A 144,179-nucleotide genomic window follows, 5' to 3' on the forward strand; every position below is an offset into this window, starting at 1 on the left:
TATCTTGTGAACTGACTTGTTAGTCTATTTCCTAGTTTGGCAGTCTCTGTATAATGGCACAACTTTTGGCATAGTTGGTGCAAGTACCAAAGTAGAGGAGTTTTGTTTCTCCAAATGATTTTAGCACATCTACATGAACACACCCGTTTTTTAGGGAAAATGTCAATGCTTTATAGTCCTAAAATATTAGTTTCAGGAACAAGGCCAATATTTCCATCGCTTGAAAATACGTTGCATATTAGGTTTCATTATGATGAGTTTTTAAGCAATATATATCCTATCACCTATTAGCACGTATTTATTTTATGTGACATAAAGTTGTTGTCATTAGATTCGTATTCTTATGTACTCCTTGTGTATCACAAATTTGTTTGTGATTACAATTGTGTATCACAAATTTTATATACTAATAGTGTAGTTTTGTTGACCAAACAGTTTACCTTATTCACATGATAATTTGAAATAGCGGTAGTATACGCATAGCTTTAAAAAACAAACAGGTAACCAGAACTGATACCTTGACCCGTTTTTTATGGTGTGCCGGTCTTTTAACAAAGAAATAGCAAAATATTAAGAAAATTGTGTGTAAACTAGGAATCAAGCTTTGAACCTGAACAACCACCAACTCGGCTGGCTACAATGTGTCATTTAATAGTAGATGACAACCAATATTAAATGTATTCATTTGATCAAGAATCAATCTTTTAGAAAAATAAATTAGATGTTTCAGAGTTTTGTTGTTATTGAACCAGCTGAACGAACGGTTCGACTGTTAATAACATAAATCGGTAGCCTCATCGGTTCGATTGTTGGTTTGGTTTTCTAAACTATGAGTATGTGACAGGTAGACATGATGCCCAAAGCCCCAAACCCAAGGCTTAGGTTAGCCCTTACCTCGCTTTTGGGTTTCGAAGTTAAATTGTCACCTCTCATGAATAAAAATGACTTCCTGCAAAGCAAGTTGACGTTTCTTTAATCCTCGATGATCATTCCATAGTCCCATATACTATTTGCATACACATCGTTCACCACTGAAAGATAATCCATAACCACCACAATCTTGGGAAGATGATCTTATCGTATATAGATCTTAACGGGTTTTCTGTATCTGGGCTAGGTACAGTGTATTGTTTATTTAAATTAACAGAGGATGCCTTGATGGCTTTTATCCCTCTGCTGCATGACTTGAGGGTGTAGCATGTAAAGCCACCACCATACATGTGCATTAATTTGAGTATTGATTTTATCCTACTTAATCATTGCTTAGTTTATTATAAGTCTCTTGCTTAAAATCATGCATCACGTCTAGCATGCGAGGACCGCCAGCACTTGGTTCATTGCACCCCATGCATTAATTATTCAAAATTATGCTATGTGGAGCTTTACTGAAGTTTACTTTAGTTACACTTCGTGCTATGACAATCTCGCAACCCTTCTCTGTTCTCAACACTCTTGTTATGAACTGGTTGCTTATCATGTACCTGGATTATGGATTGATCAACGTTTAATTAATCTTTCTCAAACCTCTACACTCCCTGGAAACGTTGTACCTGGAAACTTTAGTTTATTTTTAATCAGTTTTACGTTCTAGACCAAAGTGGCTGCTTGGCATCATGTTGAAGTCAAATTTTGCATCGAATGTCAACCTCAAGAGAGCTGAGCTAACCCGCTGACTTCCTGCATCGAATGTCAACCTCAATTATGACCAAAGTGGCTGATAACCAAATGGTGCGAGGCTGGGGTTTGTTGTTAACATGGATACTCGAATATAACATAATATTATTCTATGAGGTTTCTGGTCATAATTGAAATTTTATTTTTAAATAATTTGAAATTCTGGTAACTGCAGCCACACAGTTACCAACAAATATGTGGAAAATAGTTAGGCCAACTAGAAATTGAAGTCTGAAATAAATATTGCTAGGTGGGCTCGGTTAGCGAAGGGGTTAGTAAAGTGACATGGCTCACCTGTAGGATTTGCAACAAGGATCTACTGTTGTTTCTCCAGGGTGAGCAACCTTCATCCGAATTTCACTAGTTGATCGACATCATCCATGTATGTGTGGTGTTCTATCTTTAGCTAGTGTTCATAGTTCAAGAATGTGAGAATGCCTGAAACCAACACCATGAACACACAAGTTTTCTCTTTCTTTATGCCACTATTTTAGATTCCCAACTTATTCTTGTGATGTCGTCTTCGAAGACTACATCACTATGACGCTACAAATGTTAGCGACAATGGAGAAACAAATCATCATGACGTCGATGGTGTCCCTTCTTAGGTTAGTATCAGTGTCACAAAATGGTAACTTGCTTGTATGCAATGGTTTGTTCTTATCTTGTGAACTGACTTGTTAGTCTATTTCCTAGTTTGGCAGTCTCTGTATAATGGCACAACTTTTGGCATAGTTGGTGCAAGTACCAAAGTAGAGGAGTTTTGTTTCTCCAAATGATTTTAGCACATCTACATGAACACACCCGTTTTTTAGGGAAAATGTCAATGCTTTATAGTCCTAAAATATTAGTTTCAGGAACAAGGCCAATATTTCCATCGCTTGAAAATACGTTGCATATTAGGTTTCATTATGATGAGTTTTTAAGCAATATATATCCTATCACCTATTAGCACGTATTTATTTTATGTGACATAAAGTTGTTGTCATTAGATTCGTATTCTTATGTACTCCTTGTGTATCACAAATTTGTTTGTGATTACAATTGTGTATCACAAATTTTATATACTAATAGTGTAGTTTTGTTGACCAAACAGTTTACCTTATTCACATGATAATTTGAAATAGCGGTAGTATACGCATAGCTTTAAAAAACAAACAGGTAACCAGAACTGATACCTTGACCCGTTTTTTATGGTGTGCCGGTCTTTTAACAAAGAAATAGCAAAATATTAAGAAAATTGTGTGTAAACTAGGATTCAAGCTTTGAACCTGAACAACCACCAACTCGGCTGGCTACAATGTGTCATTTAATAGTAGATGACAACCAATATTAAATGTATTCATTTGATCAAGAATCAATCTTTTAGAAAAATAAATTAGATGTTTCGGAGTTTTGTTGTTATTGAACCAGCTGAACGAACGGTCCGACTGTTAAAAACATAAATCGGTAGCCTCATCGGTTCGATTGTTGGTTTGGTTTTCTAAACTATGAGTATGTGACAGATAGACATGATGCCCAAAGCCCCAAACCCAAGGCTTAGGTTAGCCCTTACCTCGCTTTTGGGTTTCGAAGTTAAATTGTCACCTCTCATGAATAAAAATGACTTCCTGCAAAGCAAGTTGACGTTTCTTTAATCCTCGATGATCATTCCATAGTCCCATATACTATTTGCATACACATCGTTCACCACTGAAAGATAATCCATAACCACCACAATCTTGGGAAGATGATCTTATCGTATATAGATCTTAACGGGTTTTCTGTATCTGGGCTAGGTACAGTGTATTGTTTATTTAAATTAACAGAGGATGCCTTGATGGCTTTTATCCCTCTGCTGCATGACTTGAGGGTGTAGCATGTAAAGCCACCACCATACATGTGCATTAATTTGAGTATTGATTTTATCCTACTTAATCATTGCTTAGTTTATTATAAGTCTCTTGCTTAAAATCATGCATCACGTCTAGCATGCGAGGACCGCCAGCACTTGGTTCATTGCACCTCATGCATTAATTATTCAAAATTATGCTATGTGGAGCTTTACTGAAGTTTACTTTAGTTACACTTCGTGCTATGACAATCTCGCAACCCTTCTCTGTTCTCAACACTCTTGTTATGAACTGGTTGCTTATCATGTACCTGGATTATGGATTGATCAACGTTTAATTAATCTTTCTCAAACCTCTACACTCCCTGGAAACGTTGTACCTGGAAACTTTAGTTTATTTTTAATCAGTTTTACGTTCTAGACCAAAGTGGCTGCTTGGCATCATGTTGAAGTCAAATTTTGCATCGAATGTCAACCTCAAGAGAGCTGAGCTAACCCGCTGACTTCCTGCCCATGAACATTTCGATATAAAGCGCGATCCTTGAGAGACATTCCCTCCTCACATAAAACACACCCCTCAGCTAATCAAGAGCAACGAGCCAGGCACCTCCAGCTGCATTACTTGTTCTTGTCTGTACAATGGCGAACGCCGCCCTGCTTGTCCTCATCACCGTGCTGGCCACTACCAGCGGCATCGCTTCAGCCACGGTGGGCAGCCGCGGAACCCAACGACCGTCGGCAAGGAGGAGCCGATTTCTGCTTGTTGTCCACCCACCTCTACCGGCGCACGAGTGCTCGAAGAAGTCGGCTGAAGCATGCGTCGCAACGAGGACGACGTGCTGCAGCGGCCAATGTGTGGACACCGCCGCCGGCGCCCAGCACTGCGGCGGCTGCAACAAGGCGTGCAAGCACGGCCGGACGTGCTGCAGCGGGAGCTGCGTAGATCTGCTCTCCGACAAAAGAAACTGTGGCACCTGCTCTAAGAAGTGCAACAAGTGTAGCTACGGCTTCTGTGACTACGCACAGTAATTAATCGAGCATGTTCCCGTGGTTCGACTGAAAGATCTACACTACTATATCATATACTTATGTGCTCACAATTAATGATTGTTCATCTAGTGTTCGTGCCTTCAAATATTATCCAAAGCTTAATTGCCGAAAAAGAGTATTGCCCACCTTCATAGACGATAAAGCATAAGCCACGAGCCATTCAAGTATGTATGCTTTGTAATAGCTTTTAGTACATATCGTGCATACCTTATATTTGTGTACAACTCTTCTATATAAATATAACTGGTAAGCCGCCCCTAGAGGTGTGCAGTCCACCCCAAATCGTACGTATAAACTCTTGTTTTACATGGTATATACAATATCAGTTTAGGTGGATCAACTCTTTCCGCCGCCGCCTGTCACACATGCATCCCCATAATGCGGTGGACAGCTGTGTGCGTGGGCCAGGTGGCGGGGGCCACCGGCCAGGGTGATTGTATAAGTAATGTGTGTGGGTAAGGAAGGGGGTATGTAATGTATGAGACTTTGGATTCTTTCCCTACTCCCCTATACGTCCACCTAACTTCCTCTATACCTCACCTCCTTCCTCAATAAAGCAATTTTAATCTCATCCCCTTTTACCCCTGTACCGATCTCTTGGATCATCGGGGCGTTACAAATTGATATTCAGAGCCTCGTTCGATCTTGCCGTCAAATCCGTTCTGGCTCGTCGGTCTCACACCCTCTCGAGTGGATCGTAACATCCACCGCTGCAGGTCTAGGCTCACCTCAGTGGCCAGCGCGAAATCCCCAGCGGGGTTGATCCGATTTGGAGCGAGGAGACGGTGCCGCCATCCAAAACCTTCAACCCAAACCAGCCACATCCTTACCGCCATGTCCGAAACCTCTGTGGTGATCAAGTCGCTGCTCTAATCGCTGCTCAAGCGGGTGGTGGCGGGTCAGCTCACCGCCGACAAGCACGTGGAGGCCCAACTCGCCTTCAACGAGCAGGTCTCTAGCGATCTGGCCCATCTGCGCAAGCAGGTGGATCTCACGGAGGCCGATGTCGATGAGGTGCGCCACCACCGCGAGCAGGCAAAATCGACAGCCCCACCATCTCCACGCCACCAACCGCACTCATCCGCCATTCCCCCACCAGAGCAGCCGTTTCCGTGTCTGGCCAACGCTTGGCCACCCCTCAACGAGATGCACCCGACAGCCTCGCTCTTCGAGGTGGTGCAACTACGAGCACAGCAGGAATCCTGCCAGGAGGAGCCACGGGACACCTACACGGTCAAGCCGCCCAAGAACGATTTCCGAGGTTAGACGGCTCGACGCCTTACCTCTAGATTGATCGGTGTGAATCCTCCTTCGAGCTATACTGCGTGCCGCCGCACAGCTGGGTGACCATGGGGTCACTTTACATCGAGGGCCACTCGGCGCACTAGCTGCAGGCATTTCGTCAAGTACATCGCGCGCTCAACTGGCCAGAATTATGCAGCGCAATCAAGGAGGTGTTCGGCCCCAATGAGTTCGAGATGGAGATGCACAAGCTGCTGCAGCTGCGAGAGACGGCACTGTGGCTGATTATAGGGTGGAGTTCGAGGGCCACATGTACAACCTGCTCGCGCTGGATGCTTCGGTGAGCCCAAAATTTTTTGTCACACAATTTCTGCTCTGGCCTCGCGATGTTCGTCGCGCAGCGGTGCGCTTGCATGCGCCATCAATCCTCACGCGCGCCTCGGTGCTCGCCCGGATTCAAGAGGAGGAATTGGACATGCCACGGCCGCGCCCAAGACCACATCCTACCAGCAGACCACCTCCACTGCTTGTGCTGGTTCCAGCGCGCCTGCAGGCTGTTCCTTGCCCGGATGCGGCGAACGACGAGTTCGCGCGCGAGCGGCAACTGCATGATCACAGGCGCGTGCTGTGGGGAACATAGTAATTTCAAAAAAAATCTTACGTCTCAGTAGTGCCAGTAATATGGTCTCAAATGCATTATTTCACACCGAGTCATAGAATTAAGTACATAAAACATGGATTTCTAGTGTGAAAAGTAATGAGAGTGGATTTTCAGCTTCCGGGTGCCTAGGCACCCTCTATAAACAGTAAAATCAAAACAAACAGAAATAAATATCAAAAAATTCTTGAACTTTGCAACATCAAAGATGATCAATGTTTTTAGGTCCTTGCAAGTTTTCATGCCAAAAAACATTCGAGTAGCTCTACACAGGAAAAACATTTCAGTGCTTCATGTTTTGAGCACTGAAACTTGAAACTTGTTTAGACACCTTTCTCTACATGATATTTTGGCATGGAAATTTGCAAGAACCTATAAAGTTTGACCACCTTTGATGCCGTGAAGTTTGAGATTCTTTTAAATATGTTTCCTTTTTTTTTATTGTTCATAGAGGTGTCTAGGCACCCGGGAGCTGTTACACCTTTTTCCAAAGGTAATTTCTAGTACATGATCAACTACATATAAACACAAGAACGGTGTGGACTACTTTGCTACATGATCTACTATATATAAACACAAAACCTGAACTTACACTCTAAATTATCTCGGTCGCGTCACTCTCCAGGGGAGCGGCCCGAGCGTCCCCTAGCACCGCCACCGCCTCCCCACCCGCTCCTCCCCACCCCCGCCGCCGTCGGGCGTCACTGCCGGGCAAAGCCCGTGCAGCAGCCGGCGACAGCAGGCCTCTCTCGCGCGGATGCGTTTCGGGACCGGCCCTGGACGGCGCGGCTCGCTCGGCGAGGTTGGGCGTCGGGGCGACGGCCCGGTGGTGGCGGCAGGGACGGCTCGGCGGCTCGATGAGGCTGGGCGTCGAGGCGGCGGCCCGGTGATGGCGGCGTGGACGGCTCGGCGGGGCTGGGCCTCGGTGCGCCTTCTCCCCCGCTCGGGTTGGTGATGGTCCAGGCTGCGGGTCCCACGGTGGTGGCTTGGCGGTGTGGTGCGGCGGAGCTCCGGCGCGGGCTGGGTCCTCTAGCGGGCTGGAGGGCAGGGCGCCGTCCAGTGTTGCTACCTCCGCAGCGGCTGCAGCCTGCCCTTGACCCCGATCTGGATCTGGATCTGGTGGTGCTCGGGCCTAGGTCATGGTGGCTTCGGAGGTCTCGTGTCGTTGGGGCTGCTGGGGTGATGCGTGGAGGACGTGCTTGGTGGCTCCCCGGTGCCGCTGGCGCGGTGGCTTCGTGGGAGGCGTGTGGGCTAGTGAAGGTGATGGGCGTGGGGTTGTCGTGTTGGGAGGTGCTTCGGGCGAAAGCTTGCAGGGAAAGAGCTTGCCGGCCGGTGGTGGCGGCGGGTGTGGACATCGTCTCACCTTCTTGGAGGCACCGTTGAGGAGTTCTCTCCCTACACACCCTCGGATCCAGTTCTTCGGGTGAAAACCTTAGGCCGGGTTGGGCCGGACGACGGCGTCGGTATCGTCGGTTCCTCCTTGGGGGTGTCGTCTTGAAGAGCTTTGGATTTCGATTGCACTCTCTAGAGGCTAGACGCTCGCGACATTGCGGTCGGCTGGGGCTCGTCTGGCAATGTGGATGATCTGCGCGGCTTCTTGTGTGGGAACGATGGCCCCTTCAAGCGGAGAAGGATTTGCTGTTGGGTTCTGGTAGTCGGTCTCGTCCAGCGTGTTCGAGGGGTCGCCGTGCCTCTCTTGTCTTCTGAAGTCGGAGCTGTTTGAGGGGGATCCTTGCGGCGACGATGACGTGAAGACGGGTGGTCGGTTCTGGCGCTGGCTCGGTGGAGGTCCTGTGCTTTTCTTCCTTCAATGCTCGTCGGCTGAGTCGAAGCTGCCTGGTCGCCGGCGCGTGTGGTGGACTTTTGGCGTTGTCCGACGCAGGCCTCTACGCTTGTGTGCGTTCTTGTGTAGGTTGTCAAGTCGCCGTGTGTGCCTTGTCGTGGCGGGCGCATTGTGACGGTTTTAGTCCGGTTTTCCGATTATTAACAGGACAACTCTCTTCAATCTTTTTTAATGAGATCGGTACCTAAGGGACCGCATTTAAAAAAAAACCTGGCAAATATTTGATCTCTTAATATTTAGCTTCAACTTCTTGAATATGTTGGGACGTATTTAACCAGTCCAACCTTGTGATTTGGCCCTATTTTATGCGATCACCATGGTTACTTTTTTTCCTGATAATTTCCGTCTATGATATTAGGGTATAAAATCTGGCTCTCATAGTTGCATTGTTGAAAGATGCACATAGATTATTCTTAGCTGAATCATAGTAGGCACCAAGCCTGAAAAATGCTCGATTCCAATTTTCAGGCGTTGTCTTCATCATGTTCCTTGGACCATCTTGAGGTTTTTATGCTAATTAACTTGGTCCTATTGTAGTTGAACTTAACCTTATAAGAAGATTTAGTATAAGCCCAAAACATTTTTGATAGATTTTGTCTTTGTGCTGGGTTTTTTTTTCCGATTATAAGGCTCTTTTATTGTTCATGTATAATAACCCAACCTTCCCCATGGTTATTTACGTGGATATCTTTTGGTTTGCTGCAGTTGGGTTTTTTTTTGGGGGTCTTTGGCACCCCCAAGGTTCTCCTAAGCATTTTTCTTCAGTGTTTATGTATGCCAGTATTTTCATTATCCCAGCTAAGTAGGATGAATCGTTTGGTACGCGAGTATCTTTGAGAGAGGATACCTCCACGGTCTTACCCTTGTGCACGATCCGAGGGTGTAGCTAGCATGTCAACCACCGCCCTATGCATTAATTTGAGGGCTAATATAATTGTATCATCCTTAATCGTTGCTGGCTTTATTTTATGTACTCAGCTTATGATCGTGCAACACGTCTAGGATGCGAGAGGAAAGACGGCGTTTGGTTCATTGCATCCCGTGTGTTACTTGTCCAGGATTCCTGCTCCGTGGAGCTTTACTGTGGGTTTACTTTAGTTACACTTCGTACTACGACAATCTGTGCAGCCATTCTCTGTTCTCAACACTATTCTTGTCCACTGGTTGCTTAGCTTGTACCCGGATATTTGGATTGCTCAACCCCTAATTAATCTTTCTCAAACCTGTACACTCCATATGAACATTCGACATAAAACCATTCGCTTATTTTAATTACATAATACATCATTTCTGTTGCGGATAAAAGCGACTTCTTGGCTTCGTCTTGAAGTGAAATTTTGCATCAAAAGTCAACCTCAAGGGAACAGAGCTAACCCGTTGACTTCCTACCCATGATCTCTCCTATATAACCGTGACTCCTGGAGACATTTCCTCCACAGTCCACACACAGCAAACACATTTTTTTTATTTTTTTTGAAAGGTCCGGCGATGGCCGGCTTGAATTAAAATAGCAGGATGCACATGGAGAAGAAATACATCAAAGGGTGGGGGTGATCAATGGATCAAGGATGTAAGAGGAAGAACAACAAAAAAAGTGGGATGGGGTAGCTAGGAACACAGCAAACACATCGTTGAGCTCCCTGCTAATTAAGAGAAACAAGCCAATAAAGCCAAACACCTATATCTGCATTACTTTTTCTTGTCTCCACAATGGCGAATGTCGCCCTGCTTCTCCTCATCACCGTGCTTGCCACTGCATGCGGTATCGCCACAGCCAAGGCCGGCAGCAGCGGAACCCAAAAGCCATCGGCAAGGAGGAAACGTTTTCTGCTTGTTGGGGGCGTTGCTCAGCTGCCTTTGCCAGCCTATGACTGCTCGAAGAAGTCGGTCGAAGCATGCCTCGCGACCGGGACAACATGCTGCAGCGGCCAGTGCATCGACACCGCCGCCAGCGCCCAGCACTGCGGCGCCTGCAACAAGGCGTGCAAGCATGGACGGACGTGTTGTGGCGGGCATTGCGTCGATCTGCTCTCTGACAAGAAGAACTGTGGCACCTGCTCTAACCAGTGTGGCAACAAGTGCAGCTACGGCTTCTGCGACTACGCCCAATAACCTGAGTTCAAATGTTTAACACTGTTGTCTACCGTTGAAAGTCAGTAACCTGAGTTCAACATTATATATAATATATAACTGTCTTTGTGCATGCGCATGCAGAGGCAAAGTGAGGCGATGATCAGGAAATTGTGGTAACTGGTATTGCTGCCGTTGTAGCGGTGGTGTACGCTAGTAATCTTTGTTGTTAACAACAAAAATTGTTGTGTCGGTTTATCTGCTCATGAATTGGAAGGAGGCCGGTGAAACCCGGACCTTTCATTAAGTTGCTACTGTGATTAATTAGTGCTTAGTTAGCCATCCTACCAGCTCGTGAGTGGGGAACCCGCAGTTTAATCCACATTCCTGCCATGAAATTTCAAAAGAGAATGAACATGCATAAATGATTAAAAAAATGCAAGAAGGCCAAAGGAACATATGATTAAAGATACGCGTAGTAAGAAAAATCCCCACTCTTTTTCATAAAAATAAATAAAATAAAGGCAAGCATTTAAGTTGATGTCATAAAGCCATACCTAACTTTGGTTACCACACGAGGGTGGGCTTTGTTTTTTTTTCTTTGTTGAAAAGGAGGAATGCCTCCAGCCTCTGCATCAACATGGTGCATGCAACCAACGAGGCTGGGCTTTGTAGTTAACATCCACACCAAACCATACCATACTATTATTCTATGAGATTTCTGTTCACAACTGGAATTTATATTTTGAAATAATTTGAATTTTTTGCAGCTGGTCGGTAGTCATAAGGCAGCCAAACATTTACCAAATAAGTATCTGGAAAATAGTAAGGCAACTAAGAATAAAGTGCCAAATAAATATTGCTAGGTAAATTCAGTTAGCAAACCGGTTAGGTTGGGGACATGGCTCACCCATTTGGTTTGCATGAAGGATCTTATGTTGTTTCTCTAAGGTGAGCAACCTTGATCCGACTTTTATTGGTTGATCGGCACCGTACATGTATGTGTGGTGTTCCATCTTTAGCTAGTGCTCAGACCTCGAGAAGGTGAGAATGCCTCGAGCCAACACCACTAACATACAATTATGTTGCTTCTCTATAAGGCAAGCATTTTTTCTCTCTCTTTTTCTCTGTTGTATTCTCCTTTCATATATTTTTTGTACAAATACTGCTAAAAATAAACATGCACGTAGTATGGAAAATCCCCACTCTTTTCCGTTAAAATGAAATAAAATAAGGTAAGCGTATTAGTTGCCATGATAAAGCAGGGCCTAGACTTTGGTTACCAAATGACACGAGGCTGGGGTTTGTAGTGAACATCGATACTGGAATATACTCTGTCATTTGGTAATGGAGACGTCAATGGTGTTCTATCTTAGGTTAGTATCAGTGTAACAAAATGGTAATTTGTATGCAATGTCGTGTTTTCATCTTGTGAGCTGACTTGTTAATCTATTTCCCAGCTTGTCAGCCTTTATATAATGGCACAACTTTGCACATAGTTAGTGCAAATACAAAAGTAGAGGATTTTCTTTTCTCCTAACGGATTTAGAACATCCGTACGAATTAACCCTTTTATGAGGGAAAATTTCAACAGCTTGATAATCCTAAAATAGTATTTCAGGAACAAGGCTGATATTGTCACCAATTTAAAATATGGGTCATATTTGGTTTCGTTAGGATGAGTTTTTTTCAAATAGATACCCTACTAACTATTAATACTTATTTAATGTGATGTAAAGTTGATGCATTTGATTTGTATTACAAACTTGTTTCTCACAAACGTTATATACAAATAGTGTAACTGTGCACAAGATAATTTGGAATGGAAGGACTACATGGCAGGTGATAACTTGACATGACGACCCGAGAGTTAGCATTGCCCCCTACCTCGCTTATGGGCATCAAAATAGAATTATCATTTCTCATGAACAAAAATGACTTCCTGCAATGGCCTGGTCTAACTAGCTCTTGACCGCCCGCGATATAACGGCCGTCAGCACACTCCCGTTAGTGGTTAGGCCACGTGGCAATTGAAAACTGGGCCCCACATGCCAGTTTCGAGTTTAAATTCTCTAAAATGGTCCTCAAACAAAAGTGGTAGTTTTCTGGGACGTTTTAGCAAAAAACTGGTAGTTTTTGGTCGAAATTTTTAAAGTGGTAATTTTTTGTCAAATACTCCTCGATAGTCCCATATATTATTCGCATGGATGATGGTCACCACCAGAAGACAATCCATAGAAAACCCAATCTTGGGAATGATGACCTTGGCGTATGTATATATGTTAACGGTTTTTCTTTATCTCATCTAAGTACAATGTATTGTTATGTAATTTAACAGAGGATGACTTGATGCCCTTTGCATGCTCTTGTGCATGACTTGAGGGTGTAGCATGTAAAGCGACCAGGCCATCGCCATATGCATTAGCTTGAGTGTTGAATTTATCATACCCAATCATCTTTATGATCGCAAAACACGTCTAGCATGCGAGGACCGCCAACGCTTGGTTCATTGCATCTCGTGCATTAGTTATTCAAATTCTGTGGTACGTGGAGCTTTACTGAAGTTTACTTCGGTTACACATTGTGCTACGACAATCTCGCAGCCATTCTCTGTTCTCAATGCTACTGTTGCTAACTGGTTGCTTCGCAGGTACCTTGATTATGGATTGATCAACCTTTAGTTAATCTTCTCAAACCTCTACACTCCATGTGAGCGTTGTACCTAAAACCTTTCATTTATCTTTAATTACTTTTGTTCTAGATAAAAGTGGCTTTCTTGGTGTGATCTTGACGTTGAATTTGCATCAAAAGTCAACCTCAAGATACAACAGAGCTAACCCGCTGACTTTCTCCCATTGATCTCTTTTATATAAAGCGTGACCCTTGATAGACATTCCCTCCACACAACAAGTACATTCTTCACCTCGCCCTGCTAATCAAGAGCAAAGCCAATAAGCCATACAGCTGCATCTGCATTACTTCTTATTCTTCCCACAATAGCGAACGCCGCCCTGCTTCTCCTCATCACGCTGCTGGCCACTGCCCGTGCTAGCGGCATCTCTTCAGCCACGGCCAGCAGCAGCGGAACCCAACAGCCCTCGGGGAGGAGGAGCCGTTTCCTGCGTGTTGGTGGCGCTGCTCACCAGCCTTTGCCAGTGTATGAGTGCTGGAAGAAGTCGGCTGAAGCATGCCACGCGACGGGGACGACGTGCTGCAGCGGCCAGTGCGTGGACACCGTCGCCAGCGCCCAGCATTGCGGCGGCTGCAACAAGGCGTGCAAGCAGGGCCGGACGTGTTGCAGCGGGCGCTGCGTGGATCTGCTATCCGACAAGAAGAACTGCGGCACCTGCTCTAACCACTGCGAGAACAAATGCAACTACGGCTTCTGTGACTATGCGCAGTAATTTGAGTCGTTCAACACTATTGTGTGGCATCCAAAGTCTCAGTTGAATACCTGCACTATATATTGTGCATGCGCATGCAGAAGCAAGGGAGATATTGAGCTACAGTTCCCAAGATACTGATTTACTATAATTATTGACAGCCCTTATAACAGGACAAGAAATTATGATAATTGGTACTGCTAATGTTGTAGGAGTGCTATCCCATTAACTGAAAATATTCTCATATCAGTTTATCCACCCGTGAATAAGAACGAAACCGGTGAAATCCAAACATTGAGATTGTGATTAATTAGTGTGCTTTATTAGCCATCCTGCAAGATCGTGAGTGCGGAAACACATTGTTTAATCAACATCCTTGCAGTACTATTACAGTTACTTCAAAAGAGAATGTACCTCTATAAATGATTAAAAAATGTGAGAAGGACAAAACAACATATATCAAAATTCTCTAACTTTACAAGCCCATCTTTAAAAGTGGAAAATAAGAACTTGGGGTTTGCTCCTCTCTTTTTTTCAGGGCGGATCACATGATGCAGGCTACCGGATATGAGAGTCACGGCAGGAACCCCTTAGCCCCAAGTCCATTTGGAACAAATGATCATGGTGCCTGGTCTAGGTTCTAATTAGAGAACCTACTGATCCAGAGAGATAAAAAATCAAGAGAATAGATGTTCGCTCTCTACCTATCAATGCATTGATATGCTTCCATACGTATTTAGAAAAAGAATAGTTGTTTGCCATTTGTTCGAACACAATGTTTCAGGACTTACAACATCCACTAGGAAACAAGTAGCATTCTAAAATGTGTACAATCATTTTTTGTATTCATGTCTGACTATCAATATATCAGTATATAACTTATTTGACTTCATAAAGTGAACTAATAAGATTTGTCATGATGCAACCATGAAACACGTCTTACACAATGATGGTGCTTCTCTATAAGGCAAGCATTTTGGCCTCTCTTTTCTACTCCCCTTTTCTGTACTGTACTTTCCTTTAATATAATTTTTGTACAAATACTCCTAAAAATTAAAGATACACATAGTATAAAAAATCCCTCATTCTTTTCTGTAGAAATAAAATAAGGCAAACGTATAAGTTGCCACACTACCAGAACCATCATTATTGTCGAGTTTCACTACTAGAATCATCATTATTGATGAGTTTTAAGGAAACTCCACAGAGCACATATTAAACTCGGTGAACTATTCACCGAGTTCTAAACTCGACGCAAGACACTTGGCTGGACGACCCCCGGTATTCATTTCTAATGCCGAGTGCTTTTTATCATGAACTCAGTGAATATATAAATAATGTTTATCGAGTTTTGGTTCAAAAAAATTTGGCGAATCCCATTGTCAGACTAGACACACCGTTAATGGAATTTCCACGTGGCACAACTCACTGCCGAGTTTTCTATGGCTAAATTCTACAAATAATGACCAATGGGAAATATCCATGTGTCAGCACACATTGCCCAAAATATCTAGACCTAGGCTTCGGTAACCAAATGGTGCGAGGCTGGGGTTTGTTGTTAAACATGGATACTTGAATATACCATAATATTATTCTATGAGGTTTCTGGTCATAATTGGATTTTTTATGTTCAAATAATTTGAAATTGTGGTAACTACTGTTGCACAATAAGCTAGTCTAGCTAGCACCTTGATATATCAGTGTTAGTTTTCCTTCAGTCAAGTTTCAGCTAGAGGTTTTTCAGTCAAGTTCAGTTAGCGCAGGTTTAGCTGTCAGGTTAGTGAGCCCATCTCCCGCAGGACGTGGTATGTGCGATCTGCGGAGAGTTTGTTGGAGCCGTGGACTGAGTTCTCGATCGTGGGATGGCACGATCCAGTAGGAGCGCCAGAATCGCGGCATGGTTGTTTCATTTCCAGCAAATAAAGAGGAGAAGAACTGAAAAGTAGCAGACAGTTCGAGCTGCACAAAACAACTCACCATTGACATAGCCTCGAGTTCTCTGGTAGCTAGTGGCAACAACTGGCATCAGAGCCAGGGCGGGAACCCCAACAACCGGCAGCGACCGGGGTAGATAGTGGCAACAACTAGCATCAGAGCCATGTCGGGAATCCGGAAAACCGGCGGCGCCCGGTCGTAGACGCCTCCGCGCGCCGTTCTAGGATCGGAGAAGGACTCGGCGCCGCGGGTGATACGGTGGTGTAGTAGGTGGTGCAGCCGGCATCTTCGAGTGGCGCGTTCCCAATGCTGACGCGCATCAACTACGCAGAGTGGGCGCTGCTAATGAAGGTTTACCTCCAGGCCCATGAGTGATGGGGGGTTGTGGCTCACGGTGAGGCCTCCTACCACGACGAGTGCAACGCCATGATCACCATCCTTCGAGGCCTTCCAGCGGATGTACTGATCGTGGTTGGCGAGAAGGAGAATGCCAAGGAGGCGTGGGATGCCATCGCCACACAGCGTCTTGGAGCCACACGGGTGCGGGAGGCCAACGCGCAGAAGCTCCGCCGCGATTTTTAGTGCAGCAATTTCCGCGACGGGGAGACAATCGACGACTTCTCGCTTCGCCTCTCCGGCATCGTCTCCGGACCACGCGCTCTCGGAAAAAACCTGGAGGAATCAAAGGAAGTAGAAAATTTTCTTCGTGTTGTGCCGCAGCAGTTCGCATAGGTGGCCATCGCAATCGAGACGCTGCTGGACATCAGCACACTCTCACTGGATGAGGTCACCGAAAGACTGCGCGTCGTGCAAGACCACCTTGACGATGCGCATGGCGGCGGCGGCTGCCTGGGTGGCCGCCTGCTCCTCACTTGGGAGGAGTGGGAGGCTCGTCATCACCAAACCCGTCCACCTGGTCCTCCTTCGGGCGGAAACAACAACTGCGGGAGGGGTAGGAGTCGCAGTCGGAGGCGGCCGAGGAGGCGGACACGACGGCGTGCGTGGTGGCGACTACCCCGACAAAAGCGGCGGTGACAGAGAAAAATGCAGGTACTGCGGCATCAAGGGTCACTGGGCCCGTGAGTGTAGGAAGAAGAAAAGGGAGGAGGATGCCCTCCTAGCCCAATCATATGAGGACATTGCCCCACAGTTGTTGTTTGCCGAGGCGTTCGGGCTCACTCATCACAAGCAGGACACATCTGGAGGTGCTGCCGCAATGGTTCCCGCTAGCGAGAACGTGGGCATGAATGCAGCTCTGGAGCACGTCGACTCGATGGTGGACACAATCTACCGCAACGAAGAACAGGAAAATATCACTCCTGCCATCGACGGCGCCGCCGTCCAGGACGCGCTATGGTACCTCGACACCGGGGCTTCCAACCACATGACCGGCGATCACGCGGCTTTCACCGAGCTTGACACTGACATCACCCTATCCGTACGGGCCGGGGATGGGTCAGTGGTGCGGATCGAGGGACGCAGCAACATCGCCTTCTCCATCAACGAGGGAGTGCAACACGCCTTCATGGACGTATACTTCATCCCCACACTCAAGAGCAGCGTGGTGAGCCTGGGGCAGCTCGATGAGAACGGTTGTGATATCAACCTGCGATGGGGTGTGCTCACCATCCACGACCGACACGGCGCACTCATCGTCAAGGTACATAGATCACCAATTTGTCTATACAAGATGAACTTATGCCATGTCCGCCCAGCGTGCCTTGCCATACGCACCGATAGTGTGTCATTGCGATGGCATGCTCGCTTCGGGCACCTGCACGCTGACACACTGCAGAGGATGGCGCGAGCAGGGATGGTGCGAGGGCTGCCCAACATCAAGCACACAGGAGAGCTCTGCCAGGCGTGCCTCATGGGCAAGCAGCGCCGGGCACCGTTCCCTCAGGCGGCCAAATATAGAGCAGAGTCGCCATTTGATCTTGTTCACGCAGACCTCTACAGGGCGATCACGCCGGCACCACCAGGAAGACGGCGCTACTTCCTGCTCCTCGTGGATGGCCAGAGCTGATACATGTGGCTCACCTTGTTGTCAACCAAGGACGAGGCTGGGGCAGCGATCAAGAATTTCCACGCGAGTGCAAAGGCGCACGCACGCCACAAGTTGGGCACGTTGCGCACAGTCCACGGCGGGGAATTCACGTCTGCGGCGCTGGGTGAGCACTTCGCAAGGACCGGCGTCCAGCGGCATCTGACAACACCATACTCACCGCAGCAGAACGGTGTTGTCGAGAGGCGCAACCAGACGATGGTGGGCATGGCAAGGAGCAAGATGAAGGCCAAGGGCATGCCAGACTACTTCTGGGGCGAGGCGGTGACTACGGCTGTCTATCTCCTGAATTGGGTGTTCACGCGCTGCGTCGACGGGGTGACTCCTTAAGAGGCATGGCACGACAAGAAGCCAGAGGTGAGTCATCTGCACGTGTTTGGGTGTGTGGCACATGTCAAGAACGCACGCCCAAACCTCGGGAAACTGGACGACAGGAGCATGCCCATGGTCTTCATTGGGTATGAACCTGGCTCCAAGGCGTACAGAGTCTACGACCCGGCAAGCCGTCGGGAGCACGTCTCTCGCGACATCGTGTTCGACGAGAACGCGAGCTGGGACTGGAGCAAGGAGACGGTGCACACGGGCGGTACCTTCACGGTCGACTTCACGAGCGGTCACGTCAACCAATTCTGCCGTGGCGACACCCAAGTCCACGGCCACAACAATTGATCGAACCCAGGTGGGCGGCGTGATGCCCACGTGTGCTAGCTGGCACGATGTACAGTTCGCCACTCCGCCACCATATGATCCGTGTAATGCCCCAGATGTAACCTTGCCATATTTGGAAACCTTTCATGTTTAGATCCATGATGTTATCCTTTGGAGTTATCATTTCATGTGATCACGTGGATTACTTTCATGTCTTCTCTCATGCATCATACCATTCAATGCATCATGTATTCTCCTTGTGTTGTGTTGATGTTGTTGCTTGATCCTTCATGAGTGCATGTGCTATATGGTGTGATGTGGTGTTTGCAAGCTTGGGTTTCAAACTATGTTAGTTTTCAAACTAGATTTCAAAAGGCCCCTTCTTCTTTATTCACTTGAGCTCAAGTTTAACTTGCTCCAATCCTGTTTTAAAAATGTAGATCATTTAGTGTCTTTTCTTGTGGATGTGGATATGTGACTAGGGATTTTCAAAACTTTGCTTAAATGGGGTTTTATTTACAAAACAGATTAAATTAATTATGTTTTGTAATTATTATATTTGTTCCAAAAATCATCTTTGTATTTTATTTAATTGGGTCATAATTCCCTTATGACCATGGTTATTTTACTTTTATTTTTGGAGCCCTAGAATTCCCTGGGTGATTTATTTTGCAGTGGTTTTATTTTAAATAGATAAACCCTTTGGGTTTTTCTCTCTGTTTATGTGACAGCCCGATGCCGACGCCCCAGAAGATTTCCCTTATTTCCGTTTCCGTCGTGTGATTATTTTTATTTGTTGCATCATCTTTTAGTTTGCATCATGGCATCTTGCATCATCTGTTGCGTGTGTGTGTTTTGAGTGTGTGTGCTTCAAGTGCTCTCAGAGTCTTTAGTGTAATAGGAACTCCCCTCTCCTCTCCTAATTCTTTTGAGGTAATTCCAGTTTCTGTTTTGCCTAAAATAAAATGGTCCTCCTATTTTAAAAAAGTATTCTTATTATTTGGGGCAACCCTCTGGTTTTAGTTTTTATTTCTTCTTTTGTTTTATTGCAAAATAGAGTCTCATTTTTATTTATAAAAGGGTTTTATTTTATTCTTCAAAAGGTCCCAATCTATTTTAATTTATTGGGGTATGTTTTCAAGAAGCCCAAAAGTATTTTTTTATTTTGTTTAATTCTTTTCTTTGTGTGTGGTTTACTGTTATAATTTAAAACAAGGGAAAACGGGAGAGAGAGAGAGTTGCCAGCCTAAGCCAAGCCTGTCCAAGGCCCACCCGGCCCAAGGCCCAAGCGGCCTCTCCTATCAATAGTGACACGGAGGGATCCTCCCGATCCCATGTCCCCCTCGTTCCTCCCTCCGTCGTCGTCCTCCCCATGCCCTCGCGCTGCAAACCTCCCCCTAGGCCGATTCCCCCTCCCTGATCTCCCTCACTCGCGACCAGGGGCAGCTCCCATGCCCGGAGCCAGCCTACCCGAGCTGCCCCACGCCGCAGCCTCCCTGCCGCAGGAGCTCGCCGCCGCGGCCCCAAGCCGGTTGCTCGCCCCGTCGCCGGCCACAAGGAACCGCAGCAGCTCCCCTGTCCGCCTGCCGGTCGCCGTTCCCGGCAGGGACCGCGAGGTCCTCCCCATGGCGCCCTAGCCGGTCGCCGATCCCGCGCGCCCCGGCGTGCTCGCCTCCCATGCTCCATGCCGAGCTCCCGGTCGCCACCTGCTGTTGTTGCCGTGCTGCTGCCACTTGCTTGCCTGACCGCGTTGCTTGCTGCTGAGTTTGCTGTTGTTGCTGCTAGCTGTTGGCTGCTAGTTGCTAGCCGCTGTTGCCGATGCCGTTGCTGCTGCTAGCCGATGCCGCCTGTTGCTGACAAGGTTGCCGCGTGTAGCTGTTGCATGCTGCTATGCTGCTTGGTGATGTAGTTGCTATCAGCTGCTGTTTGCTGTTGCTGTTGCTTGCCTGCCGGCGCCGATGTTGTTTGCTGTTGCTATGCCGTGTTGATTGATGTAGCTTGCCTGCTAGTTGCTGTTGCTTGTGCATGCTCCTGCCGCTTGCTAACGCTGTAGTTTGCTGCTAGTGATGCTTGATGCTTGCTGATGCCGCCGCTGTCGATGCTAGCTGGTAAGCTGCTTGCTCCTTGCTTGTAGCCACCAACGGTCTGCTTAGTTGCTACTTGCTGTTGCATTGCCTTGCCCTATTTCCTTTTGGGAACGTCGCCGAAGACTTCGTGCACTGTCCCCGCCACCGTGGATCCGACAAGTTCGCCGAGTACCACGACGTCCTCGACGACCCGGAACATCTACGGAACCGTGTTCGACTACCGGTGTGAAGACCCGTGTACCACTACGCCAAATGTTCGACTACCGGCGCGAAGACCCGTGTACCACTACGCCAAATGTACGACTACCATCGATGAGACCTGTGTATAACGACTTCTGTTGGGGAACGTCGCATGGGAAACAAAAATTTTCCTATGCGCACGAAGACCTATCATGGTGATGTCCATCTACGAGAGGGAATGAGTGATCTACGTACCCTTGTAGACCGTACAGCAGAAGCGTTAGTGAACACGGTTGATGTAGTGGAACGTCCTCACGTCCCTCGATCCGCCCCGCGAACTATCCCGCGATCAGTCCCATGATCTAGTGCCGAACGGACGGCACCTCCGCGTTCAACACACGTATAGCTCGATGATGATCTCGGCCTTCTTGATCCAGCAAGAGAGACGGAGAGGTAGAAGAGTTCTCCGGCAGCGTGACGGCGCTCCGGAGGTTGGTGATGACCTTGTCTCAGCAGGGCTCCGCCCGAGCTCCATAGAAACGCGATCTAGAGGAAAAACCGTGGAGGTATGTGGTCGGGCTGCCGTGGAAAAGTCGTCTCAAATCAGCCCTAAAACCTTCGTATATATAGGTGGGAGAGGGGGAGCCTTGCCTTGGGGCTCAAGGAGCCCCAAGGGGGTCGGCCGAGCCAAGGGGGAAGGTCTCCCGCCCAAACCGAGTCCTACTTGGTTTAGTGGCTGGAGTCCTTCTTTCCTTTCCCACCTCCTCCTTTTTTTTCTTTTCTCTTTGATTTTCTTCCTATGGCGCATAGGGCGTTCTTGGGTTGTCCCACCAGCCCACTAAGGGCTGGTGTGCCACCCCCAAGGCCTATGGGCTTCCCCGAGGTGGGTTGCCCCCCCGGTGAACTCCCGGAACCCATTCGTCATTCCCGGTACATTCCCGGTAACTCCGAAAACCTTCCGGTAATCAAATGAGGTCATCCTATATATCAATCTTCGTTTCCGGACCATTACGGAAACCCTCGTGACGTCCGTGATCTCATCCGGGACTCCGAACAACATTCGGTAACCAACCATATAACTCAAATACGCATAAAACAACGTCGAACCTTAAGTGTGCAGACCCTGCGGGTTCGAGAACTATATAGACATGACCCGAGAAACTCCTCGGTCAATATCCAATAGCGGGACCTGGATGCCCATATTGGATCCTACATATTCTACGAAGATCTTATCGTTTGAACCTCAGTGCGAAGGATTCATATAATCCCGTATGTCATTCCCTTTGTCCTTCGGTATGTTACTTGCCCGAGATTCGATCGTCAGTATCCGCATACCTATTTCAATCTCGTTTACCGGCAAGTCTCTTTACTCGTTCCGTAATACAAGATCCCGCAACTTACACTAAGTCACATTCCTTGCAAGGCTTATGTGTGATGTCGTATTACCGAGTGGGCCCCGAGATACCTCTCCGTCACACGGAGTGACAAATCCCAGTCTTGATCCATACTAACTCAACGAACACCTTCGGAGATACCTGTAGAGCATCTTTATAGTCACCCAGTTACGTTGCGACGTTTGATACACACAAAGTATTCCTCCGGTGTTAGTGAGTTATATGATCTCATGGTCATAGGAACAAATACTTGACACGCAAAAAACAGTAGCAACAAAATGACACGATCAACATGCTACGTCTATTAGTTTGGGTCTAGTCCATCACGTGATTCTCCTAATGACGTGATCCAGTTATCAAGCAACAACACCTTGTTCATAATCAGAAGACACTGACTATCTTTGATCAACTGGCTAGCCAACTAGAGGCTTGCTAGGGACAGTGTTTTGTCTATGTATCCACACATGTAAATGATTCTTCATTCAATACAATTATAGCATGGATAATAAACGATTATCTTGATACAGTAATTATAATAATAACTATATTTATTATTGCCTCTAGGGCATAATTCCAACAGTCTCCCACTTGCACTAGAGTCAATAGTCTCCATACATGAGAAACATCTCCTTAGTACTTTTCAGGTACTTCAGGATATTCTTGACCGCCGTCCAGTGATCCACTACTGGATTACTCTGGAACCTTCCTGCCATACTTATGGCCAGGCTAACGTCCGGTCTAGTGCACAACATTGCATACATGATAGAACCTATGGCTGAAGCATAGGGGACGGAGCGCATATGCTCTCTATCCTCATCAGTTGCTGGGCACTGAGTCTTACTCAATCTCGTACCTTGTAAAACTGGCAAGAACCCCTTCTTGGACTGTTCCATTTTGAACCTCTTCAAAACTTTATCAAGGTATGTGCTTTGTGAAAGTCCTATCAGGCGTTTTGATCTATCCCTATAGATCTTAATGCCTAGAATGTAAGCAGCTTCTCCTAGGTCCTTCATAGAGAAACTTTTATTCAAGTAATCCTTTATGCTCTCCAAAAACTCTACGTTGTTTCCAATCAACAATATGTCATCCACATATAATATTAGATACGCCACAGAGCTCCCACTCACTTTCTTGTAAATACAAGATTCTCCAACTACTTGTATAAACCCAAATGCTTTGATCACCTCATCAAAGCATTTGTTCCAACTCCGAGATGCTTGCACCAGTCCATAAATGGATCGCTAGAGCTTGCACACCTTGTTACCATTCTTAGGATCGACAAAACCTTCGGGTTGCATCATATACAATTCTTCCTTAAGGAAACCGTTAAGGAACGCCGTTTTGACATCCATCTGCCAGATTTCATAATCGAAAAATGCAGCTATTGCTAACATGATACTGACGAACTTAAGCATCGCTACGGGTGAGAATGTCTCATCGTAGTCAACTCCTTGAACTTGTGAAAAACCCTTTGCCACAAGTCGAGCTTTATAAACGGTCACATTGCCGTCAGCGTCCGTCTTCCTCTTGAAGATCCATTTGTTCTGAATAGCCTTGCGGCCCTCAGGCAGTACCTCCAAAGTCCACACTTTGTTCTCATACATGGATCCTATCTCGGACTTCATGGCTTCCAGCCATTTGTTGGAATCTGGGCCCACCATTGCTTCTTCACAATTTGCTGGTTCATTGTTGTCCAACAACATGATTGACAAGACGGGATTACCGCACCACTCTGGAGCAGCACGTGGTCTCGTCGACCTACGTGGTTCGACAGAAACTTGAACCGGAGTTTCATGATCATTATCTTTAACTTCCTCCTCAACCGGCGTCGCAACGACAGAGGTTTCCCCTTGCCCTGCACCACCATCCAGAGGGATGAGAGGTTCGACAACCTCGTCAAGTTCTATCTTCCTCCCACTCAATTCTCTCGAGAGAAACTCCTTCTCGAGAAAAGCTCCGTTTTTAGCAACAAACACTTTGCCCTCGGATTTGAGATAGAAGGTGTACCCAACTGTCTCTTTTGGGTAACCTATGAAGATGCACTTTTCCGCTTTGGGTTCCAGTTTTTCAGGCTGAAGCTTTTTTGACATAAGCATCACATCCCCAAACTTTAAGAAACGACAACTTTGGCCTTTTGCCATACCACAGTTCGTATGGTGTCGTCTCAACGGATTTTGATGGTGCCCTATTTAAAGTGAATGCAGCTGTTTCTAATGCATAACCCCAAAACGATAACGGCAAATCAGTAAGAGACATCATAGATCGCACCATCTCTAATAAAGTATGATTACGACGTTCGGACACACCATTACGCTGTGGTGTTCCAGGCGGTGTCAACTGTGAAACAATTCCACATTGTCTTAAGTGAGCACCAAACTCGAAACTCAGATATTCACCCCCACGATCAGACCGTAGGAACTTGATCTTCTTGTTACGATGATTTTGAACTTCACTCTGAAATTGCTTGAACTTTTCAAATGTTTCAGACTTGTGCTTCATTAAGTAGACATAACCATATCTACTCAAATCGTCAGTGAAGGTGAGAAAATAACGATATCCGCCGTGTGCCTCTACGCTCATCAGACCACACACATCGGTAAGTATGATTTCCAAAAAGTCACTTGACGCTCCATTGTTCCGGAGAACGGAGTTTTAGTCATCTTGCCCATGAGGCATGGCTCGCATGTGTCAAGTGAATCAAAGTCAAGTGACTCCAAAAGTCCATCGGCATAGAGTTTCTTCATGCGCTTTACACCAATATGACCTAAGCGGCAGTGCCACAAAAATATGGCGCTATCATTGTTAACTCTAACTCTTTTGGTCTCAATGTTATGTATGTGTGTATCGCTATCAAGATTCAATATGAACAATCCTCTCACATTGGGTGCATGACCATAAAAGATGTTACTCATAGAAATAGAACAACCATTATTCTCTGACTTAAAAGAGTAACCGTCTCGCAATAAACAAGATCCAGATATAATGTTCATGCTCAACGCGGGCACTAAATAACAATGATTCAAGTTCATAACTAATCCTCATGGTAACTGAAGTGAAACTGTGCCGACGGCGATTGCATCAACCTTGGAACCATTTCCTACGCGCATCGTCACTTCTCCTTTCGCTAGCCTTCGTCTATTCCGCAGTTCCTGTTTCGAGTTGCAAATATGAGCAACAGAACCGGTATCGAATACCCAGGCACTACTACGAGAGCCGGTTAAGTACACATCAATAACATGTATATCAAATATACCTGATTTTTCTTTGGCCGCCTTCTTATCTGCCAGATACTTGGGGCAATTGCGCTTCCAGTGACCCATACCCTTGCAATAGTAACACTCTGTTTCAGGCTTAGGTCCAGCTTTGGGTTTCTTAGTCGGATTGGCAACAGGCTTGCCGCTCTTCTTTGAATTACCCTTCTTGCCTTTGCCGTTTCTCTTGAAACAAGTGGTCTTATTCACCATCAACACTTGATGCTCTTTACGGAGTTCAGACTCTGCGACTTTCAGCATCGCAAACAACTCGCGGGGAGACTTGTTCATCCCTTGCATGTTGTAGTTCAACACAAAGCCTTTATAGCTTGGCGGCAGTGATTGAAGGATTCTGTCAGTGATAGCCTCTTGCGGGAGTTCAATCCCCAGCTCAGCTAGACGGTTTGAGTACCCAGACATTTTGAGCACATGTTCACTGACAGACGAGTTCTCCTCCATCTTGCAAGCATAGAATTTATCGGGGGTCTCATACCTCTCGATCCGGGCGTTCTTCTGAAAGATAAACTTCAACTCCTAGAACATCTCAAATGCTCCATGACGCTCAAAGCGACGTTGAAGTCCCGGTTCTAAGCCATACAAGACTACACATTGAACTACTGAGTAGTCCTCCTTACGTGCTAACCAAGCGTTCTTAACATCCTGATCAGCCGTAGCGGGTGGTTCATCTCCTAGCACAGCATTAAGGACATAATTCTTCTTCCCAGCTTGTAAGATTAGCTTAAGATTACGAGCCCAGTCTACAAAGTTGCTTCCATCATCTTTCAACTTAGCTTTCTCTAGGAACGTATTAAAATTTAGGGTGACTGTCGCGTGAGCCATGATGTACAACACAAATATATTCAAAGTGGACTTAGACTATGTTCAAGATAATTAGAGTTTAACTTAATCAAATTATTTGCTAAAATCCCACTCAAAAAGTACATCTCTCTAGTCATTTGAGTGGTTCATGATCCACTTACACTAGCCCAAGTCCGATCATCACGTGAGTTGAGTATAGTTTTAGTGGTAAGCATCCCTATGCTAATCATATCATCTATATGATTCATGATCGACCTTTCGGTCTCATGTGTTTCGAGGCCATGTCTGCACATGCTAGGCTCGTCAAGCTTAACCCGAGTGTTCCGCGTGCGCAACTGTTTTGCACCTGTTGTATGTGAACGTTGAGTCTATCACACCCGATCATCATGTGGTGTCTCGAAACGACGAACTGTACCAACGGTGCACAGTCGGGGAGAACACAATTTTGTCTTGAAATTTTAGTGAGAGATCACCTCATAATGCTACCGTCGTTCTAAGCAAAATAAGGCGCATAAAAGGATTAACATCACATGCAATTCATAAGTGACAAGATATGGCCATCATTACGTGCTCCTTGATCTCCATCATCAATGCACCGGCACGATCTTCTTTGTCACCGGCGCCGCGCCATGATCTCCATCAACGTGTCGCTATCGGGGTTGTCGTGCTACTCATGCTATTACTACTAAAGCTACATCCTAGAAAAATAGTAAACGCATCTGCAAGCACAAACATTAGTATAAAGACAACCCTATGGCTCCTGCCGGTTGCCGTACCATCGACGTGCAAGTCGATATTATCTATTACAACATGATCATCTCATACATCCAATATATCACATCATATCGTTGGCCATATCACATCACAAGCATACCCTGCAAAAACAAGTTAGACGTCCTCTAATTTTGTTGTTGCATGTTTTACGTGGTGACCATGGGTATCTAGTAGGATCGCATCTTACTTACGCAAACACCACAACGGAGATATATGAGTTGCTATTTAACCTCATCCAAGGACCTCCTCGGTCAAATCCGATTCAACTAAAGTTGGAGAAACTGACACTTGTCAGTCATCTTTGAGCAACGGGGTTACTCGTAGCGATGAAATCAGTCTCTCGTAAGCGTACGACTAATGTCGGTCCAAGCCGCTTCAATCCAACAGTACCGCGGAATCAAGAAAAGACTAAGGAGGGCAGCAAAACGCACATCACCGCCCATAAAAACTTTTGTGTTCTACTCGAGAAGACATCTACACATGAACCTAGCTCATGATGCCACTGTTGGGAACGTCACATGGGAAACAAAAATTTTCCTACGCGCACGAAGACCTATCATGGTGATGTCCATCTACGAGAGGGAATGAGTGATCTACGTACCCTTGTAGACCGTACAGCAGAAGCGTTAGTGAACGCGGTTGATGTAGTGGAACGTCCTCACGTCCCTCGATCCGCCCCGCGAACTATCCCGCGATCAGTCCCACGATCTAGTGCCGAACGGACGGCACCTCCGCGTTCAGCACAGGTACAGCTCGACGATGATCTCGGCCTTCTTGATCCAGCAAGAGAGACGGAGAGGTAGAAGAGTTCTCCGGCAGCATGACGGCGCTCCGGAGGTTGGTGATGACCTTGTCTCAGCAGGGCTCCGCCCGAGCTCCACAGAAACGCGATCTAGACGAAAAACCGTGGAGGTATTTGGTCGGGCTGCCGTGGAAAAGTCGTCTAAAATCAGCCCTAAAACCTCCGTATATATAGGTGGGAGAGGGGGAGCCTTGCCCCCAAGGGGGTCGGCCGAGCCAAGGGGGAAGGTCTCCCCCCCAAACCGAGTCCTACTTGGTTTGGTGGGTGGAGTCCTTCTTTCCTTTCCCACCTCCTCCCTTTTTTTTCTCTCTGATTTTCTTCCTATGGCGCATAGGGCCTTCTTGGGGTGTCCCACCAGCTCACTAAGGGCTGGTGTGCCACCCCCAAGGCCTATGGGCTTCCCCGGGGTGGGTTGCCCCCCCGGTGAACTCCCGGAACCCATTCGTCATTCCCGGTACATTCCCGGTAACTCCGAAAACCTTCCGGTAATCAAATGAGGTCATCGTATATATCAATCTTCGTTTCCGGACCATTCGGGAAACCCTCATGACGTCCGTGATCTCATCCGGGACTCCGAACAACATTCGGTAACCAACCATATAACTCAAATACGCATAAAACAACGTCGAACCTTAAGTGTGCAGACCCTGCGGGTCCGAGAACTATGTAGACATGACCCGAGAGACTCCTCGGTCAATATCCAATAGCGGGACCTGGATGCCCATATTGGATCCTACATATTCTACGAAGATCTTATTGTTTGAACCTCAGTGCCAAGGATTCATATAATCCCGTATGTCATTCCCTTTGTCCTTCGGTATGTTACTTGCCCGAGATTCGATCGTCAGTATCCGCATACCTATTTCAATCTCGTTTACCGGCAAGTCTCTTTACTCGTTCCGTAATACAAGATCCCGCAACTTACACTAAGTCACATTGCTTGCAAGGCTTATGTGTGATGTCGTATTACCGAGTGGGCCCCGAGATACCTCTCCGTCACACGGAGTGACAAATCCCAATCTTGATCCATACTAACTCAACGAACACCTTCGGAGATACCTGTAGAGCATATTTATAGTCACCCAGTTACATTGCGACGTTTGATACACACAAAGTATTCCTCCGATGTTAGTGAGTTATATGATCTCATGGTCATAGGAACAAATACTTGACACGCAAAAAACAGTAGCAACAAAATGACACGATCAACATGCTACGTCTATTAGTTTGGGTCTAGTCCATCACGTGATTCTCCTAATGACGTGATCCAGTTATCAAGCAACAACACCTTGTTCATAATCAGAAGACACTGACTATCTTTGATCAACTGGCTAGCCAACTAGAGGCTTGCTAGGGACAGTGTTTTGTCTATGTATCCACACATGTAAATGATTCTTCATTCAATACAATTATAGCATGGATAATAAACGATTATCTTGATACAGGAATTATAATAATAACTATATTTATTATTGCCTCTAGGGCATAATTCCAACAACTTCCATGACGACCACAACGACCTATGTTTTCGCCGCAACGACCTGATCCGCCCGAACGCACGCTTCGAAGGTATTCCGTTGGAACGTTGTCGTGAATCGAGTGCCTGTGATGTATGAGATGTAACCGTATGCTAGCGCCTTATATGTTTGCCCGTTGCACGTTGTCCCTCTTTTGTTGTGCCCCCGACACATGGGAACCCGGTAAACAGGATCACCCCATCTTTGTTTGGCTTGTCACGCATGCACACCCTATTCGTTGGCACCGACCTCTCGTTGAGTGATCGGGATAGGAACGTTGCCGTGGCTTCGTTTCCGTTTTGCCGCCTTGGTACCCTTTCGTTCACCATGGCGACACATGCTTCTTATCTCTTCTTGCCCGTGTTGTTGTAGCTCGCATGCATGACGCATCCATGGCATAATTTCTTGTGTTGCATGTCTCTTGTGACCATAGCTCCGATCAAGTCCTGTGTGTTAACCGACCAGGATATGACTTGTAGAATCACCGCTTCACCCCTTGCCATGTGAAACAACAATTTAATATTGTCGTGTAAATTAACGGGAGTGAACTAAACAATTAAATGTGGAGTTTCATCGATATGCAACTCGTTGCATATCGAGCTTCACTTAATGTGTAGTGTTTGTGTGAGGTGCATTGTCATGCCCTCCCTTGCATTATTGATCTGATCATGCATCATATTAGGTTGTTCTTCATGTTGTGCATCGTGTGGTGATTATCTGTGTTGATGCTTGTTCCCGTTTGCTCCATCTCGATAGAGTTCCGGAAGCGTGTCGGAATGTGAGGACCCGTTCGACTACGTTGGTTCGCTGACTTCACGGAGTTGTTCTTCTTCCGAGCGGGATCTCAGGAAAGATGACCATTTCCCAAGATACCATTACTATCATTGCCAAGCTAGTTTTTTTATCGCTTCTATCGTTTATGTCTCGTTGCCTACCACATGTTAAATATCAGCGTCTCAACAATGCCATGAAAACCTTCAACCTGTTCACAGCCTAGCAAACCACTGATTGGCTTTGTTAATGCTTGCTTTACCATGTTGTTAGCGGTGCTAGTTGCAGGTGCAGTTGCTTCCATGTGATAACATGGGTTCCTTGTTATATCACCCTATTAAATGTTATTTAATTTAATGCACCTATATACTTGGTAAAAGGTGGAAGGCTCGGCCTTTCTAGCCTGGTGTTTTGTTCCACCTTTGCCCCCTAAGTTTCGGCTATCAGTGTTATGTTCCATAATTGAGCACTCCTAACACGATCGGGGTTGTTATGGGGACCCCCTTGATAATTCGTTTCAGATTAAAGCTGGTTTGGCAAGGCCCAACTTTGGTTCTACATTTGCCTAATAACTAATGAACTGCATAGGGAGTAATTAACCCGAGGAATTTAATCAACCCCCACGACAGTACTCCTCATGAGTGTTGGTCCAAAACAAAGCAGCTTATTAACGCTACCCGGGGCAATTCGACATTTGGCGTGCTAACCATCGCTCATCCGTCATGTCCTGAGAACGAGATACTAGGATCCTATCGGGATCGTCGACACGTCGGGTGGCCTTGGTGGAATAGTTTTACCTTTAACGAAATATCTTGTGCATCGGGATTCCGGTGATACTTTGGGTAATCTCAGAGTTGAGGTTTTCCACTAAGGAGTCCGACGAGATCGCGAGTGTCGTGATTGAGGATTTCTATGCGGCTTGTGGTAATTTTTGATGGACTAGTTGGAGCACCCTTGCAGGGTTTAATATTTTCGGAAAGCCGTGCCCGCGGTTATGTGGCATCGTGGAAACTTTTTTTAACACTGGTTCTAGATAACTTGAAGTTAACTTAATTAAAATATGCCAACTGTGTGCGTAACTGTGATTGTCTCTTTTGTGAGTTCCTTTTCCGATCGAGGACACGGTGGGGTTATGTTTGATGTAGGTAGGTGTTCTGGATCATTCATTTGATCATCAGTAGTTCACGTCCGTTATGCGTAGATCTTCCCCCTCTTATTTCTTGTACTCGTAAGTTTAGCCACCAAATATATGGTTAGCCGCTGCTACAACCTCACCACTTAACCATACCTCACCCATTAAGCCTTGCTAGTCTTGATACCTTTGGAAATGAGATTTCTCAGTCCCCTGTGGCTCATAGATTAATACAACACCAGTTGTGGGTACAAGTAAAGGTTACTTGACGTGAGCGCGTTGATTGTTCATTTGGAGTTGCTTCTTCTTCTTCTTTTTCTTCATCGATCTAGGATGGGTTCCAGGCCGGCAGCCTGGGATAGCAAGGATGGACGTCGTTCTTCTTTTCTCGTTTGTTTTCGTCCGTAGTCGGACCCTGCTCTTCTTCATGATGATTATATATTGTACTGTTGTGGCTCTGATGTAGCTTGTGGCGAGTGAAAGCCAATTCTATATATATATATATCTCTTATTTTCAGTACATGTACTCGTAACGATATCCATTCTTGCGACACGACGACATGCGCTTCTATCCCTGACGAGGCCCTCGTGCCAAATTGAGGATAGGGTCGCATCTTGGGCGTGACAAGTTGGTATCAGAGCAGTACCGACCTAGGAGCCCCCTTGATTGATCGAACTTGGCCGAGTTGAGTCTAGTGAAAAACTGCTTTGAGTCTAGTTATATATCAGAGAGGAGGCTTCTTTTTTCTCCTCTTCTATGCTCTAGTGAGGAATCTTGACGTAATAAATTTTTCTACTCCTCTTCTCACTCAATTTTTTTAGGATCACGCGGATATTTTTGCAATCTATATGATGCCGATGTGAAGGAGTTCTGTCTTGGTGCCTCCTGTCTGACTTGATTTCTTCCGGGGAGTTGAGCTCCACGGGATTCTCGAGCACATCGTTATCATTCAGATTTCTTAATATGTCAGAACAAAGGATTTTCATAATTTCTTCAATACTAGTAGTGGCAAGATAACCCCGATGTCCCCAGTACTGGTGTACATTGTTCGGGAGTACTGCCATACTTTGTATCATTGTGATCACGAGGGTCTGTAATAGATGAAGGTCCGAGATTCTGGTCGTATGTTGACATATGTCATACACTGGACGGGTTAGTATAGGAGTTGTGTGATATATTACTCCTTTGTATCCGTGTACCAGATTGCATGACCAGAAATTTCGGGAATTCTTAGGTGGGAATTCAAGTAGTTACTTATAGGACAATCTTCCAACAAATGCATGATGTTAGGTTGGGGTTCGACATCTAGTGGATTCGTTTGTTGACGGTCGACTTACAGCGGTTCTCATTGTGTCTTAAAGAGTACTTGTAGCTTTCTACGACTCGGGGACGCTTCATATGTCGTGTGCACTGCCTTGCACAGGATGGCTACTGTAAGATCGAGCCCTTGCGATCCTGTCCACGAAAATATCGGACGAAATATTTCTCATGAGTTTGATTTGGCTTGTTCCATGAGCCGCACCTTTTGTTTTGTTGGAATACGGTAATTCGAGTTGCTTCAATGTCAAGTGGTGATTTCAGATCTTTCCTAAGTGGTGTTCTCATATTTTTATGAGAGTACTAATCCTTTTGCTCAAATTAAATTGTCTTATCAATTCTTGTCAACCGGAGTCATCGTATCAATTTCATTCAACCGGTGTGCTTCTCTGCAACTGAATTCAAACTTCTCCAGTTTTTGCAGATCATTCTCTCAATTCTTTCCGGAGTTTGTCTCATCTGTCTCAAGTTGTCTTTGTTTTTCCCGCCCGCCCGCCCTTTCCTTCGGTGATTGGATTTCATCCAAGTGCCTTATTTTCAGTGATGCTTCCGCTATCTCTTCTTCCTTTCGTAGTCAGTGATTCATTGTGAAGGTTCTCAGGAGTTCTAGTGCATCATTACTTCAATCTGGTTATGTTTTTCCGGTGAATTCAATTCAGTTGTCCGTGTTCCTCATATTCTTTTCATCCTTGTTAATTCTTTCCTATGTTGGGAATTCTTATCAGCCTATGTTGTTTATTTATTCCTCTCTTTTCATCCGGAGCGTTGAAGTTATCTCAGTAGTTCTTGTTTCCAATCTTTTCAATTATTTGGAGGTGCTAACCTCATCTAGTTCTCTTCATACCGGTGCAATATCTCTCTTCTCAACAATCTTTTCTAACGGTGGTTTCTTTGAGTGGGCCCATAACCCACAGGTTTTTCCGAGGATCTTATATGTCTCTTCTAATTTTCCGGAGATCTCTAAATCTTTTCAACTATGACGTAAGTATGAGTTCCATCAGGCATATTACTTCTTCAAGATCTTTTGGAATTAAATCCCATATTTGGCTCAACCTAGGTGCTCGCCTCCCATGCCCCATGCCGAGCTCCCGGTCGCCGCCTGCTGCTGTTGCCGTGCTGGTGCCACTTGCTTGCCTGACCGCGTTGCTTGCTGCTGAGTTTGTTGTTGTTGCTGCTAGCTGTTGGCTGCTAGTTGCTAGCCGCTGTTGTCGATGCCGTTGCTGCTGCTAGCCGATGCCGCCTGTTGCTGTCGTTGTTGCTGCGTGCAGCTGTTGCCTGGTGGTATGCTGCTTGGTGCTGTAGTTGCTGCCGGCTGCTATTTGCTATTGCTGTTGCTTGCCTGCCTGCGCCGATGTTGTTTGATGTTGCTATGCTGTGTTGCTTGCTGTAGCTTGCCTGCTAGTTGCTGTTGCTTGTGCATGCTGTTGCCGCTTGCTGACGTTGTAGTTTGCTGCTAGTGATGCTTGATGCTTGCTGATGCCGACAGGTCATTGCTAGCTGCTAAGCTGCTTGCTGCTTGCTTGTAGCCACCAAAAGTGTGCTTAGTTGCTACTTGTTGTTGCATTTCCTTGCCCTATTTCCTTTTGGGAACTTCGCCAAAGATTGCATGCACTGTCCCCGCCATCGTGGATCCGACAAGTTCGCTGAGTACCACGACGTCCTTGACGACCCCGAACATCTACGGAACCGTGTTCGACTACCGGTGCGAAGACCCGTGTACCACTACGCCAAATGTTCGACTACCGGCGCGAACACCCGTGTACCACTACGCCAAATGTACGACTACCATCGATGAGACCCGTGTATAACGACTTCCACGACGACCACGACGACCTATGTTTTCGCCACAACGACTCGATCCGCCTGAACGCACGCTTCGAAGGTATTCCGTTGGAACGTTGTCGTGAATCGAGTGCATGTGATGTATTAGATGTAACCGTATGCTAGCGCTTTATATGTTTGCCCGTTGCACGTTGTCCCTCTTTCATTGTGCCCCCGACACATGGGAACCCGGTAAACGGGATCACCCCATCTTTGTTTGGCTTGTCACGCATGCGCACCCTATTCGTTGGCACCGACCTCTCGTTGAGTGATTGGGATAGGAATGTTGTCGTGGCTTCGTTTCCGTTTTCCCACCTTGGTACCCTTTCGTTCGCCATGGCGACACATGCTTCTTATCTCTTCTTGCCTGTGTTGTTGTAGCTCGCATGCATGACACATTCATGGCATAATTTCTTGTGTTGCATGTCTCTTGTGACCATAGCTGTGTTCAAGTCCTGTGTGTTAACCGACTAGGATGACTTGTAGAATCACCACTTCACCCCTTGCCATGTGAAACAACAATTTAATATTGCCGTGTAAATTAACGGGAGTGAAGTAAACAATTAAATGTGGAGTTTCATCGATATGCAACTCGTTGCATATCGATCTTCACTTAATGTGTAGTGTTTGCGTGAGGTGAATTGCCATGCCATCCCTTGCATTATTGATCTGATCATGCATCTTATTAGGTTGTGCTTCATGTTGTGCATCGTGTGGTGATTATCTGTGTTGATGCTTGTTCCCGGTTTGCTCCATCTCGATAGAGTTCCACAAGCGTGTTGGAATGTGAGGACCCGTTCGACTACGTTGGTCCGCTGACTTCACGGAGTTGTTCTTCTTCCCAGCGGGATCTCAGGCAAGATGACCATTTCCCCAGATACCATTACTATCATTGCCATGCTAGTTTTTTTATCGCTTCTATCGTTTATGTCTCGTTGCCTACCACATGTTAAATATCAGCCTCTCAACAATGCCATGAAAACCTTCAACCTGTTCACAACCTAGCAAACCACTGATTGGCTATGTTAATGCTTGCTTTACCATGTTGTTAGCGGTGCTAGTTGCAGGTGCAGTTGCTTCCATGTGATAACATGGGTTCCTTGTTATATAACCCTATTAAATGTTATTTAATTTAATGCACCTATATACTTGGTAAAAGGTGGAAGGCTTGGCCTTTCTAGCCTGGTGTTTTGTTCCACCTTTGCCCCCTTAGTTTCGGCTACCGGTGTTATGTTCCATAATTGAGCGCTCTTAACATGATTGGGGTTGTTATAGGGACCCCCTTGATAATTCGTTTTAGATTAAAGCTGGTATGGCAAGGCCCAACTTTGGTTCTACATTTGCCTAATAACTAATGAACTGCATAGGGAGTAATTAACCCGAGGAATTTAATCAACCCCCAGGACAGTGCTCCTCATGAGTGTTGATCCAAACCAAAGCAGCTTATTAACGCTAGTCGGGGCAACTCGACGTTTGGCGTGGTATCCATCGCTCATCCATCGTGTCCTGAGAACGAGATACGCAGATCCTATCGGGATCGTCGACACGTCGGGTGGCCTTGCTGGAATAGTTTTACCTTTAACGAAATATCTTGTGCATCGGGATTCCGGTGATACTTTGGGTAATCTCAGAGTTGATGTTTTCCACTAAGGAGTCCGACGAGATCGCGAGTGTCGTGATCGAGGATTTCTATGCGGCTTGTGGTAATTTGTGATGGACTAGTTGGAGCACCCCTGTAGGGTTAAATCTTTTCGGAAAGCCGTGCCCGCGGTTATGTGGCAACCTGGACACTTTGTTTAACACTGGTTTTAGATACCTTGAAGTTAACTTAATTAAAATATGCCAACTGTGTGCGTAACCATGACTGTCTCTTTCGTGAGTTCCTTCTTCAATCGAGGACACGGTGGGGTTATGTCTGACGTAGGTAGGTGTTCTGGATCATTCATTTGATCATGAGTAGTTCACGTCCGTTATGCGTAGATCTTCCCCCTCTTATTTCTTGTACTCGTAAGTTTAGCCATCAAATATATGCTTAGCCGCTGCTGCAACCTACCACTTAACCATACCTCACCCATTAAGCTTTGCTAGTCTTGATACCTTTGGAAATGAGATTGCTCAATCCCCTGTGGCTCACAGATTAATACAACACCAGTTGTGGGTACTGGTAAAGGTTACTTGACGCGAGCACGTTGCTTGTTCATTTGGAGTTGCTTCTTCTTCTTCTTCTTCTTCATCGATCTAGGATGGGTTCCAGGCCGGCAGCCTGGGATAGCAAGGATGGACGTCGTTCTTCTTTTCTCGTTTGTTTTCGTCCGTAGTCGGACCCCGCTCTTCTTCATGATGATTATGTATTGTACTGTTGTGACTCTGATGTAGCTTGTGGCGAGTGTAAGCCAATTCTATATATATATATATATATATATATATATATATATATATATATATATATCTTCTTTTCAGTACATGTACTTGTAGAGATATCCATTCTTGCGACACAACGAGATGCGCTTCTATCCCTGACGAGGCCCTCGTGCCAAATTGAGGATAGGGTCGCATCTTGGGCGTGACAAGTTGGTATCAGAGCAGTACCGACCTAGGAGCCCCCTTGATTGATCGAACTTGGCCGAGCTGAGTCTAGTGAAAAACTGCTTTGAGTCTAGTTATATATCGGAGAGTAGGCTTCTTTTTTCTCCTCTTCTATGCTCTGGTGAGGAATCTTGACGAAATAAATTTATTCTACTCCTCTTCTCACTCAATTTTTTTTAGGATCACGCGGATATTTTTGCAATCTATATGATGCCGATGTGAAGGAGTTCTGTCTTGGTGCCTCCTGTCTGACTTGATTTCTTCCGGGGAGTTGAGCTCCTGGGGATTCTCGAGCACATCGTTATCATTCAGATTTCTTAATATCTCAGCATGAAGGATGTTCATAATTTCTTCAATACTAGTAGTGGCAAGATAACCCCGATGTCCCCAGTACTAGTGCAGATTGTTCGGGAGTACTGCCATACTTTGTATCATTGTGATCACGAGGGTCTGTAATTGATGAAGGTCCGAGATTCTGGTCGTGTGTTGACGGATGTGATACATTGGACGGGTTAGTATAGGAGTTGTGTGATATATTACTCCTTTGTATCCGTGTACCAGATTGCATGACCAGAAATTTCGGGAATTCTTAGATGGGAATTCAAGTAGTTACTTATAGGACAATCTTCCAACAAATGCATGATGTTAGGTTGGGGTTCGACATCTAGTGGATTCGTTTGTTGACGGTCGACTTACAACGGTTCTCGTTGTGTCTTAAAGAGTCTTTGTAGCTTGCTACGACTCGGGGACGCTTCATATGTCGTGTGCACTGCCTTGCACAGGATGGCTACTGTAAGATCGAGCCGTTGCGATCCTGTCCACGAAAATATCGGACAAAAATCTTTCTCATGAGTTTGTTTTGGCTTGTTCCATAAGCCGCACCTTTTGTTTTGTTGGCATATGGTAATTCGAGTTGCTTCAATGTCAAGTGGTGATTTCAGATCTTTCCTAAGTGGTGTTCTCGTATTTTTATGAGAGTACTAATCCTTTTGCTCAAATTAAATTGTCTTATCAATTCTTGTCAACCGGAGTCATCGTATCAATTCCATTCAACCGGCGTGCTTCTCTGCAACTGAATTCAATCTTCTCCAGTTTTTTGCACATCATTCTCTCAATTCTTTCCGGAGTTTCTCTCATCTGTCTCAAGTTGTCTTTGTTTTTCCCGCCCTCCCGCCCTTTCCTTCGGTGATTGGATTTCATCCAAGTGCCTTATTTTCAGTGATGCTTCCGCTATTTCTTCTTCCTTTTGTAGCCGGTGATTCATTGTGAAGGTTCTCAGGAGTTCTAGTGCATCATTCCTTCAATCTGGTATCTTTTTCCGGTGAATTCAATTCAGTTGTCCGTGTTCCTCATATCCTTTTCATCCTTGTTAATTCTTTCCTATGTTGGGAATTATTATCAGCCTATGTTGTTTATTTATTCCTCTCTTTTCGATACGGAGCGTTGAAGTTATCTCAGTAGTCCTTGTTTCCAATCTTTTCAATTATTTCGAGGTGCTAACCTCATCTAGTTCTCTTCATACCGGTGCAATATCTCTCTTCTCAAGAATCTTTTCTAACGGTGGTTTCTTTGAGTGGGCCCATAACCCACAGGTTTTTCCGAGGATCTTAAATGTCTCTTCTCATTTTCCGGAGATCTCTAAAACATTTCAACTATGACGTAAGTATGATTTCCATCAGTCATATTACTTCTTCAAGATCTTTTGGAATTGAATCTCATATTTGGCTCAACCTTTCATTCTTCTTTAGTCTGGAGTGTCTCAGTTATTCTTGGTGATGTTCTCCTCAGCATTCCAGCTTTGAAGACCGAAGGGGTGTTTCTCTCAAATCTTGGTCCATTATCTAGAAGCTTCATCATTTGAGCTTGGTGTCGTCATCTTATTTGTTCCAGTCATGAGTAATCCCTTTCGTGCTATCCGGTGCTTCCCTGAGTTGTTTTCATTCTCGATCCTCCGAAGGCCATCATTTTAGAAGATTCTTCGTTCTCAGCTTTCACCTTTCATCCTCAATTCTTCTCCATTGTTGCCTCTTCGTCGTCTCTCGTTTATCTGGTGTCGTGTTCTAGTTTTCTCTCAGGTGGCTTATGATCTCTTCATTCTCTTGTATCTCCATTAATTCGTGGTGTTCCCATTCAATTGTGAATTCTTACCGGTGCTTCCTTCAATTATGCCTCAGGTGGTGCTTATCTTTCTGTCTCTTCAAGATTCGTTCAAGAGGAATAAGTGCTACGCTAAATCCGTTGCTTGTCATCAATTAAACTTGAAGAAGGATTAGCATAACATAATTCTTATTCCTGTTTCATAGGACTTCAATATTTCTTCCAGAGTGCCTCATGATATCAATTCCTTTTCTCAAGTGTTCTTATCTTTTCCTTTCCGGAGTTCCAAGTTTTCTCAAGTATCTCTTCGTGAAGCTTCATCGAAGTCTTTACAAGGCTTCAATCTTATTCTTTCATCCTTCATATCTTGCATCATCCTTTTGATACGGAGGCTTGTCTTGGTGGTTCGTCAAGCATGTGATTTTCTCAAAGTGTTCTTCAAGATTCCTGTTGGAGTACCTCAAGTATTCTTTCTCTTGCATCTCTAGTGCAATTGTTGTTCCTTCATCCTTTGAGGTGGTATTATAGCATTCTTGTTAGTGTAGGAGCCTTGAAGGGTGTTCCTTTCAAGAATGAGATAATTAAATCCACCAATTCTTTGATCATGAGATATTTCAACCCACGATTTCTTCAGTGAGCTATCTTGGTTTGGATTTCACCTAAAGTTTTTCCTATGGCTTGTTGCTATCATGGGGCTTGTCATTAATCCTAGCTTTCAATGTGTCTTCTTGGTGTAAGAAGTTTTCCTTATCTTGTTTCCCGAAACAATCCTTGTTTCTGTTAGTGGTTGGATCACTTCATTAGTTTGAAAAGGTGTCCATAAGCCCACTACTATCTTGTTCTTTTCGTTTTTGTTTTCCAACAACTCCGTTCAATTATTCTTGCAAGCATGCTTGCCAAGTTAATTTGAGATAGTAGTTGTTATTATTTTCTTCATTCTCTTCTTCCGTATGAGCTAGTTCCTATTCTATTGTTCCGGTGGCATTGTGATATTGCTCTTTTGAGTCTAGCTTCTTGTTCTGTCAAGATTGTGGCGTTCCCTTGTTCTATTTAGTTGTTTGTTATGAATATTGTCTAATTCTACATTCTTATCAAAAAATTTGACCCATTTTCTTACTGAAGTGCTGCCGAAATTTTCCGTGAATTCTCGCTTGTTTCTCATATCAGTCCTCATCGCTTTGCAACCTTCAAGGATCGTTGGTTTCACTCGTTTGTCAAAGAAGAAATTAATTTTTACCTCTTGTTCTTTCTCATCCTCTCCCCCTTTCCTTCTTGGATCTCGGGGCGAAATCCTCTTTTAGTGTAGGAGAGTTGTGACAGCCCGATGCCGATGCCCTAGAAGATTTCCCTTATTTCCATTTCCGTCGTGTGATTACTTTTACTTGTTGCATCATCTTTTAGTTTGCATCATGGCATCTTGCATCATCTGTTGTGTGTGTGTGTGTGTTTTGAGTGTGTGTGCTTAAAGTGCTCTCAGAGTCTTTAGTGCAATAGGAACTCCCCTCTCTTCTCCTAATTCTTTTGAGGCAATTCCAGTTTATGTTTTGCCTAAAATAAAATGGTCCTCCTCTTTTAAAAAAGTATTCTTATTATTTGGGGCAACCCTCTGGTTTTAGTTTCTATTTCTCCTTTTGTTTTATTGCAAAATAGAGTCTCATTTTTATTTATAATAGGGTTTTATTTTATTCTTCAAAAGGTACCAATCTATTTTAATTTATTGGGGTATGTTTCCAAGGAGCCCAAAAGTTTTTTTTATTTTTTAATTCTTTTCTTTGTGTGTTGTTTACTGTTTTAATTTAAAACAAGGGAAAAGGGGAGAGATAGAGTTGCCAGCCTGAGCCAAGCCTGTCCAAGGCCGAGCCGGCCCAAGGCCCAAGCGGCCTCTCCTATCCCTAGCGACACGGAGGGATCCTCCCAATCCCATATCCCCTTCGTTCCTCCCTCCGCCGTCGTCCTCCCCATGCCCTTGCGCTGCAAACCTCCCCTAGGCCGATTCCCCCTCCCTGATCTCCCTCACTCGCGACGAGGGGGCAACTCTCATGCCCGGAGCCAGCCTGCCCGAGCTGCCCAACGCCGCAGCCTCCCTGCTGCAGGAGCTCGCCGCTGCGGCCCCATGCCGGTTGCTCGCCCCGTCGCCGGCCACAAGGAACCGCAGCAGCTCCCCTGCCCGCCTGCCGGTCGCCGTTCCCGACAGGGACCCCGAGGTCCTCCCCATGGCGCCCGAGCCGGCCGCCGATCCCGCGCGCCCCGCCGTTCTCGCCTCCCATGCCCCATGCCGCGCTCCCGGTCGCCGCCTGCTGCTGTTGCCGTGCTGCTGCCGCTTGCTTGCCTGACCGCGTTGCTTGATGCTGAGTTTGCTGCTGTTGTTGCTAGCTGTTGGCTGCTAGTTTCTACCCGCTGTTGCCGATGCCGTTGCTGCTGCTAGCCGATGCCGCATGTTGCTGTCGTTGTTGCTGCGTGCAACTGTTGCCTGCTGCTATGCTGCTTGGTGTTGTAGTTGCTGCCGGCTGCTGTTTGCTGTTGTTGTTGCTTGCCTGCGTGCGCCGATGATGTTTGCTGTTGCTATGCCGTGTTTCTTGCTGTAGCTTGCCTGCTAGTTGCTGTTGCTTGTGCATGCTGCTGCCACTTGCCGATGCTGTAGTTTGCTGCTAGTGATGCTTGCTGCTTGCTGAAGCCACCGCTGTCGTTGCTAGCTGCTAAGCTGCTTGCTGCTTGCTTGTAGCCACCAAAAGTCTGCTTAGTTGCTACTTGCTGTTGCATTGCCTTGCCCTATTGCATTTTGGGAACGTTGCCGAAGACCGCATGCACCGACCCCGCCACCGTGGATCCGACAAGTTCGTCGAGTACCACGACGTCCTCGACGACCCCAAACATCTACCGAACCGTGTTCGACTACCGGCGCGAAGACCCGTGTACCACTACGCCAAATGTTCGACTATTGGCGCGAAGACCCGTGTACCACTACGCCAAATGTATGACTACCATCGACGACCCGTGTACAACGACTTCCACGACGACCACGACGACCTATGTTTTCCCCGCAACGACCCGATCCGCCCGTACGCACGCTTCGAAGGTATTCCGTTGGAAGTTGTCGTGAACCGAGTGCATGTGATGTATAAGATGTAACCGTATGCTAGCGCCTTATATGTTTGCCCGTTGCACGTTGTCCCTCTTTCGTTGTGCCCCCGACACATGGGAACCCGGTAAACGGGATCACCCCATCTTTGTTTGGCTTGTCACGCACGCGCACCCTATTCGTTGGCACCGACCTCTCCTTGAGTGATCGGGATAGGAACGTTGTCGTGGCTTCGTTTCCGTTTTACCGCCTTGGTAGCTTTTCGTTCGCCATGGCGACACACGCTTCTTATCTCTTCTTGCCCATGTTGTTGTAGCTCGCATGCATGACGCATTCATGGCATAATTTCTTGTGTTGCATGTCTCTTGTGACCATAGCTTCGTTCAAGTCCCGTGTGTTAACCGACTAGGATGACTTGTAGAATCACCGCTTCACCCCTTGCCATGTGAAACAACAATTTAATATTGCCGTGTAAATTAACGGGAGTGAACTAAACAATTAAAAGTGGAGTTTCGTCGATATGCAACTCGTTGCATATCGAGCTTCACTTAATGTGTAGTGTTTGCGTGAGGTGAATTGCCATGCCATCCCTTGCATTATTGATCTGATCATCCATCATATTAGGTTGTGCTTCATCTTGTGCATTGTGTGGTGATTATCTGTATTGATGCTTGTTCCCGGTTTGCTCCGTCTCGATAGAGTTCCGCAAGCATGTCGGAATGTGAGGACCCGTTCGACTACGTTGGTTCTCCGACTTCACGAAGTTGTTCTTCTTCCCAGCGGGATCTCAGGCAAGATGATCATTTCCCTAGATACCATTGCTATCATTGCCATGCTAGTTTTTTTATCGCTTCTATCGTTTATGTCTTGTTGCGTACCACATGTTAAATGTCAGCCTCTCAACAATGCCATGAAAACCTTCAACCTGTTCACAACCTAGCAAACCACTGATTGGCTATGTTACTACTTGCTTTACCATGTTGTTAGCATTGCTAGTTGCAGGTGCAGTTGCTTCCATGTGAAAACATGGGTTCCTTGTTATATCACCCTATTAAATGCTATTTAATTTAATGCACCTATATACTTGGTAAAAGGTGGAAGGCTCGGCTTTTCTAGCCTGGTGTTTTGTTCCACCTTTGGCCCCTTAGTTTCAGCTACCGGTGTTATGTTCCATAATTGAGCGATCCTAACACGATCGGGGTTGTTATGGGGACCCGCTTGATAATTTGCTTCAGATTAAAGCTGGTCTAGCATGGCCCAACTTTGGTTCTACATTTGCCTAATAACTAATGAACTACATAGGGAGTAATTAACCCGAGGAATTTAATCGACCACCAGGCCAGTGCTCCTCATGAGTGTTGGTCCAAAACAGAGCAGCTTATTAACGCTACCTGGGGCAACTCGGCGTTTGGCATGGTAACCATCGCTCATCCCTCTTGTCCTGATAACGAGATACGCGACTCCTATCGGGATCGTCGACACGTAGAGTGGCCTTGCTGGAATAGTTTTACCTTTAACGAAATATCTTGTGCATCGGGATTCAGGTGATACTTTGGGTAATCTCAGAGTTAACACTCGTTCTAGATAACTTGAAGTTAACTTAATTAAAATATGCCAACTGTGTGCATAACCGTGACTGTCTCTTTCGTGAGTTCCTTCTCCGATCGAGGACACGGTGGGGTTATGTTTGACGTAGGTAGGTGTTCAGGATCATTCATTTTATCATGAGTAGTTGACTTCCGTTATGCGTAGATCTTCCCCCTCTTATTTCTTGCACTCGTAAGTTTAGCTACCAAATATATGCTTAGCTGCTGCTGCGACCTCACCACTCAACCATACCTCACCCATTAAGCTTTGCTAGTCTTGATACCTTTGGAAATGAGATTGCTGAGTCCCCTGTGGCTCACAGATTACTACAACACCAGTTGCAGGTACAGGTAAAGGTTACTTGACGCGAGCGCGTTGATTGTTCATTTGGAGTTGCTTCTTCTTCTTCTTCATCGATTTAGGATGGGTTCAAGGCCGGTAGCCTGGGATAGCAAGGATGGACGTCGTTCTTCTTTTCTCGTTTGTTTTCGTCCGTAGTCGGGCCCAACTCTTCTTCATGATGATTATGTATTGTACTGTTGTGACTCTGATGTAGCTTGTGGTGAGTGTAAGCCAATTCTATATATATATATATATATATATATATATATATATATATATATATATATATATATATATCTTCTTTTCAGTACATGTACTTGTAACGATATCCATTCTTGCGACACGACGAGATGCGCTTCTATCCCTGACGAGGCCCTCGTGCCAAATTGACGATAGGGTCGCATCTTGGGGGTGACAGATTATCTGGCGCCAGTGGATGGGCTCCCTCCTTCCCAAGGCCAGAACCCTTTTCCCTCGCGCAGCAGCCCATCTCCCCCGTCCCTCTCTTCTTCCTGACGTCGTTCCCTTCCTCCTCCCTGCTTTCCGTCAAGCTCAAAGAGAGAGCGCGCGCGTCCGTCGTCTCACGGACGTCGAGGCCGTCCCATCCGCCCTATGTAGTGCCTTCCCCTTCAGCAGTGTGTCTAGGGTTTCTCCTCGCCGCCGCCACCCTTCGTTCCCATCTCTCTCCCTCTCCCTCTGAAGGTAAGATCTAGAGAGCAGAGAGTTTAGAGAGTCGCCGCCGACGATTCCGCATCCTCCTCGTCACTGGCAGCCTCTCCCCGTAGCGCCCGAGGCGTCCGCGAGCAAGGGGCTTCTCCCATCATTCCGTTCCCGTTGCTAGAGGGGTGGTTCTCCCTCTCTGGCGCTCCCTTCGTGGCGGCTCCGTCAGGCCAGAGCAGCACATCGCGTCGTTGCGCCTCTTCTTCCTCTACGCGGTAGCGAGCCCTTCCCCGAGCACGCCAGGGTGAGCAGCTCCTCCCCCTCCTTCCTCTTTCCCTCGCCGTAGATCCTTTGGCCGCGTGTAGGCTTGCCGTAGCCTTTTTCTGTTGCCGCTATCACTGTAGTAGGTGCTCGTGGAGCCGTAGATGTGGTGTGCCTCCCGGTGAGCTCCGGCCAGGAATTGAACCCTGGTGGTTCCCTCTTCCTCCCAGCGAGCTGTCCCCTCTCAATTTTTCCCGTAGCAACGCCGATGATCTTCCCCTGTTCCAGCGCCGTCGAGCTGCAGTATGAGCAGAGGGGGATGCTCAAAAGAGCAACGCCCCCCTCTCTGGTAGACTCCAATTCGTGTAGCGTAGTGGTTTGTTGTTTCTTGTGCAACAGGCAGGTCGTGGGTTCGATCCCTGGTGAACCACCCTTTTTGGTTATTTGTTTTGGACAGTGGTAGATCGACAGACAGGGTTAAATCACCTGTCCTGCTGCTCCTTCTAGAGCAGTACTCGAGCAGTAGCCCAGTGGTAGTCATGTGTGCTGTAGTCCAGGGGGTCGTGGGTTCGATCCCATGCACTCCCTTTTATTTTTTGTTGTGTTGTATTTTTGTTTCTCACTATTCCTTGCTTGGGCACCAAGCTTGATGCTTCCCTTAGCTAGAGCTTTGTGGTGTGTTTATTTTTACTGCCTAGGTTATTAGGCTCATGTATGTGTGTGTGCATTTGTGTGTAGGTGTGCATGAGAGCATATGCACTTGTGTGTGCATGTGTGTATGTGTGTGGATTACACCCACATACTTGTGCAAGTTTGCACCAACACATGAATATGTGTGTGTGTGTGCAAGTGCTTGTGCATGCACTAGTGTGTGTAGGTGGTGTGTATGAGTGAGAGTATGTGTGTAGTTTGTGTGTGTGTGCACTTGGGAAGAGGTGCATATATGTGAGTGTGTGTGTGTGGGCATGAGTGCACATATGCACTTGTGCATGAGGGCTAACCCCTCATGCTTGCCACTATGGTGTGATGTGGTGATAGATGGGCTTGTGTGTGTGCATGTGTAGGTGTAGGAGTTGCTACATATGATTTCTACACATGTGATAATGTCTTATATAAGCATAGTGATTTCTATGTTGTTTTTCGAGCTAGCCTTGTGCCTACATGTTCCATGCAAGTACCCATGTATTATATATGCTTTTGGGGTAGAATCATCCCAGGAATCCACTGATGGAATCAGATTTCACTTTGGAGCAACTTCATAAACTATCATTTTTTTCTATCTTGATGCCATGTTTAGAGCTTAGTATCATGTAGTGCTTTGACCTTATAAGGATGAATCCTTGATGTGCGAGTAGTGGGTAAACCCCTCTACAGCATGGGGACTTTGTTTTGTTAATAGGAGTTTGTATGTACTTGTTGTGCCTTGTCAAAGTTGACACCTGGCTGAAATTGTCAGCTTTGTGAAAATCTGTGATTTTCACTAAGTGTGAGAATCTATTGTTATTTTCTTCCCTTGTTGTTTTGTTTGCACAAGCTCATGTGTTGGGAATCAGCCCGTGCAACAAACTAAGGTTTGTGAGATTTTGTGTTTGTCTAGCACTCTGTTAAATTTCAAGCTCTTTCACTTCGTGTAGATATCATTTTGGAGGCTGCCAAAATGCTTCAGAGCATAAGCAGTTGGTGAAAATCTGAGATTTTCACCAAGTCCCAGAATCTGTTATTTTTGTCCAACTTTGTGGCCGTAATTCTTCTCATGTGTGATGCCTTTGCAGTAACTTATTGCTCAGGCTTGTAGAGATTTTGAATGGCTTTTGCCACATATCTTGTTTGGCTCATTTGGGTGGCTGTAGGTACTTTGAATGATGTAGACAAACTGCTATGATGCTGTTTAGAACAGATTGCATGTTTTAGTTGTTTTGAAGCTTGTGTGGGAATTTTTGATGGTGTGGTGTGTTTCTTTACACCACTCCACTTGTATTTGATTGTTTGATCATGAGGATACATGGTAACACCAGAGGAGTGCCATTGGAGTGTGCTTGTGGATGATTTGACCCGCATGACTCCATATCTTGTTTCCTAGTTTCCGGTTGATCCGTAGCTCCGTTCTCAACGTTATTTATATGTTTTTGCATCATTTTCTCGTGATGCACCTCTCATGCCATCCTCATGCATGTCAAGATAGCTTAGTGTGAAGTTCTTCCCAGAATTTTATCTTCTCATCTCATGCATGTGAAGGTGACTAGAATAGTGATGCATGCTTCGTTCTCATCTCATGCATCATATAGTTTGTTGCATCATGTTGTGTTGGTCTTCATTGGATGTTATTTTTATCTTGGGTAGCACCGGGATCGGAGAGCGACTACATGGATTCTAGAGAGTACGTGCAGGACGTCAAGAGCAGATCCAAGCTGAAGACATCACACGCAAGATGACCGTGACCTTCATACCGTATCTAGCTTGGTTATGCGTAGAATCATGTTTCCTTCGATATATGCTTGCTTCCTACCACTTGATTAAAATGCCACATGTCATTGGCATGAAACCCAAACACCTTCCCCTCCTAGCTAATGTTGTTTGGCTAAGTAGGCTTGCTCAGCTTCTAATGATTAGCTTTGCTAGTTGCAGGTGCCACCTGTCTCATGTGATAACATGAGTATTTTGATATCATTATGTTAAAACTGCTATGCACCTATATACTTGGTAAATGATGGAAGGCCTAGCCTTTTGCCGGGTGATTTGTTTCGCTGTTGTCGCCTTAGTTTCGGCTACCGGTGTTTGATTCCATAACTGGTCACTCCTAACGCGTTCGGGGTTGTTATGGGGACCCCCTTGATAAATCGTATAGTGTCAAGGCTTGTCCAGCAGGACCCAACATTGGTTTTTATTTTCTAATCACCTAATAATAATTTGCATATGGAATAGCTACCCCGAGAATTTAATCAACAACCCGGGCCAGTGCTCCTCATGAGTGTTGGTCCCACCTGAGCAATGCCCGGGACCCCCTGGTCACCAAGTGGTTTAGCCAACCCGACGTCTAGCTCATCCGTCGTGTCTTGAGACTGAGATACGCGGCTCTTATCAGGGTCGTCGACACGACGGGAGGTCCTGCTAGGTTTGTCTTACCTTAGAGATATATCTTGCGTATAGGAATCCCGGTGAAACTTTGGGTCTCCTCAAAGTTGAGGTTTTCCTCTAAGGAATCCGACGAGATCACGAGATTCGTGATAGAGGATTACTTTGCGGCCCATGGAAATTTGTGATGGACTAGTTGGAGCACCCCTGCAGGGTTTAATCTTTCGGAAAGTCGTGCCCGCGGTTATGTGGCAAACATGGATAATTTGTTAACATCCGTTTCTACATAACTTGAATTAACTCTAATAAAACTGCCAACTGTGTGCATAACCGTGAGTGTCTCCTTCGAACACCTCTCTTCGATCGGGAACACGATGTGGGTTATGTTTGACATAAGTAGGTGTTCAGGATCACTTAGTGATCACCTAGTCTTCGACCGCTCGCGTGGACCACCATGTGAATAACTCTGATCATCGTAACTTAGCCACCATACAAGCTTAGGATGTTGCAACCTATACACTAAACCTTCCTCACCTAATAACTTGACTAGTTTCGGTACCAAGGTCATCCGATTGCTAAGTCCCCGTGGCTCACAATTTACTACAACACCCCAACAGGTACAGGTACGCCCGACGCAGGAGATCCTGACGGCACGCAGCTGGCGTGGCAGTACGATGAGGAGAAAAACCATTTGTACGTGAACTATCCGGAGGACTGAGGCTGTGGTCGTGATCATGGGCCAGCATGCATATCATAGTCTTTTCCTTGTTTCATGTTGTCCGCAGCGGGACTAACTTGGCTGAATAATTGTGTGGATGTAAACCTTATATTATACTATGTCAGATGACAAATGTGTGCCCTATTTGTCATTCTTCGATAATGTATTGCTATGATTATCTCACTTGCGAAACGTTTAGATGCGCCTCTTTCCCTTTTGGGGCATCACCTCCAAAATAGGAAAGGGCCGCATCTTAGTCGTTACAAGTTGGTAATCAGAGCCTTACAACCATAGGAGCCTTTGTGTGATCGAACTTGGCCGAGTCGAGTCTGGTAAAATGTTTTGAGTCTTAGTTATGTCGGAGAGTAGGTTTATTTTTTCTCCTCTTCTATGCTCTGGTGAGGTTCTCGACTTAGGAAATCTTAATTCTACTCCTCTTCTTGCTCAAAAATTTTTTTAGGATCACGCGGGTATTTTGAAATCTATATGATAGCGATGTGACGGAGTTCTGTCTTGGTGCCTCCTGTCTGACTTGATTTCTTCAGGGGAGTTGAGCTCCAGGGGATTCTTGTGCACATCGCCATCATTCAGATTTCTTAGTATCTCAGGACGAAGGATGTTCGAAATTTCTTCAATACTAGTAGTGGCGAGATAACCCCGATGTCCCCAGTACTAGTGCAGATTGTTCGGGAGTACTACCATACTTTGTATCGTTGTGATCACAAGGGTGTTTAGTAGATGAAAGTCCGAGATTCTGGTTATGTGTTGACGAATGTGATACATTTGACGGGTTAGTATAGGAGTTGTGTGAAATATTACTCCTTGTATCCGTATACCAGATTGCATGACCAAGTATTTTGGGAATTCATAGGTGGGACATCAAGTAGTGACTTATAAGACAATCTTCCTGCACATGCATGATGTGAGGTTGGGATTCGACATTCAGTGGGTACGTTTGTTCACGGTCGTCTTAGAGCGGTTCTCGTTGTGTCTTAAAGAGTCCTTGTAGCTTGCTACGACTCGGGGATGCTTCGTAAGTCGTGTGCACTACCTTGCACAGGATGGCTACTGTAAATTCGAGCTCGTGCGATCATATCCACGAAGATATCGGATGAAATCTCGATCATACGTTTGTTCCGAGCAGTTCTAGCTCATACTTTGTTTGCAAGTGGTCTTAATCAGAATTTTGTCGACAGTCACTTGAGGAAGCATTCTTACTATTTTGTTCGAGTGCAATTGCTAATATTCCTGTTCAGATATTCCTACCTTTTGATTCAGCTTTACCTTCAATATTATTCTCTGGGCTAATGTGTTGTCCGTCTTCAGGATGACTCCACCAACTCGTCAGAATCCGGGCCGTGAGGGTGCTGAGATGCCGCCACCACCCCCTCCACCTCCTCCTCTGCCGCCACCTCCTCCTGTAGAGGCTTGGCAAGCGGTGATGGCTACAACAAATGCTAACACTCAGATGTTAATCCAACTGTTGCAAGAGAGGACTAATCAGCAGCAGGGCAATTTCAACCATGGTGGTAATCAGATTGCATCTCTGAGTCAATTCCTAGCAAACCAACCAAAGACCTTCACGTCGTGTGATCAACCATTTGACGTTGAGGACTGGATTCGTCACATGAACAAACACTTTGAGTGCAGCTATGTCCGTCCAGAGGACTTCGTCGAGTTTGCAACATTCCAGCTCAAGGGGTAGGCGGCAGTTTGGTGGCAGCAGTTGAAGCACTCCAGGGGTGCCAGAGTGATCACTTGGCATGAGTTCTGCAGAGATTTCAGGTCCCACTATATGCCGTCTAGCTTTGTGGAAGAGATGTGTGAGAAGTTCACGCGCTTGAAGCAAGGTGGTTCCTCCGTGTACAAGTACAACGTTCGAGTTTCACGAGCTAGCCCGATATGCCTTGCAGGACATTACAGATCAGAAGAGCGAGATCTATCAATTCAGAGGTGGTCTGAAAGAGGACTTGCAGCTGGCCCTCGCCTTGCATGATACTGATGAGTTTGATAAGTTCTACAACTTGGCTCTCAGGGCTGAGGCAGCTTTGCTGAGGGTGGCGAATTCGAAGAAGACTTTAAGAGATTCCAGCTTGTCTTCCTCAACTCAGGTGGTTCCGAAGCAATAGAAATATTGGGTTTCTCCTCCTCCTCCTCGGCACACTCAGCAGTTCAAGCAATCAGGTGGTCGTGGTTCTTCCCACCCACCCAACTCATCTTTCCAGCAGAGGTTTCAGCAGCAGAACCAAGGGAATCCTCAGACGCAGTTCCGTCAGCCGGCAGATGTTACTTGTCACAAGTGTGGGCAGAAGGGTCACTATGCCAACAAGTGCACCTCTCAGCTGCGTCTTCCGCCTCCTCCTCCAGGCGAGCCTCCAAGCAATGCTATAGTGAAGTTCAACCCGAGGTCTGCGAGAGTCAATATGGTGAGTGCAGCTGAAGCAGAAACCTCCTCAGACGTGATTTTGGGTAATCTCTTTGTTAATGATATTCCTGCTAAGGTTTTGTTTGACTCTGGTGCTTCGCATTCGTTCCTCTCCATACCATTTGCATCCAAGCATAATTTTCATGTTGAGGAGCTTCCTAGACCGTTGTTAGTAGTATCTCCGGGCAAGTTCATGCATGCTAGTACTCGAGCCCCAGATGTCTCTGTCAAGATGGGTAATTATGCTTTCATGGCGTCTCCTATTGTCCTTGGCAAGTGTGATATTCATTTGATCCTTGGGATGGATTGGTTGGCTATGAACAAGGCGTCTATTGATTGTGAAGCTAAAGAAGTGAAGCTAACTCATTCTTCGGAGGACGTGATTATCTTCGCAGCGCGTGATGACACGGTTCGTCTGATTTCTTTGAATGAAAAGGGTGAGATCTCTCCAATTTACAAGTCCGAGTGGTGTGCGAATATGAAGATGTTTTTCCGGAAGAAATGTCAGGAATGCCTCCGCACCGAGCAGTTGAGTTCGTAATTGAGCTTGAATTGGGTACTGAGCTTGTGTGCAAACGGCCGTACAAACTAGGTCCAGAAGAGCTGCAGGAGCTGAAGAAACAACTTGATGAGCAAGAGAGTCTCAGTCTAATCAGACCAAGCTCATCTCCTTGGGGCCGTGGAGTTCTTTTCGTCAGGAAGAAGAATGGTACGGAACGACTGTGTCGATTACCGCCCATTGTATAAGAAGATGATTAAAAACAAGTATCCACTTCCTAACATCAATGAGTTGTTCGAGCAATTGAAAGGGCTAAGATCTTCTCGAAGCTTAATCTCAGAATGGGTTATCATCAGATTCACATTCGCGAAGAGGATATTCCAAAGACTGCTTTCAGGACAAGCTTTGGCTCGTATGAGTATACAGTGATGTCTTTTGGTCTGGCCAATGCTCCACCGACCTTCTGTCGAATGATGAATTATACCTTCTCCCCATTCAAGAATGAATTCGTCTTGTTGTATCTTGATGATATTCTGGTCTTTTCGGAAACCGAGGAAGAGCATGAAGAACATCTCAGGCTGGTGCTTGATAAGCTAAGAGAGCATAAGTTCTATGCTAAGTTTTCCAAATGTGAGTTCTGGTTGAAAGAAGTTGTCCACCTTGGGCACATCATCTCTGCGGAGGGCATCAAAGTTGATCCGTCGAAGGTGCATGCCATTGTTGATGGGAGCCTACGCAAAATGTGAAGCAGCTTCGAAGCTTTCTCGGGCTTGCAAGCTATTGTAGAAGATTCGTTGAGAATTTCTCCAAGATTGCTAAGCCTCTCTCAAGACTTCTTCAGAAGTGTATGAAGTATGTCTGGTCTCCAGAGTATCTGTTGGCTTTCGACACACTCAAAGAGAAGCTCACTTCTACTCCAGTCTTGGTTCCTCCTGATGAGTCCAAACCTTATCAAGTGTTCTGCGACGCCTCTCTTCAAGGTCTTGGTGCAGTGTTGATGCAAGACAAGAAAGTGGTAGCTTATACCTCAAGGCAGTTGAAGCCAAGTGAGAAGAATTACCACACTCATGATCTTGAGTTGGCGGCAGCGATACGTGCTCTCATGACTTGGAGACACCTCTTGTTGGAATGAAAGGTTGATGTGTTCACCGATCACAAGAGTCTCAAGTACATCTTCACCCAGTCTAACCTCAATCTTCGATAAACTCGTTGGGTGGAAATGCTCCAAGATTTTAATCCGAGCGTTGGGTACACTCCAGGCAAAGCTAATGTCGTGGCAGATGCTTTGAGCAGGAAGGCTTACTGCAACAGTCTCATTCTGAAGCCTCTCCAGCCTGACCTTTGTGAATCTTTCAGAAAGCTCAACCTTCAGTTAGTGTTGGAATTATGCCCTAGAGGCAATAATAAATATAGTTATTATTATAATTCCTGTATCAAGATAATCGTTTATTATCCATGCTATAATTGTATTGAATGAAGACTCATTTACATGTGTGGATACATAGACAAAACACCGTCCCTAGCAAGCCTCTAGTTGGCTAGCCAGTTGATCAAAGATAGTCAGTGTCTTCTGATTATGAACAAGGTGTTGTTGCTTGATAACTGGATCACGTCATTAGGAGAATCACGTGATGGACTAGACCCAAACTAATAGACGTAGCATGTTGATCGTGTCATTTTGTTGCTACTGTTTTCTGCGTGTCAAGTATTTATTCCTATGACCATGAGATCATATAACTCACTGACTCCGGAGGAATGCTTTGTGTGTACCAAACGTCGCAACGTAACTGGGTGACTATAAAGATGCTCTACAGGTATCTCCGAAGGTGTTAGTTGAGTTAGTATGGATCAAGACTGGGATTTGTCACTCCGTGTGAACGGAGAGGTATCTCGGGGCCCGCTCGGTAATACAACATCACACACAAGCCTTGCAAGCAATGTAACTTAGTGTAAGTTGCGGGATCTTGTATTACGGAACGAGTAAAGAGACTTGCCGGTAAACGAGATTGAAATAGGTATACGGATACTGACGATCGAATCTCGGGCAAGTAACATACCGAAGGACAAAGGGAATGACATACGGGATTATATGAATCCTTGGCACTGAGGTTCAAACGATAAGATCTTCATAGAATATGTAGGATCCAATATGGGCATCCAGGTCCCGCTATTGGATATTGACCGAGGAGTCTCTCGGGTCATGTCTACATAGTTCTCGGACCCGCAGGGTCTGCACACTTAAGGTTCGACGTTGTTTTATGCGTATTTGAGTTATATGGTTGGTTACCGAATGTTTTTCGGAGTCCCGGATGAGATCACGGACGTCACGATGGTTTCCGGAATAGTCCGGAAACGAAGATTGATATATAGGATGACCTCATTTGATTACCGGAAGGTTTTCGGAGTTACCGGGAATGTACCGGGAATGACGAATGGGTTCCGGGAGTTCACCGGGGGGGGGGGGCAACCCACCCCGGGGAAGCCCATAGGCCTTGAGGGTGGCACACCAGCCCTTAGTGGGCTGGTGGGACAGCCCAAAAGGGCTCTATGCGCCAAGAAGAGAAAATCAAGAGAAAAGAAAAAAAAATAGGAGGAGGTGGGAAGGAAGGGGGACTCCCTCCCACCAAACCAAGTCCAACTCGGTTTGGGGGGGGAGACCTCCCCCCTTGGACTCGGCCGACCCCCTTGGGGCTCCTTGAGCCCCAAGGCAAGGTCCCCTCCCTCCCACCTATATATACGGAGGTTTTAGGGCTGATTTGAGACGACTTTTCCACGGCAACCCGACCACATACCTCCACGGTTTTTCCTCTAGATCGCGTTTCTGCGGAGCTCGGGCGGAGCCCTGCTGAGACAAGGTCATCACCAACCTCCGGAGCGCCGTCATGCTGCCAGAGAACTCTTCTACCTCTCCGTCTCTCTTGCTGGATCAAGAAGGCCGAGATCATCGTCGAGCTGTACGTGTGCTGAACGCGGAGGTGCCGTCCGTTCAGTACTAGATCGTGGGACTGATCGCGGGATTGTTCGCGGGGAGGATCGAGGGACGTGAGGACGTTCCACTACATCAACCGCGTTCACTAACGCTTCTGCTGTACGATCTACAAGGGTACGTAGATCACTCATCCCCTCTCGTAGATGGACATCACCATGATAGGTCTTCGTGCGCGTAGGAAAATTTTTGTTTCCCATGCGACGTTCCCCAACAGTTAGTACCTCAGGGATTTCTTGCAAATCTTCAGATCTCTCCTACCTTGGAAGACCAGGTCCGACAAGCTCAACTTCTTGATGCAATGGTGAAGAAAGTTAAGATTGGCTTGGCAAAGGGATATAATTGCGTCAGTGTTGATGCCAGAGATACATTATTCTTTGAGGATCGTCTTGTCGTTCCGAAAGGGGATCTCAGAAAGGTTATCATGGAAGAACCTCATAAATCTGTTCTCTCCATACATCCAGGAAGTTCCAAGATGTATCAGGACTTGAAAGAGACCTTGTGCTGGACTCGCATGAAGCGTGAAATTGCTCAGTTCGTAAATGAATGTGATGTATGTCGAAGGGTGAAAGCAGAGCATCAACGTCCAGCAGGTCTTTTGCATCCTTTGCCCATTCCCGAGTGGAAGTTCGCCAATATTGATATGGATTACCTCACCGGGTTTACGAAGTCCAAGAAGGGTAACGATGACATCTTCATCATCATCGACAAGTTGAGCAAAGTAGCTCATTTCTTTCCAATCAAGGAGTCTATCTCGGCAGCTCAGCTTGCAGAGTTGTACACTTCGAGGATAGTCTCTTTGCACGGCGTGCTGATACGTCTCCAACGTATCTATAATTTTTTATGGTTTCATGCTATTATCTTGTCAACATTTGGATATTTTCTATGCCTTTTATATATATTTTGGGACTAACTTATTAACTCAGTGCCAAGTGCTAGTTCCTGTTTTTTTCCATGTTTTTGACCCCTTTCACAGGAGGATTTTAAACGGAGTCCAAACGGAACGAAACTGCCAAAAAGATTTTTTTCCGAAACAGAAAAAGATTAGGAAGCGTGAGAATAAGGGCAGGAGACCTGCAGGGACCCCACAAGCCCCCTAGCTATGGACAGGGGCCCCGCCTCCCAGGCTTGTGAGCTCCCTGGGCCACCTCTTCCCTAGATCTTTTGCCTATAAATTCCCTAAAATCCCAGAAAAAATCAGGAGATCATCGAAAGTACTTTTCCACCGCCGCAAGCTTCTGTCTCCGCCAGATCCCATCTGGGGAACATTCTGGTGCCCTGCCATAGGGGGGATTCAGATGCGGAGGGCTTCTTCATCAACACCATGACCTCTCCGATGATGCGTGAGTAGTTCACCATAGACCTACGGGTCCATAGCTAGTAGCTAGATGGCTTCTTCTCTCTCTTGGATCTTCAATACAAAGTTCTCCATGATCTTCATGGAGATCTATCCAATGTAATCTTCTTTTGCGGTATGTTTATCGAGATCCGATGAATTGTGTATTTATGATCATATTATCTATGAATCTTATTTGAGTTTCTTCTGATCTCTCTTATGCATGATTTCATATCCTTGTAATTTTCTTCGAGTTGTGGGTTTTGTTTGGCCAACTAGATCTATGATTCTTGCAATGGGAGAAGTGCTTGGTTTTGGGTTCATACCATGCGGTGACCTCACCCAGTGACAGTAGGGGTAGCGAGGCATGCATTCTGTTGTTGCCATCAAGGGTAAAAAGATGGGGTTTTCATCATTGGTTTGAGATTATCCCTCTACATCATGTCAGCTTGCTTAAGGCGTTACTCTGTTCGTCATGAACTCAATACACTAGATGCATGTTGGATAGCGGTCGATGTGTGGAGTAATAGTAGTAGATGCACAAAGTATCGGTCTACTTGTCTCGAACGTGATGCCTATATGTATGATCATTGCCTTAGATATCGTCATGACTTTGCGTGGTTCTATCAATTGCTCGACAGTAATTTGTTCACCCACCGTAATATTTGCTATTTTGAGAGAAGCCTCTGGTGAACACTATGGCCCCCGGGTCTAATCCACACCATATTTTCAGCCTTACTATTTTTCTTTGTTGCACTTTCCGCCTTCATATCTCACTTGGCATTCAATCTTGAAGGGATTGACAACCCCTTTATAGCGTTGGGTGAAATCTCTTTATGTTTGTGCAGGTACTCTGGACTTGACGAGATTGTCCTACTGGATTGATACCTTGGTTCTCAAACTGAGGGAAATACTTACTGCTCCTGTGTTGCATCACCCTTTCCTCTTCAAGGGAAAACCAACGCAAGCTCAAGAGACGACAGAAGGTTTCTGTCGACGTAGCAGAAGGATTTCTGGCGCCGCTGCCGGGGAGGATCAAGTCAAGAACTCATCCAAGTAAGTGTCGCAAACTCATCTCTTGCATTTACTTTTTTGCCTCCCGTTTTCCTCTCCCCCACTTCTGAAAAACAAAAAATTACAAAAAAAATCATTGCCTTTTTCGTTCGCCCTTTTTCTCGCTTGCTCTTTGTTCGCTTGTGTGCTTGCTTGCTTGTCGAAGTCACCATGACTGAAAACACAAAACTTTGTGACTTCTCGTATACTAATAATAATGATTTTATTAGTAGTCCGATTGCTCCTGCCACTAGTGCGGAGTCATACGAAATCAATGCCGCTTTGTTGAATCTTGTTATGAAAGAGCAATTCTCCGGCCTTCCTAGTGAAGATGTCGCATCCCATCTTAATACTTTCATTGAGCTTTGTGATATGCAAAAGAAGAAAGATGTGGATAATTATGTGATTAAATTGAAGCTTTTTCCCTTCTCGTTGCAAGATCGAGCAAAAACTTGGTTTTCGTCTTTGCCCAAAAATAGTATCGATTCTTGGGATAAGTGCAAAGATGCTTACATATCCAAGTATTTTCCGCCGTCTAAGATTATCTGTCTCCGTAATGATATCATGAATTTTAAGCAACTTGATCATGAACATGTCACACAATCTTGGAAGAGAATGAAATTGATGATTAGAAATTGTCCCGCTCATGGCTTGAGTCTTTGGATGATTATACAAATCTTCTACGCTGGCTTGAATTTCGCTTCTAGAAATATCTTGGACTCCGCCTCAGGTGGAATGTTCATGGAAATCACGTTAGGAGAAGCCACAAAACTACTAGACAACATCATGACGAACTACTTTCAGTGGCACACTGAAAGGTTACCTACTAGTAAGAAGGTACACGCTATAGAAGAAATTAACTCGTTGAGTGCTCGGATGGATGAGTTAATGAATTTGGTTTCTAGTAGAAGTGCTCCTTTAGATCCTAATGATATGCCTTTGTCTTCTTTGATTGAGAGTAGCAACGCTAGCTTGGACGTTAATTTTGTTGGTAGGAATAATTTTGGCAACAACAATGCTTTAAGAGGAAACTATGTTCCTAGGCCTTTTCCTAGTAACTCCTCTAATAACATTGGCAACTTCTACAACAATACTCATGGAAATTACCATAGATTACCTTCTGATCTAGATAGTAATATCAAAGAGTTTATCAACTCGCAAAAGATTCTCAATGCGTCCATAAAGAAAAAACTACTCAAAATTGACGATTTGGCTAAGAGCGTTGATAGAATGTCTAGTGATATTGATGCTTTGAAAGTCAGATGTGCTCCTCCCAAGATCAATATGGATGAAACTTTGAAACCTATGCGTGTTTCCATGAGTGAGAGCAAAGCAAGAACCACCCAAATTCGTGCTAAACATGAATGGCTTAAAAAGGCGTGTTCTCGTATTAATGAAATTACTACCTTGGATTTCATGGAATTAAATTATGATAGTTGCTCCTTGATTGAATGCATTTCCTTGATGCAATCCATGCTAAACTTTCCACACGCTTATAGCCAAAACAAGGCCTTTACCGATCATATCGTCGAAGCTATGATAAAATCTCTTGAAGAGAAACTTGAATTGGAAGTCTCTATCCCTAGAAAGCTTCATGATGAGTGGGCACCTACAATCAAAATCAAAATCAAAAACTATGAATGCAATGCTTTGTGTGATTTGGGTGCTAGTGTTTCCGCGATTCCAAAGTCTTTATGTGATGTTCTCGGTTTTATTGAGATTGAAGAGTGTTCTCTTAATTTTCATCTTGTGAATTCTACTGTCAAGAAACCCATGGGAAGGATCAATGATGTTCTTATTATTGCAAATAGGAACTATGTGCCTCTGGATTTTATCGTGCTTGACATTGATTGCAATCCTACATGCCCTATTATTCTTGGTAGACCTTTCCTAAGGACTATCGGTGCTATCATCGATATGAAGGAAGGGAATATTAGATTTCAGTTTCCTTTAAATAAGGGCATGGAGCACTTTCCTAGAAAGAAAATAAGATTGCCTTATGAATCCATGATGAGGGCTACTTATGGTTTGAGCACCAAAGACGACGATACGTGATTCTATCGCCGTATGCCTAGCTAAGGGCGTTAAACAATAGCACTTGTTGGGAGGCAACCCAATGAATTTATTTCCTTTTTCTTTCTGCTTTGTTGCATACACACCATCATAATTCTGTTTTGATTGTGTTTTTTGTGTTTCTTTTTGTGCTTGAGCCAAGCAAAACCTTTATGACTAGTCTTGGTAATGGTTGTTTGATCCTGCTGGAAAAAGATAGAAACTTTTTGCTCATGACATGATTTTTCATTTTTATTAAGAAAGATATTTTGAGTTGATTCTATTTGCTGCTGATTGATATGCCTTTTTCCCCGGTAGTCGTAATTTTTCAGAATTTTTGAGGTATCATAAGTATACGAAGTATACAGATTGCTATAGACTGTTCTGTTTTTGACAGATTCTGTTTTTGTTGAGTTGGTTGCTTGTTTTGATGAAACTATGGATAGTATTGGGGGTACTAGCCATGTAAAAGTGACAATACAGTAGCCCAACACCAATATAAATAGAAATCAAGATTGCTACAGTACCTAAAGAGGTGGTAGTTTGTTTTCTTGTGCTAATGTTATCACGAGTTTCTGTTTAAGTTTTGTGTTGTGAAGTTTTCAAGTTTTGGCTGATGTTCTCATGCACAAAGAGATAAGGAGTGGAAAGAGCTCAACCTTGGGGATGACCAAGGCATCCCAAGCCAAATTCAAGGACACCAAAAAGCCTAAGCTTGGGGATGCTCCGGGAAGGCATCCCCTCTTTCGTCTTCAAACCATCGGTAACGTCACTTGGAGCTATATTTTTATTCACCACATGATATGTGTTTTGCTTGGAGCGTCTTGTATCTTAGGAGTATTTTCTTTTTGGTGTGTCACAATCATCCTTGATGCACACCTTTAGATAGAGAGAGACATGCACTCATCATGATTTTGCTAGAATGCTCATAGTGCTTCACTTATATCTTTTGAGCTAGATAATTTTGCTCTATGTGCTTCATTTGATCTATTAGAGCACGGCGGTGCGTGACTTGGTAGTTGGCTTATGGTATGAAAGTAGTCCCAAAGGTGATAGGTACCCAAAGAGGTTACAAAAACCTCCATCTTCATGTGCATTGAGTAGAAAGAGAAGTCTTGATTCCTCTCAATTAGTTTTGAGACGTGGATTTGGTAATATTAAGAGCTATGTTAGTTGGGTATTGTGGATCTAGAAATACTTGTGTTGAAGTTAGTGATTCTCGTAGCATGCACGTATGGTGAACCACTATGTTAGGAAGTCGGAGCATAATTGATTTATTGATTGTCATGCTTTGTGTTGAGGTCGGGATCGCGCGATGGTTAACACCTACCAACCCTTCCCCTAGGAGTATGTGTTTAGCATTTTGTTTCGATTACTAATAAAAACTTTCGCAACAAGTATGTGAGTTCTTCATGACTAATGTGAGTCCATGGTATAGATGCACTTTCACCTTCCACCATTGCTAACCTCTCTAGTGTCGCGCAATTTTTGCCGGTACATAAACCCACCATATGCCTTGCTCAAAACAGCCACCATACCTACCTACTATGGCATTTTCATAGCCATTCCGAGATACATTGCCATGCAATTCCCACCGTTCCGTCTCATGACATGTGCCGTCACTCTCATATTGCTATTGCATGATCGTAAGATAGCTAGCGAGATGTTTCAACGTCGTACGCCAAGCTAGATCGTTGCACATCCCGATGCACTGCCGGAGGCATTTCCTATAGAGTCATCATCGTTCTAAGCTTTGAGCTGTGAGTAAATAAAAGTGTGATGATCATGATTATTAGAGCATTGTCCCATGTGAGGAAATAATAGAAAAAGAGGCCAAAGAGACCAAATAAAAAAATAAAAAAAAGAGGCCTAAGAGCCCAAATAAAAAAATAAAAAAAGAGAAAAAGAGAGAAGGGACAATGCTACTATCTTTTTCCACACTTGTGCTTCATAATAGCACCATGTTCTTCATGATTGAGAGCTTCTTGCTTTGTCACTACCTTATGCTAGTGGGAATCTTCATTATATAACTTGGCTTGTATATTCCAATGATGGGCTTCCTCAAAATTGCCCTAGGTCTTCGTGAGCAAGCAAGTTGGATGCACACCCACTAGTTCTCTTTTTGAGCTTTCACATACTTATAGCTCTAGTGCATCCTTTTTATGGCAATCCCTACTCATTCACATTGATATCTATTAATGGGCATCTCCATAGCCCTTTGATACGCCGAGTCAATGTGACCATCTCCTCCTTTTTGTCTCACAACCACCACCACACTCTATTCCACCTATAGTGATATATCCATGGCTCACGCTCATGTATTGCGTGATAGTTATAAAAAGTTTGAGAAAGTAAGAGTGCGAAAACAATTACTTGGCCAATACCGGGGTTGTGCATGATTTACATTAGTTGTGTGAGGATGATGGAGCATATCCAGACTATATGATTTTGTAGGGATAACTTTCTTTGGCCTTGTTATTTTGAAAGTTCATGATTACATTGCTAGTTTTCTTGAAGTATTATTGTTTTCATGTCAATAGCAAACTATTGTTTTGTATCTTACGGATTAGAACATTCATGTCATATGAAAGAAGTTGCAAAGGACAACTATGCTAGGTAGCATTCCACATCAAAAATTCAGTCTTTATCACTTCCCTACTCGAGGACGAGCAGGAGTTAAGCTTGGGGATGCTTGATACGTCTCCAACGTATCTATAATTTTTTATGGTTTCATGCTATTCTCTTGTCAAACTATGGATGTTTTGTATGCCTTTTATATATTTTTTGGGACTAACTTATTAAATCAGTGCCAAGTGCCAGTTCCTGTTTTTTCCATGTTTTTGACCACTTTCAAAGGAGGATTTTAAACGGAATCCAAACGGAACGAAACTGCCAAAAAGATTTTTTCTGAAACAGAAAATGATCGGGAAACCTGAGAATCAGGGGAGGAGGCCTGCAGGAACCCCACAAGCCCCCTAGCCACGGCCAGGGGGACCGCGCCTCCCAAGTTTGTGGGCTCCCTGGGCCACCTCTACCCTAGGTATTTTGCCTATAAATTCCCTAAAATCCCAGAAAAAACCAGGAGATCATCGAAAGTACTTTTCCGCCGCCGCAAGCTTCTGTCTCCACAAGATCCCATATGGGCCATGTTATGGTGCCCTGCTGGAGGGGGGATTCGGATGCGGAGGGCTTCTTCATCAACACCATGACCTCTGCGATGATGCATGAGTAGTTCACCATAGACCTACGGGTCCATAGCTAGTAGCTAGATGGCTTCTTCTCTCTCTTGGATCTTCAATACAAAGTTCTCCATGATCTTCATGGAGATCTATCTGATGTAATATTCTTTTGCAGTGTGTTTGTCGAGATCCGATGAATTGTGGATATATGATCAGATTATCTATGAATCTTATTTGAGTTTCTTCTGATCTCTCTTATGCATGATTTCATATCGTTGTAATTCTCTTTGAGTTGTGGGTCTTGTTTGGCCACCTAGATCTATGATTCTTGCAATGGGAGAAGTGCTTGGTTTTGGGTTCATAACATGCGGTGACCTCACCTAGTGACAGAAGGGGTAGCGGGGCACGCATCATGTTGTTTCCATCCAGGGTAAAAAGATGGGGTTTTCATCATTGGTTTGAGATTATCTCTCTACATCATGTCATCTTGCTTAAGGCGTTACTCTGTTCGTGATGACCTCAATACACTAGATGCCTGTTGGATAGCGGTCGATGTGTGGAGTAATAGTAGTAGATGCAGAAAGTATCGGTCTACTTTTCTCGGACGTGATGCCTATATGTATGATCATTGCCTTAGATATCGTCATGACTTAAGCGGTTCTATCAATTGCTCGAGAGTAATTTGTTCACCCACCGTAATATTTGCTATTTTAAGAGAAGCCTCTAGTGAACACTATGGCCCCCGGGTCTACTCCACACCATATTTTCAGCCTTACTCTTTTTCTTCGTTGCACTTTCCGCCTTCGGATGTCACTTGGCAATCAATCTTGAAGGGATTGACAACCCCTTTATAGTGTTGGGTCCAAGCTCTTTGTGTTTGTGCAGGTACTCTGGACTTGACGAGATTCTCCTACTGGATTGATACCTTGGTTCTCAAACTGAGGGAAATACTTACTGCTCCTGTGCTGCATCACCCTTTCCTCTTCAAGGGAAAACCAACGCAATCTCAAGAGACGATAGAAGGTTTCTGTCGACGTAGCACGTGCCGATGCTGATTTCTTCGGATCATGGAAGTATCTTCACTTCCAAGTTCTGGGACTCTTTTCAGTCTGCGATGGGTACGAAGATTCGATTCAGCACAACCTTTCATCCTCAGACTAGCACTACTAGGAAAAGGGATATAGATGATATAGATACTAATGGTGCACCACACAAGCAGTGCACCACTACTATATAGTAATGGCGCACCATGTGAGGTGTGCCATTAGTGTGGTGGATACTAATGGAGCACCACACTCTCGGTGCGCCACTACTATATTTTTTTATTTTTATTTTTTTTTGCAAAACTACTAATGGCGCACCAGCACCTGGTGCGCCATTAGTAACCTGGTTACTAATGGCGCATCTGTTAGTAATGCGCCACTACTATAAAAAAAATTGGTTTTTTTTGCAAACTACTAATGGCGCACCAAAGCTAGTGCGCCATTAGTAACCAGTGTTACTAATGGCGCATCTGTTGGTGGTGCGCCACTACTATTTTTTTTTACAGAACTACTAATGGCGCACCAGAGGAGGTGCGCCATTAGTAACCTGGGACCAGCTAGATATTTTGGACAGCCACCTACCACACTCAGTTTCCCCACTTTCATTCTCTCCACCTCCTCCTCCAAGCTTGTCTCGGGTGCCTCCTCCTCCTCACCTCATTTGCATCATAGATTCACCCAAATTAAGTGGTTAAATTACCTTTTTTGATAGGTAAGTAAGGAGAAAGCTTTTATGTTGTAGATCTACTTTTTTCTCCCTCCAACAACGTGCACATGCACTTTTTATGGCCTAGCTAGATCTACGTATGTTTGTTGTGTTGCATATGTTTGTGGTGTTGCATATATGTTTGTGTTTGCAGGTACCGGTATTTGAAATGCGATAGTTGCCAATATTTTCCCGGAATGTTGATTCATTTCCGTTTCGATGAGAATTTGGCACTATGCATTCTTTTTTGTCCTATTTTTAGGCAAAGTCATGCCAAATTTTTTTTGGTTCTAAAATATTGTTTTGCTCTACCCCGCAGGCGACCATGGTCCGCATGATGACCGAAGGCATCGTGAATAGGTTTTTGAGCTCCGCGAAGGCCGAGATGCTTCAAAAGAACGAGACGGAGATAAGATGTCCGTGTCAAAGATGCAAGCTGAAGAGCCTTATGGACCCGGATTCCGTAAAGGTGCGGGACCACCTGCTCTTGCGTGGTTTCATGGATGGCTATCGGTGGCAAGGTGATGAAGATGATTATGAAGTCGTCCATGGGGGCCGGGAAAGAAATGAGGAAGGGCATGAGCAAGACAACCGCGGCGAGGGCTGGCGAGAAGACGAAGAATCTCCAGGACACGGTCATCATGTAGAAGATGCCGGACATGATGATGCGGAAGATGCCAGAGCAGACGAAGGGCATGATCATGAAGATGAAGATGCCAGAGCAGACGACGATGGACCATCCATGGCCTGGGTGCAGGACCCTCATATTCAAGAGCTGCTTCTCAAGCAGATGGATAACGCAAGAGCTACCGCCCGAGAGAAAGCCAAGCTGGATCAACTGGAGATAGACGCGGTTACTCCATTGTATGAAGTAACGCTCATGGCTCTGGAGATGAAGGTAAAACACAAAATGACCGACGCATGCTTCGATGAGAACATGTCATTCTGGCACGAACGTCTTCCCAAGGGGAACAAGTGCCCGACCAGTTTCGAGGAGGCGAAGAAAATCGTGTGTCCTCTCGATTTACCGCACGTGAAATACCATGTGTGCATGAACAATTGCATCATTTATCGGGACGAGAACGCGGAGTCTACCATATGTCCGGTGTGCGGCGTCAGTCGATACAAGAAGAGGAAGAAAGCTCCTCGAAAAGTGGTGTGGTACTTTCTGATCACTCCTCGTCTGCAACGGTATTTCGCGGACCCTAAGGTAGCAAAGCTCCTGCGTTGGCACGCAGATAGGGAGGAGAAAAAGTGAGAAGATGACGGAAATGATCCGGAGATAAATAAAAAAGACAAGATGCTGAGTCACCCTAAGGATGCGAGCCAGTGGACGATCCAAGGAACATCGTGCTGGGCACGAGCACCGATGGAGTCAATCCGTTTGGCAGCCAGAGAAGCACACATAGCACCTGGCCTGTGTTTGTGTGGATGTACAACCTTCCCCCCTGGTTGTGCATGAAGAGGACGTACATTCACATGAGTATGCTAATTGAAGGGCCAAAACAACCAGGGAACGACATCAATCTATATCTGGGGCTGCTGAAAGAGGAGCTAGACACGCTGTGGAAAACGCCAGCCAATACGTGGGACGCCGCAGAGAAAGAATATTTCCCTATGAGAGCCGCACTGCTCACGACGGTGCACGACTATCTCGGTTACGGATATGTCGCGGGGCAGGTGGTCCACGGATTTTCTGGATGCGTCAGGTGCGTGGATGACACAATGTATCGCCAGCTAGATAGAGATCCCGGGTCTTCAAAAACCGTGTTCATGGGACATCGAAGGTGGCTTCGCGACGATGACACATGGAGAAAACGCAAGGATTTGTTCGATGGTGAAACCGAACCCCGAAGACGCCCCCTTATGAGGAGCGGCGAGGAAATATACGAGCTGTTGAAAAATTGGAAAGAGTGCCCACCGCCGGGAAAGGCGCCAGAGCCGGGAAAGAAGCGAAAGGCGCCAGAGCCACTGCTGAAGGTATGGAAAACGAGGTCTGTTTTCTGGGACTTGTCGTACTGGAAGATCCTCCGTGTGCCTCACAGCCTTGATGTCATGCATATCACGAAGAACGTGTGCGAGAGTCTACTTGGTACCCGGCTCAACATGCCAGAGAGGACCAAAGATGGACCGAAAGCAAGGGCAGACTTGAAATCAATGGGCATTAGGGAGGAGCTTCACGCTAATAATGATGATGATGATGATGAGGCGAAGCAGGACACGGAAAGTCGTCGCAAAGGCAAAAAGTCCAAGAAGACCGGAAATGACTTCCCTCCCGCGTGCTTCACTCTAAGTCAGGAGGAGATCGATCAGTTTTTCACCTGCCTCGTAGGAGTAAAACTTCCTTACGGTTACGCGGGGAAGATAAGCAGATACCTAGACTCAGCGAAGCAGAAGTTTAGCGGGATGAAGTCTCACGACTGTCACGTGCTGATGACGCAGATACTTCTAGTTGCAGTCCGTGGGATCATGGACGCGCACGTCCGTGAAACGCTATTTGGCCTATGCAACTTTTTCGACGTCATCTCTTGGAAGTCGGTTGGCGTGAGGCAACTCAGAAGGCTACAGGAAGAGATCGTGGTGATACTATGCGAGCTTGAGATGTACTTCCCGCCCGCATTCTTCGACGTTATGGTGCATCTGCTGGTCCATATCGTGGAGGATATCATCCAACTCGGGCCGACGTTCCTGCACAACATGATGCCGTTCGAAAGGATGAATGGTGTCATCAAAGGATACGTTCGCAACATGTCACGTTCAGAGGGAAGCATAGCCAGGGGCTTTCTGACCGAAGAGTGCATTTCCTACTGCACGAATTATCTAGGCATCGACAACCCCGTTGGTCTGCCCGTCAACAGGCACCTCGGCAGGCTCGCAGGATGGGGTCACCGTGAGGGTCGCCGCGAAATGCATGTCGACTTCGAGGGTTGACTCGCCGACTTTGAAAGAGCAAACCTAGTCGCCCTACAACACATAGACGTGGTCGATCCTTGGGTCGTAGAGCACAAAACCTTTATTGAGAAGACATACAATGACCAAGGCCAACAGAGGATGGACGGAGATATAATCAAAGAGCACAACTCATGTTTCACGCGTTGGTTCAAGCAGAAGCTTTTGTCGTACCCTTTACATGAGGATTCTTCTGCGGAAGAACAACTCATATTCGCCTTGTCACAGGGCGCCGAGCACAACCTGATGACGTATGAGGCGTACGATACCAACGGCTACACATTCTACACCGAGGGAAAGGACATGAAGAGCGATGGTTATCAGAACTCCGGGGTAACGATGGAATCCTACACCGGTAACGACAAGGACAGATACTACGGAAGGATCGATGTTCCATGTCAGATGGGCCAAGAGCGTCATAAAAGAAGACCGGTATTTCACCACCATGGTTATACCCGAAGCCAAATCCAAGACCGCGGGCGCAAACGTCACCGCGAAAAATGAGCCATGGGTACTGGCTTCCCAAGTGGACCAATGCTTCTTCATTACCGACCCGCCAAAGCCCAGTCGTGTTGCCGTGAGGAGAGGAAAAAGGAAGATCATCGAAATGGATGGAGTCGCCAATGAGCAAGACTTCGACAAGTACGGCGACCCGAAGATGGAACATGACGACGATGATGAAGTACCAGCATACACCACAAGAACAAGCAGGACCACCCTACCTAAAGGACGTCCGTTCAAGAGAAGAACTCCATTTACGAAAAATAAGGGCAAGAAGATTGTGAACAAATAGCTAGCTAAGATCGATTATATTTAAATTTGATGATATTTTTTCATATTCAATATGAAAAAATATTGAATATTCATGAGGACACTCGATCTCGATCCCCTCCATCTCGATCTCTATCACCCCTCACAAGATCCCCCTCGCCGCCGAGCACCCCCCGCACCCTCCCCCGCTCCACCGCCGTCGCCGTCGGCATACTTACCACTAGAACACCTATTCACAAGATACTAGGCACTTCTCAAAAAAATACTAGGCACTTCTCAAACCAAGGTGCAACCAGCACAAGAAAACAATGCAAAAAAAATACTAGGCACTAAGTGCTGTTGTGAGGCACTAGATATTCATAGGCATCTAATTGCAAACATCAAAAAAAATACTAGACATCTACTTGCAAACATCAAAAAAAAATACTAGGCACTTCTCAAACAAAGGTGCAACCAGCACAAGAAAACAATGCATAGAAAAAAAGGAAAAAAAAAGAGGGGGGAAGAGGATTTGAACCCGCAACCTCCTGCTAGGAGGCAAAACCCACGGACCACTGCGCTGCTACTTCGGAGGTTAACAACATAGAGAAGGCACACCTCATATACATGCGCCATTACTACATAAAAAAAACATTCTAATGGCACACCGCTCGGGGTGCGCCATTCCTAAGCCGGGTCGCGCCCTCCTCTCTTCTCCCGCGGCCTCCTCCCTACCCCTTTCCACCAAACAGCAGCTCCCCCACCTTCGCTAGGGTTTGCTCCGCCTCTGCCTCCGCCGCCGCCGCCGCCTCCGCCTCTGCCTCCGCCGCGGCGCCGGCCAGGATCCCTTCCTTCGTCCCCCCAGAGGCGGCTTCCCGCTCCGCGCAGGTACCCTCGTCTCCCCCCTCCCCCTCCCCACGGAACTCTGGTGTTGCTTGAGTTGCTGGGGAGGCCATGAATGCCTGGAGCTCAAGGTTTTGTCTTCTCTTTCTCTACCTGTTTTGGTCGGTAGTATCGGTTTGCCTGCAACTTTTGTACTACGAACTGGGGTGAAGTTAGCTAGGGTTGAACTCTCTGATGTCACAATGCCGCTCCCGGGTCGTTAGGTTTATCTGCTTGTGATTTCTTGAATTGAGTCTATGCCTTGTGATTTGATTCCGTTTAGGATGAACCGGCCTATTTCGAGAAGGAAAGACACCAATTTTGGGGAACCAACAGGGCAAAATAATCAATCACCTCTAAGAAATCTGCGGCAGAAGTTAACGCACAGCATCCAAATTGTGTTATTGCAGAACATTGCTCCCCCCCTCACCCCCATTCATTTTTGTCTTCCAATTCCTCCACCACCAGGTCGAGATGTTCGTCTTTCTCTTCATGTATCCGTATCTGACAAACAGAGCAGCAACTTTGCATGCTCACCTGATGTACAGTAGGTACGAAACCGATCCCTAATCCCAATTCCGGCCTCACGTTTCATGAACCAAGAGATGATTTCTTCCACTTCTCCTGTATATAAGTATAAAATCTATGTTGTTATGCTACTGGCCTTTAAGTTATAATAATATCCAAGAAATATTTTGATTCATGGAAATACCAAGTCAGTATCATCATCACTCTCGTATGCATGCTTTGTAAATTCCATGTTTGCAGATTTATCATTAAAACAAAAGTTCTTATACAAATTCAGGTCTTATTCCTTCAATTTCTTCTTGTCATCTTATAATTCATTAAATCGGCGTCATTGGGGTTTGCTGTTACGGCCTACTGCATGTATATGAATCCTCCCGTTACTTTAATCCTACTATTCATATTTTGACCCTGACCTTCTCTCCATTAACTTTGACCTTGTCTGCACACTCTTATTCCCATTACTTTACCTTCTCTCCATTTTCTTAGGTTAGGCTGTCTATCTGCTGTGTCCTGTTTTCGTTAGGTTTTGAAGCAGTTTTTGTTTATCAGGGTTTCTTGCTTTAGTTGCAGTCCTGCTAAGTCTGTAATTAAATAGTCCAAACATAGTGGCAGGTGATGCTGCAAGGTTACATTTTTTCTGCTGGTTTAGCTTATATTGGTTGGCATGGATGAGTGTTAAGTCACTGAAAATTGTTTATGTTTTGATCTTTAGTTGGCTATATATAAGTTTCACCTGCTGGCTCAAGTTTACTTTAATGATGCAAGTTAAATATATAGCTACAAGCTAATTTAAACAGTAAACAGTGGCCCATACTAGTGTCAGCTCCTGTGGTATCGCACGCTTGCACAGTTTCGTGACCTCTTTTTCTCTACTTTTGAAATGTTAGTTTGCTCATGTGTATTAATCAAGGTGACAAACAACATGTTGGAGTAAACTTGTAAGGCACATACTCTTTTGATACTTAGGTGCACGTGAACTTGCAAGAGATGCTCGAGCTACAAGACCCGATGACCTCATGAATTCTGTTGTTGGAGGGCTAGCAAGTGGAGCTGTTCTTGGCCGAATACAAGGTTGGTCATTATACTCCACGGTCATATGTTGACTTATATTTCTTTTCATACTTAACATCTTTCAGTGACTCGCATCTGCAGTTTTCCTCAAGTCAAATTTGACTGTAGTGCTCAATTCCTCCTTGTCCTTATGAATTTGATCTCCACAGTACACCAAGCAAGGTTATATATCTGAAAAACTTAAGTTTATGATATCACACATACTAGCAGATAAAGATGCATATTATATTACATTACACATTGAAGCTCAGGGAAATGTGCGATTATAGTCAGTCATGTGCGTTCTCGTGGAGCTTGTGCAAATGCTTAGAAGGTTGGTTCTGTGCCAACTAGCTGCATCAGAGATCAGACACGACCAAAATAATTTTTTACCACATGACCTCATATAACGGGACTCTCTTATTTTCACACAAGCACATGTTTTTTTCAACTATATAAATGCATCCATGTACCAAACATCACAGGGTGAATTTAAACGACACCTTAGGGTTATCTTGTTCTCTATAATCACATGCTGTGTGTCAAGGCAACTATTGAGAAAGTATGTTTTCTGTATTTGTGAGATGGCAGATTGCTTATGATAGATACTTTCAAGGTGGGATCCTCCCTTCCATTCAAAGTTTAGATTACTTCGTAAGCTTGCAAAAACGTCTACATTGTAATCCGTAACTCTTAACTTAGTCTGTCCTAGTACTTATCAATTTTACATGCGTTTTCATACTTAACGCATGCCTAATTTTAACACTAAATCAACTTCATTAATTTTCAGGTACAGTACTTGGATCAGCGGAAGAGGAGCATCAGAAGCACGGGCAGAGGAGCAGCAGCCGCTAGTTCTTCAGGTACAATGGGGGGACAACAGATATTGCTATCTGAAAAATGAGTTAGCTAGTCATCTAAGTTGAGCTGATTTTGATTTTCGTATGTTATGGGGGGACAATGGATATTGCTATATGTTCATTCTTGAGGGTACAAACTTGCTAAACTATTGATGATTTTTTGTTGGGTGACCTATTTTTGTCCATATGAAAGCAGAGGACCATATGGTCTGTGTCCTTTTCATCCATATGAAAGTAGAGGCACATTGTGGTGCTAGTTTGCTGGGTTTTGTTTCCGACCATCGTGTCGTGATGATTTTGTAGGTACCCCGAGAGGCCCTTGAATTTGCCGGAATGTCAATTAACTTCCGCTCCGGCAAATTCGGGTACTCCATATGTCCTATTTTTAGCAAAGGTCATGCTGAAATTTTCCGTGAATTTTAGCATGACTTTGCTAAAAATAGGACATATGGGGTACTTGCGACTAATGCATGGGACGGGGTATCTTTGTACTTAATTAAGTAGGATCAACTGCCCCTTTATTCTTGCTGCATTAAACCATAGGTGGCAATAGAGCCAAGTGATTAGGCCCAACTTAGAATTCTCCTTCCATTTTCTTGATAGGGTATATTATTAGAGGATACCCATATATATCAGTCAACCTAGGGTGCCTCGGCATCGATAAACCCTAAATGATGAAAACTTAACTTAGCATTTAGGGTGCCTCAGCATCGACAAACCCTAAATTATAAAACCTTTGCTTTTAGGGTGCCTCGGTGTCGATAAAAACCTAAATGATGAAAGCTTAGACTTTTTGGGTGCCTCGGCGTCAACAAACCCTAAATGATAAAATCTTAGCTTTTAGGATGCCTCGGTGTCGACAAACCCTAAATGATGAGACCATGATCTTGTTCCTTGACAATAACCAACTTTTTGACCAAACTTTTTTCCTATTTAGAGCGAAACATGGCCCACAACGATGAGGCCGGTGGTTCGGGCAAGCCATTCTAGGAGCTGTCCCAGGAGATGGAGGAAGAACCTCACCGCTATGAGGACGCCGCAGAAGACACCGATCCCGAGTACACAACCCCTAGTGGCGTCGGGGATGACACCACTGATGGTGCCGCCGAGGATGCCACCACTGATGATGGCAGCGCACGCACATATGGCAGCCAATCGAAGAGGCAACGGAAGGACCGGCGCCCGAACATGCTCAGCACCGTAAAGGAGGAATTTACTAAAGTGAACTCCGACGGGTATCCAACGGCACCGAAAGAAATAGTCAAGCGGTACGCGGTTCAGCTCTGGTGCATTCTCCGGAGCACTGTCTCTATCAACACCGAGAACCTAAGGCATAAGGACCGAGGGAATTTGCGCAACCTCCTCTTCACGAAGCTGCACGAACGATACAAGTTCCCCGGTGACGTCGCAAACACACGCCTCTCAAGGAATAAAGTGAACAGTGCCGCCCTCACGAAGATGAGCAAGGCCCTGCCTACTTGGAGAAGCGTGGTGAAGAGAATGATTGACAAAGGTGATAGTTATGAGAAGATCAAGGCGAAAAAACCTTCGATCAGCGAAGATGACTACAAGGAGTTCAAGATCAAGTGCGAGAGCAAGGCAACCGCGGAATCAAGTCAGCGGGGGAAAGAAATGCGGGAGTTGAACTTAGGGGTCCACCAACTCGGTCCCGGCGGTTAGAGAGTGGCGGAACCTATATGGGACAAGGAGGACACGGAGCGTGCCGAGCAAGGCCTACCACCCTGGTTCGAGAAATACGGTGACAAGTAGGCCAGGAACTATGTCAGGGCCGGTACAAGGTGGACCTAGTAACAAAGGAGCTTACCACGGATGCGAAGACCAGGGTGCTTGAGCGTGTTCTGGTAAGGAATACACCCCAAGTAATTAGCTCCATATGGTTGCATTCTAATTAATGAAGCCAAATTTCTAAATGGTTCATTCCTTCCGCAGGATACTGAAAGCAGTAGCGCGGGGTCATCTCAGAGCTCCCATTAGGACACCAATTTAAATAGGGCGTTTAACATGATGAAAAACAGGGATAAGTCCAGTAAGCCGTCGTCAGCTGGTCGTGTGGCCGGCAAAGGCTTGTCCACGAAATGGTCGTCATACTATAACGCTGGTGGGCGAAAGGAGAGAAATACCAACTTGGTAAGCCGTCGCGCGAGGTTGAAGAACTCAAGGCAAAAGTGGCGCGGATTCCGGAGATGGTCCAAGAGCTAGTGCAACACCAAGTGGGAGGGGTGATCACCGCCATTGTGCCTACCTTGATTGAGGGGCTGCACGCGTGGATTGCGGGCGGCCAACAGGGGCCGCCCCCGATTCCCAGCTTCACGGCCAGCAACTCGCACAACGCGTAGGCGACGCCATTGGTGTCTCCGGCGCCGGCCGGCACCTCGGCATTAGCAGCCCCTCCGTCACTTGCACGCCCGCCGTAGGCGGTGCCTCGACATTAGCCAAGCTCGACGCCATCACGGTAACTAAGCTTCTCTCGGCCGATGACTTCATCTCCTTGCCTTTGACTGGGCATCCCCTGACGCCCTACATGTTTTCGCAGGGCGCCGGCGCCGACGTTCCATGCACTCTCCTGCACTTCATGGGCGGCGAGTTGATCGATGTCGCCAAGGGCAGAATCGTTCAACCGGGCAACCCCATGTTCCACGGTAAACCGATGCCACCCACCACGTATAGGGTTCAACTGGTTCGGGTGCTGCCAGGCTGCGACGACTTGTTACCTCCGTTCCACCCCGTTGGGGCCGACATAGATGATGTGATGACCCTCAGCGCCTGCTTAAGCTGGCCCTTATTTTGGCCGAAGAGCCAGATTCGTTTCGGGGCGGGGGACACCACCCCACAGACAACACCGCCAGTCGTGCGGGCGCCAAGGCATGGCAAGACCGGCGCAACGCTACCGGACATGCATATGGCACAGGTTCCGGACGACGACGATGACGACGATGGTACATTTACCAAGGTCGATAAGTACTTTGCCGAACATGGGTACGGTGAGGAATTCTTGGGGCCTCCTTCTCAAGAACCCAACCCTGCAAAAGACGACCGCGATCTAGCTGGTACCACGGAGAAACCCAATTGCAACATGCATTGTCTGGCGTTTAGTTTTGAGGAGACGCCTCCAGCTGCCGCCTTCACCGAGCCTCAGATAGCCGAGGTGCGAAATATTATCAGCCCCAACACACTCAAGAAGGTGGTCTCTGAGCAGATGAACTGGATCCCATTACATCAGCAGAAGAAGGGACGGAAAAGAAAGACTAACAAGGGTGCGAGCCAGCCGGCACTGAGTACGATCCGTGCTCTGGACGGGCCACCTTCACCTAAGGATATCTCGAGGAGGGTGCATGTGGCGGGTAGGCCGATGCTACCGACTAATCTGCTCAATGCTGCAACCGGTGCTATGCGGAGTCTGCATGACAGTGTTCTTTGTTTGGAGAAGCGGTGTCTTTCCGAGAATAATGTGGCATACCCGGTTTTCGTGGCCAAGGTGCCAGAGGGCAAGGGCTTTGTCGATAGCACCATCGGGGGTATGATCGTCCTGCGATTTGCTAACATCTTCGCTATGTTTAACCTTCATCCGCTGCACTACACCTTCGTTCGGCTATTTTCGCTGAGTATGGAGATGCGGATCATTAGAGACAAGACCCTGGACCTAGTGATAGTCGACCCCTTCTATATGTGTGCCAAGATCTTGGGCAGCGTTGGGGACCGGCAAGTCGCAAGTTCATACCTCGAAGGCGTCATTCTGGCAAACTCAGAAAAGGATAACTTCCTCGTGCCTTACTTTCCCTGGTAAGTTATCCCCTCATCGCCACGTAACATATGATTTCTTAGATTTTGATCGTCCTTTTTTTTCTAACATTCCATGTTTTGTGCAGTGACACACGTTGCACACTCATCCTCTTAAGCCTGAAATATTCCACGACCACGTATTTCGACTCGGACCGTCAGTCAAAAAAAGACTACACAAATATCAAGAAAGTTCTTGATGAAGCTCTTCCCGGCTACGCCATATCTGGAGGCACCTTCAGGAGGACAAGTCTCAGGCACGGCAAGCACGTGTTCACCCACAATACGACGTTCGCCTGCGTCAAGCAGCCGCCTGGCAGTCAGAAGGATGCCTACTATGCCCTCCATCACATGCGGGCGATCGTACGGGACAATAATCACCTTCGGCTACCAAATAATCTCAAAGATTGGGCCGCATGCTTGTCGGCAATCCAGCATGCGGACATCAGACAAGAATTCTTTCGCATCCACTCGAAGTTTGCGGAAATCATCCATCAAGATGTCCTTCGTACCTCGGGGAAGTTCTACCTCAGATCTCCGCTGTCCAATAGTGAGATAGATACAACGCTACAAATGCAGGCTGACAACGACCGCAATTTCATGACCATCACGAAAGACGGCGGCTTCAACCACGTTCCTGTGAATCGCTACTAATTCATGTTGCAATATTAAACTTTAATGAACTGGTATGTCTCTTTGGTTTGGAGAATCGTTCAACTTATATATAATCGATGCTATTTATTAGTAGGACCATGAATCGTGCTGTTATAGTTGTAATATTAAACTTTAATGAACTTGTATGTCTCTGTGAATTGCTACTAACGTTTTGTTTGGCTAGTGCATAGAGATGTCGTCGTATGTCGTCGTGTACAAGGGTAAGGTTCCCGGAGTCTACGACGACTAGGAGGAGTGTCGGAGACAGGTTCACCGATTCAGCGGTAACAGTTACAAAGGGTACACCACAAGGGCGGAGGCGGAAGTTAGATACGCGCGCTATCTAGCGGGAGAGAGGAGGGAGCGTTGGAGGAACCGGATGAAGACCAGTTTCATTGCGATTATGCTCATCGTGATGACCGCAGCTCTCTTCTATATGTGATGGTAGTTTAGATGGTTGATATATCGACTTGTAAGGTGAAGACAAACTCGCTACTCGCGGTCTCGAGACTTGTAATGTTCTAACTTTGTTCGGTATTTTAAATTCGGAGACTAATATGATGAATTGTATTCGGAGACTAATCTTCTATTGTATTCGATAAATCTGTTGTTTATATGTTGTGCTATCTATATTCTGTGCAATAAAATATTTTGTAATCTGTGCAAATATCAGAAAAAATAAAATAAATACCTAATATTCATACTAGTGGCGCATCACTCAGCACACTAGTGCGCAATTAGTAAGCCAGAGCATATGGGTAAATATGGCCCTGGGAGGCATACTAATGGCGCACCATAAGCTATACTAATGGTGCACCAGGATATATACTAATGGCGCACCCGTATATATACTAATGGCGCACTGGGATCTATACTAATGGCGCACCAACATATATACTAATGGCGCACCACCTGGTGCTCATTAGTATACCAGATACTAATGGCGCACCATGAGCAATACTAATGGCGCACTACCTGGTGCGCCATTAGTATACCAGATACTAATGGCATGATGCTAGTGGCGCACCTATAGTGCGCCATTAGTAGCAAAAAATGGTGCGCCATTAGCAAGCCTTTTCCTAGTAGTGTAGTGGGCAAGTTGAGAGAGTGAATCAGGTCCTCGAGGATATGCTAAGAGCCTGTGTCATTTCGTTTGGCATGAAGTGGGAAGACTGCCTACCTTTTGCTAAGTTCTCTTATAACAACAACTATCACGCATGTTCAGGCAAAGCTCCGTTTGAGATTCTCTATGGCAGGAAGTGTCGTACCCCGCTCAACTGGTCCGAGACCGGCGAGCGTCAGATTCTTGGGAATGACTTGATCGAAGAAGCAGAAGAGATGTGTCGGGTCATTCGGGATAATCTCAGAGCAGCGCAGTCCCGTCAGAAGAGCTACGTACTATGATAGCAAGCATCATGACATGTCTTATGAGCTCGATGACTTCGTCTATCTCAAAGTTTCTCCTATGAAGGGCACTCAGCGTTTTGGCATCAAAGGCAAGCTTGCTCCTCGTTTCGTTGGTCCTTTCGGAGTTGTTGGCAAGAGAGGCGACCTTGCTTATCAACTTGAGCTCCCTTCAAACTCCGCAAATGTGCATGACGTGTTCCATGTCTCTTAGCTCTCGAGATGCTTCAAGACTCCCGAGCGCACAGTTGATCTTCAGGATATCGACCTTAAACCCGACCTATCCTATCGTGAGCATCTAGTTGCAGTTCTTGAGACGACTGAGCGCAAGACCCGCAATAGGTCAATCAAGTTTCTCAAGGTGCACTGGTCACATCATTCCGATAAAGAGGCCACTTGGGAGCGCGAGGATCACCTCCGTTCCGAATTTCCAGATTTCTTTCAGTCCTAGATCTCGGGACAAGATCTTCTTGTAGTGTGGGAGAGTTTGTAATGCCCCAGATGTACCTTGCCATATTTGGAAACCTTTCATGTTTGGATCCACGATTTCATGCTTTGGAGTTATCATTTCATGTGATCATGTAGCTTACTTTCATGTCTTCTCTCATGCATCATACCATTCAATGCATCATGTCTTCTCCTTGTGTTGTGTTGATCTTGTTGCTTGATCCTTCATGAGTGCATGTGCTATATGGTGTGATGTGGTGTTTGCAAGCTTGCATTTCAAACTATGTTAGTTTTCAAACTAGATTTCAAAAGGCCCCTTCTTCTTTATTCACTTGAGCTCAAGTTTAACTTGCACCAATCCTGTTTTAAAAATATAGATCATTTAGTGCCTTTTCTTGTGGATGTGGATATGTGACTAGGGATTTTCAAAACTTTGCTTAAATGGGGTTTTATTTACAAAACATATTAAATTAATTCTGTTTCCTAATTATTATATTTGCTCCAAAAATCATCTTTGTATTTTATTTAATTGGGTCATAATTCCCTTATGACCAGGGTTATTTTACTTTTATTTTTGGAGCTCTAGATTTCCCTGGTGATTTATTTTGCACTTGTTTTCTTTTAAATAGATAAACCCTTTGGGTTTTTCTCTTGGGTTATCTGGCGCTAGTGGATGGGATCCCTCCTTCCTAGGCCCAGAACCCTTTTCCCTCGCACGCAACAGCCCATCTCCCCCCGTCCCTCTCTTCTTCCTGACGCTGTTCCCTTCCTCCTCCCTGCTTTCCGCCAGGCTCACAAAGAGACCGCGCGTGTCTGTCGTCTGACGGACGTCGAGGCCGTCCCATCTGCCCTATTTAGTGCCTTCCCCTTCGGCAGTGTGTCAAGGGTTTCTCCCTCTCCCTCTCCCTCTAATGGTAAGATCCAGAGAGCAGAGACCTCAGAGAGTCGCCGCCGACGATCCCGCGTCCTCCTCGTCGCCGACAGCCTCTCCTCGCGGCGTCCGAGGCGTCCGCGAGCATGGGGCTTCTCCCACTGTTCTGTTGCCGTCGCTAGAGGGGTGGTTCCCCCTCTCTGGTGCTCCCTCCGCGGCGGCTCCGTCAGGCCGGAGCAGCATGTCGTGTCGCCGTGCCTCATCTTCCTCTACGCGCTAGCGAGCCCTTCCCCGAGCACGCCAGCGTGAGCAGTTCCTCCCCCTCCTTCCTCTTTCCCTTGCCGTAGAGCCTTTGGCCGCGTGTAGGCTCTCCGTAGCCTTCTCCTGTCGCCGATGTCGCCGTAGTAGGTGCTCGTGGAACCGTAGATGTGGTGCGCTGATGACCCACAAGCGTATGGGATCGCAGCAGTTTTCGAGGGTAGAGTATTTGACCCAAATTTGTTGATTCGCCAAGAAGGGAAGCGAAAGAATATTCTCAGATGCTCATCATGGACAGGCTGAACAGTCAGGACATGCTGGAAAGGCGTCACTGGAAGGTCTCTGATTCTAACCTCTGTGTTTTATACCATGCTCGAGTCAAGGAAGACAGAGATCATTTATTCTTCACATGCCTATTTAGCACCAGGGTTTGGAGCTACCTGCAGATCACTTGGCAGGGGTCATCTATGTGGACTGCTACCGCTGCAGCTAGAAAGGACTTCCCTCATCCTTTCTTTGCTGAGGTTGTTTTTACTGCCTGTTGGAATATCTGGACTACCAGAAATGCAAAGGTCTTCAACCAGGAGCAGCCAAAGTTCACGAAATGGAGAGTTGGATTTATTCATGACATTTCTTTGTTAGCTCAAAGAATTAAGGCTAGTTTCAGGGATGATCTCCTTAAGTGGACTTCCTTTTTGCCTCCTTGAGGTTTGTATCCCTCTGCTCCTCCCCCCTTTGTACATTCTACAACCCCTCTTGTACATACAATTTTCATAGTTGAAATACAGAAAATGGCTGTGGGGGGTTTTCCCTACAGTAGCCGGTCAAAAAAAATATTCTCAAGTATTAGCAGGTGAATGTGTCAGATTCAACCACACCTGAAAGATTAGTGTCTGCAAGCAAACTATCAGTAGCAAAGTAGTATGATAGCAACGGTGCCAGAAACGATCAGTTGACGGCAGACTATTCCTAACTATTGTATCAATGGCTCCAGTAAAGAGCACATGAATGGGGAACTATTCTTGCCAGGCAACGGCTCCAGAAAAGTCTTGGAACAAGTAACAGCGAATTAGCGAGGAACAACAGTAGCAGCAGCAGCAAAGTAACAACAGTAGCAACAGTAGCAGCAAAGTGGCCCAATCCCTTTTGTAACAAGGGACAAGCCTAGGCAAAGTAACATAGCGAGAACCAGTAGGAAAAGACTCGTAGGCAGTGGATCGGTGATGGATGAGTATGACGTATGTGATTCATCATGTAACAGCTATAACAAGGAGAGATAAGTAACTAGCTCCCGTTCGTCAATCTAATGTAGGCATGCATTCCATATGTAGTCATACGTGCTTAGGGAAAAGAACTTGCATGACGTCTATTGTCCATCCCTCCCGTGGCAACGGGGTCCTAATGGAAACTACGGGATATTAAGGTTATCCTTTTAATAAAGAACCGGACCAACGCATTAACACGTGGTGAATACATGAACTCCTCATACAATGGTCATCTCCGGGAGTGGTTCCGGCTATTGTCACTCCGGGGTTGCCGGGTCATAACACATAGTAGGTGACTACAACTTGCAAGATAGGATCTAAAACACACATATATTGGCGACAACATAATAGGTTCAGATCTGAAATCATGGCACTCAGGCCCTAGTGACAAGCATTAAGCATAGCCAAGTAGTAGCAACATCAATCTAGAACATAGTGGATACTAGGGATCAATCTCAGTCAAGAACTAACTCGATTACATGATAGATCTCGTCCAACTCATCACTGTCCAGCAAGCCTACGATGAGATTACTCACGAACGATGAAGAGCATCATGGAATTGTCGATGGAGGAAGGTTGATGATGACGATGGCGACAATTTCCCCTCTCCGGAGCCCGAAACGGACTCCAGATCTGCCCTCCAGATGAAGAACAGGATGTGGTGGCGCTTCCGTATCGCAAAACGCGATGAAACCTTCACTCTGATTTTTTTCCGGGCGAGACGGAAGATATAGAGCTGTGTTTGGGGGCGGTGGTGCCACGTGGGCCCCACAAGCCTGCACGGCGCGACCTAGGGGGTGGCCACGGCATGTGGGCTTGTGGCCCACTGGCATGCCCCCTCCGGTGGATCTTTGCGCAGGTATTTTTGTTTTATTCTAGAAAAAACCTCCGTAAATTTTCAGGACATTCCGATAACTTTCATTTCTCCACAAAAACAACACCATGGCAATTCTGCTGAAAAAAGCGTCAGTCCGGGTTAGTTCCAATCAAATCATGCAAATTAGAGTCCAAAACAAGGCCAAAAGAGTTCGGAAAAGAAGATACGACGGAGACGTATCAACTCCCAATATCTTCTACCTTGACCCAAAGAAAAAGAAAACTATCTACCAGGGAAAGCTCCCAACAAGCAAAAGAAGAAAAAGTAAATCTTTTTGGTTTTTCCTAAACTAGAAAGACACACGAAAAGAAAACGAGAAAAATAAAATAAACTAGCATGGATGATACAGTGGCAAAGTGTGAACACCGGCTAACAAAGTGAAAGCATAAGCAAGAATGTAAAGTCGGTGAGAACACGTACTCCCCCAAGCTTAGGCTTTTGGCCTAACTTGGTCTACTCCCAAGGAGGGAAATAACCAGCTCCGGGGTACTCCGGAGTGGACTAAGGATGCCACTGCTGTGTGAGCTCCTTCGGCTCCCACTGATAAACTGGTGTCTGGTACTCGACTGGAGGCTCAGGAACGGGCACCTGCGGTTGGGCCAAGCCCCAATATGCGTAGATGTCCGAGGGCATAATAGTGTACCTGCCTGCATGAAAATTGAACAAAGAAGGAGCAGACAAAGTATTAGTCTCACGAGTACCCTGACTAAATACCAGGTTATAAATCATCCTTCTACTTCTATCTCTATCAACAAAGTCATGGCGAACCATGATATCGTAATCTAGATATCTCTCGGGAAGAAGAACCTCTTCTTCCTCCTCCAGTCTAATGGGTATCTCAAAGTGTCTGGCAAGACGGGTAGCATAGATACCTCCATAGACAACACCTTTAGAACGGTTAAGGTTCAACCGTTGAGCTACTATAGCGCCCAAGCTATAAGTTTTATCGTTATAAAGGGCTTCGTGCAAGACCGCAAGATCTGGGGAACTAAGTGATCCAGCTTTCCCACGGCCAATCAAACATTTTCCCACAAATAGTGAGAAGTACCGTAGCACGGGAAAATGAATGCTATCAGCTCTAGCACAAGACACTCCTCTCTCCTCGCCTACAACAATTGTACTGATAAAAGCTTCCAAGTCCCGTGGACGAGGTTGATGAATATCCCCAACGTAAGGTAATTTGCAGACATTGCGAAAGTCCTGGTGTGACATGCGCTGGGGGATATCATAAAGTTTAAACTCAACCATAGGAGGATTCTTCCTCGGATAGAAGTTAAATCTTTGTACGAAGATATTAGTGAGGAGGAGGTATGCGAACACTTATCTTCAACGAAGGCGGTAAGGCCTGCGTTTTCCACCAAGTGATAAGAGTCCTCATAAATTCCAGCGGCGCGTAAGAACACGTCGCTTGGCCACTCGCACGCTCGAACTTCTGCGACTCGAGGGACCTGATACTTGGGCTTCTTTTCACTTCCATCATCCTTGGGGTCACGGCTTGAAGAGCCTCTCAAGAACCTCCTCATCTTTTCCTTTTTCTGAAATTTTTAGTGATTCTAAGGAAAAGTGAATAAGGCTCAATGAAACTCGTAGCAACTACTCCCACAAGTGCCTAGAGACCATATTACGCATGAAAACTACTTGGGACCAGCTAGCATCAGCATGCAAAGCTCAAGAACATGGTCACCAAGGCAGCAAAAATACGTGGAGTATAAGGCACTAGAGCAAAAACTAATTGGACCAATGGAGGAGTCACTTACCAAGGAGTAATTTCCCCAAAATAGTTCGGAGAACGGTGATTTGAGCAAAGAGATCGAAAATCCCAGCAAGAGGAGCAAGAACACGGGTTTGAGCTGTGAAACGATTTTTCTGGAGGTAGGAGAACCAGATGAGACCAAGAATGAGTGGAGGGGGGTGCCTGTGGGCCCCACAAGCCTGGGTGGCGCGGCCAGGGGGTGCCCGCGCCCCTAGGGCCTGTGGCCCACTGGTGTGGCCCCCAGACAGACTCTTTGTCCCAATATTTTTCAAAAAATCCAGAAAAATCATACTTGATTTTCACAGCGTTCGGAGAACTTTTATTTTCGGGGTACTTTTCTACCGGACGCTAAAACAGAAAACAAGGAAAACTAAACTAAACCTATCATTTTTCTTCTAAGCAACCGAAAGTGAAAGCTTGGAACAGAGGTTTGTGACTCCTCGATTCATCCATCTCATGGTCATCGAAAGAAATCCGTCAGTGGGGTTGATCAAATCCCCTCGACAAAACTTTCTCGAATCGCAAAAGAAGAGGGGTATTTTTGAATAGTCACTTGGTCACCTCAATGGGGATGTGTATCTCCCCAACAAGCAAATCATACTTCATCTTGACACGAGGAATAAGGCATTCAAAGCTCCCAATAAGAATCGATGAAGTTTTTTCGATAACATTGATGCAATGTACTCGATATTGTTTCTTCGGAAAGTGCACCGTATGCTCATTACCGTTGACATGGAAAGTGACATTGCCTTTGTTGCAATCTATAACAGCCCCTGCAGTGTTTAAAAAGGGTCTTCCGAGGATGACCGTCATGGCATCGTCCTCAGCAATATCCAACATAACAAAGTCTGCTAAGATAGTGGTGTTAGCAACGACAACAGGCACATCCTCGCAAATGCCGATAGGGAAAGCACTTGATTTGTCGGCCATTTGCAGAGAGATTTCAGTGGGTGTCAACTTCTCCAGTTCAATTCTACGATAAAGAGAGAGAGGCATAACACTAACACCGGCTCCAAGGTCGCATAAAGCAGTTCTAACATAGTTACCTTTAATGGAGCAAGGTATAGTGGGCACACCGGGATCACCTAGTTTCTTAGGAGTTCCACCCTTGAAGGTATAATTAGCAAGCATGGTGGAAATCTCAACCTCAGGTATCCTCCTCTTATTAGTCACATTATCTTTCATGTACTTATCATATGTAGACATTTTGAGCATATCTGTCAAACGCATCAGCAGAAAGACAGGTCTGATCATTTCAACGAATCGCTCAAAATCCTCATCATCCTTTTTCTTGGATGGTTTGGGAGGAAAGGGCATAGGTTTCTGAACCCATGGCTCCCTTTCTTTACCATGCTTCCTAGCAGTGAAGTCATTCTTATCTTATCTTCTATTCTTAGGCTATGGGTTATCAAGATCAACACTTGGTTCAATCTCCACATCCCTTTCATTGTTAGGTTGAGCGTCAACAGGAACATCACTATTGATATTATCATTAGGCTCATGTTCATCACCCGATTGTGTTTCAGCATCAGAGACAGAGGCATCGTTTGGACTCTTTTGGGTAGCAGCAACAGGGTTGATAGCGTGCAGGTTCCTATCATCTTTCTTCTTCTTTCTAGGATGACTAGGTGCATCAGTGCTAACTCCGTGAGACTCTTGTTCTACTCTCTTCGGAAGACCCTCAGGATACAAGGGTTCCTGGGTCATTCTACAGCCTCTAGTAACGACCCTGACAGAATTGTCATTCAACTCATTGAGCAAGTAATTTTGAGCTTGAAGTACTTGTTCTACTTGAGTAGTAACCATAGAGGCATGTTTACTCAAAAGCTTAAGATCATTGACATTTCTGTCCACACAAGCATTTAAATGACTAAGCATACGAGCATTCTTTTCCAATTGTTTGCTAACATAATCATTGAAACTCTGTTGTTTGGCAACGAAGTTATCAAATTCATCCATGCATAGGCTAGCAGGTTTATCAAAAGGAATATCACTCTCATCAGACCTACGAAGAGAATTTACTTCTACTACCTTTATCGAGTTATCGAGACCATGGATCTCTTCGATATGTGGTAGATTTTTGACATCTTCAGATTTAATGCCTTTCTCTCGCATAGATTTCTTGTCTTCTTGAATATATTTAGGACTGAGGAATAGAATACCTCTTTTTTCGGAGTTGGCTTAGGAGGTGTTTCGGGAGTAGTCCAAGCATTCTCATTGCACAAGATGTTATTCAGTAGAATCTCAGCTTGTTCTACAGTTCGTTCCCTAAAAACACAACCAGCATAACTATCTAAGTGGTCTTTAGAAGCATCGGTAAGTCCATTATAGAAGATATCAAGTATTTCATTCTTCTCAAGAGGGTGATCATGCAAAGCATTCAGTAGCTGGATGAGCCTCCCCCAAGCTTGTGGGAGACTCTCTTCCTCAGATTGAGCAAAGTTGTATATTTCCTGCAAGGCAGCTTGCTTCTTATGGGCAGGGAAATATTTTTCAGAGAAGTAGTAGACCATATCCTAGGGTCTACGCACACAACCAAGAGCAAGAGAAGTGAACCAGGTCTTAGCATCATCCTTTAGCGAGAAAGGAAACACCTTGAGCATATAGTAGTGGCGGATCTTTTCCTCACTAGCGAATAGGGTGGCTATATCGTGCAGTTTGGTAAGATGGGCTACAACCGTTTCAGACTCATAACCGTGCAAAGGATCAGATTCGACCAGAGTGATTAACTCAGGGTCGACAGAGAATTCATAATCCTTATCGGTCACAAAGTTAGGCGAAGTAGCAAACTTCGGGTCGTATTTCATCCTAGCGTTCAGAGATTTTTCTTTCCACTTGCGCAGAAGTTTCTCAACATCATAGCTATCCTTACACACAAGAAAATCCTCAGCTATCTCTCCCTCCATAACATAGCACATATCAGGCATAACAAGTAATTCAGGCATAGTAGCAGTTTCTACTTCAATAGTATCAGCAGTTTCAGAAGTGTCATCACATCTAGCAGCAGCTCTAGCAATATGTGCATCAAGGAATGCACCAAGTGGCAAAGCAGTATCAGGCATAGCATCATCAGGCATAGTATCAAGCATAGCATCATCAGGCATAATATCAAGCATAGCATCATCAGGCATAGTATCAAGCATAGCATCATAAGCATCATGGACAGCAGAAGTAGCATCATCAAGCACATGCAACATATCAAGATTTCTAGCAGGAGGCGAAGTCGCAAACTAACTCAAAACTGAAGGTGAATCAAGTGCAGAGCTAGATGGCAATTCCTTACCTATCCTCGTAGTGGAAGGCAAGATTTTAGTTCTTGGATCTTTCGGATTCCTCGTAGTGACCAGCAGATGTCAATCCCAAGTGACTCAGAGAATATAGATGTGCTTCCCCGGCAACGGCGCCAGAAAAGAGCCTTGATGACCCACAAGCATATGGTATCACAGCAGTTTTCGGGGGTAGAGTATTCGACCCAAATTTGTTGATTCGCCAAGACGGGAAGCGAAAGAATATTCTCAAGTATTAGCAGCTGAATGTGTCAGATTCAACCACACCTGAAAGATTAGTGTCTGCAAGCAAAGTATCAGTAGCAAAGTAGTATGATAGCAACGGTGCCAGAAACGATCTGTTGACGGCAGACTATTACTAACTGTTGTATCAATGGCGCTAGTAAAGAGCACGTGGACGGGGAAGTATTCTACCCAGGCAACGGCTCCAGAAAAGTCTTGCAACAAGTAACAGCGAAGTAGCGAGGAACAGCAGTAGCAGCAGCAGCAAAGTGACCGTAGTAGCAATAGCAGTAGCAAAGTGGCCCAATCCCTTTTGTAGCAAGGGACAAGCCTAGGCAAAGTAACGTAGCGAGGACCAGTAGTAAAAGACTCGTAGGCAGTGGATCGGTGATGGATGAGTATGACGGATGTGACTCATCATGTAACAGCTATAACATGGAGAGATAAGTAACTAGCTCCCGTTCGTAAATCTAATGTAGGCATGTATTCCGTATGTAGTCATACGTGCTTAGGGAAAATAACTTGCATGACCTCTATTGTCCATCCGTCCCGTGGTAGCGGGGTCCTAATGGAAACTACGGGATATTAAGGTTCTCCTTTTAATAAAGAACCGGACCAACGCATTAACACGCGGTGAATACATGAACTCCTCATACTATGGTCATCTCCGGGAGTGGTTCCAGCTATTGTCACTCCGGGGTTGCCGGGTCATAACACATAGTAGGTGACTACAACTTGCAAGATAGGATCTAAAACACACATATATTGGCGACAACATAATAGGTTCACATCTGAAATCATGGCACTCGGGCCCTAGTGACAAGCATTAAGCATAGCCAAGTAGTAGCAACATCAATCTAGAACAAAGTGGATACTAGAGATCAATCCCCATCAAGAACTAACTCGATTACATGATAGATCTCATCCAACTCATCACCGTCCAGCAAGCCTACAATGAGATTGCTCACGAACGATGAAGAGCATCATAGAATTGTCGATGGAGGAAGGGTGATGATGATGATGGCGACGATTTCCCCTCTCCGGAGCCCGAAACGGACTCCAGATCTGCCCTCCAGATGAAGAACAGGATGTGGCAGCGTCTCCGTATCGCAAAACGTGATGAAACCTTCTCTTTGATTTTTTTTCGGGCGAGACAGAAGATATAGAGCTGATTTTGGGGGCGGTGGTGCCACATGGGCCCCCCAAGCCTGCACGGCGCGGCCTAGGGGGGTGGCCGCGGCCTGTGGGCTTGTGGCCCACTGGCACACCCCCTCCGGTGGATCTTTGCGCAGGTATTTTTCTTTTATTCTAGAAAAATCTCCGTAAATTTTCAGGACATTCCGAGAACTTTCATTTCTGCACAAAAACAACACCATGGCAATTCTGCTGAAAACAGCGTCAGTCCGGGTTAGTTCCAATCAAATCATGCAAATTAGAGTCCAAAACAAGGGCAAAAGAGTTCGGAAAAGTAGATACGACGGAGACGTATCATGCGCCTCCCGGTGAGCTCCGTCCAGGAATGGAACCCTGGTGGTTCCCTCTTGCTCCTAGCGAGCTCTCCCCTCTCAATTTTGGTCGTAGCAACACCGATGATCTTCCCCTGTTCCGGCGCCGTCGAGCTGCAGTATGAGCAGAGGGGGATGCTCAAAAGAGCAACACCCCCCTCTCTGGTAGACTCCGATTCGTGTAGCGTAGTGGTTTGTTGTTTCTTGTGCAACGGGCAAGTCGTGGGTTCGATCCCTGGTGAAGCCCCCTTTTTGGTTATTTGTTTTGGACAGTGGTAGATCAATAGATAGGGTTAGATCACTTGTCCTGCTGCTCCTTCTAGAGCAGTAGTCGAGCAGTATCCCAGTGGTAGTCATGTGTGCTGTAGTCCCGGGGGTCCTGGATTCGATCCCATGCACTCCCTCTTATTTTTTGCTGTGTTGTATTTTTGTTTCTCACTATTCCTTGCTTGGGCAGCAAGCTTGATGCTTCCCTTAGCTAGAGATTTTTGGTGTGTTTATTTTTACTGCCTAGGTTATTAGGCTCATGTATGTGTGTGTGCATTTGTGTGTAGGTGTGCATCAGAGCATATGCACTTGTGTGTGCATGTGTGTATGTGTGTGGATTACACCCACATACCTGTGCAAATTTGCACCAACACATGAATATGTGTGTGTGTGTGTGCAAGTGCTTGTGCATGCACTAGTGTGTGTAGGTGGTGTGTATGAGTAAGAGTATGTGTGTAGTTTGTCTGTGTGTGCACTTGGGAAGAGGTGCATAGATGTGAGTGTGAGTGTGTGTGTGTGGGCCTGAGTGCACATATGCACTTGTGCATGAGGGCTAACCCCGCATGCTTGCCACTATGGTGTGATGTGGTGATAGATGGGCTTGTGTGTGTGCATGTGTAGGTGTAGGAGTTGCTACATATGATTTCTACACATGTGTTAATGTCTTATATAAGCATAGTGATTTCTATGTTGTTTTTCGAGCTAGCTTTGTGCCTACATGTTCCATGCAAGTACCCATGTATTATATATGCTTTTGTGGTAGAATCATCCGAGGAATCCACTGGTGGAATCAGATTTCAGTTTCGAGCAACTTCATAAACTGTCATTTTTCTGTCTTGATGCCATGTTTAGAGCTTAGTATCATGTAGTGCTTTGACCCTATAAGGATGAATCGTTGATGTGGAAGTAGTGGGTGAACCCCTCTACAGCATGGGGACTTTGTTTTGTTCATAGGAGTTTGTATGTACTTGTTGTGCCTTGTCAAAGTTGACACTTGGCTGAAATTGTCAGCTTTGTGAAAATCTGTGATTTTCACTAAGTCTGAAAATCTTCTGTTATTTTCTTCCCTTGTTGTTTTGTTTGCACAAGCTCATGTGTTGGGAATCAGCCCATGCAACAAACTAAAGTTTGTGAGATTTTGTGTTTGTCTAGCACTCTGTTAAATTTCATGCTCTTTCACTTCTTGTAGATATCATTTTGGAGGCTGCCAAAATGCTTCAGAGCATAAGCAGCTGGTGAAAATCTCACCAAGTCCCAGAATCTATTATTTTTGTCCAAGTTTATGGCCATAGTTCTTCTCATGTGTGATGCCTTTGTAGTAACTTCTTGCTCAGGCTTGTAGAGCTTTTGAATGGCTTTTTCCACATATCTTGTTTCGCTCAATTGGGTGGTTGTAGGTACTTTGAATGATATAGACAAACTGCTATGATGCTGTTTAGAACAGATTGCATGTTTTAGTTGTTTTGAAGCTTGTGTGGGCATTGTTGATGGTGTGGTTTGTTTCTTTGCACCACTCCACTTGTATTTGAATGTTTGATCATGTGGCAACCTGGTAACACCCGAGTAGTGCCATTGGAGTGTGCTTGTGGATGATTTGACCCGTAGGACTCCATATCTTGTTTCGTAGTTTCCGGTTGATCCGTAGCTCCGTTCTCAACGTTCTTCATATGTTTTTGCATCATTTTCTCATGATGCACCTGCTCATGCCATCCTCATGCATGTCAAGATAGCTTAGTGTGAAGTTCTGTCCAGAATTTTATCTTCTCATCTCATGCATGTGAAAGTGACTAGAATAGTGATGCAGGCTTCCTTCTCATCTCATGCATCATATTGTTTGTTGCATCATGTTATGTTGGTATTCATTGGCTGTTATTTTTATCTTGGGTAGCACCGGGATCGGAGAGCGAGTACGTGGATTCTAGAGAGTACGTGCAAAACGATCAAGAGCAGTTCCAAGCTGAAGACATCACAGGCAAGATGACCGTGACCTTGATACCGTATCTAGCTTTGTTATGCTTAGAATCACGTTTCCTTCGATATATGCTCGCTGCCTACCACTTGATAAAAATGCCATGTCATTGCCATGAAACCCAAACACCTTCCCCTCCTAGATAATGTTGTTTGGCTAAGTAGGCTTGCTTAGCTTCTAATGATTAGCTTTGCTAGTTGCAGGTGCCAGCTGTCTCATGTGATAACATGAGTATTTTGATATTGTTATGTTAAAAATACTATTTTATTAATGTACCTATATACTTGTTAAATGACGGAAAGCCTAGCCTTTTGCCGGGTGATTTGTTCCGTTGTTGCCGCCTTAGTTTCGGCTACCGGTGTTTGATTCCATAACTGATCGCTCCTAACGCGTTCGGGGTTGTTATGGGACCCCCTTGATAAATCGTATAGTGTCAAGGCTTGTCCGGCAGGATCCAACATTGGTTTTAATTTGCTAATCATCTAATAATAATTTGCATAGGGAATAGCTACCCGGAGGATTTAATCAACAACCCGGGCCAGTGCTCCTCATGAGTGTTGGTCCCACCTGAGCGACGTCCGGGGCCCCCCTGGTCACCCAGTGGTTTAGCCAACCCGACGTCTAGCTCATCCGTCGTGTCTTGAGACTGAGATACGCGGCTCTTATCGGGGTCGTCGACACGATGGGAGGTCCTGCTAAGTTTGTCTTACCTTAGCGATATATCTTGCGTATAGGAATCCTGGTGAAACTTTGGGTCTCCTAAAAGTTGAGGTTTTCCTCTAAGGAATCGGACAAGATCACGAGATTTGTGATAGACGATTACTTTGCGGCCCGTGGCAGTTTGTGGTGGACTAGTTGGAGCACCCCTGCAGGGTTTAATCTTTCGGAAAGCCGTGCCCGCGGTTATGTGGCAAACATGGATAATTTATTAACACCCGGTTCTAGATAACTTGAATTAACTCTAATAAAACTGCCAACTGTGTGCGTAACCGTGACTGTCTCGTTCGAAGACCTCTCTTCGATCGGGAACACGGTGGGGTTATGTTTGACGTAAGTAGGTGTTTAGGATCACTTAGTGATCACCTAGTCTTCGACCGCTCGCGTAGACCACCATGTCAATAACTCTGATCATCGTGAGTTAGCCACCATACAAGCTTAGGATGCTGCAACCTATACACTAACCCTTCCTCACCTAATAACTTGACTAGTTTCGGTACCAAGGTCATCTGATTGCTGAGTCCCCGTGGCTCACAGTTTACTACAACACCCCAACAGGTACAGGTACGCCCGACGCAGGAGATCCTGACGGCACGCAGCTGGCATGGCAGTACGATGAGGAGAACGACCGTCTATACATGAACTATTCGGAGGACTGAGGTCGTGGTCGCGACTGTGGGCCAGCATGTGGGATAGCATAGTCTTTTCCTTGTTTCATGTTGTCCGTAGCGGGACTAACTTGTCTGAATAATTGTGTGGATGTAAACCTTATATTATATTATGTTAGATGGCAAACGTATGCCCTATTTGTCATTCTTCGATTATGTATTGCTATAATTATCTCGCTTGCAAAACGTTTAGATGTGCCTCTTTCCCTTTTGGGGCATCGGCCCCAAAATAGGAAAGGGCTGCATCTTAGTCATTACTGTTGGAATTATACCCTAGAGGCAATAATAAATATAGTTATTATTATAATTCCTGTATCAAGATAATAGTTTATTGTCCATGCTATAATTGTATTGAATGAAGACTTATTTACATGTGTGGATACATAGACAAAACACCGTCCCTAGCATGCCTCTAGTTGGCTAGCCAGTTGATCGATGATAGTCAGTGTCTTCTGATTATGAACAAGGTGTTTTTGCTTGATAACTGGATCACGTCATTGGGAGAATCACGTGATGGACTAGACCCAAACTAATAGACGTAGCATGTTGATCGTGTCATTTTGTTGCTACTGTTTTCTGCGTGTCAAGTATTTATTCCTATGACCATGAGATCATATAACTCACTGACACCGGAGGAATGCTTTCTGTGTATCAAACGTCGCAACGTAACTGGGTGACTATAAAGATGCTCTATAGGTATCTCCGAAGGTGTTAGTTGAGTTAGTACGGATCAAGACTGGGATTTGTCACTCCGTGTGACGGAGAGGTATCTCGGGGCCCACTCGGTAATACAACATCGCACACAAGCCTTGCAAGCAATGTAACTTAGTGTAAGTTGCGGGATCTTGTATTACGGAACGAGTAAAGATACTTGCCGATAAACGAGATTGAAATAGGTATGCGAATACTGACGATCAAATCTCGGGCAAGTAACATACCGAAGGACAAAGGGAATGACCTACGGGATTATACGAATCCTTGGCACTAAGGTTCAAACGATAAGATCTTCGTAGAATATGTAGGATCCAATATGGGCATCCAGGTCCCGCTATTGGATATTGACCGAGGAGTCTCTCGGGTCATGTCTACATAGTTCTCGAACCCGCAGGGTCTGCACACTTAAGGTTCGACGTTGTTTTATGCGTATTTGAGTTATATGGTTGGTTACCGAATGTTGTTCGGAGTCCCGGATGAGATCACGGATGTCACGATGGTTTCCGGAATGGTCCGGAAACGAAGATTGATATATAGGATGACCTCATTTGATTACCGGAAGGTTTTCGGAGTTACCGGGAATGTACCGGGAATGACGAATGGGTTCCGGGAGTTCACTGGGGGGGGCAACCCACCCCGGGGAAGCCCATAGGCCTTGGGGGAGACACACCAGCCCTTAGTGGGCTGGTGGGACAGCCCACAAGTGCCCTATGCGCCAAGGAGAAGAAAATCAAGAGAGAAAGAAAAAAAAAAGGAGGAGGTGGGAAGGAAGGGGGACTCCCTCCCACCAAACCTAGTCCAACTCGGTTTGGGGGGGGAGAGTCCTCCCCCTTGGACTCGGCCGACCCCCTTGGGGCTCCTTGAGCCCCAAGGCAAGGCCCCCTCCCTCCCACCTATATATACGGAGGTTTTAGGGCTGATTTGAGACGACTTTTCCACGGCAGCCCGACCACATACCTCCACGGTTTTTCCTCTAGATCGCGTTTCTGCGGAGCTCGGGCGGAGCCCTGCTGAGACAAGGTCATCACCAACCTCCGGAGCGCCGTCACGCTGCCGGAGAACTCTTCTACCTCTCCGTCTCTCTTGCTGGATCAAGAAGGCCGAGATCATCGTCGAGCTATACGTGTGCTGAACGCGGAGGTGCCGTCCGTTCGGTACTAGATCGTGGGACTGATCGTGGGATTGTTCGCGGGGCGGATCGAGGGACGTGAGGACGTTCCACTACATCAACCGCGTTCTGTAACGCTTCTGTTGTACGGTCTACAAGGGTACGTAGATCACTCATCCCCTCTCGTAGATGGACATCACCATGATAGGTCTTCGTGCGCGTAGGAAAATTTTTGTTTCCCATGCGACGTTCCCCAACAATTACAATCCGGCCATACACGACGACGCCGATGACCTTGACGCTATTCACCGGTTCCGTCGCATGGATGACATACTCGAGCATGGTGCGGCGAATACTGGCAGGACAGAGCAGCTGCGCCTCTTGCCCGAAGGGGAGCCGTTGACGTTCGCAGAGGCCGAGCACCATGCGGCATGGCAGGCAGCGATGAAGGAGGAAATGGCGTGTATCGAGTCCAACAAGACCTGGTCTCTCTGTGACCTGCCCGCAGGTTATCGGCCGATTGGACTGAAATGGATCTTCAAGGAGAAGTGGAACACCGTCGGCGAGGTGATCAAACACAAGGCGTGTCTCGTGGCAAAGGGCTTCATGCAACGTGCCAGCATCGACTTCGAAGAAGTATTTGCGTCGGTGGCGCGCCTCGACTCCGTGCGTGTTCTGCTTGCAGTGGCGGCACAGGAGAACTGGGAGGTGCACCACCTAGATGTCAAGTCTGCCTTCCTCAACGACGAACTTGAGGAGGAGGTGTACGTGGTGCAGCCATCCGGCTTCGTGCTTGCCGGCGAAGCTAACAAGGTGCTTCGGCTCCACAAGGCACTCTACAGACTGCGTCAAGCACCGCGCGCAAGGTACGCGAAACTCGACTGCAGCCTCAACGCGCTCGGCTTCGAGAAGTGCCCGTCGAAGCACGCGGTTTACACGCGCACCGGAGTCGGCGTCCGCCTCCTCGTCGGTGTATACGTGGATGACCTGATCGTCACCGCTGCTTCCACAACAACAATCGCGGACTTCAAGGGTGAGATGATGACACTCTTCAAGATGAGCGACCTAGGCCTGCTGACCTACTACCTCGAAATCGAGGTTGAACAGAGGCCAGGACAGATCGTAATCACGCAGTCCTCATACGCTGGCAAATTCCTGGAGAAGGCTGGCATGGATGACTGCCACCCCGTGGCCACACCAACGCAGCCACGCCTCAGGATCAGCAGGGAGAGCACCGGCGAGCCCATGGACACCACGCACTTCAGAAGTGTGGTCGGGAGCCTCCGCTACCTCACCCAGACACGGCCCGACATAACTTACATTGTCGGCTACATCAGCATGTTCATGGAGTCACCAAGGAGCGAGCACTGGGCGGCCGTGAGGGAGCTCTTGAGGTACATTGCCGGCACGCGACAGCAGGGATGCTGCTACACTCGACGGGCACGTGGCGCAGAACTCGTTGGGTACAGCGACTCGGACCTGGGCGGGGACGTCGATGATCGCAAGAGCACCAGCGGCACCATCTTCTTCCTTGAAGGCAGCCCGGTGTCATGGTAGTCTGCCAAGCAGAAGATCGTCGCACTCTCCTCGTGCGAGGCAGAGTACGTCGCCGCAGATGGTGCCGCGTGCAAGGGCATCTGGCTTAGGCGGCTGGTCAGGGAACTACTCGGGCGTGTCGAAGGCGCCATCAAGCTCTACATCGACAACAAATAAGTGATTGCGCTGAGCAAGAACCCTGTCTTTCACGACATGAGCAAACATATTGATTTGCGCTACCACTTCATCCGATAGTGCGTCGACGATGGTAGCATCAACATTCAGTGCGTGCGAACTGGTGACCAACTCGCTGACGTTCTCATGAAGGCGCTCGGACGGATTCAGTTCCAGGAGATGCATAATCGTGTGAGGGTCATCAGCTGCAAGCCAGTCTAGATTAGGGGGAGTTTGTTGCACAATAAGCTAGTCTAGCTAGCACCTTGATCTGTCAGTGTTAGTTTTCCTTCAGTCAAGTTTCAGCTAGAGGTTTTTTAGTCAAGTTCAGTTAGCGCAGGTTTAGCCGTCAGGTTAGTTAGCCCATCTCCTGCAAGACGCGGTATGTACGATCTGCTGAGAGTTTGTTGGAGCCATGGACTGAGTGCTCGATCGTGGGATGGCACGATCCAGTAGGAGAGCCAGGATCGTGGCATGGTTGTTTCATTTCCAACAAATAAAGAGGAGAAGAACTGAAAAGTAGCAGACAGTTCGAGCTGCACAAAACAACTCGCCATTGACAGACCGTCGAGTTCTCTGGTAGCTAGTGGCAACAACTGCAGCCACACAGTTACCAACAAATATGTGGAAAATAGTTAGGCCAACTAGAAATGAAGTCTGAAATAAATATTGCTAGGTGGGCTCGGTTAGCGAAGGGGTTAGTACAGTGACATGGCTCACCTATTGGATTTGCAACAAGGATCAACTGTTGTTTCTCCGGGGTGAGCAACCTTTATCCGAATTTCACTGGTTGATCGACATCATCCATGTATGTGTGGTGTTCCATCTTTAGCTAGTGTTCAGAGTTCGAGAATGTGAGAATGCCTGAAGCCAACACCATGAACACACAAGTTTTCTCTTTCTTGATGCCACCATTTTAGATTGCCAACATATTCTTGTGATGTCGCCTTCGAAGACTATATCACTATGACGCTACAAATGTTAACAACAATGGATAAACAAATCATCATGACGTCGATGGTGTCCCTTCTTAGGTTAGTATGTGTGTCAAAATTTGGTAACTTACTTGTATGCAATGTTTTGTTCTTATCTTGTGAACTGACTTGTTAGTCTATTTTCTAGTGTGGCAGTCTCTGTATAATGGCACAACTTTTCGCATAGTTGGTGCAAGTACCAAAGTAGAGGAGTTTTGTTTCTCCAAATAATTTTAGCACATCTACATGAACACACCCTTTTTTAGGGAAAATGTCAATGCTTTATAGTCCTAAAATATTAGTTTCAGGAATAAGGCCAATATTTTCACCGCTTGAAAATACGTTGCATATTAGGTTTCGTTATGCTGAGTTTCATATTAGGTTTCGTTATGCTGAGTTGTAAGCAATAGATACCCTATCACCTATTAGCACATATTTATTTTATGTGACATAAAGTTTTTGTCATTAGATTCGTATTCCTAAGTACACCTTGTGTATCACAAATTTGTTTGTGATTACAATTGTGTATCACAAATTTTATATACAAATTGTTTAATTTTGTTTACCAAACATTTTACCGTATTCAGATGATCATTTGAAATAGCGGTAGTATACACATAGTTTTGAAATACGGACATGTCATTAACCAGAACTGATACCTTGACCTGTTTTTTAAGGTGTGCCGGTCTTTTAACAAATAAATAGCAAAATGTTAAGAAAATTGTGTGTAAACTAGGAATCAAGCTTTGAACCTGAACAACCACCAACTCGGCTGGCTACAATGTGTCATATAATAGTAGATGACAACCAATATTAAATGTATTCATTTGATCAAGAATCAATCTTTTAGAAAAATAAATTAGATGTTCCGGAGTTTTGTTGTTATTGAATCAGTTGAACGAACGGTCCGACTGCTAAAAACATAAATCGGTAGCCTCATCGGTTCGATTGTTGGTTTGGTTTTCTAAACTATTAGTATGTGACAGGTAGACATCATGCCCAAAGCCCCAAACCCAAGGCTTAGGTTAGCCCTTACCTCGTTTTTGTGTTTCAAAGTTAAATTGTCACCTCTCATGAATAAAAATGACTTCTTGCAAAGCAAGTTGACGTTCCTTTAATCCTCGATGATCATTCGATAGTCCCATATATTATTTCCATACACATTGTTCACCACTGAAAGATAATCCATAACCACCACAGTCTTGGAAAGGATGATCTTGTCGTATATAGATCTTAACTGGTTTTCTGTATCTCGGCTAGGTACAGTGTATTGTTTATGTAAATTAACAGAGGATGCCTTGATGGCTTTTATCCCTCTGCTGCATGACTTGAGGATGTAGCATGTAAAGCCACCACCATGCATGTGCATTAGTTTGAGTATTGATTTTATCCTACTTAATTGTTGCTTAGTTTATTATAAGTCTCCTGCTTAAAGACATGCATCATGTCTAGCATGCGAGGACCGCCGGCACTTGGTTCATTGCATCCCATGCATTATTTATTCAAAATTTTGCTACGTGGAGCTTTACTGAAGTTTACTTTAGTTACACTTCGTGCTATGACAATCTCGCAGTCATTCTCTGTTCTCAACACTATTATTACGAACTGGTTGCTTATCATGTACCTGGATTACGGATTGATCAACGTTTAATTAATCTTTCTCAAACCTCTACACTCCATAGGAACATTGTAGCTGGAGTCCTGGAACCCTTCGTTTATTTTTAATCAGTTTTGCGTTTATTTTTAATCAGTTTTGCGTTCTAGACAAAAGTGGCTGCTTGGCATCATGTTGAAGTCAAATTTTGCATCAAATGTCAACCTCAAGAGAGCTGAGCTAACCCGCTGACTTCCTGCCCATGATCATTAAGGACAGTAAAACTGAGCCTAAAGCGAGGCTTGACAGCGATTTGCGTTTCTGGTCGTCGGATCCCGTGTCTTGATAGTTATCAGCCGTCTGATGCACGATTACCTCCCGCTTGGGCCGTTCCTGGGCCTACTGTCCTTGGCCCGCTATTCCAGCAGCCGAATCGAATGCATCTCGTTCATTGTTGCGGGTTAACGTCAGATCGCAAACGAACGGTTGTGATTCTGCTTGGTGCCCCTCCTACCACGCCCGCTCCGCTTTCCCCGACCTCTCGTCGCCGCCTAGGGATAGACCTAGATCAGAGAGAAAAATAGAGAAAGAAAGGTTATTGATGGCAGCAGCGGCGACGACCACGATCTCGGCGTATGCGTCAACCAAACCGGGCCTCTTCCTGATCTCGGCCTAGCGCCGCTATTTGCTGCCAGCGAGAGAGAGATGGACGGAGGCAGCTGGATGATATGGAACGGAGCTGGACCACGCTCCACACGTTGCCTCTTCCTTTTGCCGCCGGCAGCCGCCCGCCGGTTCCTCGCCGCCACCTCGCGCCCCCTATCCCTTCCCCTCAGTGACTCAATGCCTTTCCTACGGCCTCGCCTCGGAGATCTTGGAAGCCGCCGCCACCGCCTATTGTCGGTCTGTAGGGACGCCGCCCCCATCGTTTCTCGTTTTGGCCCGTCGCCGTCTCCCAATCCGTACAGTCGAGGGATGCGCAAGCAACTTCAATCAGGAGGATGCCCTGCCAGAGGTCTTCCATCCCAGCTCTGTTTTGTTCATGGCTTTTTTCAATGAATGTGTTGCTTCAAATTTTGTTTGGGTACTGCAAATTGATGTGACCAAGAGTATGTCCTGGATCGCCGTTTTAGATTCTGAAGTTCATTGACATCAACCGATTCTTCTAACTTCATTTGTACTTTCTCACCAGTGAACATCTTTACTGTCAACTTTAATTTATAGCTTAGGAGGGTGTTGTCAATAGTTTTACAAGGGGCCCTTAATTTTCAGATGATAAAAATAATTCATATTTCATAAAAATCTGTATCTTAATTATTCGATCTGTGTTATATATATGCCCCCTCGCCTCTCCCTCTCAATCACCGTTGTAGCTCCTTTTCTTTTAAACTGAATCTCGATTAGGTTGGCCTCTATCTTTGTTTCCCCCTTTCCTGTATCTCTTCTTCCATCCATGCTAATATCCTTCCATTCCTATTCCGCGCAGGTGGTGACTATTGTTTCATGCTGGAGATATTCCACAAAGCTTTAGGTCACCAAACTCCACCCCTTAATCAGATTGGGCTATACAAAATCCCCACCAGTTAGGTAAAACCGTGTACATGAGTGTACAATGTACATTTGCTTTGTCAAAGAAATTCTTTATTAACTGCTACTGCATGGTGCTTGGTTTCTTTTTCAGGATTTTGCTTCAGTTTTGGTCAATCATCAATTGATTTCAGGCTAATCTATATTCTTACTAGCTTTACGTATTAGAGGAAAACATGTACTCTAGATTAGGATGTTGTTATGAAATCATTTTCTGAACATAGAAAAGAAGAGTTAGAAGTTGGGGTAGAGAAGTAGTATAGAAAAGCAATTTATCGTGTAGGGCTGGATCTAACATATTATAAAATTTTCAGTGAAACATGTGTGGGACTACAATAAGGTGTCGCCCATTTTGTGATACACCAAACATCTGTGTAGTATCTTGTCCATGCCACAATCTGGAGGGTTAGGAACATAGAGAGAAGATGGTTATTATGGACAGAGGAGAGGAATAATTGCGGTCAACATATATGTAGTAACTGGAGAGATGATGTGGTGGAATGGAATTTGAGTAGGTGGTGGAGCATAATTTGAGTAGGTGTCGAGTTCATTAGCTCTGGGCTTTTGATCAGATATACTAAATGGGGCCTTATGTAGCATGAATGTTAGTTAGGAGCACATCTCTGTATGGAGTGAATTCACATAAAAAGCTAAACATTTTTTTGTACATTATGTACTCTTTGTCTTTGCACTTAATCCTTGTTCTATTTGATAGTCGCCTTTACAAGTAATGCAAAGCTGGCAAAAATCCATGCTATTTCAATTTTTGCAGCGGACGCAATGGAATTCAGGTGGCAGATGCTGACCAGACTGAGTATAACAAATGATTGGTACCTTGACCGGATCCGCGTAGGATGAACATGATGTACACCCATTTTTATTTTTATGACCTGTTAAGTATATTTTCACGGCGCGGATGCTGAAGTCCGAGCAGGTAAATCAGAAGCTACTGCAGCTACTAGATTGCAAGGTTCAGTTTCGTTGTGCATCACCCCAGGTAATATATCCAGGATACAGCTAGAGCTATGAGATGAGTTTGACTTCACTAAGCTTTGTTTGATAAATAGGGTTCTGCCCCCCTATTCGGTTGCACACATTATTAATTTGTCTTCGTGGGAAAACAGATTGGATGAATGGATCCGCTAATTATAGTATGGTTAGTGGCAGTAAGTTGAATGGTTTCTATATACAAAAACAAAATGTTAGTGCCATTGTTCTATTTTTCTCCTTGACTTAAAGTAAGTTGAGTCGGTTTGGATAAAATCAAAATGTCGGCAACCTGGTAATTTGCGCAATATGAATGCTTGCATTCTTCATTTTCCATTCAAATTAAATCACTTTATGGTTCATTATGTTATGACGTGAATCTTGATGTGATGTACAATACTACAAGTGTGATGTCGGATGATATTTAAAAAAATACTTAATACATGAATGGTTGAAACTATACAGAGCTATTGAAAATGAAGCAAAAAAAACACTTTATTAACAAATAAAAAATAAAAGGGTGGTTTTAGATCTGTCAATTTATGTTCCTTCTGCTATGCTTGTTACAAAGCCATGTCTCACTCTATCGTTTAAGTACAAGCTTTGTCCGATAGTTTGTTCAGTTACTTATCTTTATATGTTATGTGGTAGGAAACCCTATCCATCAGACGCATAACTCTTGAGGTATGGAAATAAAAATAGAACGTGTGATTATTATTTTTTGTTTCCTCCTCATTCCTTGCTTATAATTATTGTCGCCAAAATTTGTTGCTAATCTGAACATACAATGATTACGGAATACAGGAAGAAGGCACACCCATGAGTCTTTCAAAAGCAGAAGTTCACTAAGCAGGAGTAGAAATCACCTGAGTTATACCTAGATTGTCGTGAGTATATTAATATCTGCATTTAAATAGTCTGTAGCGCTGTGATTTATGGTTTTACAGGAAATGTGTTTGACAACCGTTTTGTTGGCTGTTATAGTTATATCCATGTAGTGCTCACGATCTTCCTTTTTTTGAGAAGATGCTCATAATCTTACTTGGTCTCTATTGCTCCCCCTCCCCTATCCCCCTTGTATTTTTAGTCAAATTTGACCATCTAGATTTGTATGCTACAAATTGTATACCATTAGATTTGTACTTAAAAGAATATTGACATATATTATATATTTATTATTTAAATTTATGATCAAAGTTTGACACTTAATACATGGGGACCCAATAAAACCAAAAGAAGCGACTATTCTTATACAAAATCAAACTATTGCCAACCTTCTTAACATCTAAACATATTACTAGGAGTATAATTTTTTTTTGCGAGACTACTAGGAGTATAATAATCAGCTTAAGTATTTGTTTTCCACCAATAACTAATATGCTCATGAGATGCACACACCTACAGTTGAATTTCTGATAAAAAGAACATGATTCATAGGTTATATTATATACTACCCTTAAATATAATATATGATTATATGATGATTAAATTAGTACATTTAGATATAATTACATCAATCACTAATATTATAATATCAAAATGGACGGGCGCAGCAACGCGCGCCCTCGACGATCTAGTTTCCATATAAAGCGCGACCCTTGAGAGACATTCCCTCCTCACATAAAACACACCCCTCAGGGCATCTCCAACCAGTGGCGGATCCAGGATTTAAAGTTATCCGGGGTGAACATTGAAAACGAAAAATCAAAGGCACGATATATAATCAGCTAAAACATTCACGATATATAATCAAATAAAACATTCAGTAAAATTAGTTGGTTAAGTAGTATGCATTCAGGCAACACAATCAACACAATTAGTTGTTCAAAGTAGTTTCATTCTCAAAAATTCGGTGAGAATTATATAACATTATAAAGTATAAATTGGACTCCCGCTGGTTGAATCTTCCATTATTAATCCCAAAGTGTCTAACCCTCAAATCTATTATCTACCTAGAATATGTAATCAAAACTGATTAAAATAAATCTTAGCACAACACGACACTTGTTAAAACAAAATTTAAGACAAATTTTTACCACTAAGTTGCATCTGTTGACTGTTCGAGGCGAGTGGTGGTGGCGACCCTGCCTCCCATACAGACGGCATCAGAATTATATGGACTCCCTTCTTCTTCATCCAGTACTTGGAGAGACGTCGTGAGTGTCGCGGCAAGGCAGAACTGGAGACCGCCGCATCAAGGCGGCGATGGAGGTCGTGATCCCGTAAGGCCGTGACACTGATTGGTTTCATATCCATTGCAATTGAAACGTCAAGCACAGTCTCCGTTCAAAAATAATGGGCTCATCTCATTATTGATTCGACTTTACTTGTGTGGCCCATCTCCCAGCGAATCGTTATCTTTTGTTGGGCATTACTTGACTGGCACATCTTCTAGTGAATCGTTACCTGGCCTATCATGCAATATCTCCTAGCGAACCGTTTCATTTCTCCTCTCTCTTTCTGTTCTTCGCTCAAACTTACCTCTGAATAAATCTGCTCGCCTTCCATGACGGCCCGCCAAAGGAGCGGGTCGAGTACACAACGTTCTCAAAATTTACCAGGGGCGGCTGTGTTAGAAATATGCCCTAGAGGCAATAATAAAATGGTTATTATCATATTTCCTTGTTCATGATAATCGTCTATTGTTCATGCTATAATTGTATTAACAGGAAACAGTGATACATGTGTGAATAAATAGATCACAATGTGTCCCTAGCAAGCCTCTAGTTAGCTATAGATCGTTAGTCAACAGATGATCATGGTTCCTGATCATGGGCATTAGATGTCGTTGATGACGGGATCACATCATTGGAGAATGATGTGATGGACAAGACCCAATCCTAAGCATAGCACTAGATCGTATTGTTCGTATGCTAAAGCTTTTCTAATGTCAAGTGTCTTTTCCTTCGACCGTGAGATTGTGCAACTCCCGGATACCGTAGGAGTTATCAAACGTCACAACATAACTGGGTGACTATAAAGGTGCACTATGGGTATCTCTGAAAGTGTCTGTTGGGTTGGTACGAATCGAGATCGGGATTTGTCACTCCGTGTGACGGAGAGGTATCTCTGGGCCCACTCGGTAGAACATCATCATGAGTTCAATGTGACTAAGGAGTTAGTCACACGATGACGTGCTACGGAACGAGTAAAGAGACTTCCCGGTAACGAGATTGAGCAAGGTATAGGTATACCGACGATCGAATCTCGGGCAAGTTCTATATCGACAGGCAAAGGGAATCTTATACGGGATTGATTGAATCCTTGACATCGTGGTTCATCCGATGAGATCATCGTGGAGCAAGTGGGAGCCACCATGGGTATCCAGACCCCGCTGATGGTTATTGGCCGGAGAGGCATCTCAGTCATGTCTGTCTGTCTCCCGAACCCGTAGGGTCTACACACTTAAGGTTCGATGACGCTAGGGTTATAGGGAATTTTTATACGAGGTTACCTAAAGTTGTTCGGAGTCCCGGATGAGATCCCGGACGTCACGAGGAGCTCCGGAATGGTCCGGAGGTAAAGATTGATATATAGGACGGATGGTTTTGGACACCGGAAGTGTTTCGGGCGTCACCGGTAACGTACCGGGACCACCGGGACCACCGGAGGTGGCCCCGGGGGTCCACCGAAGGGGGCAACGACCCCAAAAGGCTAGATGGGCCTAGTGCGGGAGGGAACCAACCCCTAGGTGGGTGGGGAGAGGGGGGCAACCCTAGGCACAGGTGGGCCATAGGCCCACCAGGTGGTGCGCCACCCCTTCCCACCCTAGCCGCCGCCCCCTTTCCCATCTGGTGGCTGCCGCACCACCTAGGGGGGAACCCTAGGGGTGGCGCACCCCCCTCCCCCTCCTCCTATAAATAGAGAGGGGTTTTGGCCCTTGGGAGATAGACTTCTCCCTCTCCCTCGGCGCAGCCCTGCCCTTCTTCCTCCTCCTCTCTGCCGGTGCTTGGCGAAGCCCTGCCGGGAGACCTCGTCTCTCCATCGACACCACGCCGTCGTGCTGCTGGAGTCTTTTCCACCTCTCCCTCCTCCTTGCTGGATCAAGGTGCGGGGGACGTCACCGGGCTGCACGTGTGTTGAACGCGGAGGTGCCGTAGTTCGGCACTAGATCGGAATCGCTGCGAGTACGACTCCATCAACCGCGTTCTAGCAACGCTTCCGCTTAGCGATCTTCAAAGGTATGAAGATGCTCTTACCCCTCTCTCGTTGTTGGTCTCTCCATAGGAAGATCTGAATATGCGTAGGAAAATTTTGAATTTATGCTACGTCACCCAACAGGCTGCCCCTACACGACCCCGCGCTGGCGCCGCCCCTGTCTCGAACAGTTTGTTGGTTAGCTTGTTGGTAAAATATGCCATGTCATCAACCAACACCTTAACATACAACTACTCCAATTGGGTTGTATATAGTTTGCCCAATAAGATGTAAGGTAATAAATAAAATGCTCTCTCATTCTACATTGGAGCTTGTGCAAAGGTGTTGGTTAATTTACATACAACATTCCTCTCTTTCCTCATTTATTGCGTGACACATCATCAAAAATCCTATGTGTCAAAATTACCAACAACTATATTACAACCATTGAAGATGCCCTTAGCTGATCAAGACCAACGAGCCAATCACCTCCATCTGCACTACTTGTTCTTGTCTGTACAATGGCGAACGCCGTCGTGCTTCTCCTCATCACCGTTCTGGCCGCTACCAGCGGCATCGCTTCAGCCACGGCTGGCGGCGGCGGAAGCCAACGACCGTCGGCAAGGAGGAGCCGTTTTCTGCTTGTTGTCCACCCACCTCTACCGGCGCACGAGTGCTCGAAGAAGTCGGCTGAAGCATGCGTCGTGACGGGGCCGATGTGCTGCAGCGGCCAGTGCATGGACACCGCTGCCGACGCCCAGCACTGCGGCGGCTGCAACAAGGCGTGCAAGCACGGCCAGACGTGCTGCGGCGGGCGCTGCGTAGATCTGCTCTCCGACAAGAGAAACCGCGGCACCTTCTCTAAGCAGTGCAACAACAAGTGTAGCTACGGCTTGTGTGACTACGCACATTAATTAAACGAGCACGCTTCCCGCGGTTCGACAGGCGTTCAACTCATACCATATGAAGATCTCTACTACTACTCCCTCTGTTCCTAAATACTCTAGAGGTGGGTGGCTCCCATATGAAGATCTCTACTACTACTCCCTCTCTACTACTACTCCCTCTGTACCATATGAAGATCTCTACTACTACTCCCTCGTACCATACGAAGTATAAGTCTTTCTGATGAACTACGTACGGATGTATATTGACATATTTTAGAGTGTAGATTCATTCATTTTGCTCCGAATATAAATCGTTAATGAAATCTCTTAAATATAAGTTTTTTTGAACACACTATCTACCTATCTATACCTATACTAATTAAAGACTCCCAAGAAATTACCACGTTAATTAAAAAATATGAACCGTTAATCTGGTGGAACCGAATTATTACGGTGTAGATTAACTCGGATGATCATAGACTAACCAACGTAGCCATGCTTCAGTTCAGCCAAAAAAATAGAGTGCGCGGAAGGTCCACGTACATTAGAAATAGAAGATATAGGAACAAGCCCATGATGTTTCCACGGTTTTACAAATATAAGCCCATGGACGTATTACATACCCCTAAAGTATCTAGCTACTCCACGTAAAAAATGATGCAATCTTACGCTATCAAATCTCTACTAGCTCTCTTCCTCCCCACGGAAAACAAATCCATATCTCTCTCTCATATTGGATCAAGCCAGTAGGGATATGGATCCGATGAGCTCATGGAACGACAATAAATTCAAGTCATGGACCGGATTTGACGAGCCCTAATCAGCAACCCCTAGGTGACACTGCATTGCTCCGTCAGATTTGTCCTCAAGAAGGGGATGTAACGTATGCAATGGCCGCAACCTGGGAGAAGATGTAAGCGGTCTGCAAGTGCAAAAACCTGGAGCTGAGCAGAAGGAGGTTCTCCAGATCAGGCATATATTAATAATGTTTTATGTTTTAAATGATATTGCAGGTGATCTAATATTACTACTTTGGCTATTCGATTCTTGGCTTCCGATAATTTCATCCCTGAAGGAAAGGTTGCACGTGAGTCCTATTTGCTTACCTATATTTCAATACAATTTCCTTTTGCTGATGCAATAACCTCCACCATACGCCCCTTCCCAGCGCCGCCAAACCAGATCCCTCACACCATGGTGTTCCTCACTTGGGTTTGTCTAATATCCTCCGTAATCTATTAGAAAGATGATCTGTTCTGCTCTGCATGCCTTGATTTTTCTACCTTGAGTGGCTGCACCGGCAGAAGTGCATATTAATTCCATCACATACGTATCTTATGATTTCTAGACACAATATTTATGTGTACAGTCTAATGTATTGTTTGTTCACTTCTGCTTCAGTACACCCCCTAAACACAAGAACGGTCCAGATTAATTGATACCTCTTCATAATAAAGGGAAAGATGGTCATATTTTTTTCATGCATGTTTAGGTATTACCAAAGCTACACTAACCAACTGGTCAACAAGACCTTGCGTGATACAACTATTTTTTTACTCTAATAAACAACACCGCAAACGCAATATTCTTTGTATTGTTTTCTTTTTATATTTATTTTTCCTTTTCATTTTTTTGATTTCCTTTTCCTTTCTAAATGCATTAGCTTTTTAAACCTCGTACCATTTGTTTTTTAAAATGATCATTTTTTCAAGTTCGTCATTTTTTTCTTAAAAATAGGTGATTTTTTCACAGATTGCTGAAGTATTTTTTTTCTTTTCTAAATTCGTGAACTATTCATGAAATACGCGAACTTTTATTGAAAGTTAATGAAACTTTTATAAAGTTGATGATCTGTTATTTTAAAAATTGATGAACTATTACTTAAACCGTAATTTTGGTATTCAAAACCCTAAATCCTAAATTGTTGGGAAGTTGTTAACAACTTTAGAAAATGTGTTGAAGTTTTTAAAATTTTCATACATAGTTTGAAATTCCAAAATTGTGCACAAATTGAAATTAGGTCTGTTTCATGAGTCGGAGTAACATCATCGCATTATAACACCTCTTTCACCCTTACCGACACCCGTGCATTTCACATGATGTATATGCATATGTTTATCGCATATGGGCCTCTCTCCGATGACGGCGATGACTAGGGCTCCGCTACCAGTTAAGGCTAGCAACTGTGCGCACAGTTCCTCGACCTATCCACGTACACTAGTGGAGAAAGGGGTATTAGAACCGGTTGGTAAGGGCCTTTGGACCCGGATACACATCCGGTGCTACGTATCCGGGAATAAAGCCCCCCCCCTTTAGCACCGGTCTCTTACAAACCGGTGCTAAAGGCCTCCACGTGGGCGCCGAAGAGTGCGCGCAGGCGGAGGACCTTTAGAACCGGTTGGTAACACCAACCGGTCCTAATGCTTTTTTTTCTTTTTTTTTCCTTTTTTTCAGGGTTTCCAATTCCGTATTTCGGTGTTTCCGTGTTCCGTATTTTCAGGGTTTTCGTTTACGTGTTTCCGGTTCCGTATTTCCGTTTACGTCTTTCCGATTCCGTGTTTTTGATTCCGTGTGTTCGTGTACCGTTTTTTACGAACACGGAATCGGAAACACGTATCCGGAAACACCGATTCCGTGTTTGCGGTTAAGTGTTTCCGATTCCGTGTTTGCGGTTAAATGTTGATGCACCAAATAAAAGTACATATATACATATAACACGAAGTACTGGACCGATTATGATTACATAATTTGAAGTTCGTTTCCTATAGTTGTATACTTGCATAGAGAAGGGAGCTGGCTATTGGTTCATAGGATGGAAAAATTCTCCGCCTTCATCTATGACTTGTGTGAGGAGAAATCCTGCCAATTCCTCTGCAACTGCCTTGCAACGTTGGATTGGTCTGAGCATCGCCCTCTTTCGTTGCACCTTTAAAAGAAGTAGATGAAAACAATTAAGTTATGAACAAAACTAAACATAATTGATGGCAACATAAATAAAGTTGTGAAGATCCGGTTACGTACCTCTAGATTTCTGGAAGTACGGGATTTCTCATTGATAATCCTGTGAATGTACTCGCAAACGTAGTATCCACAATAATCAGTGCCCTGTGGTTGTTGCGGGACGCCCTATATACGAGAACATAATTCAGTCAAATTAATAATAATCAAGAGAATGGTAATGGTATTGAAACCAGGGTACGTAGTACTACTTACTTTGTTAATCTGAAAGTGGAGCTTGTCTGCCCATGTACCGGGTTCTTCCTTAATGAACATTTGCCAAACCCTGGCCGACAAAGAAAAATGAATACAAGAGTTAATTATTACTTACTTGATATCAGGAAATGAACGAAAAAGAGGCCGATGAACGAAAGAGGCCGATATATATATACCTTTGAAGCATCTGACGCGCGCTCTTCCATGTGTCAGCGTCCTAGGTTAACGGGTCCCAAACTTCAACTTGTCCTTGATCGATTCTAATGATGAACAATATGAAGTGGGACCTACGCACGTGTACACACGCAGTCATGCATACTCATCAATTACACTTAACATCAGGTAAGCAAAATGGAATGTGTACAAGACAGTAACACTCACTTGAATCCGTAGAGCCAAAGTATTCCTTTTTTGGTACTTTGTCGCTTCAAAAACCTTAGCAAATCATCCGGTGTATCCTTGTTGAACTCTTCTATTGTCTCTTGATGAAACGAATACGGGTCAATGAACCCAAAGTCCCAGATTCCTGCCAGCCTGCATTCAAGAATCTTCATTCTACATAGTAGCGTACAACAAGAATGTCTCGTGAGTGATAATTATACGGGCAATGAACGCGAGCTTAACTAAATAATTAAATTACACAAATAAATCACTTACAAACAGTAGCAGCTGACGATAGCTTTGTCGAGGGCACGTTGATTGTACATGTGGAAAAAATCATCGAACCCAACCTCCACACCGTACTCTCCGAAGTAGTGTTGATCCTGAACTGCCGCCATGATACAGTCTCTCTTTTGCCTTGCGGCCTCCAAGTACCAAACATGTAAATCCCATAGTTGGGTTGTTAGAGCACTAGGATTTTCGACCAGAGGGTGCTCGGGCTTATATTTATATACCACATCAGCAATAGCGTAACCTACGTCGCCCATGCGTGGACCGGACACTGAAGCCTGGTCAGATAACACCTTGAGCGGGGCAATTGACTGTGCTTCTTGTTGTCCGAGCTGGGAAACTTGTTTCCCGCATTTCGTCTGCTCCGCCTGCTTCATCTATGCGGTGTGCATCTTTTCAATGAACCGTTCATAGTCTGAAATGGGCGGCGGTGGCGGCGGTTCAGGATAATATAAGTTGTCGATGGTGCGCTCAATTTTCCACTTTGGTACGTTCTTCAAAGTTTCCTTCCAGATGTCTGGAGGGGGCTTCAGGGTAAACCGTGCGAACCATGCTTTGTTTTTGGCTTTCGCGGCCTCGTCTAGTTCCTGCGGAGTCATCAGGCCTGGTAACTTCGGGGGAGTCTTGACTTTATTGGGTTTCCTTTCTCTCTTCTTGGGAGGAGTCCCGTTTCTTCTGAACTGCAGCTTCCGCTTTGCCGTACCCGTAGTGGGCGCATCCGTCGGCTCACTGGAGTGCACGGGCGATGGACTCTCGGCTTCGGGCTCCCTATCTTCGTTGTGGGGTGGACTTGGAGGTGCGTTGGGGGTGGACTTGGAGGTGCGTTGGGGGGTGGACTTGGAGGTCGTGCATTCTCTGTACGAAAGTGAAAAAACTATTAAAAATAGGCTTACATGTGGTGCAACATTCAGTAATTGTTGGAGGTGGTGCATTTGTACCTGGAGGAGTCGGTGGCCTTGGCGCCGCGTTAGGAAACACGATGTGTTTCTTCTTCCACAAGATGATACCAAGCTCCATTTCTCCCAGTGTCTTCTCGCCTTCACCTCCAGGAATATCAAGCTCCATTGACTGGCATCCCGGCGTAATTGTTGACAACCCGACACGAGCATGGGATGCTGGAATCTGACCACCATGGTAGGTTGCTCCAGGTTGATTCGGTAAAGCATAGCCTGACGCCACCATGAAGGATATGTTCCCCATTGGCATATGTATCTCACAGTTTGTCTTCTCCGTGACATCATCCACGGGGTAGTGAGGCGCCGACGGTTCGACTGCAGGACCGTCTTCTAGCTGCAGCTGCGTTGAACCCACGCTGCTTCTATGCTGAGATGGGACGGCATCTGCTACAGGATCGTCTTCTAATTGCTGCTGATCAGCGTCAGGTGCAGGATATTCTTCCTCCTCTTCAGTGTCAGGTACAGGGTGTCCCCCTTTCTTCAAGAGAAACGCCACCTTTTCTTCTAATGTCGATATCCGTTCCAGCGCCTTCCTCTTGCTTCTACCACGGCTTCTGTAAGTGCCAAGGTCCGCCGGAAACCCTTGGCTCCACGGGGTAGTGGCTCCAAAGCCTCGTGTTCGTCCCAACTTTTCGGGGTCCCCGAGTGCCTTCGTCAACTCGTCGTTCTCTCTATCGGGAACAAAAGTTCCTTTTCGAACAGCTTCTATTGCCTTCTCTAGATCTGATACGACTTGTGTTATTTTTTCCGACCATGGTCCCTTCGCAACAATCATCCCAGTCTCAGCGTCCAACGTTTCCCCATGCGCGAACAATCAGAACTTGGACCTATTGGGCCAGTCATGTGTCTGTGGAATGATATTTCTTTTCAGAAGCGCATCTTCATAGCGTCGCCACCTAGGCAGGGCAGTCATGTAGCCACCTGACCCCAAAATATGGTGATATTTCTTCTTCTTCGCATTCTCCGTATTTGTGGCTGATCGGGATGTAAAGACACCCGATTTCTTGTACGCCTTAAAATCAGGCCAAGCGTCTCTTATCTTCACTAGGTGCCCAGTGAAAACTGGATCTTTGTCCTTATATTTCTTCCACAAGTCTTTCTTCCACCTCTGGAATTGTGTGGCCATCTTCTTCAAAGCCCACTCCTCGACTTTCTTCTTCTTATCTTCCGCTACGCTGAAATTTAGCCAGACCGTGTCGCAAAGCACTCTTTTCAATCTGTCATCGACATAAGTAGCTCCAACTTTGGCGCCGGTCTTCGGCTTATTCCATTCTATTAAGTTGATCGGGACCAGGTCTCTTACAACAACTCTGCACTGATTTACAAATTTGCGATAAGTTTCTGGGGGTTCCAGTGGTTTCCCATCAGCAGCAACTTTATCGATCGAGTACCTTGCAGTATCTTTCAACCTTGCGGCCGGGCCTCGTTTCGACTTTGTCTCAGTACTTGCGCTAGCTGTTCCGGAGGGCGCCTAAACGGGAAAATAATGATTCGTTAGTAAGTGCAATACAAATTAATTGTTGCGTCTACAATGACTTGAGATATACATTGGCAGAGTTTGTTCCGGAGGGCACTTCTGCATCTACTACATCTTCTATATTCTCAGCTCCGTCACCGGAGTCGTTCAAAAATTGATTGCTAAAAGCATGTCCACCGTCGTCATCATGATATATGGCCGTTGCATCTTCAAAAATCATCTGGCACATGTATCTTTCCTTCTCCGCCTCACCCATTCCCGCGAGCTGATCGGCGTGCTGATCATGTGGTTCTTGGGGATCCATAGCTCAACACCTGCTAGTAACAAGAATTTAACTTTGCAAAATTATTTACGGAAAAGTTTTACGGAACCGGAAAGTTTACGGAAAAGTTTTACGGAATCGTCGGAGTCGTAATCGTCGCAAAGTTTTACGGAATCGTCGGAAAGTTTTACGGAATCGTCGGAATCGTCGGAAACTTTCCCCGCAGTTATGGAATCGTCGGAATCGTAGGAAAGTTTTACGGAATCGTAATCGTCGGAAAGTTTTACGGAATCGTCGGAATCGTCGGTTTAGGGTTTTACGGAATCGTCGGAATCGTCGGAGTCACCTCATTTATACAATCATAGGACTTTGCGATCTCCATCGATAAAACGGTAAGAATAAAGTCTAAGGGTAAAAATAGGAACTACAACAATATGGATATACAACAATATGATAAGGCTCTAAAATAGGATATACAACAATATGGATATATGATATACAACAATATGGATATACGAAAATAGGATATATGATACAACAATATGGATATATGATATATGAAAAATATGATACAACAATATGATATACAACAATATGGATATACAAAAATAGGATATACGAAAATAGGAACTACAACAAATATGGATATACCGTACGTGGGAGAAGAAGATGAAGTGGGGCGGCGAGGAGGCGGCGAGGAGGCGACGGCGGCGAGGAGGCGGCGAGGAGGCGGCGAGGAGGCGACGGCGCGGCGAGGAGGTGGCGAGGATCGGCGAGGAGGCCGCGCGAGGAGGCCGCGCGCGAGTGGCGCGCGAGGAGGCGGCGGCGCGGCGAGGAGGCGGCGAGGATCGGCGAGGAGGCAGCGGCGCGGCAAGGAGGCGACGGCACGGCGAGGAGGCGGCGAGGATCGGCGAGGAGGCGGCGCGAGGAGGCCGCGCGCGAGGAGGCGGCGCGCGAGGAGGCGGCGAGGAGGCGGCGAGGATCGGCGAGGAGGCAACGAGGAGGCGACGGCGGCGAGGAGGCGGCGAGGAGGTCGAGTCGGCGAGGAGAGAGGCGGCAAGGAGAGAAGGCGAGGAGAGACGCGCGGGAAGGCAAGAAGTTGGCGGCACCGGAGAGGTCTAGAGCCTTTAGCACCGGTTTGTGTTAACAACCGGTGCTAAAGGGTCTTTAGCACCGGTTGTTAACACAAACCGGTGCTAAAGGTCCAAAAATTGGGCGCGAAGCGAACCCACCTTTAGGACCGGTTGTTGTTACAAACCGGTCCTAAAGGTTTTTTTCCTTTTTCTTTTTTCCTTTTTTCTGTTTCCTGTTTTCTTTTTCTTTTTATTTCCTTTTTCTTTTTCCTGTTTCTTCTTTTATTTTTCTTTTTTCCTTTTTCTGTTTCCTGTTTTATTTTTCTTTTTGTTTCCTTTTTCTTTTTCCTGTTTCTTCTTTTATTTTTCTTTTTTCCTTTTTTCTGTTTCCTGTTTTCTTTTTCTTTTTGTTTCCTTTTTCTTTTTCCTGTTTCTTCTTTTTTGTTTCCCTTTTCTGTTTTCTTTTACATTTATTTACAAATTGTCTAAATGTCATTTTAACATTTAAAAAATAAAAATGATATTTATCAAAATGGTCAAATTTAGTGGAAACTGGTCAAATTTTTGATATTTATCAAAATGGTCAACACAATTACATAAAAGGTTTAATACATTATTACACATCACCAACAATACCCCCTATCTATTTTTCTTCTTGCCTTTTTTCTGATTGCGCCGTAACCATGGAGTATCTTCATCATTTAACGGGATGCTTGGATCATCTTTGACTTTGAAGGGAGGAATTTTATCAAATTTATTGTAATCTTTTGACATGTCTGTCTTGTCCTCGACTCCCATGATGTTTTTTTTCCCTGAAAGAACTATGTGGCACCTTGGCTCATCGTCTGATGTATTCGCTTCCTTATCTTTTCTTTTTCTCGGTCTGCTAGACATGTCCTTCACATAGAAAACCTGAGCCACATCATTGGCTAGGACGAATTGATCATTGTCGTACCCAAGATTCTTCTGATCCACTGTTGTCATTCCGTACTTCGGGTCTACCTTCACGCCTGACAGGTTGAACCATTTGCACCAGAACAAAGGGACCTTAAAGGAAGGTCCGTAGTCAAGTTCCCATATCTGCTCTATGTAACCATAGTATGTGACCCTTTGCCCGTTGTCGTCTTTTGCATCAAACCGGACGCCACTGTTTTGGTTGGTGCTCTTTTTATCTTGGTCTGCCGTGTAAAATGTGTTACCATTTATCTCGTACCCTTTAAAGGTCAATACAGTCGAAGATGGTTGCTTGGCCAACAAGTATAGCTCATCTTCAACAATGTTGTCATTAATGAGACGTCTTTGCAACCAACCGCCGAAAGTCTTCGCGTGTTCTTTAGCAATGAAATCTTCAGGTTGCTCCGGGTATTCCGAGCGTAAAATATCCTTGTGTTCATGGATATATGGAGCCGCCAAGCTGGAATTAACTAGAACTGTGTAGTGTGCTTGAGTGAAAGATTGCTCGTCCATACATGTTGTTGATTTCTTTCCTAGCGTGCCTTTTCCATGCAGTCTCCCCTCATGGCGCGACTGAGGAACACCGATCGGGTTTAGGTCAGGAATATAGTCAACACAAAACTCAGTGACCTCCTCTGTTCCATAGCCCTTGACCATGCTTCCTTCTGGCCTAGCACGGTTTTTAACATAATTCTTCAAGACTCCCGTGAACCTCTCAAAGGGGAACATATTGTGTAAGAATACAGGACCAAGAACGGAAATCTCTTGGACTAGGTGAACTATGAGGTGCGTCATAATATTGAAGAAGGTTGGTGGGAACACCAACTCGAAGCTGACAAGACATTGGACCACGTCCTTCTGTAAACTTGGTAGAGTTGCTGGATCGATTGCCTTCTGAGAAATTGCGTTGAGGAATGCACATAGCTTCACAATGGGTACTCGCACGTTTTCTGGCAGAAGCCCCCTCAATGCAATCGGAAGTAACTGGGTCATGATCACGTGGCAGTCATGAGACTTTAGGTTTTGGGACTTTTTCTCTTCCAGGTTTAGTATTCCTTTTATGTTCGACGAGTAGCCAGACGGGACCTTGATACTGCTCAGGACTTGGAAAAAGATCTCCTTCTCTTCCTTGGTAAGAGCGTAGCTGGCAGGACCTTTGAAATTCTATGGATTCATCAGGTCGTCTCGTTCGTGCATACGTTGGTGGTGCAGCCGTGCTTTTGGTGTATCTCTCGACTTCTTCCCATGCACGCCCAATAAGTTTAGCAGGTTCACGCAAATATTTTTCGTCACGTGCATCACGTCGATCGCAGAGCGAACCCCTAGGAATTTCCAATAGGGTAGTTCCGAGAATATAGATTTCTTCTTCCACATGGCTACGTGGTTGTCGGCGTCATTCGGAACAGATTGTGCGCCAGGACCCTTACCAAAGATTACTTTTATATCTTTGACCATGTCATATATATCAGTACCTTTAGGGAGGGTTGGCTTCCTCCGTGTATCTTCCTCGCCTTTGAAATGCTTTCCTTTCTTTCTTACGGGATGCCTGTCTGGAAGAAATCGACGATGCCCCGGGTACACATTCTTTCCTATATGTATACTTTCAGTCTCGCCTAAACAGTGTGTGCATGCGCTGTATCCCTTGTCTGACTGTCCTAAGATGTTACTAAGAGCGGGCCAATCATTGATGGTTACAAACAGCAACCCTCGTAGGTCAAATTCCTCCTGTTTGTACTCGTCCCACACACGTACACCTTCGTCAGCCCACAACTCTAAAATTTCATCAACCAGTGGCCTCAGGTACACATCAATGTTGTTGCCGGGTTGCGACGGGCCTGGGATAAGCACTAGCATCATAATGAACTTACGCTTCATGCATAACCAAGGAGGAAGGTTATAGATACATAGAGTCACGGGCCAGGTGCTATGACTGCTACTCTGCTCCCCAAACGGATTCAGGCCATCTGTACTTAGACCAAACCTTAAGTTTCTTGGGTCACGTGCAAAGTCCTCGTACTTATCGTCGATGTTTCTCCACTGCGACCCATCAGCGGGTTGTCTCAGCATATCGTCTTCCTTACGGTCTTCTTTGTGCCATCGCAGCAACTTGGCATGCTCTTTGTTTCGGAACAAACGTTTCAACCGTGGTATTATAGGAGCATGCCACATCACCTTGGCAGGAACCCTCTTCCTGGAGCGATCGTCGCCCTCAACATCACCAGGGTCATCTCGCCTGATCTTATACCGAAATGCACCGCATACCGGGCAAGCATTTAAATTCTCGTGCTGACCGCGGTAGAGGATGCAGTCATTGATGCATGCATGTATCTTATGCACTTCCAATCCTAGAGGGCAGACAACCTTCTTTGCTTCGTACGTACTGCAGGGCAGCACGTTATCTCTTGGAAGCATCTTCTTCATTATTTTCAGCAGCTTTTCAAATCCCTTGTCAGATATTCCATTCTCTGCCTTCCATTGCAGCAATTCCAGGGTGGTGCCCAGCTTTTTCTGGCCATCTTCGCAATTTGGGTACAACAATTTTTTGTGATCTTCTAACATGCGCTCCAACTTCAACCTCTCGTTTTCACTTCCGCAGTTTACCTGTTCTTCACGAATGACCTGACGAAGATCATCATCAGACTCATCAACAATGTCCTCAAGTTCAGGCTCGTCTTCCCCCATTTCAGTATCACCGTGTTCACCGAACATAGGATAATTATCATTATCCTCTTCTTCTTCATTGTCTTCCATTACAACCCCTCTTTCTCCGTGCTTGGTCCAACAAAAATAACTGGGCATGAAGCCTTCTTGCAACAGGTGGGTGTGTATGGTTCTTGAGTTAGGGAAATTCCTCTTATTCTGGCATTTTTTACATGGACAAAAAATAAATCCATTCTGCCTGTTTTTTTCAGCCACATTGAGAAAACTATGCATGCCATTAAGGAATTCGGGACGACGTCGATCACTGTACATCCATTGCCGGTTCATCTGCATTATATAAATTTATCAAAAATCATTATGCTAAATCATCATGACTAAATTAATTAATTAATACAAAAAGTTCATCACACGTTAAAACCAGAGTAGCGTAGTGACCATACATATATAGTTCTCATAAAAATACACACTGAAACCAACCATAAAAACTCTCTCTAATTAATGCATTTAAAAACAACAACAAATGCGATCAAAATCGCAACAAAGATAACAATTGACCCGACGGCATAATGATACCAAGCCTCTTTACTAATTGCATATTTTCTAATCTTTCTAATCTTCAGACGCATTGCGTCCATCTCGCTCTTGTGACCATCGACGACACCGGCAAGAACCTTTTCCAAGGTCATCTTCTCTCTTTCAGTTTTTTCCAACCTTTCTTCAGTTTTTTTCAATCTTTCTTTTAGGCCAACATTTTCTTGTTCAACTAAGTGTAACTTCTCAACAATAGGGTCGATTGCCATTTACGGTTCCACTACCTCCTAGATAAAAATATCTATGTCAAGTTGGTCGGCGTAATTAATTGTCATATAATCAGGAAATGAAAATATGTAGTTATAAAAGATAATATACCACATCCGAATCATAGACTGAACGAGGGCCAACGGGGACGGATATCAAAACCATGGCACTATACATATAAAAAAAATCTTACACAATAAGAAAATTATATACAAGTAAATATGTAAATCATACAAATCAAAATTTGTTTTGGTAAATAAAAACAATAGGCTCACCAAGGTTGTGTCAGTGACGGGGCGATCCACGGTGGTGAGGAAGGGGACAAGGCGCTCGACACTAAAAAAAACCACAAATCATAATTAAATTTGAGCTCAAATTGCATATGTATACATAACAAATGATGAACTCTCTCTAGCTTAGGCATTTCATCAAACACCTAGCTAGCACAACAAAAATGAAATGAGCAAGAAAACGAGCAAAACTTGCAATGCCGGAAGAGGGAATGTTGATGCTAACCGTAGGAGCGATGAGTGCCAACAATCTTGATAAATGGTGGAGAAAAATGGGGATGGATTAGAGCTCCCAAGAGGAAGGAGAGAGCAAAAATGGAGTTGAGCTCGAGCTAGAAAAAATGGAGCTGAGCTCGGGGTGGAATATAGGGGTGCTCGGGGAGGAAGGAGAGGAGGGCTTTAGGACCGGTTTGTGTTAAAAACCGGTGCTAAAGGGTCTGACAGCGGGGCCCCGCAGTTGCTGCAAAAATGAAAAAACATTTAGCACCGGTTTGTGATACAAACCGGTTCTAAAGGGTCTGTCCACTGGGTCCCCCCTCCCTGCAGCAAACGGTCCAAAAACCTTTAGGACCGGTTTGTGTTACAAACCGGTCCTAAAGGCCTTGCGGCCATTTGCTGCAAGGAGGGGGCCCAGCGAACAGACCCTTTAGAACCGGTTTATATCCAATCCAGGTCCAATGTGGTTGGCTCAATGCCCTGTTTTCTACTAGTGGTAGTTAAGGCAAGCACTTCATATTTCCTTGTATTGCATAGGCACTAATACATCCAATTGGGTTTCCTCATATTCAATGATTGATTTGTCTTCATCACAATGAATGTGTCTGCACAATCAAATGATAAATAAAGCTTCACAGAGATTAGTTAATTGGCTAAATACGTATACAAATGTGAATCTAAATAGGACGCACCTACAACATGGCAGCAATATGATGCACTGTACCACGGCCATGCCTAACATCTGCATGGCATATGCACGGTTTGCATGGTGGATAAGGTGATGCGCGTTAAGAAGACCAGCAACACGTTCACACATTATCTTCGTCATTTAAATAACCATATTTGGTATGTCAATTTCCTGGTATATATCTCTATGTCCATGTACCTCTGGATTACAAGCATTTGTTTGCTGATCTTTGTGAAGACGAGATAGGAAGATCCATGTTATTGATCACTCAAATAAGGTCAAAAGTTCAGTTTTTTCTTTGCCAGTGCAATCTTATCAAAAGTCCTACAATCTCATTAGTAATTATGTGTGGACACATATGTTTTCAATCGAGTGTGATGTGATATTTTCATTTTAAGCGACAAAACCTGGCTACGTAGCTTTCGGTAAGGACCAAGTTAACAAGAATAAGGATGATTAGGAGTTGATACAGTGCTATAAATTTATTTTAGTCGTGGTTGTTCCAAATCAGTTTACATAGTAGAAACTTGGTTAGTGCTAAGATTGATTAGCATGTAAATGTTGTAAACTGCAGAAAGAATATTATTTTTCCATTGGTCGATAATGAATTTGATATCATTGTTCTACTGAGCTGATTATTGTAAAGCATTCACCAACAAGTTGAATCAGCTATAAACCTCTCAAAAGGGTAGCCGCATCTGCTTCCGCATTACATATCCATGTTTTTTTTGTAAGTTGACTTCTATTTTGGCCTGCATTCAGATCTAAATTGACAACATGATATATACTTTGAGAGTAAAATATGTTCGGCCGAGTATGGAAGAGAAAAGGTAATCCATGATGTCTATTTGTATATGCATGTCAATAGAGAGAAGATTATGAGAATGACGTTTTGGCTTCCGGGAGCCATGGAGGCCTTTATTTTTGAAAAATTCAAATTCAAATTTTTATGGTTCAAAAAATTCTGAAAACAAATATGCATGTATGTAAGGATGTAACCGACATGTGTGTAAAATTTTAGGTCAAAATACTTTAAAACGTGATCTGTACAAAAAAGAGAAATTCATGGTCTGAAATGATCAATAGTAACATGTGTTAAACAGCCTCGGATTTGTCTTTTTTGCACAGCCCTCATTTCAACGTATTTTGTTCTGAAAATTTACACACTTGTGTATTATACCTTCATTTATCTATGTATTTTTTTTCAGAATTTTTTGAAACATTAAAATACAATTTTTTACTGAATTTCAAGTTTGAATTTAAAAGCCTCCAGTGAGCTCGGGAGCCAAAAGCAATATTCGGAAGATTATGTCATATTAACATTTATGCTTATATGAATTATATGAATGCGTATTTATTGGACATGGGCCCATTAGTAGGTGTGTCAATTTCACCTATAGGCAAGAAAATCCATACTATCGGCATGCGAAATCAGAAACTTTTCAGCTCAGCTAAGCTAACTTTAATTTTAATTGTGCACAAGTGAGTGTCACATGGTTTGAACTAATTTTCATCGTGGTATGATTCTAAGCATTTAGTATTAGCCTGTAAGGATAGATGTTTAATTCTAATTTTGTGTACGCTATAGCCAGCTATTAGCGCACTATTTTCTTCAGTGTATAAAATACATATTTTAACACCAAAAAGAAAATGGTTGATGATCAAGCAAATTAGAATTTCTTATATCCTTGATTGAATTTAAAATTCTATGTACCAGTGTTTAAGTTAAGCAACAATTTTATAATCAGATGACATACTTTTACAATGGATATAAATCCATTACTATAGATAATAACACAAATACAATAACAAATAAATGTGCGTTATGTGAAAATTTGTGCAATAAATGTGATTGCCCGTGCAAATGCACGGGTGGACGACTAGTATAAATATAACTGGTAAGCTGCCCTAGAGGTGTGCAGTCCACCCCAAATATGCGTATAAACTCTTATTTTACATGGTATATATTAGTTGAATAATGCTACATGTATGGGTATTTACGGGCTGAAACTAATGACGGACTGACATGGCACGAGTTGATTGGAAAAAAGATGATGAAGGGGGGCCACCATGGTGAAAATCGGGGTCGAAGAGAATTTAGTTATGGATTCTGTAACTTGTCCCTAACAAGCACGCACGTCTAGGATTATTGATATCAATTTAGGTCGATCTACAACTCGTTTCCCTCGCTGTCGTCGGTGCAACCGCCGCTTGATCGCATCCACGATGTCTTCTGTCGCTGCCGCTACCACCTCTTGCTCCACGGCTCTCTTCTCGTCCGGCTTCGGCCATCGTGTAACTACTCCAACCACCTCTTTGATGTCCTGGACCCACATGGCAGTGACTGGACGTCATCAAGACCGTGAGGACCGCCGGTCCGCACCGAGCTTCACGCCGGCCGGTCGGGTCCCTGAAATCAGAGTAAATTGCAAAAGACCACCACAATTGGGGATGCAAAAAACAGAAAACCGCGAGCATTCGTTTTCTTTTCAAAAATCCACCAACATTGTGGTGACATTTTTTTAAAAATGCTGATACACTGATTTGTCGCGTTTGAGTGCATTTATGACCGGTGGAGCACAACTGTCAGGAGCCACGTGTCCTAGAGTAGACGGCGGCTGTGACGGGCAGTTACTCGGCGTCTCTAAAGACCCTACCAGGCGGTCGAACCAAACCCAATCTCCTTTCTTTCGCTCCCATCCTTCTCTGCCGCCGACGCCCGCACCGTCGCAGGTGCCACTCGCCGTCGCCACAGACCGCTGCTACCATAGTTTCGTGGAAGGATGGCGAAAGTAGCAGTGAGGGTTCCGTTTCCCCCTTCTTCAACAAGACTAGCAACAAATCCTACGTGAGTTAGTTTTCTTTATCAACCCGGGTAAGGTATCCTTTGATTTGAGCTTCCTTTCGACCGCTTTGAACATGGATTTGAGGATGAACTCAGTCGGATTTTGTGCTCCGCAAAACCCTAAAGATTCGAACTGAGGGGCGTGTACGAAGATCTCTCGTGGGCTCGCCTCACCTAACTCGCCACTCGATGAGGTTGGCAGGGAACTCACTCGATGGTGAGATAGACACAAAACACGGAAGTTTATCCAGGTTCGGTCCGCTGGGTAGCCTAATACCCTACTCCTGCTTTGGTGGATTGCCTCTTGTAGAGGTTGGCGGATGAACTAGTACAGTGTTCGAGGGCCTCCGGAGGCGGGGTGGCCTTTGTGTGGTGTCGCTGTGCCAAAGAATCTATCGGATCCCCCTCTACGAAGTAACATATCCACTATATATAGTGGCGGCCCCGGTCCTCTTCCCTTATCGTTTCGGTGGGAAGGGATCCCATAAGGGCCAATTTTGAAGGGGGGATGGGAACATGCTCCCCCTGCCCAAAAGTAGTCTTCGCCTGCAAAGTGGCTGCCTGCGCAGCGGGGACGGGTCCAGGGATGACGTCCGTCCTACCGGCGGGCGGTGGTGGCCTTGTTCCACCAGAGCGGAAACCTTTGGGAGATGCCTTGGGGATCCCTGGTACGTCCTTGCCCCCTTTGCACTAAAGGGGAAACTACGCTGTCCTGCTGTCTATTGCTCGCCTGTCCTTCCCCCACGTCACCCTTCTCCTGAGGCTGGATTTCGTCTCAGAATATCCGACGCTCCGAAGGGGTCCTGAGGAGGCCCCCTGCGGGTCTTGATACTGTTCCTCCTCGCGAGGCTTGGTCCCTCGCGAGGGCCTTGCCTTGAGTGATGCCGGGCTTATTGCTTTTCGGTCGATGAAGTGGGCCAAACCCTAGGCCGTAGGCAGGCAGGTCTAGGTACCCCCATTCCCAGAATGGTGACAGTAGCCCCCGGGCCCAAGGCGCGCTCTGGTTGGCTTCTTGGCGAAGCCTTGAGGGCAGCCAGAAGCGTCGCGGGCCCTAATTGCATGCGGGCCAGGCGGCACACGTGTCCAGCCACCATGCGGCGACGCTCTCGCTCTCTGAGGGGTCTAGGGCGCGCCATACCACGATGGCACGATCCCCAAGAGTCGCGTCGGCCATCGTTGTTGCTCATTGAATTGCTTCGGCATGGCCAGCCCACGTCTGATGACCCACAAGTATAGGGTATCAATCGTAGTCCTTGCACTAAGTAAGAGTGTCGAACCCAACAAGGAGCAGAAGGATCTGACAAGTGGTTTTCAGCAAGGTAATATCTGCAAGCACTGAAATTATCGGTAACAAGTGATTGTATGGTGAGATGATCCGTAGCAAGCAACAAGTAACAAAAGTAGCAACGGTGCAGCAAAGTGGCCCAATCCCTTTTATAGCAAGGGACAAGCCTGGACAAAGTCTTATAGGAGGAAAAACGCTCTCGAGGACACACGGGAATTTCTGTCATGCTAGTTTTCATCATGTTCATATGATTCACGTTCGTTACTTTGATAGTTTGATATGTGGGTGGACCGGCGCTTGGGTACTGCCCTTACTTGGACAAGCATCCCAATTATGATTAACCCCTCTCGCAAGCATCCGCAACTACGAAAGAAGAATTATGACAAAGTCTAACCATAGCATTAAACTAGTGGATCCAAATCAGCCCCTTACGAAGCAACGCATAAACTAGGGTTTAAGCTTCTGTCACTCTAGCAACCCATCATCTACTTACTACTTCCCAATGCCTTCCTCTAGGCCCAAATAATGGTGAAGTGTTATGTAGTCGACGTTCACATAACACCACTAGAGGAAAAACAACATACAACACATCAAAATATCGAACGAATGCCAAATTCACATGACTACTATTAGCATGACTTATCCGATGTCCTCAGGAACAAAAGTAACTACTCACAAAGCATAATAATATTCATGACCACAGAGGTAATTAGTAGCATCAAGGATCTGAACATAAACTTTTCCACCAAATAATCCAACTAGCATCAACTACAAGGAGTAATTAACACTACTAGCAACCTTACAAGTACCAATCGGAGTCGTGAGACGGAGATTGGTTACAAGTGATGAACTAGGGTTTGGAGATGAGATAATGCTGATGAAGATGTTGATGGTGACGATCCCCCTCCGATGAGAGGAGTGTTGGTGATGACGATGGCGATGATTTCCCCCTCCGGGAGGGAATTTCCCCGGCAGGATCGTCCTGCCGGAGCTCCAGATTGGTTCCGCTCAAGTTCCGCCTCGTGGCAGCGGCGAATCCACGAAAAAGCTCCCTTCTTATTTTTTTTCCGGACGAAACCCTTCATATAGCCAAAGATGAGCGCCGGACGGGCAACATGGGGCCCACAAGCCTCCCAGCCCCGGCCAGGGGGGTAGGCCGGGGCTGGCAGGCTTGTGGCCCCCAGGTGGCACCCCTCTGCTACTTCTTTCGCCAAGTATTTTTTATATATTCCCAAAAAATTCCACGTTGATTTTCACTGCTTTTGGAGTTGCGCAGAATAGGCATCTTGGTCCCTTTTCAGGCCAGAATTCCAGCTGCCGACATTTTCCCTCTTCATGTAAACCTTGCAAAATAAGAGAGAAAAGGCATAAGTATTGTACCGTGGACTGAAATAACAGCCCAAAAAGCAATAAATATCAACATGAAAGCATGATGCAAAACGGACGTATCAACTCCCCCAAGCTTAGACCTCGCTTGTCCTCAAGCGAAAGCCTAGCTCAATAAACATGTGCACATGTTTAGGGAGAGAGGTGTCGACAAAACAAGATACGAACATGCACGCATCATGACCAAGATTAGAACAGCAATACCAACATATAATCTCTCATGCTAAAGTGATAGATTCTTCACAAAGTAAAGCATGCATGAATCAAGAACCTTACCAAGAAGTAACAACCGATAGCCTTTAGTCATGGAAGCAATTGCAATTTATCACAACATCAGAATGAGTCAAATAAGAGCTTGTAAAGTAGATCCACATACTCAATCATCTTTTCATTCTCTACAATTGCTACTACTCACGTGGTACTCATGAGATCAAAGTTTCAGCTGGACACAAAGAAAGATAGGGCCTTATAGTTTTGCCTCCCAACTGCTTACCTCAAGGGTAATGTGAACAATAATAATTCATGAATACTTACCTCCAAGTTGACATATGAATATAGATCTTTCCATAGCATGTGACGTTAGCCAAGATAAAGGCGAAACAAGGAATTCGTGAAGATCACCGTGACTCTTTCAAGGGCAAAAAGTAAAGGTACAAGATAGGCCCTTCGCAGAGCGAAGCAGAGGTTGTCATGCGCTTTTGAGGTTTGGATGCGTGTCCTCTTAGTGCGCACGAATGTCACTTTATATTGCCTCATGTGATAAAGAACTTTATTATGCAGTCTGTCGCTTTTATGTCTTCCTCATCACAGGTTCGTACAAATCTTCTTTTCCACACACTAATAGATCATACATATTGGGGAGCATTTTTTATTGCTTGCATCGATGACAACTTACTTGAGGGATCTTATTCAATCCATAGGTAGGTATGGTGGACACTCATGGAAAAACTGGGTGGAATGTTTATGGATGCACAATTAGTATCTCTACTTGGTGTGGGAGTTTTGGCTAATATGAGGTGGAAGCAATCGTCACATGCTAAGGGATCTCTAATCATATAACATTATTCAGAACCAAGCAAACACAATTCATTATGTTGTCTTCCTTGTCCAACATCTACTTCTAGGCATGTAATAGTTTAGTGAGTGTTCACAATCATAGATGGTGTCGAGGATGATATATTTATATGTGAATCTCTCCTTCTTTATCACTTCCTATTAATTGCAACAATGACCAAGGTCTACGTTTGTCTACCCTCAACAAGTTTCAATCATCATCCTTTTTATATGTGAAGCCATCACTTCCCATAAGATCACTATATGATCTTTATGCTTTTGTTCTTTCTCGATATTTTGATCATGGCGAGAGGCAAAGCCCTTCAACTAAGATACTCTTTATTATATGGCTCACGAGCTCGAATACATCAGGGGTGGCACAAAGCAAAACTCAAGACTAAAACACTAAGACTTTTATTCTACTAGAGAAAGAGAAAACTGAAAAGGAACAAACGAAAATAAAAGGTAAAGGCAAAAGATATGATGATGATACGATACCGGGGCAACTCCCCGAAACTTGGCAAAAGCCAAGGGGATTGCCCATACCCATGCTCAGTTCTCTTCCTTTGGAGGTGATGGTGGAGGAGTTGTTGCAACATGGGCTTGATCCTCCATTTTCGAAGGCATATGTGCTCCATCATGGAAAGATGAACGAGTCTCCGGAATCCTCAAATCTGCAGCCAACCGTATTGGTTTAAACCTATACTCATACTTACAGTTTTGGTTCTGTAGGGCATAGATCTGGGCCTGGAGTTGATCAATCCTGTCATAGAGCCTGGAGAGGTGCTTCCCAATGTCATTGGCATCAATCCTGTGCTTGTTGGTGAACTCCGTGATCATCATGTGGTTGGCGTTGAGTCCACACTCCACCATCTCTTGGCACTTGAAGACTTGTTGCTCCATTGCTTCGAGCCTCGTCTCCACGCTTCCGGTCTTCATGGGCCCCTCAACATCACGGATGTGCAACATCCCCTCCCGCATCTCGATAGATTGAGGGTGTTGCAGCACTCCTGCTAGGTAAGGATTGATGACCTTCTCGAAGATCTTGTCCTTCGGAGCTTTTGGGGACGTCATAGCGATCTAGATCTGCAGCAGAAACAAGCTCAAAACGAAAACAGAGGGAATTTGCGTGATACCGAGGTCAGACCTTTCGGGAGAATATATAGTGAGTTTTTCCAGACCAGAAGGAGTACTCCGCACGAAAGCGGAGTCCGGGAGGCGCACGAGGTGGCCACAAGCCCTCCAGCCCCGGCTAGGGGGGTAGGCCGGGCCTAGGAGGCTTGTTGCCTCCTCGGGCACTTTCCGGACTGCTTTAAATTTTTCTATTTTTCAAATATTCCACAACGGAGGAAAATTGCTACGGGAAAAGTTTTGGAGTCGGTTTACTTACCGAATCACATACCTCCTCGTTTTTGGAGTCTGAAACAGGCTGATAAATATCCCTTATGTACTCCTCGAGAGTTATGGTATTGATAATGTTGCTCTCAACATTTATGGGAGTACCTGATATATAATGCTTGATTCTCTACCCGTTTACCACTCTCGGACAATTACCTTCCGTGTTGTTGATTTTGATAGCACCGGAACGATATACTTCCTCAACAATATAGGGACCTTCCCATTTAAAGAGAAGCTTGCCTGCAAAGAATCTTAAACGAGAATTGTATAGCAAGACATAGTCACCTACATTGAACTCACGCTTTTGTATCCTCTTATCATGCCATCTGTTAACCTTTTCTTTGAACAACTTGGCATTTTCATATGCCTGAGTTCTCCATTCATCAAGCGAGCTAATGTCAAATAACCTCTTCTCACCGGCAAGTTTGAAATCAAAGTTGAGCTCTTTGATTGCCCAATAAGCTTTATGCTCTAACTCAAGAGGTAGATGACATGCTTTACCGTACACCATTTTGTACGGAGACATGCCCATGGGATTCTTATAGGAAGTTGTATAAGCCCACAATGCATCATCGAGCTTCTTAGACCAATTCTTTCTAGACCTGTTGACAGTCTTTTGCAGAATCAGTTTAATCTCTCTATTGCTTAGCTCTACTTGACCACTGGACTGAGGGTGATTGGGAGACGCAATTCTATGGTTGACATCATACTTACTGATACGTCTCAAACGTATCTATAATTTTTGATTGTTTCATGCTGTTATCTTGTCAACTTTGGATGTTTTATGTACCTTTTATATCTTTTTTGGGACTAACTTATTAATTCAGTGCCAAGTGCTAGTTCCTATTTTTTTTTGTGTTTTTGACTCTTTTCAGATTTGGTTTTGGAACAGAGTCCAAACGGAAGAAAATCCCCGAAATAATTTTTTCCAGAACAGAAAAAGATCGGGGGACTTGAGGGCCAAGGCAGCAGAGCCACACGGGGGCCCACAAGCCCTGTAGCCGCCACCAGGGGGGCGGTGGCTACCAGGCTTGTGGCCTCCCTGGCACCCCCTGACCTAGCTCTTTCTCCTATATATTCCCTAAAATCTAGAAAAAAATCAGGGCATCCACGAAAACACTTCTCCGCCGCGGCAAGCTTCCGTTTCCGCGAGATCTCACCTGGAGACCCTTCCTGGTGCCCTGTCGGAGGGGACTTTGGAGTTGGAGGGCTTCTTCATCAACATCATCGCCTCTCCAATGACTCGTGAGTAGTCCACTTCAGACCTATGGGCCCGTAGTTAGTAGCTATATGGCTTCTTCTCTCTCTTGGATCTTCAATACAAAGTTCTCCATGATCTTCATGGAGATCTATCCGATGTAATCCTCTTTGGCGGTGTGTTTGTCGAGATCCGATGAATTGTGGATTTGTGATTAGATTATCTATGATATATATTTGAGTCTTTGTTGATTTCTTATATGCATGATTTGATATCCTTGTAAGTCTCTCCGAGTCTCGGGTTTTGTTTGGCCAACTAGATCTATGATTCTTGCAATGGGAGAAGTGCTTGGTTTTGGGTTCATACCGTGTGGTGACCTTTCCCAGTGACAGAAGGGGCAGCAAGGCACGCATCGTGTTGTTGCCATCAAGGGTAACAAGATGGGCTTTTATCGTAGATATGAGATTGTCCATCTACATCATGTCATCTTGCTTAAGGCGTTACTCTGTTCTTATGAACTTAATACACTAGATGCATGCTGGATAGCGGTCGGCGTGTGGAGTAATAGTAGTAGATGCAGAAAGTATCGGTCTACTTGTTTTGGACGTGATGCCTATAGATATAATCATTGCCATAGATGACGTCACAACTTTGCGCGGTTCTATCAATTGCTCGACAGTAATTCGTTCACCCACCGTCTACTTGTTTTCATGAGAGAAGCCACTAGTGAACACTACGTCCCCGGGTCTATTCACAACTATCGTCTCCACTTTCGCTTTTACTTTGATTTGTTTTCTTGTTGCTTTCAGTTCTCACTTTGGAAACAATCTATAAGGGATTGACAACCCCTTCATAGCGTTGGGTGCAAGCTCTTTGTGTTTGTGCAGGTACTTGTGACTCAACATGCACCTCCCACTGGATTGATATCTTGGTTCTCAAAACTGAGGGAAATACTTACCGCCGCTGTGCTACATCACCCTTTCCTCTTCAAGGGAACACCAACGCAAGGCTCCATGTCCGCGGGGAAATCCTTTGCATATTTGCCAAGGAAGTCCCTATATGCGTAGCCCGTGACAGAAGGATTCCTGGCGCCGTTGCTAGGGAAGGTCTGTTGTCGCAGTAGCACTTAGCAAGCGTTTTATGGAAAGCACCACGAATGAAATGTGATCCACCGTCGGTCATTAGATATCTAGGGACTCCAAATCTAGGGAAGATAACTTCCTTAAGCATCCTGATAGAGGTGTTGTGATCAGCACTACTAGTGGGGATAGCTTCTACTCACTTAGTGACATAATCAACAGCAACTAGGATATGAGTATACCCGTTGGATTTTGGAAAAGGTCCCATATAATCAAAGCCCCAAACATCAAATGGTTCAATGACAAGTGAATAGTTCATAGGCATTTCCTGACGTTTACTGATATTACCTATTCTTTGACATTCGTCACAAGACAAGACAAACATACGGGCATCCTTGAAGAGAGTGGGCTAATAGAAACCTGATTGCAATACCTTGTGTGCAGTTCTATCTCCCGCATGGTGTCCCCTGTAGGCCTCGGAGTGACACTTCTCTAGGATCTGTCCCTGTTCATGTTCAGGTACACAACGTCTAATAACACCATCTACTCGTTCCTTATAAATGTGAGGATCATCCCAAAAGTAATGTCTCAAGTCAAAGAAGAATTTCTTCTTTTGCTGGTATGTGAAACTAGGTGGTATATATTTGGTAACAATATAGTTTGCATAATCAGCATACCACGATGCACTACGTGAAGCATTGATGACATTCAATTGCTCATCGGGAAAGCTATCGTCAATAGGTTGTGGGTCATCAAGAACGTTCTCCAACCTAGAAAGGTTATATGCTATTGGGTTATCAGCACCCTTCGTGTCGACAACGTGCCAATCAAATTCTTGTAGCAAGAGAACCCATCTGATAAGTCTAGGTTTAGCGTCCTTCTTCTCCATGAGATACTTAATAGCAGCTTGATTAGTGTGAACAATGACTTTGGAATCAACTAAGTAAGACCTGAACTTTTCACATGCAAAGACGACTGCTAAAAATTCCTTTTCCGTAGTAGCATAGTTTCTTTGGGCGTTGTCTAGAGTTTTACTAGCGTAGTGAATAACATTCAACTTCTTATCAACTCTTTGCCCTAGAACATCACCAACAGCGTAATCACTACCGTCACACATGATTTCAAAGGGTAAGTTCCAATCAGGTGGTTGAACAATAGGTGCAGTTATCAAAGCTCTCTTAAGTATTTCGAAGGCTTCCTCACAATCATCGTCAAAAACAAAAGGAATATCCTTTTGCAGAAGATTGGTAAGAGGCCTAGAAATCTTAGAGAAGTCTTTAATGAACCATCTATAGAAACCAGCATGACCAAGGAAACTTCTTATACCTTTGATATCTGTGGGGTATGGCATTTTCTCGATTGCATCAACCTTAGCCTTATCGACTATAATACCTCTTTCAGAAATTTTATGTCCTAAGACGATGCCTTCATTAACCATAAATTGGCACTTCTCCCAACTCAAGACAAGATTGGTGTCTTTACATCTCTGCAAGACTCGATCAAGGTTGTTGAGGCAATCATCAAAAGAAGACCCGTAAACGGAGAAGTCATCCATGAAAACCTCAACAATCTTTTCACAAAAGTCAGAGAATATAGCCATCCTACATCTTTGAAAAGTGGCAGGTGCATTACATAAGCCAAAAGGCATACGTCTATAAGCAAAGGTACCGAAAGGGCGGGTGAAAGTGGTATACTCCTGATCAGATTGTGCAACTGGTATTTGGGAGAAACCAGAATAACCGTCTAGAAAGCAGAAGTGTGTGTGTTTAGACAGTCTTTCTAGCATTTGGTCGATAAAAGGCAAAGGTAATGATATTTCCTGGTGGCTTTATACAATTTCCTAAAATCGATCACCATCCTATAGCCAGTAATAATCCTCTGCGGGATCGATTCATCCTTTCATTAGGGACAAGGGTAATGCCTCCCTTCTTAGGGACGCAATGCACCGGCCTCACCCAATCGCTATGAGCAATAGGATAAATAATACCTGCCTCCAGGAGCTTCAGTATTTCTTTTCTCGCTACTTCTTTCATCTTAAGATTCAATCTCCTTTGATGATCAGCAACTGGTTTGAAATCAGGATCAGTTTTAATCTTGTGCTGGCATAGAGTGGGACTAATGCCCTTAAGATCATCAAGAGTATATCCAATAGCAGCATGGTGCTTCCTCAAAGTTTTTAGTAGCTTATTTCCTTCATATTCTGAGAGGCTAGCACTAATAATAACAGGATATATCCCTTTTTCATTAAGATAAGCATACTTAAGAGTACCAAACAACTGTTTAAGCTCGAACACAGGATCACCCTTTGGTGGGGTGGGATCCCCAAGCAGTTCAATAGGCAAATTATTCTTAAGGATAGGATATTGTTCTAAAACAACTCTATCTATCTCATTCCTTTCATCCATATGCATATCATTTTCATGCTCAAGCAAGTATTGCTATAAGGGATCAGTAGGAGGCACGGCAATAGAAGCTAAGGCAATAGTTTCATCCTTACTAGGCAACTCTTTTTCATGAGGTTGTCTACCAAACTTGGAGAAATTGAACTCATGTGACACACCTTCAAAGCCAACCGTGATAGTTTGCTTCTCACAATCAATATGAGCATTGACAGTATTCAGAAAGGGTCTGCCAAATATGATGGGACAAAAGCTATCTTGGGTGGTAGCAAGAACGAGGAAATCAGCAGGATACTTCGTTTTACCACACAAGACTTCAACGTCCCTAACAATTCCCACAGGGCAGATAGTATCTCTATTGGCAAGCTGAATAGTGACATCAATAGGTTCTATCTCAATAAGTACAATCTCGTCTTTGATTTCATCATATAAGGATTGAGGTATTGCACTAACACTAGCACCCACGTCACATAAACCATGATAGCAATGATCTCCTATATTAACAGAAACAACAGGCGTGCCAACAACATGCCTATGTTTGTCTCTAGCGTGAGGTTTAGCAATTCTAGGAGCATCTTCACAGAAGTGAATATTATGTCCCTCAGCATCGTCGGACAAAAGATCTTTGATAATATAAATGCTATGTTCAACTCTAATTTGCTCAGGGGGTGTAGGTGTTCTAATGTATCCTCTACGTATCACAGTTGAAGCTTTAGAATGATCCTTTATCCTAACAGGGAAAGGTGGTTTCTCAATGTAAGTACTGGGAACAACAGGATCATTATAGGCAATGACTCTCTCTTCAACTGGATTGGGTTTAACTACATTGACTTCTAAAGGAGGATGATATTTAAACCACTTCTCTTTGGGGAGATCAACATGAGCAGAAAATGATTCATACAATGAAGCTACTATCTCAGAGTCAAGTCCATACTTAGCGCTAAAGTCACAAAGAGTATTTGTTTCAACAAAGGATTTAACGCAATCAAACTGGAAATTCATACCTGACTCCTTACCTTCTTCAAGATCCCAATCTTCAGAGTTGCGTTTAATTCTCTCCAATAAATTCCATTTGAAGTAAATATATCTCTTCATAAAAGAACTGGTACAAGAAGTATCAAGCATGGAGCGGTCATCATGAGAAAGCCGACCATAAAAGTTCTGAATGATAATTTCTCTCAGGAGCTCATGATTGGGGCATGAATATAACATTGATTTAAGCCTCCCTCAAGCTTGAGAGATGATTTCTCTGTCATGAGGCCAAAAATTATAAATATAATTCCGATCACGACGTACTAAATGCATAGGATAAAAGTTTGATGAAATTCCAATTTCAACCGATTATAGTCCCATGATCCAGTATCATCACATAGCCTATACCATGTCAACGCCTTATCCTTCAAAGATAAAGGAAAGACCTTCTTCTTGACCTCATCCTTGGGCAAACCTGCAAGCTTAAATAAACCACAAACTTCATCTACATAGATTAGATGCAAGTCTGGATGTGATGTTCCATCTCGTGTAAAAGGATTAGCCAATAGTTTCTCAAGCATACGTGAAGGAAATTCAAAGCAAATATTTTCAGTAGGTGCATCAGGTTGAGGAGCAACTATTTGTGCTTCCGTTCGAGGTGAAGATACCCCGAACAAGCCCCTCAAAGGATTAGTATCCATAGTGACAAGTGATAATAAATTTCAGCACACTATATGAATGTTTCCTTCCCAAGTTCCACTTACCAAAGGCGCTTCACTCCCCGGCAACGGCGCCAGAAAAGAGTCTTGATGACCCACAAGTATAGGGGATCAATCGTAGTCCTGTCGATAAGTAAGAGTGTCGAACCCAACGAGAAGCAGAAGGATCTGACAAGTGGTTTTCAGCAAGGTAATATCTGCAAGCACTGAAATTATCGGTAACAAGTGATTGTATGGTGAGATGATCCGTAGCAAGCTACAAGTAACAAAAGTAGCAACAGTGCAGCGAAGTGGCCCAATCCCTTTTGTAGCAAGGGAAAATCCTGGACAAAGTCTTATAGGAGGAAAAAAGCTCCCGAGGACACACGGGAATTTCTGTCATGCTAGTTTTCATCACGTTCATATGATTCGCGTTCGTTACTTTGATAGTTTGATATGTGGGTGGACCGGCGCTTGGGTACTGCCTTTACTTGGAAAAGCATCCCACTTATGATTAACCCCTCTCGCAAGCATCCGCAACTATGAAAGAAGAATTAAGACAAAGTCTAACCATAGCATTAAACTAGTGGATTCAAATCAGCCCCTTACGAAGCAACGCATAAACTAGGGTTTAAGCTTCTGTCACTCTAGCATCCCATCATCTACTTACTACTTCCCAATGCCTTCCTCTAGGCCCAAATAATGGTGAAGTGTTATGTAGTCGATGTTCACATAACACCACTAGAGGAAAAACAACATACAACACATCAAAATATCGAACGAATGCCAAATTCACATGACTACTATTAGGATGACTTATCCCATGTCCTCAGGAACAAAAGTAACTACTCACAAAGCATAATCATATTCATGACCAGAGAGGTAATGAGTAGCATCAAGGATCTGAACATAAACTCTTCCACCAAATAATCCAACTAGCATCAACTACGAGGAGTACTTAACACTACTAGCAACCTTACAAGTACCAATCGGAGTCGTGAGACGGAGATTGGTTACAAGTGATGAACTAGGGTTTGGAGATGAGATGGTGCTAATGAAGATGTTGATGGTGATGAGTCCCCTCCGATGAGAGGAGTGTTGGTGATGACGATGGCGATGATTTCCCCCTCCGGGAGGGAAGTTTCCCCAGCAGGATCGTCCTACCGGAGCTCTAGATTGGTTCTGCTCAAGTTCCGCCTCGTGGCAACGGCGAATCCATGAAAAATCCCCCTTCTGATTTGTTTCCGGACAAAACCCTTCATATAGCCAAAGATGAGCGCCGGAGGGGCAACAGGGGGCCCACAAGCCCCCCAGCCCCGGCCAGGGGGGTAGGCCAGGGCTGGCAGGCTTATGGCCTCCAGGTGGAGCCCCTCTGGTACTTCTTTCGCCCATTATTTTTTATCTATTCCCAAAAAAATCCACGTTGATTTTCACGGATTTTGGAGTTGCGCAGAATAGGCATCTCCAACTTGCTCCCTTTTCAGACCAGAATTCCAACTGCCGGCATTTTCCCTCTTCATGTAAACCTTGCAAAATAAGAGAGAAAAGGCATAAGTATTGTACCGTGGAGTGAAATAACAGCCCAAAAAGCAACAAATATCAACATGAAAGCATGACGCAAAATGGACGTATCAACGTCCAACGGCCATCACGGACGCAACCACTCGGTTGTCAGGTGAAGCGACGTGGGCGGCAACGCGGCTGCCGGTCCACCTCGCGGCACCCGATGGGTGCGTGATGCTCGTGTTCCCACGATGCTTGGTGGCCGCGGTTCGCTTATAAATCTGCCCCGCCGTGGCAAGGGGGAGGCACTTCGATCTTGAGCCTCCCTCTCTGCTTCCTTCACTCCGCCGATAAAAACATTTTCCCCCCTTCATTTCTTAGTCTTGCACGGCGCCTCCAGGGGGCAATCCTGGCAGGGGGAAGCCAGCGGCTTCGTCCGTGCCCTCGTCCGCCCTTGGGAGCAACGGCGGAGGGCCCTCAGGGTCGCCGCGTGTCCGCTGCCGCTAGGCCTTGACTGATGAGTAAGTCCCCCGTCTGCTCTTCCTTTTCCCGTTGTCTCGTCCGCTGCTTGGTGGTTGATCTTTGCTTCTCTCCAGAGCGCCCACAACCAAGAAGCTCAAGCTCGGCGAGCTTTAGGAGGAGGCGTAGGGGCTGCGGGCTCAACTCGAGAGTGCCGAGGCTGCCATCCAGGCCGCCTGCCAAGGCGAAATGGAGGCCAAGGCGGTGTTGGCGTCAGTGCAGAGGCAAGTCCAGGAGGCGGGTGACGCCGGTCAGGCCGCCGAGGATGAGGCGGCGTATGCCCAGATGATGGCGTCCCTGCGCACCATGAAGTTCGCGGGCAGCGCCGGCCGGGCCACGGGCGCGACGCGTCGATTTGTGGGGGATGCCCCAACACTGCCGAGGGTGAACAGCGACAGGGGCTACCTCGCCTACTTTCAGATGTTGGTGGAGACGATGGACGCCGGCGTCTCCCGCGTGGAGGAGGACAACACGTCCGACGCGCGCGAGCTTCTGGGACTTGCCTTGACGCTCGTCTTCTCCAACCTGCGCTGCCTCACCTCAGAGCTTGATCTCCAGCGCATACTCGAGCCGGCGCCCGCTGAGCCCCGGCGCCTTCTTCGGGACGAAGTGCGCCCGCACATGGACACCCTGGTGGAGCGTTACGTCTGGGTGCACATCTCCAGTGAGGAGGTGGAGGGCTCCGACGCCGAGCCTGTCGCCGCCAAGGGTGGTGTCGGTGGCCTCTCCCCTAGGTGTCCCCGAGCTTCTATTATCCTGCCCGTGTAACGTCGGACCATGAACTTTGCCCTGTTGGGCGTTAGAGTTTAGTGTGTTACCTTTGTCGTTCTCCCTTTTTCCTTTTTCTCTTAAATCGATGGCTTGCTCACCGGTCATCACTGCAGCTTGGCTTCCTTGCTTAGGGTCCGTCGATGACCCAGCCGTTCTTCGGGAGCAACAACGGTCAGGGACCTCAGGAGGTACCATCCTCCCGAGGCACCGTTTGTGCCGCTGCGCGCTTGGTCGATGGCCTCGTTCCTTGCCGTAGATTAGTGCTTAGCCCTTCATCCTTTCGTTAGTACGCGTGTTTTTAATTCATTGTTATTTTGACGCGAAACCAGATGGCCCCCGTCAGGGCCTACGGAGTACTTAGCTCATGGGTTTGCACCGGTCCCTTCTGTATCTCCTCCCGAATAGCTCCTGCTTTGTAGGTGAGGCCGGGTGGAGCCCCTTCCGATACTCTATGCCTGCGGGTCCCGGTCCCGCACATTTAGGACGGCGCCAGGGGTGACGAGTGGCATTATGGCCGGCAAGGCTCCTGAGGCGGTGCCCAGGTGCCCCCTTTGGCGCTCTAGCGATTCCCCATTCCGTCCCTTTGGTCATCGTCCGAGGGCGCCCTGAGGCCTCCCGAGACTCTTTGTGGTGGTATCGTGTTCCGATCCAGACCCCCGAGCGGGGGTCGACCGCTGAAAATGTTTTCCCCTTGGACGACAAGTCCTTCCTTTCACGCTCCTTGGCGCCTAGGGGCGGTGCGGAGCATTCGGCTCCTCAGGAAATGTCATCCAAAAAAAGAGGATTCAAAACCGGCGAAACGAGAAAGCGCAAGAGAAAGCCCCCCCCATTTTGTTTTTCAAACATTAACTTTTAAAACCGACAGACTAAAGTCCGGCATAAGATAGCTCAAGATCCAGGAAGAAGTAAGCAAATGCCTCGTCCGTCACCTAGGCTGGCATAGTCATTGGTGGACTGTGTTGATTTCCTTGCTAGCTACGGGCATAGTCATTGGTGGACTGAGTTGATTGCCTCCGTCTTCTCCCCAGCCCGGAGCGTAGGGCTGACACTAGGCATGGGATGGACCCCTTCCGCATCCTCGGGGGCCCTGGGCGTATACATCCTCGGCTCGTTATTAGGTGAGAGTGTCACAGGATGAAGTAGGTTCCGGAAGGATTGAAGGACGTTCGAGAGTCGCCGTGGGTTGGTGCAGGTCTCGTGGGGACTGTAGGGTGAACGCGGGGGTGCTCCGGACCCGCGGTGTTTCCTCATTCTCCTAAGTCTAGTTGAGGGCTTTTCTATTGTTTTACGTCAGCAGGTCCCAGTCCCGCACATTTCCCTGCCGTCGTGAGGCGACTCACGTGGCAAGGCCCAAACACCCCTGATACCGACTGAAGTGCGTGGATGGCACCAGGGTGGCCAAGTGGCTTTGTGACCAGTAAGGCTCCTGAGGCGCGATGCTCAGGAGCCCCCTTTGACGTTCGAATGGCTCTGCGTTGCTAAGACCCGGTCCCGCACATTTCCCAATCGCCGTTGCTTGCGACCGAATGGATGGGGCGCAGCTACAGGGTCAAGCCCTGCCACCCGTGATAACGATCCAACGTCCATGGACGGCATCAAGGGTGGCAAGTGGCCTTGTGACCGGTAAGGCTGCTGAGGCGCAATGCTTAAGAGCCCCCTTTTGACGCTCAAGGGGCCCCCATTTCACCCTGTTGATTGTGCCTCCCCAAGTCCTGCGAGGGGGCGACACGCACCGGCGGGAGCCCCTGAGCGGGGTGGGGGGTAGATCACCCAAAGATGTAAGCAAGGCAAGATGTCAGCTCGCCGAATGGTTGCAGCAGAAGTTACGGAAGCATGCGGAAATGATTTGATGGGTAGAGGTGTGCCCTAAATGCTTGAAGTTCATGCGGCCAGCGGACACCCCTAGAGTAGTGAACCAAAAAAATACCTCGCATAGATCCTTCACGCCCGAGGGGCGCCTCGCGATGCCCTGCCCTCGGCGACCGTACAAGCACCGTAGGCGCCGTGGATGACTAGTGCCACTTGTGTCTTGCTGCTTTCTCCGGCTCATCCTCCTGAGGCAGGGACCTGGTTCTTCGCAGACCCTATTGGGGGGCGCCTTCCTGCCCGTGCCTCTTGGGCCCAGTACTCCGCCATTGGGAGCCCTAGGGTGTGGATCAAGGGGGACCCCCAGAGCGTTCCTTACCCCTGAGGGGGACAAGCGCTTAGGGTAGACGCGTGGGCCTCTTCCTCGATAGCAGGGTCAGGCGGTGTTACATAACAAGGGATGTAAGGCTCCATGTAGGCGTTCCATCAACCTCCAAAGCCGTTCAGCAGCGCGACGGTGGCGGTCCCTCTTTGCAGCAGGGGGGAGTCCCCCTGGCCGCGTTGTTCGGAGTTCTTCTTGCGACGAGCCTCCGCACAAAGTCGCTTGTTTCTGTTGCCGCCGTTGGGTCGTCCCGGCATTGCCCGGTGAAGACTCACCCTTAATACCCTGGCATGTCTCCATTGTCGTAGTTTGCCCGCGCCGACGCCTCCGCCTTCTCCTGGATGCGCCTAAGGGAGCACTCTCGTCTGGCCGCCCTGGGTAGCTCGGGGCCGTCCTGGTCTTGGTGATGCACGCTGGTGTGCGCATCGAGCGTCCTATCGTTCTCTTCGCGTTCCTGGCGGCCGCCGGCATGCTGCGCCTCTAGGCCGGCCACCGGAATCTGGAGGAGGAGGAGGGCATCATGCGACGCGTCTCTCTTGGCCCCGCCCAGCGCATGAGGGGCCTCGTCATTTGTAGGCCCGGGGACCGGCACGAGGTACAAGCCCTCGTTGCTCGGCGCCTGCGGCCTTGAAGAAGATGGGGTCTGATGGCCTTCTGGGCGATGGCGACCAGCTCCGTGATGTGGTCCGCCCAGGCGTTGAAGCCCCCTTGCGTCGGTCGATAGTGGAGCATATCGCTCGCCATCTGCAGCGCGTCATGCGTGCCGAGGTCCTCTAAGTTGATGCGGCGTGTCGTGGGTGCCGGGGGTGCCGCCCAATCGTCGTGCGCTTGGGTGGCGCGGGTGGTTGTGACGGTGGAGGTGACATTGATGATCTGGTACGAGCCACCTAGCACCACAACGCCGGTACACGTCGTGGACGTTATGGTATGAGGGTTGGAAGCCAGCTCGACGAGGCTCAAAGAAGCTTGTTGGGTGCTGGTCATCGGAGTAGTGGGGCCTTGGGAAGACGAAGCTCGGAGAAGACCTTGACACGCCCCCTACCTGGCAAGCCAAATGTCGGATTTCGGGCTCCGCGAAACTCTAAAGATTCGAACTAAGGGGCGTGTACGAAGATCTCACGTGGGCTCGCCTCACCTAACTCGCTTCTCAATGAGGTTGGCAGGGAACTCACTCAATGGTGAGGAAGACACAGAACATGACATTTTACCCAGGTTTGGGCCGCTGGGTAGTATAATACCCTACTCCTGCTTTGGTGGATTGCCTCTCGTAGAGGTTGGCAGATGAACTAGTACAATGTTCGAGGGCCTCCGGAGGTGGGGTGGCCTTTGTGTGTTGTCGGTGTGCCAATGAATCTATTGGATCCCCCTCTATGATGTAACCTATCCTCTATATATAGTGGCGGCCCCGGTTCTCTTCCCATATCATTTCAGCGGGAAGGGATCCCGCAACGGCCAATTTCGAAGGGGGACAGGGGAACATGCCCCCCTGCCCAAAATTAGTCTTCGCCTGCAAAGTGGTTGCCTGTGCAGCAGGGACGGGTCCAAGGATGACATTTGTCCTGCCGGCGGGCGGTGGTGGCCTTGTTGCACCAGAATGGAAACCTTTGGGAGATGCCTTGGGGATTCCTGGTACGTCCTTGCCCCCCTTTGCACTAAAGGGGAAATTGCACCGTCCTGTTGTCTCCTGCTCGTCTGTCCTTCCCCCACGTCACCATTCTCCTGAGGCTGGGTCTCGCCTCGGAATATCCGCCGCTCCATAGGGGTCCTGAGGAGGCCCCCTGCGGGTCTTGATACTGTTCCTCCTCGCGAGGATTGGCCCCTCCCAAGGGCCTTGCTTTGAGTGATGTCGGGCCTATTGGTTTTCCGTCGATGAAGTGGGCCAACCCTGGGCCGTAGGCAGGTAGGTCTGGGTACCCCCATTCCTAGAACACCGAAAAACTCCCCTTGTAGCTTGCACCCACCACTATTGATCCAGAGTGGTGCGGCATTGTTGTCGGAGGACCGATGTGCGTGCATAACCAGCCAATGCGGAGGGGTGTTGTATTCCATGGCATTAGCACTGGTCGTAGGTTTTACGGATGTGCTAATGAGGTTTGTATTAATCCTCTGTATGTTAGTCAGGAGTTTGTAGTTGATAAGGACCTCTATTTGGAAGTTGACAATTGTTATTATTACAGGAAGGTGACACTGGTGGTCTGGTAGAGTGGATTGACCCTGAATGGCCAGAAGCAATGGAGAATGCATTGCGCATGATTTGGGATATGTATGAGCAGAGCATCAAAGAGATTGAAGGTAAAGAAAAGGTGATACCAAAGTTAGAAGAAGAGAAGAAAGTTATATAGGAGAAGCATCACAATTATATCAAGGAAACAAGCCAGTTTTTTTGAACAGTTCACAAGAATGTGAGGAGGGAGAACTACCAGAAGATTATGTAGGATGGTGATGTAGAGAAACATCTAGTTGAAGCCCAGGAACAGAGTGCTAAGTTTAAGAAAGAGAATAGAGAATTTAAGATTGCACTTCAAGGTATTAAGCAGAGCAATGATGATATGATTTCAAACTAGAAGAAGGTTGTAGCACATCAAGGCTTGGAAAAGGTGAAGCAAGAGAAGAAAAGACTTGAGTATATGATAGCTGATTTGCTTAAGGCTGGTGAGGACAGGAAGAATAAGTTAAGGAATATCATGGAAATTTTCCAAGAGTAAATGTAATATGTAGATTTCATGTATGCTGGCTTGCTGGTTGTTATGTGTTGAACTATGTATGGTGTCCTCTGAACCTTTTGATCCTGAATTATGTTATGTATTGAAATATAAACATCACTTTGATGGCAGAACCACATTTAGCATCATAATAATTTCAGTCATCACAAAATTAGTCCATTGAACTAGCACCATACCATAATTAAATAACCATAATAAGGACCAATATTCGGCTCACATAATTCAACAACCATGAACAAAATTCATCCAACACCATTTGGCACCACAACCAGTTTACAAGATAACATAGTTTGTTTGCAAAATGACACCTCATTTGGGCCATTACTTTGGTGCTTGTCATAGCTAGTTACCACTAGCATAGAAGTAATCCTTGAACCTATTTGGCCTCTTGCTGACCCTTTTACCTGCATCCGTGATCCTTGGAGAAGAAAATGATGACCTAGTTGCTACTCTTGGAGTATTTCTTGAAGGTCCTGGAGCTACATTAGACGTTGATGTTGTTGATCTTGAAGCAGACCTTGAAGGTCCTACTGCTGTTGTAGAAGTGGCTGCTTGTGCTGATGTAGAAGTAGTTGTTGCAGCTCTTGGAGGTGATGTAGAAGTAGTTGCTGCAGCTCTTGGAGGTGTTGTAGAAGTCGTTGTTGTAGCTCTTGGAGGTGCTATAGAAGTAGTTGCAGCAGCTCTTGGAGCTGCTCTAGATATTGCCTTATTTTCCTGAAACAAAGTGCATTAGTTAATTACTTATTAGGAGTTAGTGCCCTATTTTCCTAAATATGTTCATTTTGCATAAATGTTCACCTTGTGCTTGTTCTTCCTAGCAGCCCATGTTGGCTTTAAAGCATTTCAACAGTTTGTGTACCTATGCCCCTGCCTCCCACAGTTACTGCAAGTAATTGTTCCAACCCTAGATGTTTCCTCTGGTTTTGGCACCTCAAATTTGCCCTTTCTTCTCTAGGTCTGTTTTCTGCCCTTCTTCCTATGAAACACAGGTGGATCAATATCCCCTGTAGCAGTTCTTGACCAAAGATCTGGCCCTGGAATTGGGTAGATGATTGGCTTCTATGCTTCCACATACATTTTTTTCTTGAAGAATTGATGTACAACATCCTTAGGATGCTGTTTTGATTTGTATATGGCAGATACATCATGGTTACATGGTATACCTATCATGTCCCATTTCTTGCACCACATGTTCGTTGACAGCATAAGACTTCTCACCACTGTTGACCTGGAATAGATCTGGGCCTGCCATGATGGACATGCAATTCCTAGCCCATTACTTGGCCTCTTCTAGCATCTCTGCACAAGTTGGTGTAATTTCCCATCTTGCATTCTGCCCTCCAAACCTTTTTTCATTGAACTTCACCATCCATTTGCATATAGACCCTTCTACCATTGTTTTAATGGGATTTTACCTAATGTCCAAAATCATCCTATTGAACACCGCACTAATGTTGTTCACTACTAGGTCAGTCTTACAGTTGGTGTCCATGGCATACCTAGCCATTGTTTCAAGAGCAATTCCCTTCAGCCACAACCATGCATCCTCACTCTCATTTCTAATTTCTTCCATTGCTACTCAAAGCCATTTTTAGTGTAAGAGTAACTTGATGCATCCATATATTTCTTTAGCCCATCTCCTCTGAAGCAAACAGTTTGTAAATTTGCATAAATATGTCTTAAACAATATCTTTGTGGGCAATTTGGAAATATTTGGTAAATAGCATTGAGCAGACCTTGATGATAGAAATAGAGTTCATATCCTATATTTTCTAAGTAATAGTAATGCAAACAAGTCAGGAAATATACGTTACCTTCTACCTGTTTGAAATAATTGTGTAGTATCTAAATTGTCCTAATTCTCCACCAATAGCTATCTTCAGTTGAGTTAGAAACCAGTACCAACTTGGGGTATCTTCCTTTTCAACTACTCAAAAGCCAATGGATAGATGTTATTGTTTCCATCTCTACCTATAGCAACTAAGATTTATTATCCTGTGTTCAACTTCACAAAGCAACCATCCAACACTATGAAAGGTCCACATCCTTTCAGAGAACCATCTCTTTGAGCTACTAGAAAATGAAAAGTCTATGAAATCTACGGCTTTTTCTTGGATGCTCTTTGACAACTCTAGGTGTCACAATGCATTTGCTTCCTGGGTTTGTGTCAAGCACAGCCTGGAGATAATCTATTATCCTGATATATTGTGCTTCATGTCCACCTTGGACCACACTGAGTGCTTGATGTCTTTCCCTGTAAGCCTTCATCTTACCAACCTCCACACAAAACTTCTTCTTTGTCTTGTCTATCATAGTATCAATTCCTGCTCTTGGATGTGTTCTGAAGCTATCCTCAACTGCTTTAGCCACATACCTAGCATGAATCTTACAATTTTCACCACCTGGAGCACATGTATGCTCTAATTACAACTTCCTAATACAAAAGTTTTTTCATTTGCTATAACACATGCAATCATGTGAAATGGGCATTCTTTTTCAACACAATCAACTATTATCATGTCTTTGTTATTCCTGTGGAAATGATAGTTCCTCCTTTGAGTAACATGAAGATTAACCAAAGCTCCCCTGAACTGATAAACATCAGTAAAACACATGTGCCAACATATTTGATCCTGTGGGACAAGCATGTTCTCATCAAACCATATTCTGCCCTTCTTCTTCTTTGACCTTGACTTCCTGCCAGATGAGGAGTAGTACAACACAACTTCATCATCCGAATCAACTTCCCCATCTGTCCCATCATCTGATAATGGAACATACTCTTCCTCAAATATATCTTCTGAATTACAATGGGATCTTGTTGTGGGTCCTCTTCTAATAGGCAATTTCTCCACATATGTTGGTTCAACAAAGCCCTCTTCTTCCTCCTCCTCAGCTTCACAAAATAAATCTTCTGGCTTAGAATCACCTTCAAAAACCCTCTTCCTCTTGAGGTATTTTATTTCCTGCTCTTCCCCCTCTATGCTATCTTCCTCCTCCATGCTATATTCTTCCTCCATGTTATCTTCTTCCCCCTTATTATCATCTTCTTGCTCTGGTGGCATGTCATCGAACTCATTAAGAAAATCATTTATCTGTTCAAGCCTAGGAATATTTGTCCCCTTAGTCACATTACAACTCTGGTGAGTGATGAGATATTCTCCATATGAGTCTTGTGTGTGAACACTAACAATTTGACCAGAAAATGCTACTTGCTCACTGGGCTGACTTGCATATACCACTCCATCATCATCTACATTATATATATTAGGTGAACCAAACTATGAAATAGATATTTGTTGCTCATGTTCAACATCAACCAAACTTCATTCAAAGAATTTCAATTAACCCTAATTCCTGAAAACATTGCTAAGTAAGAACACCAATCTGACCTAAAACGTAGTTAAAGAGGAGGAAGAAGACTCACTCCTTGAAGTTGCTCCCCCCTTGCTCGTCGCGCTCCTCACTGCCGGCGACGACAGATCCACCATCGCCCGCAACCATAGCAGGAGGGGCGGATAGGGAGCGAGGATGGGCGGAGCGGCCTGCGGTGTGGTTGTTTCTTCTGGCGCTGGCACAACCGCCACCGTTGCCAGTGGCCATGGGAGAGAGCGAGCTCGAGCTGATAGGGGGGAAGATGCGATTTCGGGCTAGGTTCGACCGCCTGGTTGGCTATTGACCGTCTCCGGCTATCGGCCCGTCGCGGCCGCCGTCTACCGAAGGACACGTGGCTCCTCACAATAGGGCCCATCAGTCAGAAATGCAATCAAACGCGGCAAATCAATGTATCAGCATTTTTTTGAAAACTGTCGACATAGTGTTGGTGATTTTTTTGAAAATAAAACAAATGCTAGTGGTTTTCTGTTCTCACGTCTCCACTTATGATGGTTTTTTTTTGTAATTTTCTTCTGAAATCAAGACCGCTGCACTGCTCGGTCCGGTACGGCCCGTACAACCAACGTCCGATCCAATCGGCGGCTCGGACTGGGACCGCACCAGTCCAGACCGTGTCCATCCTGAGTTGGAGGAACGTCCTCCACTACTGTTGTTGGCCTCACGTCCTTCATGATTGGGACGGTAACAGCTGGATCCATATTTTCTCAATGGCCGCTAGCTTCGGCATTCTTTACACAAGATGGGCATCCTCGCCACATCTCTGATTGGACAGGCTACCCTGCCAATTCCATCGCCTCGCTGATGGCCGATGCGCCCTTGTCATTGCCGTTTCACTTCGCCCATTTTCTCACCGTCAAGCTCTTCGCCGACAACTACTTGTA

The 144,179-nt window shown here is 45.6% G+C and overlaps 1 protein-coding gene across 1 annotated transcript; it reads left to right on the top strand.

Moving 5' to 3' along the window:
* The first annotated feature begins 4,081 nt into the window (after positions 1-4,081).
* On the top strand, positions 4,082-4,545 carry LOC123406207 (protein STIG1-like). Its single transcript, XM_045099682.1, has one exon. It carries the CDS (start codon positions 4,145-4,147, stop codon positions 4,532-4,534), a length of 390 nt encoding a protein of 129 aa, XP_044955617.1. The 5' UTR covers positions 4,082-4,144; the 3' UTR covers positions 4,535-4,545.
* Positions 4,546-144,179: the final 139,634 nt, after the last annotated feature.

The sequence above is a fragment of the Hordeum vulgare genome, chromosome 6H (assembly GCF_904849725.1).
Source record: "Hordeum vulgare subsp. vulgare chromosome 6H, MorexV3_pseudomolecules_assembly, whole genome shotgun sequence".
NCBI classification, from domain to species: domain Eukaryota; kingdom Viridiplantae; phylum Streptophyta; class Magnoliopsida; order Poales; family Poaceae; genus Hordeum; species Hordeum vulgare.

What these genes read in the sequence shown, in the direction of transcription:
- LOC123406207 (XM_045099682.1), top strand. Translation starts at nt 4,145, where the DNA reads ATGGCGAACGCCGCCCTGCTTGTCCTCATCACCGTGCTGGCCACTACC.